Genomic DNA, 144,179 nt, shown 5'->3' with positions numbered 1-144,179 from the left:
ATTACAGCAGTTTCTAGCTCCCTATCTTCCAGCACAGATGTAATTTTTCATGAAAAAGTAGATAAATATCTCTGTTGACTCCAGATGTCAACAGATGCCTAGGATGATTGAACTGTATATTTGACAGGAACAATCTTTATATTCAGAAAACCTCAAATGAAAACCTCAAAAGAATTTCTAGCTTTTATTGAGATAGATTCCACCTCTTCTTTGTACCCTTCTTTCTTTTGTTTTTGTTTTTTATTTGTTGGGAGTTTTTGTTTTGTTTTGTTTTGGTTTTTTTTTTTTTTTTTTTTGAGGAGACAAGTATTTTAATTACAAAATCACCAAGGATTGAGACTGAGGGAATAGAGTCCAGTCCAGCTGCTTTAGGAAAATCTGAACTATTTTAGGTTTAACAGCCAGATTCTGCTCTATGGCAAAGCTGTGCTGGTGACACCACAGGCTAGAAAGCCCATCAACAAACATTTAACTGTTCTCTTTAGAAACTAAGAGACTGTAACGAATGTGACACTGATAACTGTCTTTCAGTTAACAGGCTCTTGCCACCATTAACAAGGGCAAGTGGACACAAGCATTAGTGAAATATTTTTTTTTCAGATTAGCTAGTAAAAAACTTTGAGCAGCAGGCCGTTTGCTGTTGTAACCTGGATCATCATACTCGACAAAGCAAGAAGGTGTTGTCCAGAGTCCTGTTTGAGGGCCTGAAAGATTTTGAACCAGCCAGAAGCTGTCAGTCCCTGTAACTGATAAATGGCTGCAGATAAGGAATGGCAGAGTCTGTTCCCTAGTTGGTTTAAGTTAGTATTGAGACTACCCTGTTCCTGTTCCCTGGTGAGCTCAGGTGTGTGCGTGTGGCCTATATTGCAGTGAGACCTCTGGATAGATAAACCTCCTATTGGTGCTTCAGAGCTGTTTCAGGTTGTTCAGCAACAAACACCGAACAGACTTTTGCAGCCACAGGGGCTGGAACAGAGCTGTAGTTGTAAAATGAGGCCCCATGGTAAACCACTCTTGCTACTCATGCTTCTGGGCTAGACCTTCTCCCAAACGTCAGCTTCTCTAGGTCTCCAACAAAACTGTCTGAAGCTATCTGTGATGCTTTATGAGAGGCTACACTGCTTATTGTGAGTGACATTCCTGTGCAGCCGAGAGTTTTGTCTCAGGTGACACAGGAGCCATTTCACTTGTTCTCACTGACACTTGTGAGGGGTGGCTTCTACCAGTGCCTAAGAGATTTAGTGGCAAAATCTTTTGTACTTTCCTTTGCAGCAGGGAGGAACTGTGCTTCTTATGCTCTCACATCACCAGCTGCCACTGTGCTGACCCCACCTCTAGGCATAATCCACAGCTCAAATTAACAGAGTGCTGAGAAACAGCCTTTGGGAGCCTTGCAAACAAACCAGCCATGGTGTTCTTTGGTCGAGAGCAATAAACTTTCAGTTGCTGCTCAAATCCACCTCTTTTTTCCTCAGTAGGGGGATTTCCATTCAGGATAAAGCTCTGGCTGGGAAAGATGGGAACAGAAAGAAATTGTGCATTCCAGAGTACCAGGGCATGGTTTATGCAGTTTATGGTGGGTGGACATGTCATGAACATTGACACAGCAACTCTGGTTTTATGCCAAGTGTCTCCCATGGAGTAAATTACCTTTCTTCTTTGCTGTTCAGATAAGTGCCTTTTGTTAGGCTTGCTGCCATGGACATGGTGTGACCATCCACATCATTATCTTAGTTTTATGCACAATGCTATTAGTACTAGTACCACAGCTACAGATTTCCTTTCCAGTGGCTCAGCTCTGTCCTTGGAGACATCTGAGGTGGGTTGAGGGAATGGGACCAGGAGAACAAACTACATAGAGTAGAAACAAATTCAGAACAAAGAAATCAAATGACTTATTAGTTTCTCCTTCAGAGGAAAAACTTTATGGAAGACATTGCAAGATACTGACTGGCAGCACCATGCCATGTCACTCTAGCTAGCACACAAATGTGACACTAACTTTGAGATGAATATTTAGCAATGGTCCTGAGACAGCAAATTCTCTGCCACCTTTCTCATCCCCTTTCATAAACCATTTTCCAGCCTGATCAGTTAGAAATATTTCCTGCTCCAGCAATTGCTTTCAAAATGGTTTCACATGCAACTATTGTGGTGATACCAGTCCACGGACTCCAGGGAAGGTACTCAGTGCTGCTAGAACTCTGTGAATGACTGTGGTTCCCAGCAGGGCTGACATCAATGTACTCTGGGCACAGCATAAATACATTCCCAGCGAACACCTCAGAAAACACTCTATCACAGAGAAATGCCATAGTTTTATCTGTAGTTGAGTTTTGCTTCAGCAGTGGATCAGGTAGGTCAGCACCACCATTGTCTTCTTAATCACTAATCAGACTCTTCAAAGGCCAAGGAACTGCAAGGAACAACTTTCAGTGAGGCAGAAAGATGCTCTTTGCTTATAACTTGGGCTGCTAAGTCCCAGAGTTAGCTGATGGAAAGAAGATTAATTGCCATCCTCCTGAGACTTGCTATCACGTTTTATTACTATGGGATGTAATTTGAGCCCTAATAGCATATAACAGTAATAAAATATTTCTAAGTGTTTCTGAAGTCAGAATGAAACCAGCACTTTGAACTGCTGTTCCCACTTGCTTTTTGTCTTTCAGCTGCAATTTGTGGAGATTTTTCTAGGCTATTTATCTCACTCTCTTAGACCTGATCAGGCAGTGTTGTGAGAATTACTACACAAAAAAACACATCTGCAGCACAGCAGGCTAGGACATTCAGACATGCTTCAGACAGGTAGATGATGATGTAATTTGCTGAGGCTTTCAGGTGCACACAGAGCTTTTTATTTTACCTTCATTTGTCATCAATTGTTCCCCGCTGATGCATAGAATTCAATACTGTGCACAGGGCACTGTCTTCTGCATATATAGGAGACAGGAATGCTCTTGGAGCTGGTACTACAGGTCTGGGGTAGGAAAAGGTAGCAGAGTTTACAAAAGAAAGGGAGAACAGATGATGTCCTCCAGGTTCTCAAGAGCATTAGCACTGCTAGGGTTGCATTATGAATGTGATAGTTTCCATTTTAGTTCTTCCCTCCTCCCTAGTGCCAGAGTTTGGAAGAGGCACCTAGGTTTGATCAGAAAATAAGAGACGAGCTTCACTATGTCATTTACATCTCTCTTACCTCAGCCTTATCCATCTGGCTGAACCTCTTCCAGATATGGTGCAAATATGCACAAGTTTGCCAATAATGAGGTTCTGACTAAGATCCAGACCACATGTGGTTAGTCTGGCACTTCTCATCTGAATGCTGGTACTGGTTCCCTAGCCAGTTGTCCCTGCAGAATCTTTTCTGGAGATTTCAGTGAGACATACGTCTTCCAGAAGGTTGACTGTTTAGTCATTAGATATGTCACTTGCTAATTCATACTCTTCAAAGAGCAAGCTGAAGTCAGTCTGGACAGAAGGAAAACCACTGTGACTGGTCCTGCCACTGTTGGGAAATCAGCTGGTGTGCAGTGTGGCTGACATCCCACATGGCATGATAAGGATTTTGCTGTTGTCGAGGGTTTAGATTGCAGGGTGACAATAAAACCGCGGCAGATGTATTGTTAACCTCCTCTCCACTCCTCTTCCCTCTTCAGCCCCTCCCTCTCCGCCCTTCCCACTAAGGACAGGCAGTCGGGAGGAAAAGAGGGACAGAGAGAGAAGAGTTGGAAAAATTAACAATGTTTTACTAATGCTACTAATAAGAATAGAGAAAATAATACAAAATATGCAAAACCAATCTTGAAAGTCTCAGCAACTGCAGAGCCTGCACCCAAAGTCCTGGATTGGACTCTGCAGCCAGCTGGAGCTGGATTCAGTCTCTCACTAGGCCTCAGTTCACAGGGATGACTAGCAAGATCCTCTCCTAATGTCGGCCATAAGGAAAAGGGGATGAGATCCTCGTGGTCTCCAACTTTTTTATGAAGTATTCACGTGAATGGGATGTTACACATCGTTGGTCAGTTTCTTGGTCACCTGTTTCTCATTGCCCCTCTCGCGAGATGTCCATCCATGCTTATCAATAACTTTGCATTCCATTGCTATGTTTACCAAAACAGGTATCTGGTTCTCCAGGAAAATGCAGCTAATATGAAGGCTTTAGCTGACAGACAAAATTCACTAAAAGAGAAACTTGTTTTTAACAAAACCAGGACATTCCACCCCTTATAATATGCCATTCACTGAGTACTTAAACCTTATCAATACAATCGATCAATACAATCTAATTAATCACTGCTAATACATATATATATATATATATACATATCTACACATATACGCAGGAGTAATTAATCAGTGGACCATCCTTTGAAAAGTTCATTAAGTTCATTTTGTCACAACAGTCTCCCAGGGCACGAAAAATGGTACAAGTACATCTCATGACCACTATTTGTGGGTTAAAGGTATCAACTTCGAAGAAGTTGTCAGGCGCCACTTGAAGAAGCTAGTTCTGCTTTCATCATCACTGTCTTGATCTGAAAGACACTTATTAAACACTGTTAGTACAGCAATTCACATCATGCAGCTCAGTATTGAATATTTTCACCTAAACTCAAGTCCCCTTAAGGTACACACCGAACTTCTCCATCCTTAAGCATCATCCACCAGGTGCTGCCAGGTCTTTAGGCAAAAACAATCCCACGAATGAACTTGCCTTTGCCTGAGGCAGGAGTAACCCAGACTGACTTTCCTAACATGTTTTTCATGTGTACTGCAGGGACTTTATCTCCTTCCACAGTACGAAGAATTTCTGATTGGGCAGGCCCGGCTCGATTGGTTGATCCCCTGGTGTTGACCAACCAAGTGGCTTTTGCTAAATGTGAATCCCAGTTTTTAAAGGTTCCACCACCAAGTGTCTTTAGTGTAGTTTTTAACAAACCATTGTACCTTTCAATTTTCTCAGAGGCTGGTGCATGATATGGAACATGGTATACCCACTCAATATCGTGTTCTTTGGCCCAATTGTCTATAATATTGTTTTTTAAATGAGTACCATTGTCTGATTCAATTCTTTCTGGCGTACTGTGTCGCCAAAGGACTTGCTTTTCAAGGCCCAAGATAGTATTTCAGGCTGTAGCATGAAGTACAGTCAATGGTGGAATCTTTTGACAGAGATCCCAGCTGCCTGGCTTCACCACCTTCTAATTCAATTGTTTCTGCCCCATTGTTCCAGCATCAGAGCAGCCAGGTTAAAATATTCTCGCCTGCATGACAACTGAAGTCTTTTCACAGATCTCTCAGCTCACCTGGAGAAAAGGACGAGCATCCAGGCTGATACACTTCCATGCCAGACACGTGACTCTGGATGAATGCTATTTAGAAAGTTTCAGCTAAACCTGCTCAACTGTTCTTGTGAATGAGACATGGAAAAGCATCACTGGCATATTCCTGCCTGGTAATGAAATGAAACAGGCCCACTGGCATGAAGAGAAAGGACCGAAGCACAGGAGGCCCCATCTAAAATGACAAGAAATTTCTTCACTTTGAGGATTACAGAGCACTGGAACAGGCTGCCCAGAGAGGTTGTGGAGTCTCCTTCTCTGGAGATATTCAAAACCCGCCTGTAAACATTGCTGTGTGATCTGCTCTGGGTGAACTTGCTTTAGCAGGTGGATTGGACTAGATGATCTCCAGACGTCCCTTTCAACCCCAACCATTCTGTGATTCTAACTCTTTGAGTTTCTCATGAGAAAATATAAGTGTATGAGGTGCATCTGAAGGCCAGACCCACTGCGTAAGGTGGAAAGAAACTATGTGAGAGACACATATGCTGTAGCTACCAGGATTCCTTGTTCTCCCCAACTCTTCTGCTCTCAGCTACTAGCTATAAAAGCAGCAGCAATCAGTCTCAGACATTGTTTCCCAAGAAGGCAGAATATATTTCCAGGGCAGTATATCTGAGATTGCTTTGACAGCTGAAACAGCTATAAAAAACACACCACTTTCAGAGCATAAAGAAAAATTCCTGTGGAGTTCCTTTTTAAATTCTGTAATGACCAAATTAAAAGGAGCATTGCATTTATGAATAATCTATAAATCTTCATGATCTTCCTCTGTTGTTTAAACTAATAAAAGGAAGACATTTTCCGTTTTTTGTCACTGCTGTGTCTTAGCACAAGGGTTTAGCCTTTTAGCCTTTAGATAAGTAATTCACATTGAAATTTTTATTGATTTGTTCCATGCTGTTCAACCAAAATCACAGTTCCCTATTAGTCTTCTTGTCTTATAATCTTCGAACAATTACAAGGATAATTAAGTACATCTGCGTGTTCTGTGCATGTATTGTGTGATTATCTCAAATACTAATGGGTTTTATTTGACTGATACATAGGGCAATGACAGAACTGCTTTCCCTGTAGTACTATAATTTCTCCACATGTGCAAAAGAAAGGTATTTTATTTTTCATCTTCTGTAGGTTGTTGCATGGTGGGGGTAGCAAGAAAAGACAAACTAGTTGCAAAGGCAAATAAACAACCAAAAAATATAGCACTGATTCTGGCTTCCTCACTGTTTTTCAGTCCCCAATTCTGTCTCATGCAGAGCAAATGTATCCGGCCCAGGGCAGTCAAACTCATTTTCACGTGGGGTCACATCAGCCTCGTGTTTGCCTTCAAAGGGAAGAAAGTAATTTTTAGGTTCAGCCCACGGGCCTTGTGTTTGCCACTTGGTTATGTGCATTTTACTGCTTTGTCGCCAACACTGTCTCATAACGCAAAAGACATACTGTTTTTTCTACTTGAAACACAAATGTATTCAGGTTCCCATCTACCATTAAATTGCCTTCTTTCTGCATCAATCTTTCTCTCACTGGACATTCTGGGATTCAGATTATTCCACCAAAGATGGTATGGTGTGCCACCTAAGTAAAAGACCATTATTTCCCTTAGGACCAGGTTAAATAATACTCAGATCGTCCCACACAACCTCACCTTTCCTTCAAACCCCCTTCCCCACATGGCAGAGCTAGTCGCATCCATGGAAAACAATGTAGAATTCATGAGTGGGACTTTGACTGCTGGTTACAAAATATCTTCTTACAGGTACTTTTTTTTTTAAGTAACATGTAATTGCCAAAGGTCATGTATCTGGCTAAGTTATTAAAAAATTAAATTAAATGTCCTCCCAGTTGAGAGTAACCTTTTAATTTCGCACCCCCCCTTGCCATGTAATTCTAGTCTGTCTTGTATTTCAGTGCCCCGAGGCAGTTACTAGTGACCCCATCAGTCTCACCTATTACTCTTCTTACATCGGCTTAATGCCTTTCTGTATAACTATGGTCTCAGATGTGATAAGGAGAGAGGGGTTGTAAGGAGGGAGAGATAGCAGTGTGACATGAAGGAATATGTGCCACTTTACAAATAGCTCCTAGAAATGGGTTTATGACATGACAGAGACAACAAAACCCAAGTTGTAACCTATATCTTTGCTGGTTAACTAAACACTATGTTTTCTGAGCATACAGTGTGAAAGAAAGGTAAACGCAGTCCTAATTTGCTGAAAGAGTAGATAAATAAGCATTAGCTCTCTGACTCGGTTGCAGGCAAAAAGATTGGCAAAGCCTGCGAAGAAAGTTTAGCTTTTTCTTCCCAAGAACAACTCATTCAAGATGGAAGGTGACACAGCAACCAGTGTGATGGATCATGATGAGCCTGGCAGACTAAAAATTCTCAGGAGACCTGCTGTGACAGCTTCAGGGTTGTAACATTTGCCCATTTGCCTGTTCAGTTTCAGTTTTCTCTGAAAGGAAAAATTCATTTAAAAATGATGATGATGATGATGATGATGATGATGATGATGATGATGATAATGTTAATAAAGAGTTTTTTCCTCTTTTTCAGAACTGCAAATTTCCATTATGCAGTATTTAGCAATGAGATGCATTCCTCCTTATGCTTTTTGAAAGGATGACTCCATTGAAGATGAAGGAGAAGAAAGGCAAAGACTGATTTCTGGATGTGAAAGAATTCTCATAAAAAGCAGGTGTTTTGATCAGACTGAAATGTCCTGAAACCGAACTGAAGTCTCTCTATTTTTCTGATATTCAAGCAGTCAGTTTGCCTGCTTTAAATTCCATACTGTTTAAATCTGAAATATATTATTTGGTATACTTACGGTTGCATGACTCCCCATCCAATAATGTGTTTTCCATGCAATGTATTGCATGCAATATACATTGGATGCAAACTGTGCATTCTATACTGATCAGTTCTGCAAGCAAATCACATAAAGGACTATTACCAGCTAGAATGTGTGTATAACCCACACTATGCAAGAGTAAGCCTGTGTCTTAAAGGTTACTTTGCTACCTAGTGGTCTCTGTATGGAGTTGTCAGACTCCATTGTGTTTGGGACCTTTGTGTTGTATTTATTTTTGTATTTATATGTATTTATATTTGTATTGTATTGGGGACCCTGTTCTTTTATCTGACATGAGTTGCACAAGGATTTTTAGGACTCCTGTGGCAGAATAGGACAACTCACTCATTCTACTTGTCCTTTCTTCTGTTTGCTTCTGCAACGACATCACTATTAAACATTAACACACAGTCTCAGTCTTCCCCGCTGAAAGAAACACAGGAAGGCTGTTGGGATCTCTGCAGATTCAGGAAGGTGCAACATACTGTGTTAACCATAATGCAAGGAAATAAACAGATGTTCTCTGCACCAGGTATTTTTTTCTACCTTTTTTATGATTCACCATTGTTCACTCTGATAGTTACTTCTAAGTAGATGAACTATGGGCTTTCATTTACTATAATCTGTATGTGTTGTGACTTGCTCTGTAAGTAATTCTGCATAAATTTTGTACACCTTTCATTCTTCCACAGAGGAAAAAATCGTTTACAATCTTCATTTAATACATAATCTTTCTCTCCTACACTGATTCTTCTGAAAGGATAACCTGCAAATTCTCTGTACATCCACTTCCATGATGTGCAGATAAGGAGCGGTCCTTTTGTATATTCAGTAGCATTAGCTACTACTAGAAAGCCTCTAAATAATGCCCTGGTGGCAAGAAACACTTGTGTCATTTTACTTTTACAGGGCTGTGAAGGGATGCATGAGTTGACCAGAAAACAGCTTCTTGAATTTCATCCAGATAGAAACACAGCCAGTTCAGGAGTCTGTAACAGCCAAGAGAAGGACACCAGGAGAGTTCACAGCTGTTAGTAAGAGCAAGAAGGGATCTTTTATGTCCAGGAGGTTTTTCTTACGAATGGACTACAATACAGAGAGCAGGAAATAGTGATTTTTTTTTTTTTTTTTTTTTTTTTTTTTTTTAATGGAGAATTAGAACCCAGCTTTCAATGTTTTGCCTCCAATTTTCTTTCAGTCAGGAACACTACAGTGGAAAATGAAGCAATGCGATGAAGAGTTTTAAGAAGTTCTTACCACAAAGGGATTTCTGTGTGGAAGACTCACTTCTTAGTCTGGAGCCAGACTCAGAAATCACAAGTTCAAGGTTATCTGAAATACACCGGCAGAGCTGGATGGGTGGAGCATGAATTTCATATTACTGTCTCAGCTGTATTTCAGGTGATCTTGAAATCGTGTTTAAAAAAATTCTTTTGTGATATTCATTTCCCAAAGCTCTTCAGTGTGCTGATAATTAGAAGGGATTATTGGGCTAGGAAAACAGTATTAAATGTCTGCACTTAGTTCTCTCTTTTATCTGTGAAGGTTACAGGTTTAGCTCTGCCAAGACAATAGAATGTGTTTATAAAAATGATGGTGGGAACATTCCTCACGTCACTTCACCTGCCTTGTTCACAAGACAAGGCTGAATTCCTCTTAAATAACACTAAAGTGTTCACAAGCAGTGTAAGTTTCACAGGTATGCTCTGTGCTATAAAAAAGCACACCTTACCATCCTGGTGAATGTTGTACTTGACAATAGTGTTACATTCAGTAACATGTAAGGAGCATATCCCTTAATTCTTGGGCACATTCATACAGGCATACCTTCACCAGTGATTTCCATGACTTTAACTGCATGATTCATTACAATTTTTTTGGTATGGGAAAAAAAAAAAAAAAAGTTTGCAAATAATTTTGTCAGTAAATTGCTGAAGAAGAAATACATTATTTTAAACATCTGAAGAGAGCCTAAACCACCATTGTCCTCCCACCTCACTATAGTTTCACCCCGAGGTGAAACTTTTGCAAGACTTACATTTGCATGAACTGCAGTTGCAGAAACTACTCCTAATAATAGCAAACATGAGGAAGAGGAAGAAGGATTGTACTTTTCAGAGATTATGTAGAATGTTATACCTTCTCCTCCTTCAAGCTTCTGTTCTTCTGGTTTAGTGGACCCGGAGTCTCTGATGGAGGAAGAAATCAAGCACCAGGGGAACAGAAAGAGAAGTCCCATAACTGAGTCCATCGTATCTTGTCTGAAATGCAAAGTTACTCCAGAACAAGGCAGGGTTAAAATTTAAAGGACACAAGCAATCTCTCATGTTTTGTAACTACAACATTTCACTATAGTTACAATCATAGCTCAGGCTCCCTCTATAGCTGGTGGTAAAAGAGGTTTTTCCAAGTGTGATGCAGCCCAGCTAGTATCTGCATCACTTTTGGGAAGAGGAGCTCTCCGCGAGACAAAGTTACTGTCAGAAAAATATCCACCTCCTCTTGTGTGAGATCCTACATGGGCTGCAGTGAGGGTATCTGCTGTGATGTGGTCTTCTCTGTGGACTGCAGGGGAATCTCTGCGCTGACACCTGGAGCAACTCCTCCCCCCACTCTTTCTATGACCTTGATGTTTGCAAGGTCATTTCTTGTGGGTTTGGTTGGTTGGTTGGTTGGTTGTTTTGCCTCATTCTTTGCAGCACTTTCTTAAATACATTTTCCAGAGGTGCCACAGGCTTGGCTGAGTGGCTCAGCTGTGTCCTCTGTTGGACCTGTTGAAGACAGATGGAACTACATGGAACTGTCTGTGTCCAGCACAGGGTAACTCTTGGCCTCTTCTCACAGATGCCACACCTCCAGACCCCCTACTACCAAAACCTGGGCATATACATCCAATATTTTCCACCTCTTGCCTCTGTGAAACTGAGTTGTTATTAAATTCTACATTCATCAAAGACTCTTCACAAACTTTACATACATCAACAAAGTAAGTTTCCCATCTGAAAATCAAAGTAAAATCATCACAAACCCAAGAAGTAAGGACAGTTTACATCCACAATAAAAATCCCCCCTTGTTCCTTTTCCACACCGCAACAACAAAATTACTGCATTATCTACCAATGTCCAGCATTTTCCAGGAAAGTAAGGCCCCAGCACATGTACTGACACCCTGAGAAGGCAAACGCCGTAACCACAAACATGCATCCTTCCTCTCCATTTCCCCCAGGTTTTACTGCTGAGCACAAGGTCATAAAGTATTTTGTATCCCTTCATTCTGTTGGAGTCAGCTGTCCCAACCATGTCCCCTCTCAACTTCTTTCCAACCCCCAGCCTGCTTACTGTGAGGCAAATATCTTCACACTGGGCAAGCACTGTTCAGAAATAACTGAAGAACTGGTGTGTTACCAACACTGCTTTGGTTACAAATACAAAGCATGATGCTATATGGCTGCTACCATGGCTGAAAACAGAGGTTTGCATCAGAAGAATTACATGCATGTCCTTTCTCCAAATAAATCATCTTATGAGAACAGTCTGCCTTACTGATACTAATTAATCCATATAAAGATAAATATGGATTCCTTTGGTTTGTGGAAAAAGGTTCTGTCTAAAGAGGCTCTGTCCAAAAAAACCCCAAGCTTAACAGAGGGTGGTTCAGTCATGAGCCAAAACCAACCAAAAAATAGTCAGCAGTTTCATAGTCGACTGACAAATTGGAGAAACATGACTGAAATTTTCCACGTTAATTCTGAGAGCTTTGTTTAGGGAGAGAAGAGTCTGATATTTTAAAAGGCATTGCCGTGTCCACTTGATCAGATATTAGAAATGTGTTCACTGTAACTGTCCCTGAAACGTGCTGCTTTGTTGAGATATGGAGCTGCCTGGACATGACATTTCTATAGCCAGTGGCGTGCTAATAGGGTTCTGCAAAATGTGGCTAGAAGAGTGAAATTCTAATGTTAGTTGTAGTGGCAGAGCCCCCCCCTGCCCCGGGGGGATGGGGTTGTCACCAGCCTTGGCTGAGAGGTGAAGCCAGAGACAGAAGAAACTAAAGGAGCACCATTAGAAGGTAACAATGAGTGAGCAATCACCGGACACATGCGTGCAGAGCGCGTGGACAGTACATGCAGCCTATCACATTATCGTATAGCACGAGTTACAACCAATCACATTGTTGTAAGGCATGTGGACATGGCAGCTTTGTTATAAAGCTAGCCCGGTCAGACAATAAAGCGAACTCTGTGAAGATCACATTGGTGTGTCAGGTTCCATCTCTCGCATGGAAAAAGCAACGGTTAGTTATGCTCTTTTTCGAGAATCATTGTAAATTTTTCTTTCCCTGATTCTTCAAACCAAGATGAAAAGACATCTGTCTTGTAGGTAATGAGCTAGTGTCTCTCATTAACTGCAGTGTTCTGTTCGGGATTAATTGCTGCCTAGTGAGTCCCCTTCTCCTGAAGCACATCTCCATGGATTTCCATGGCAGCACAGTGGGGAAAGAAATGGCTACTCTATTTGCAAATCCATAGCTCATCAGGAGTTTTTCTTAGAGGGGGAGGGGATAGATGTCTGGACTTTTCTAGGGTTTTATGGAATTAAAACAAATCGGATACTCAGGATAGCCTCCAAAGACTCATTCCATATGATATCGTGAATATGAGTGAGCCTTCACAGAGCTGGGACTCTGAAAGTGTTTGCTCAACATTTTGAGAAATATATTGTATCCCATGGACTCTTCAGTGTTTCAGTCCTCTTGCTGGACTGTCACTGAGAAAAGTGAGAAAAGATAGAATTAAACAAACATCTGCTTAACATTTCTTGATTCTGTATAGGAGGATTTGCATTCAGTATCTATGGAGATGTTCTCTTGCATGCCTGACATGCAGGATTGTGCTGGGTCAGCCAAGATAGGGTCAATTTCTACAGGTAGCTGGGGGGATGACACAGTCAGGACAGCTGACCCAAAATTAGCCCAAGAGGTATTCGATACCATGTAAAGTTACACTCAGTTATAAAAGTGAGGTTGACCAGGTGGGGAGCCTCTCTTGCTGCCAGGGAGTGAGGTGGTCCAGGGTGCTATCAGTTCTCTTTGGACCACGTGGCTCAGTGCTATTGTGTTTTGAGTGTGAGGTACTGTTCCTAACGGTGGTGGCGGGGTTCAGCATGGGCTGCAGTCAGGAGTCCACTGCTCCTTCTTCAGAGGAACTGTTTGCTTGGAAAAGGTAAATGGCAATATCAGGTTTACCATGTAGTGAGAGATTGTGCCGTGTGTCCCTCACTATGTATATTCTTTCATTATTATCATTGTTATTATTTGTTTGATTTCTTTTTTGAAATTTTTTTCACTGTTCCATTAAACTGTTCTTATTCCAACCCATGAGTTTTACCTTTTGTTTCCTAATTCCCCACCCCATCTCATTGGGGGTGGGAAGTGGTGGAGAGAGTGGCACATGGTTTTAGTTTCTGGCTTGGGAGAACAGTAAACAATCATTACAAAGGTCTTTTTTGTCCATATGTGTGATGATGTTGCCTTGACTAGGAGCCTTGTCACAGTCCTGCCCTGTTGCCTGTGCATCTGACTCTGTGTCACTTTGTCCCAGCTTCCTCAAGGTGTCTGCATGCAGGCTGTGCTTCTCTTCTGCTTTTTCAAAGAGCAAGTGTTTGACATATGACACAAATTGTAAATGGGCAGTGATAAGCATAGCACAGCAAAAGCCCACATTTTCAGAACATCAATTAAATTATGTGTCCCTGTGATTTCTGCTCAGTATCAAATATCAAATCCAGTTCCATGGTGGGCAGGCAGGTAAGAAAATCACTGGCAAGCTAAGGTTACAGATATGAGCAGTATAAGTGCTACAAGTTTCATATTCCAGTTTCAGCAATGCAATTTGTCTTCAAAATATAGTTCCCTTATTGTAATTGCTGTTGCTGTTTTTCATTTTATGTAAATCCAGGAAACTTTATTGCTTAATTAGTAAAGCAATCTGTGTGAAAAGATATGACTCTAGAAGGAGCTTTTTCCTGCTGGTATATTTATCTAAAAAAATGAATCAATCTTTCAAAGATACAATTATGCTTCAGTCCTCCATGAATAGGTTGTTTATGCAACTGTTTGAAAATGTGCTACCTGAATATTTTTTCTTCTAGAAAGGCCATTTCATCAGAATAAAACCTTTATTAAAAATGTCAATTCTGATGAAATTTTCTTGACAAGGATGGAGTACAGTGCTTTGATAAGGTCAGCCCTTTTCTGAGCAGGCTTTCAGTTTTCTGTTATGTGTCATTGGTGTTGGCTTGTATTATTTTTTTTTGTAATAGTAAACACTGATAGTTCATATCGGAATGTGATATTGTGATGGTGCCATAGTACTTGACTTTACTGTGAGTTAATTTATTCTTTTTCCCAAAATGATCTTCTGGGGTACAATAAATATTTTTTCCTACCCATTTCTGATTCAAGAACCTGGTATTTCTCGTGTCCCTTTTTACTCATATAGCCAAATTATTAGTGGGTAGCCATGAGCAGTTTCTCTGCTGTAATTTCTTGTTATTAATCCCTAGTAAGTGTTGTACTCCTAGACAGTGATCAAGGAAAAATCTGTATTGTGACCTTCCAACTCAAACAAATGTTTAAAATAACCTCAAAAAAAAAAAAAGTTTGATTACATTGGACATCATTATTTCTGTCTCACGCCTAAAAGGGGGCTTGAAATTCAGTTGTAGGAAGAAGTCCAGTCTTGCTCTGACTCCTGACAGCTAGACCTGAACTCTGGAGAAGTTGTTAAATGATGTTCTCCTTTTAAAACTAATAAATCATTTAGGAAACTACTAAACAACTTCATTTTCTGCAGGACATTGAGCTGTGTGTTTCTTACTACAATGAAGAAAGTTGCTAAGCAGCGATGGGTGAACAGCATGGAAGTTCGCAGATGCTCCAGCCAGCTTTGCTAAGTGAAGCTGGACTGTTCATTCTTAAGGAGTGTCCAACTGAGTGTTTTCAGTTGTACCAGGAAACTCGGAGGTGGTTGGTTGATCTTTGTGATAAAATGGAAGTTAGAAAGTGCTCTTATTTCAAATGTTTTCCAGTTTCTGTTGCTGATTTTGAAAATTCTCTTCCATTTCAATATGTTTGTTTGTTTTTAGTTAGGTATATGTGGGTGTATGTATAGTTAAGTTTATTTTTATAAACTATGCAGCAAATGACATTTCTCTCTATTATGCTTAGAGACTCAGAGTTCAACATCCGTATCTGAGCTGGCTTCTGTTTCTGGATGTTAAGAAGCATACCCAGAACTGTCTTGAACACTTGTCAGATGAGATGAATGGCTCTGGTTGTCCTATTTTTTCCCTTTATGTATGAAAATGTATTGAGTAACTGAGTCCTACACCTTTAACTTCTAGGTAGCTCATCCAGGGCACCTGAATCTCCTTTTATTGCTTCCACTATCAAAACAGAAGTGCCTGAGTCCTATTGAGAATTCTATTTTGTGTCACCTAGCCATATGTTAAATATTTAAGCAGAAGCATATCACAATTACCAGGTCATAAACAAAACTCATGCAGTGTCAACCATTTCAGTCCCACAGTAATTTTTTTCCTTAAAGAGATAGAGATCTCTGAAATGACTGTAACACAAAATCCTGATGTTACCCCCTTAATAGAAACAAAACACATTGCCGTCAGTAGGATGACTTCTCAAATCAGATTACACATTTTGCTTCAATGTAATGACATCCATGCTTACATGACTTAGAAATTGGTACCATGAGGCATGTGAAGGATTTGTGGAGGTATAGGCAGCTCATAATTCAGCTGTGCATCTACCTTGAAATCATAGCCTCATCAGTTAGGTTTTGGGTGCAACAACATAAACCACATGAGATTTTTCACTATGTAAGTGTGTCTCACTTCTCTTGCTGTCTCTAACAATTTGTGTGTTCCCAACTGCCTAAAAGTAAGTATCTGGTAGGTAATGTTTTTCAGGGGCAGGTGTGTATTAAACTCTCATAGACCCTAAAAGAAATCAACCCCTAGGGACTTCATTCTTGGTTTGGAAAACGGGCCTGCATTTTCATAAATGGATATTGAATTAGTGTCTCTGTAACAGATCAAATATCTTACTGTACCACGTGCAGTATAAATAAAGGGTAAAGACACAAACCTTGTCCCAGACCTATTATCTGCTGTAATCTAAAGTTCTTGTTATCAGCCTAAAGCTCATAGTTTTCTCTCTTGGGTTTTATGTGATTTTCTTGATTCATTCCCTGGACATGAAGCCAGAGGATCTCAGAATATCTTGAACAAGATGTAGACCAGCTGAAGATGAACATCAGAATGACTGAGAAAAGCATTGCAGCAGGGATTTATGGTCTAATGAAATTGCCTGTGATATGGTTTCTTGGGCTCACCTCTTGTTTGCAGGCTTCGGCAGCTGTTGCAGTAAGCCACCCTTCCGCATCTTCCCCACTCTTCCCAGCATGCAAGACTGCATCCATTCAGGCAGTGTGGTATGCATGTCTGAATGGTATCAGGTGATGAAGGGGAGCTCGCAACACAGCCCAGCAGTGGACAAGAGAGGCTTTACCTGCCAGTAGAGCCTCAGGAACCCAAGTTCTTGAGGAACAGGACTTATAACAGATGCTGCACAATAGCACTCCTCTATTCTCTAATCACTATAGACCACAGTTCAGATTGAGCAGCTGCAAAGAGGAGCAGGAGAGATACAGTGCCACCAGCAGCTTGAACACTTCACATAATGATGTAACTGATGTAACTTTTGGGACTTTTGGGAAGTGTCTGACTAAGATCAAGTTTCCTTGGTTTTATGCTTCTTAGCACACAGGCTGTATAGTTTGCCTCTGTCGGTTCTGTTTTGTGGATGTTGGAAATACTTGTATTGCATTCAAAATAATTAAGGCCCTCTCCTGCCCTGCTATCTCTGTGTGTGACTTTGTTATTTGACTTCTCTGTGTATAGGCCAAAATTCAATAGCATTCACACTGTGGAGTCAGTATTTTTATGCACGTTTGTAGACACAATGCAGTGAGCAGGAGGGTGTATTCAGTCATATCGGGAATTTGTGTAGTGAGAATGCTACAGAAGCATTCATTTGTGTGTCTTTTGAGTTCTCTGATGCAACATTCAGAGAGTAGGTCATTTGTTTGCAGTAAGGAATGACACTGTCTTACTATAGTTGGAGACAGGCTCTGTCAAGGTTGATCCTTGGATTGAGAAGGCACAATCAAAACTTTGAGAAGGATGAGAAGATAACCACTTTCTATAAAGGTCATGGAGCTTTAGAATTAAATTCCATACAAGAGCAATCTCTCAAAAAAAAAGGTACACAACTGTCAGACAAAGAGTTTTTTTCCTCAGTAAGATTCTGACTCAGCTATGAATCTAAGAATCAGAATCATAGAATCATTTTGATTCCAAGAGACCCTCCAGATCATAGAGTCTAATTATTAACCTCACACTGGCACTAAACCAGGTCCCTAAGAACCTCATCTGCACATCTTTTAGACACCTCCAGGGATGGTGATTCAACCACTTCCCTGGCCAGCCTGTTCCAGTTTTTGACAATCCTTTCCAGGAAGAAATTTTTCCTAATGTCCAATCTAAACCTCCCCTGGTGTAACTTGAAGCCAGTTCCTCTTGTCCTATCACTTGCTACTTGAGAGAAGAGAGTAACATCCTCCTCACTACAACCTCCTTTCAGGTAGTTGTAGACAGCAATAAGGTCTCCCCTCAGCCTCCTTTTCTAAAGGCCAAACAGCTCCAGTTGCCTCACCTACTCCTCATAACACTTGTCCTCTAGACCCTTCACTCGCTTTGTTGCCCTTCTCTGAACTCTCTCCAGTACCTCAATGTCTTTATAAAGTGAGAAGCTCAAAACTGAACACAGTATTTAAACTGCAGCCTCACTAGTGCCGAGTACAGGGGGACGATCACTTCTCTAGTCCTACTGGCCACACTATTCCTGAAAAAAGCCAGGATGCGGTTGGCTTTTTTGTCCACTTGGTCACATTGCTGGCTCATGTTCAGCCAGCTGTTAACCTACACCCCCAGGTCCTTTTGTGCCAGGCAGCTTTCCAGTTACTCTTCCCCAAGCCTGAAGTGCTGCCTGGGGTTGTTGTGACCCAAGTGCAGAACCCAGCACTTTGCCTTGTTGAACCTCATACAAGTGGCCTCAGCCCATCAATCCAGCCTGTCCAGTACGCCCTGTAGAGCATTTCTACCCTCAAGCAGATCAACATTCCTACTGAACTTGATGACATCTGCAAACTACAGTATCTGAGTCACAACATATGTAGTTGGTGGGATCTTCAAAACATCCTGAGAACCAATGAGCCTAGAAATCCATAGTTCATGCAATGTTTGTGAGAAAGTTCTGTGTTGCATGTTCTTCCTTGCACAAGGCTGCTAGGCAAAGGTAAAGCTTCATGGCTAGAGGCAAGGCAAGGTTCATCTAACTGAGAACAGGAAATGCCAGTGGGTTTCCATCTAAAAAGGCACCAAAAGGGGCAGCTAGTCTATTCATTACAGGGCATGTCCAAGGGAGCAAATGAGACCTGATTTCTCAGTATCACTTATCATTATTTCTTTATCCTCCTCGTCTAAATCTTTGTCCTTTAAGTCAGAACCAGCTATCTTGGTAGATCAGGAAAGCCATATGAAAGGAAAATCTGTGCTCTGGGGTAAATATCTGAGCTGCTGAAGAGTGGCAGATGAAAGGGAGAGGTTCTCTCTAAGTTTGTGCTTTATACCCTGTTCTCCTTATCAATATCCATGAATTACTTCTGTTGGACTCAAGATTGGTCTAAGTGGACTACTGATCTGATGAAACACATATGTTGTCTCTGCAGATGAACAGATCTGGAAGTGTTCAGCACACAGGCATTGTTCAGAGAAACTGCCAAGTCTCCTGATGAGTGTGTGTGTGACGTGTGTTGATCAGGGAAACTTTTGAGTACTATGGGGTGATGGAAATTGTCTTCACAGTATGTTTGGGATTGGAAGGGACCTCAGAAGATCATCTAGTCCAATCCCCCTGCCAGAGCAGGAATGCCTAGATGAGGTCACACAGGAACATGTCCAGGTGGGTTTTGAATGTCTCCAGGGAAGGAGACTCCACAACCTCCCTGGGCAGCCTGTTCCAGTGCTCTGTCACCCTCACTGAGAAGAAGTTTCTTCTCAAATTTAAGTGGAACCTCTTGTGTTCCAGATTGATCCCATTGCCCCTTGTCCTATCATTGTTTGCCACCAAGAAGACCCTGGCTTCATCCTCATGGAACTCACCTTTTATATACTTATAGACATTAATAAGGTCCCCACTCAGTCTCCTCCAAACTAAAGACACCCAGCTCCCTCAGCTTTTCTTCATAAGGGAGGTGCTCCACTCCCTTAATCATCTTTGTTGCCCTACGCTGGACTCTCTCCAGCATTTCCCTGTCCTTCTTGAACTGAGGGGCCCAGAACTGGACACAATATTCCAGATGGGGTCTCACCAGGACGGAGTAGAGGGGAAGGAGAACCTCTCTCGATCTACTAACCACCCCCCTTTTAATACACCCCAGGATCCCACTGGCCTTCCTGGCCACAAGGGCACAGTGTTGGCTCATGGTCATCCTGCTGTCCACCAGGACCCCCAGGTCCCTTTCCCCTACACTGCTTTCTGATAGGTCATTCCCCAACCTATACTGGAACCTGGGGTTGTTCCTGCCCAGATGCAGGACTCTACACTTTCCCTTGTTAAATTTCATCAGGTTATCCCCCCCCCAACTCTCCAGCCTGTCCAGATCCCACTGGATGGCAGTACAGCCTTCTGGTGTGTCAGCCACTCCCCCCAGCTTAGTGTCATCAGCAAACTTGCTGACAGTGCACTCAATTCCCTCGTCTAAATCGTTAATGAATATATTGAATAATATTGGCCCCTGAGGCACTCCACTAGATACTGGCCTCCAGCTAGACTCCACGCCATTGATTACCACTCTCTGGCTTCTCTCCTTAAGCCAGTTTGTAACCCACCTCACTACTCTATTGTCCAGACCACACCTCCTCAACTTAGCAACTAGGATGCTATGGGAGACTGTATCAAACGCTTTGCTGAAGTCAAGGTAGACCACATCCACCGCTCTGCCATCATCTATCCACCTTGTTACATTCTCATAAAAGGCTATGAGGTTGGTCAAGCATGACTTACCCTTAGTAAAGCCATGCTGACTGCCCCTAATAACCTTCTTATCCTTTATATGCCTTGAGATGGCACCAAGGACAAGCCGTTTCATTGCTTTCCCAGGGATGGAGGTGAGACTGACCAGCCTACAGTTACCTGGGTCCTCCTTTTGCCCTTTTTGAAGACTGGAGTGACATTTGCTTTCCTCCAGCCCTCAGGCACCTCTATTGTTTCCTGTGACTTAGAAAAGATGATGGAGAGTGGCCTAGCAAGGACTTCAGACAGTTCCCTCTGCACCCCTGGGTGCATCTCATCTGGACCCATGTCCAGACTACTGAATTGCTCCCTAACCCAGTCCTCATCAACTAAAGTGAACTCCTCCATTGACCTGGCTTCATCTGGGTCTCAGGGGTACAGGGCTTCCCAGGACAGCCTCCAGCAGAGTAGACAGAGACAAAGAAGGCATTCAGTAATTCTGCCTTCTCTGTATCTTCTGTCACCAGGGCACCCACCTCATTCATCAGTGGGCCTACATTGCCTCTAGTGTTAGTTTTATCTGCCATGTATTTGAAGAAGCTCTTTCTGTTGTCCTTGACCCCTCTCACAAGGTTTACTTCTAAGGAGGCCTTAGCTTTCCTAGTTGCCTCGCTACATCCTCTGACAACAGCTTTACATTCTTCCCAAGTGGCCAGCCCCTCCTTCAATGATCTGTAAATTCTCCTCTTCCACTTGAGTTTGCCCAGCATTTCCCAGACCCAGGAGCAGGTCTCCTGGCTCACTTCCTTGTCTTCCTACATGTCAGGATGCTCTGATCTTGAGCTTGGAAGAAGCAGTCCCTGAATGCTAACCAACTATCTTGGGCCCCTTTACCTTCAAGTACCCTTTCCCACAGGATTTCCCCTAGAAATTGTTTGAAAAGACCAAAGTTGGCCCTCCTGAAGTCCAGGGTTGCTATTCTGCTTGGTATTCTGTTCCTGCCACAAGAGATCCTGAACTCCACCATCTCATGGTCACTGCAACCAAGGCAACCCTCAACCCTTACCACTTCAACCAGATCCTCCTTGTTAGCGAGGATGAGATCCAGCAGTGCTCCTCTTGGGGGCATTCTGTTCATGACTTTCTTTAGTTCAATCTTTTGCCATCCTGCCATTAGTAGAGGCTTCTAGGCCTTTCTGCCTTTTTCCCTCTTCTCCCTCTGGGACCACCTGCTTGGGACCAGGGTGCTGCTTCCTGGGACTGGCTGCTCAGTCCAGATGGAATTTGTGAGGAATTGCATTGAATATCTTTTATTCTATATTCTATTTCAAATTTTACATATATTAGTAGTAGTAGTAACAGTAGTATATTAGTGTTATTTTGTTGTTTTATTAAACTGTGTTTATCTTGATCCACAAGTTTCTCCCTTCCCTTTCTATTTTCTCCCCTGTTTGGAGGTGGAATAGGGGAGGAGTGAGCAGCTATCATGGTTATATTGCTAGCTCAGGGTAAACCACAACACTCCCTCTTCTAAAGACTTATTAAATACCTGCAACAGCAAGCAGGCTGTTGGCTAGTACAATGTGCTGGGGCAGAGCTCTAATCCTAAGTCTATGACCGTGTCAGACCAAGAGTCTTTAATTTGCCAATGGCTTACTTGTTTTTACTGAGATGATGAGAGAAGAACCACACATCTGTGTGTGTCTTCCTTGATGAGGATTTATATCCAAGTAACTTCACAGCTGGACATGAAACATGCTAGTATACACATGCTGGAGGCAAAAGACAGAAAAGGGAGAGAACCAAGAACACTCAATGTTTTTCCATCTGCTATAATGTGAACAAATGTGTTGATATTTTTAATAGCTTTTCAGGGACAGCACTGTCTGTCTGCTCCCTGAGCACAAAGACACCATGGAGACCAGGGATACCACAGTCTCAAGATTATTTCCCTTGGAAATTTGAACTTGATGTGAAGACCTTCTGAAGTTGTATTTCCACAAACAGTCTCATAGGTTAAAAATAGGTGTGAGAGCCAAGAGAAAGAACACTTCACTGCAGCCCTTCTCCTCATGCTGTAGAGCTGAACTCTTCTGGGCTGCACACAGAAACCTCCTCCCAAAGCTGCTTCTGTTGCCCAGTGTCCTGTTTTGTAGCCAAAGAACCAGTGGGTTCTTACTCTTCTGTGAGTGTCCTGACTTGCCATTCAGGGCAGAAGTTACAGGTGCTCAGGAAAGCACCCTTTTGTGAGAGGAAAGAAAAATAATGGGAAAGGACCCAAAGGCTGGAAATGCTGGAGCTTTTTTCCTGATTACTTGTCCTGAAAAATCTGTTAAGCTCAATTCAAAATCTCAGTGTTGTCATTCAGAGAAAAGATGTAAAACAAAGTGAAAATGAGGCTGAACACCACCGCAAGATAGAGGTAGATTGTTATTTTCTCCACATGTGTAAGTAAGAATTAGGAAGTTTGTTATGTGGAAATGTGAAAGGACAAATACAAATTTCTTCTTGTTATGAAAAAAATGTAGAAAAAGGAAATGCAAGGCCATAAAAATCCTTTTCACAAAGCAGTAGCTAGACCAGGTTTTTTTTACATGCAGTCTGTGGAGGATGAATTAACAGGTATACAATATGCAGAGCTCCCCACTTTTCAGAAGACCAGTAACTGACCATGGGGAACCATTTTTCAGAGTAGTTGGGCAGGCAACTCAGTACTGGCTACTGAGCTCCTCCCAAAGCTCATCCTGGCTTGCTTTTCACTTTCTGGCTGCAGACCAAGGCCCAGAAAGCAAATAAATGTGTCCATTGTTTGGGGAACTATGTAGATTCAGTGAACTTTGAAGCACTACTATGTAGCCAGAAGTTCTTGAGCATTGTATTGGCTTCTGTAAAACTATCAGGAGAGGAGTGGGAGGGGCATGATAAATAAGCCAAGAGTGGGGACTTTGTCAAGCAGTGAATAAAACAAGGATTGTCTAAACTTGATCCTATTTGTCTCAGTTCAAAGCACAGAACATTATTTCAGCTCAGAATTTTCCAAGCATAGAGTTTGTCCATAGGTGGGTGCAAGTTATAAATTTAAGACAGGGCAGATCATGCCCATCTCTTCTGGGCATAGGATCCCTACCAGTGCTAAACAAAGCATTCACTATGCTTTTCTAAAATAAAAAACTATTACCTTTATCAGGCAAAAAAATTATCCTTCCCTCTGATGGTGTTAAGACACTTTATGTTGTTTTTTACCTTTAACCTTTGCCCTTACTATAGTCAGATTAATACAGTGCACACTGCAGAAAACCATACAGGCCTGCATCCATCTCCTGGGAGAATGTCACAAAATCACAGAATGGCTGGGGTTGGAAGTGACCTCTGGAGATCATCTAGTCCAACCCACCTCCTAAAGGAGATTCACCTACAGCAGGTCACACAGGAATGCATCCTACCAGGTTTCGGATATCTCCAGGGAAGGAGACTCCACAACCTCTCTGGGCAGCCTGTGTCACTGCTCTGTCACCCTCAAAGTAGTTTCTCCTCATATTCAGACAGAACCTCCTACGTTTCGGTCTGTGCCCATTGCCCCTCATCCTATCATTTGGTACCACTGGAAAGAGTCTGGTCCCATCTTCTGGACACCCAACCTTTAGATATTTGTAAGTGTAAATAAGATCCCCTCTCAGCCTTCTCTTCTCCAGGCTGAACACACCCAGGTCTCTCAGTCTCTCCTCATAAGATGCTCCAGACCCCTAATCATCTTTGTAGCTCAGTGCTGGACTCTGTCCAGTAATTCATTGTCTGTCTTCAACTCGGGAACCCAGAACTGGACACAGTGCTCCAGATGTGGTCTCATCAGGGCAGAGTAGAGGGGCAGGATAACCTCCCTCAAATTGCTGGTTGCACTCTTCCTAATGCACCCTAGGATGCTATCTGCTTTCTTGGCCACAAGTGCACATTGCTGGCTCATGTTGTCCCTGCTATGCTTTCTGCAGCCTGCTTTCTCTTAGTAGGCCATTTCAGATGCTTGATTGAAAATGAGTCATTCTAAAAATAGATTGTTTTTAAAATCTTGCAAATTCAAGATGATTTAATGATGCAAACACATCACTCTGACAAAAAAAAAAAAAAAAAAGACAGATTAAACCAATATCTTTCCTAAATGATATGAAGTGCATTTCAGCCATTATACAATTAAATGATGTCAGCTTTTGCTAACCATTTTCTTGGAAAGTATAAATAGAAAAAAAGGTCCCTCCGAAGATAGTTCAGAACCTGAAGAAAATGGTCTCATCTGTGCTGAAACAAAACCCTTTAAACTCCAGTTTAAAGCCTTAGTTTCTAGTGTACCAGAGGATCAATGCTGCCTCTTTGTGGGATTGTCACTGCAGAAACCCATTCAGCTGTCTAAGAGGTGCTCCAGCCTGAATTACTTTTCATATTCCTGGAGCAGGTATGTCAAACTCATTTTCACGGGTGGCCACATCAGCCTCACAGTTGCCTTCAAATGTCTGAATGTGATTTTAGGACTGTATAAATGTAACTGGCTGTGAGGTATTAGTGGGGGAATCAGCAGCTGGAAACTGAGCCTGCTGAATTCTGCTAGAGAATTGAACCTCTAACTATTACAGAAGCAGATGAAAAAGATGTCAGTTTGCTTCTGAGCTCCAATAGTTTGCTAATGGTGCTTCCCTTTTCTGAATTCTAAAAATGGCCTAAAACTACAGCACAGGAAGTGATCTATGCAACTTTCCCATCGGGACGCTCTGTTAGTTTAGTGCCAAGAGGTAAGACCTAACACACACACTTTCATTTGGATCACCTAGAGCAGCAGGTGTAGTAACAAAATTTATACAGTCCTAAAATCACATTTGACTCTTTGAAGGCAACCATAAGGCTCGTGTGCCCCTCTGTGAAAATGAGTTTCACACCCCTGGCTTAGAGCATAGTGATTTCATTGTACCCTCAGAATGTTGTCTCAGATAGGTGAGATTAGCTTGAACACAACGTTGGTCTGACCTTGGGAACATTGTTTTGCTTTTTAAGAGTTTTCTTTTCTTCATTCTGTTGTGGGGTGAGATGTGAACACAGGTACTGTCTGCATGAGACAGAATTCATTTAGTCTCCACCATGTAGCCCAGCATGACCCCAAAGGAACATTAAATCCCTGGCAAAGCAGAATTGGAGTAGGGGAAGACCAGCAAATGACAGAAAATGGACTTTCAGTAAGCTATCAGGCTTTATCCCATGAGGAAGCAGGGCTGAAAAGGATTTCAGAAAGAGCACATAGTGGACCTGAAGGCAGCAGGGTGAGAGCTGATGAGGTGGGAGATGGGATGCCTACTTGTCTGTTGGAAGTTCTGGGACTGACAGTTCACATTAGTGCAGCCAAAATAAGGCATGTAAGATTGGTACCACATAGCCTCCACCAAATTTTCTTGCAGAAAGGAAGCTCTGAGAAGCAATGAACAACTATAATTCTTTGATTAGAAATGCACAGCAAGCACTTACTGACAGCAGAGAGTAACAGTGTTATTAAACTCTTAAACCCTGTAAACTTGTTCGTATTTTTAATTCAGCTAACGCACAGGGAGAGGCATGGAAAAAGTACTCTTCTACTAAACTCCTAAGTCAAGCTTAGAAAGTTTTCTGGTTTATATAATTTTACCTTAGTATCATGTGCATAACTTTGTAAATTTTTTTAATACCTGTGAAATTAATATTTAACACAAAAATAAATAGAAATTGATAGTAAGAAGAAAACTTCAGAAAGTTAGTGTTTGTCTGCAACATTAGAAATGTAAGAGTTTTTTAATTTGTGTTTTGCTGCCCCATACTCTATACCCTGTTAACTTATGATCCTGTCTTTGCTCTGCTGCACTTCAGCTGTGTAAGTCTTTCTTGATTCTGTTATTGTCACCAATTTAAAATAGCACTGTCATTTCTCAAAATGCATCGCATTATAATGCACAATAAGTATGTGGTTAAAACTCAGTATTGCCTAAGTTTGAGCAGTAAGGTCTTTCAGTGACTGTGATTCTCTCTTTTTAAATAGTCTTAGTGTTTACTGATCTAAGACCTAGATTTCAAGCTCTTTTATATAAATCCTGTCTTCCATCATGTAACACAAAGATGAGAGAACAACGTATCTCTAGATCTGAAAGCATCCCCTTGAACATTTAGCTCTAAAAGTTTGAAACTTTCATTTATAATAAAATTATTATAATAAATACTTATAATATGGTATATTATAAATAATATAATTATATTTAATAATGATGTTATATAATAATATTGTATCATAATATTGCATTGTATTATATTATAATTATATATTTGATCTCATTATATTAGATTAGATATGTAATAATTATAAAATTATATTATAAATTAATATTATAACATTACATAAATTATTGTTTATAAGTCATGCAAATTGCGTGTTTAGAATCATAGAATCATTTCAGTTGGAAAAGATTCTCAAGATTATAAAGTCCAACCATAACCTAACCTAACTCTAGCTCTAAACCAGGTCCATAAGAACTTCATCTAAATGCCTTTTAAACACCTCCAGGGATCAGGACTCAACCACTTCCCTGGCCAGCCAGTTCCAACGCCTGACAAACCCTTCCATGGAGAATTTTTTCCAAATATCCAATCTGAACCTCTCGTGGTGCAACTTGAGGCCACTTCCTCTTGTCCTATCACTTGCTACTTGAGAGAAGAGACCAACACCCTCCTCACTACAACCTCCTTTCAGGTAGCTGTGGACAGCAATAAGGTCTCCCCTCAGCCTCCGTTTCTAAAGGCTAAACAGCCCCAGTTCCCTCAAGTGCTCCTTATAAGACTTGTGCTCCAGTCTCCTCACCAGCTTCATTCCCCTCCGCTGGACTCTCTCTGGTACCTCAATATCATTTTTGTGATGAGGGACCCTAAAGTGAACACAGGATTCAAGGTGCGGCCTCACCAGTGCCAAGTACAATGGCACAATCACTTCCTTGGTCCTGCTGGCCACACTATTCCTGATACAAGCCAGGATGCTGTTGGTCTTTTTGTCCACCTGGGCACAGTGCTGGCTCATATTCAGATGGCTGTCAATCAACACCCTAAGATCCCTTTCTACCAGGCAGTTTTCCAGCCACTCTTCCCTGAGCCCGTAGGGTTGCCTGGGGTTGTTGTGACCAAAGTGCAGGACCTGGCACTTGGCCTTGTTAAACCTCATACATTTAAGTCTGAAACCTATTAATGACCTCTTTCTGATAGTTCCTGCAGAAGGAAAACTCTCATGGTCTCACATTATTGTTTATTTCTTCGAAAGGAATCTAATAATTAATCTGTGCCATAGGATTTAAGCACAGCATTTCTATATATTTTGGTTTGGTTCATTTTTAAATCAAGTTCAGCTCTGTCTTGGAAGTTCACTTCTTCAATGTAAATATAAACCTATCATGATTTATATTCTGAGAGCGTCTCAGGGTCTCGGGCATCTGAAGGCACAGTGTCACACAGAAATGTCTGCGTTCCAGGTAGAAGGTAACAAAAAGAAGAGGCAGAGAGAAGGCGTCCTTTCCTCCCTTTCCCCAAGTTATTAATTGGAAAGGACCTTCCCATTCACCAATAACACCACTGCACATTTTCACCTGACACTGATTTTCCCTAAGGTCTGTCAGATGGCCTTTTAAACTTGTTCCACGGCAAATCATAGGTGGAATATCAAACCCTTGTGGGAGGCGTAAAATGCTCAAAGCATATAATGTTTTGCTCAGTCTGTCATGTGGAGTAGTGCAGTCACTTCCCCCTTTTTCTTTGTTTGTTTTAAAGAAACCAAAACAACCAAAAAACAGTTCGGAATCAGATACGTGTGTTGGACCTTGACTCCATACTCAGAATCACAAATCAAATTTAGAGGTTCCTCCTTAAAAAGCTCCAAGTAAAGCTGCGCCAAGTTCTGCTAATTGGGTTGAACCTTCAATAATTTTTACAGAATGATGCCAATTGTTTCTTCGTACCAGACCACTACAGCTTTATGAGACTTCCCAAAACCATCAACAAAAACTGTGCAAGTATGTAGGATCAGACCAGATACAAGTATGGTCTGTGACCTGATGGTAGAGACTTGCAGGTTCTGCAGCAATTTACATTTACGCATGCCAAAAGCTGTGCTGTTAAGAAAACCAGCTAGTGCAATTTACAAGGACATAGATGGCAAAACAAAAAATTTTTAAAAATCAAAATTAAATTTCACAACTGGTACATATATGACAAAAGGATCATGGCCTATTAAGACTTAAATTCATTCCCTGCATTTCTTGATCAGAGTAACAATCAGTATATCAATCTGTCAGCAATCTCATTATGCTGTCCCACAATAGCCACAGGTTGTTTCTATGTTGTAGCTGTAAACAGACAAATCTGCAAGTCCAATCGAATGCAGTCAGCCTGTAAGGTTGTCATAAATTTATTCCTCAAAGTTTCTAACTCCATTTTGGCTGTCATATTGATTGGATATTGTTTTCCCTTACCGGATTGAAGTTCTGTTTCAGTTCTATCAGTGTAGTGTTTGCTTTATCAAAACATTGGCTGTTAATACTAGTGGAAATACACCGTTCAAAATTTCCTTGGAGATTTCTCACTTGCAGCAAGCAGATCTGCACCATCCAAGCATCTTCTTGTAGGACATGCAGCTCAACAGAATTCTCAGAAAACGTTATTTCAGCTTACAATTTACTTAACAAATCTTGACCCAAGAGAGGTATAGGGCTTTCTGGCAAATACAAGAATTCATATGATAAAACTTTGTTCCAAATTTGGCATTCCATTGATCTCAAAAAATGGCCTGTCTTTCATTCTCTCCCATGACCTCAAAAACTAGCATGGTGAATTTACTAAGAAGTCCTTTACAACTAGTTACCATAGAATAAGTCTATTAAAAATTTTTAGTTATTTCCCAGTTTTATTAGAACTATGGATCTGCTAGGGATGCCTTTAAATTTCACCCTCAGACTTCTCCATTCAGTATTACAACATTGATGCAGAGTGAGGGGGGGAGAAAACCTCCCTTTTACCGCCTTGAAAGTGGGCAGCCAGGTTTTTCCATTTATTTTTTTTTCTTTCTCTTCTTGCTGCAGTTTAGATATAGCCAAGGCCACACAGCTGGCATAATCACTGGTATGAAATATGAGGCTTTGGCAAACTCCTCAGTTACAATGATCTGAGTTTATCTTGCAGCTTGACACAGGCCTGAAATTTATGTTCAAACACAGGCCTGGGATATTTTGCTTTTTTGTTTTCCCATTTCATTCCAACCCTAATACACTTTATATGCAATTCCAAGTAGCTCAACAATAGTTACATTCCTTAACTTCATTTACTTTTAAAAATTTACGAATGTCAAAAACCAGCATATTAAACATCAATCCATCATTCCATTTTCCTAAATCCAAATCAGCTCGTACTCTAACAACTTTTAAATACAAACTCATCCAAGTTCACATCCATCATAGCATTTCATTTTCTTTCCCATGCCTTCAACTAGCACATAAATTACATGCAAATCAAAATTTAACAACTTAAATTATTTTTCTGGTCTCAAAATTATTAGATAACAATACAAGCAATAACTCTAATGTGTAACGAAGCATCCTAAGGGGGAGCAAGGTGGTATTTTAACAGTGGAACCAGTTCCCATTTTGTAATTATCTCCCCAAACAAAATTCTTTTGGTACCAAATTAAAATACTGAGCTCGGATATGAAAATCAAATACCAAGTTCAAATATGCAGATGGATCACAGTTACACTTATTCAAGACAATATCTCAATTTTTGCATTGCACCTTTGAACCTCTTACTGCTCAGCCAGGCAGAGGCACCACTGGGTCTCCCTGGCAAAACAGATCAGTGTGCGCTGGAACCCCATCGGCACCCACTCCCCCACCACCACAGCAAGCTGGACTGGGCAAGGCTTTTATTAGCATCTTATCTGGTGTGCTACAACTGTTATCCCAAAAGCAGGATTCTTTACTTGTTGTGCATACAAAAGAGTCAAATTTAGAACACCAAGATGAGACACAGCCTATCACAGAGTTACACAAGTCTGGATACCAGAATAAAACTAGCATGTTAGAAAGAAAAATAACAGCTACTACACACAAAAATTTTACTATCACATTCATGCAGTAAAGAACTAAATTACTCATGATCTTCTGTATTATCACAAAACACACATTTTGAGTCAACGGATTCTCATGATTTAACAGTCTGTGAACTCATTGTACTGTATAACAAAGATCTACCAAAATTGCAACATGCTTAAACAGATACCCACAAAGAAAACAGGTTAATAAGGAAAGCATCTTGCAGACTTTAACGAGTTTTCTGACCTGTGTGTTATGAGTTAATTCTCTCTCAGCTTGTTCAAGTTCAAACCGTTCCGCCTGTAAAACTGTCTGAAATGATTTCATGATCTCTTGTAGAGATTTATTTTGCCCCGCTCCTCTGGCCTTAAAAACAACATTAATTGCAACAAAGTGGTATACTTCAAGATTCTATTCTCCGGACACTTTTCCCAATCATTTAACTTACACAGCAGCCAACACTGATTTCAATCTTTAACAAGATCTTCCTTCCCCATAATTCTGAGTGCTTTCCTATGTTCTAAAACACCTCCCCAATACCGATATCTTGGGAACACAACTGAAAACAATCATTCCTGACCCCATCTTGCAAGTAAAAACCTTTGAGAAGAGGGAGGGAGCGGGGGAAGCACAGGGCTGCTTGCAGCACGAGTGGGAAAAGTGGGGAGAAGGTTTTAGGGTGCACTTAAAAACAACTAGTAAAACAATTAACTCACATTCCTGACAAGCTGTTTGATTTTCAGAGAGGCAATACACAGAAGCACATAATATGTACTGTGAAACTCGCAGATAACATGTTGATAGCAAACATCAGCATTCTCTACTGCTAATTGCAACACTAGTGCATCCTTAGCTTCTAAGTTTTCAACCTGTTTATTGATGGCCTCTTGAAGATGGTCAATAAATTGCATGTAATTCTCATTGGGACCCTGATTCAGAGTTGCAAATGATTTGGCTGCTTTGTTGGTTTCAGGCACCTCTATCACAGCTTGATATGCAAGGTCTGCTGACTGCCTCAGGATTTCAGAAATTAATCGCGCCTGTAATTGTGATGTGCTAATTAGTGTCTCTTCCAAGAGTTGGGGGATACCTGCCCCTTTCAATGAATCCCCATCATTCTGTCCTAAATGATCTATAGCTGTTACATTGCATAGGTCTAATTTTGCCTGAGTCTTTCATGTTTTTTATCTGGTCTCGGAGCAACTCGTACACATACTCCTTTAGCTTTTCAAGAAAATGCTGCAAACCCTCATCCTCTTCTGAGTCATCAGATAACATGGACTTGAACAGTGCTGGAGAATCATTAGTAACAGGGGGATTTGGAACAGTGCGCACTCTCGCCAATACTTTCTACCATCATAATTATTCGTATAACCTGAGTCCCCAGGCGCACCTCCTTTCCTGTCACAATCAGCATGACCACATTGCCAACTGCTGGATTCACTCGCTCTTAACTGATCTAATCTTTCACGCAGTTCTTTTGCCCAGTTCTTATCCAGTGACTTCTTCTGCTCTCTCGTGGAAGTTGGAGGGTTAAAAGACGGTAAAGGCAGATACAAATTGGTAAACAGACTGATAGTACACTTGTTTACGACTTTAGCATTCTCAGCTTTCACAGGTTCTTTGGGCAAGGTGTCTGATTCCAATCCTTTGGACTTGCTGTTCTCATCAGGGTTGGGTAATAGTGTAGGAGGCCACCCGCTCGGCATTTTTCCTCCCCCCACCCCGGACTGCTGAACCATTGGGTGTGCTGAAGGTACAACAGGGGATAGAATAGGGAGGGTATCTAAGACACGAACCAGGTAAACTTCACAGCGACTTTCAGGATTCTTATTAGGCTGCAACGCTACAAAAATTCCAGCAGCAGCAAACTGTTCAGCCTTAAAATCTTTTAAGGTAGTAATTATAAGCTTCCATGTAGTTGCTAATGATTTAGGTTCTTCATCTCCATTGCTGACCTTATCCCATAATTTCTGCCCTTTATCATCCCAAAGTTCACATTTAAAAGCCTTCTCGGTTTCTCCCGGGTAGCCGTTAATTCTACACCAAACTAACAGTCTACATATGTTACTTTCTTCCTATTTAAGTCCTCTCACAGAGAGAATATGCAGGAGGAGCTTAACTATGGCTTGTTCTTCAGAAAATATGTTTTGCTTGATAACTTCACTCTTCCCTCCTCCTGCCCCCAGCCACTCACCTTTTCCGGTGCTCTGTCAACAAATTTATCCCCAGGGCGTCCATATGCCTCCATCTGGTCTTCAGTCCAGCTGAACCGCCTCCGGCTGGGCCACTCCAGGCTCTTCCCCGACCATAGTGAGACGCCATTCGGAGTATCATGTCGGGGTCACCATTTGTTGGAACGGTAAAGGACCCAGCACTCCAATTCAATGTAAATCACGCAAAGCCATTTATTACAGAAACAAGCCTCCTTATATATGCAATTATTCTCTGATCATGCTTTCCACGCTCCAAACATGCTTTCACTGATTGGATATTATTTATGTTCACAAGCTGTCCACGTGCTGGAGTCTCACTGCTGATAGGTCCATTGATTTACATCATGTTGAGGACTTGTTATTGTAGAAATGCCTCTCTCCCACAGCAGGTCCTGTTTTCAGTTTTCCAAAGGGACCTTGAAATTCCTTTGGGCCTGGCTAGTTCAATAACAAATCTCCATCTAACAGAAACCCATTCACAACTTCCAGTTATTACCAGTCCTGACTGACCAGGGAGGTCCTAGTTGACTGTAAGTTAGCAAATGTGACATCAATCTACAAGTAGGGGTGGAAAGGGGATCTGGGGAAATACAGACCTGTCAGTCTGACCTCAGTGCCAGGGAAGATTATGGAGCAGACTGAGTGCTATCATGCACCAGCTACAGGACAACCAAACAATGAAACCCAGTCAGAATGAGTTTACAAAAGGCAGGTCCTGCTTGACCTACTCGACCTCCTTCTACGACAAGGTGACCCACTTAGTGGATGAGGGAAGCACTGTGGATGTTGTCTACCCAGAATTTACTAAAGCCTTTGACACTCCTTTCCACAGAATTCTCCTGGAGGAACTGATTGCTCATGGTTTGGATGAGCATACACCTCACTGGATAAAAACTGGCTGGATGGCTGATCCAAAAGAGTTGTGGTCAATGGAGTCAAATCCAGTTTGCAGCTGGTCATGAATGGTGTTCCCAAGGGCTCTAGTCCTCTTAAATATATTTATTAATGATCTGTTTGGGTGAATCAAGTGCACCCTCAGTCAGTTTGCAGATGACACCAAGTTGGATGGGAGTATTGGTCTGCTTGAGGCTAGGAGGGCTCTACAGAGGGATCTGGACACGCTGGATCAATGGGCTGAGGACAACTGTATGAGGTTCAACAAGGTCAAGTGCTGGTTCCTGCACTTGGGTCACAACAACCCCATGCAGTGCTACAAATCTGGGGAAGAATGGCTGGAAAGCTGCCTGGAAGAAAAGGATCTGGGGGTGTCGATCGACAGCTGGCTGAATATGAGCCAGCAGTGTGCCCAGCTGGACAAAAAAGGCCAATGGCATCCTGCACCCTGGCATGTATCAGAAATAGTGTGGCCAGCAGGACTAGGGAAGAGATCATTCTGCTATCTTTAGCACTGATGAGGCTGCACCTCGAACACTGTGTTCAGTTTTGAGCCCCTTGCTGCAAGAAAGATATTGAGGTGCTGGAGAGAGTTCACAGAAAGGCAATAAAATTGGTGAAGGGTCTGGAGCACAAGTCCTGCGAGGAGCAGCTGAGGGATCTGAGGTGGTTTTGCCTGGAGAAAAAGGGACTGAGGGGAGACCTTATTGCTGTCTACAATTACCTGAAAGCAGGTTGTAGCAAGGCGGGTCTTGGTCTCTTCTCACAAGTAGCAAGTGATAGGATAAGAGGAAATGGCCTCAGGTTGTGCCATGGGAGGTTTAGATTGGATATTCAGAAAAAAATCTTCATGGAAAGGATTGTCTCACATTGGAACAGGCTGGCCAGGGAAGTGGTTCAGTTACCATCCCTGGAGGTGCTTCAAAGACATGTAGATGAGATTCTTAGGAGTATGGTTTAAAGGTATACTTGACAGTTGTGGGCTAATGGTTGGAGTTGATAATATTAAAGGTATTTTCCAGCCAAAAGTACACCATGATTCTGTGTTTTCCAAGTGTGGTCTGGTAGGAATTTCAAAGGAAAGCATTGCAAAAAATGTATGAAATCACCTTTTTTATTGGTTGTGATTCCATTTCAGAAGAACATCATACCATTTACCCATATCATGCAGGAAAAATTAGCAGGCAAATAACAAACTAAATTCCCGTATACAAAGTCTCTACTTTAAACCACCTAGTTGCCTACAGAATACTGCATGCTCCTGAAAGAAAGTTGGGCAGCTTTTCTACTAGAAAATGTATGGCTAAGTTGAGTTTTCTTCTGTGTGTGTGAGAGAGAAAAAGAGAAAACAGCATTTTTTTTTAATGGCAGTACTGAAACATTTTACTGAGAAACATTTTACTGAAGTAGCACTTATCCTGATAAGATATATTCAGAACAGGTACAAGCAGCTTTCAGGTACATAAGACATTACATTGAGGTCTCAAAAGCTAATTCTAACAATGCTTATGCTAGCACAGCAAGCTTGTCAAAGAGATGTATTCAGCATAATTGGTGTGGTCTTTCTTGACAAAGTAGAGGAGTTCAGAAGAGATCTAAGCCAACATATGACACTACAAACACAGAGGAACTCCAAAGTGATTTAGCACATGATCTTATATTTTTTTTCATTTATTTTAAACACAAAAGTAGCATTCATAATTAATATTGCAGTCTGATTTCATATGGCTTTCACTAAACATAAATGTGAATTCACAAAGTCAGTGGCAAACTAAATTATTTGCCCTCTTCATGGGGAGGTCCTTTAACTTTTTTTTTACTAACCAGTAAGGTCTTGGAGCTGTGAAGGAAGATGACTGCAATATCTAGCCACCAACATTTCAGTGTAAATAAAAACTATTTAAAACCAAAACCAAACCAAACCAAAATCCATACAAAAAATAACCAACCAACCAGCCATCCAACCAATCACCATCAACATGAAGACCTCATTTACCTGAGATTGAACAGACCAGTGATGCAAATGAAACAATGTCATGGAAAGACAAAAAGATTCAGAACCAAAACAATGAACCATGCTTCTCTTTAGTCTTGAGTGTTCTGGGGGAAAATTGTTCGAGACAATACTTCTCACATTCATACACAAGTGAAAGGTGTCTGTGTTCCATGTTGCCAGTTCAGAGTGTGAAGGGAAATGGGATAGCAGGGTGGGGAGAGTGCCTGCTCTCAAGTTTTGTTCAGCATGGCTTAGTCACTTCAGGGACAGTGGAGTGACTTGAGGAGAGGTTCAGAACTCATACAAGGTGCCAAAAGTTTCATGAGGCAAAACCAAGCAAAACCTGTCCAGTACCTGTGGTAGATCTTCTGTCATGTGTCTTTATTGAAATAAAAGGAAAATTAGAATGGGAACTACCAGTACACACCTGGCTGAACTCTGCTGTCCATGGAGGCAGGGCTGTTGGGCGTGTGGAGAGCTGAGATACAGAAGTGGTAACAGCTGGGCTGGGAAGCTCCCACAATGAAAAAGACTCATCAAATGCTATTTAATAAACCACCTTCCCTTTCCCTCCTGCTCTGTGAGCCTGGCAATGAGGCCTAACAAACTCAGCATAGAGTTCTTATGGCCCTCTTCAGGGTTTGTATTCAGATGTTCACAGAGCTCAGGAGCCCAGCTCACAAAAGAAGTATTTTTAATGCTCTGAGCCCAGAGATAGCACTATCTGTTTACAAAATTTGAGCACAGACCACAAAGATCCTCACCTGGACCATTAATTTAACGGCACAGCTGATGAAGCACAGTTAGAAAAAACAGCGAACACTCTTTTCTTCTCTCTCTTCTCCCTTTCTTCTCTTTTTTCCTCATCTTCCACACATATGTGCACAAACACACATATCAAGCTGCCAGGGAGACTTGTGAAAACAAACAATTGACAGTACCAATGCAAGGAGGACACTAGGTAGAAAATTACAGTTCTATGACAGGAGTATTCAGCTGGATTAGGAAGTGAATACATGATGGGGGTTAGGGAAAGGTCAACAAGGAAGTGGAAGTGAAAGGCCAAGGCAAAGCAGAATGGGCTCATAGTCTTTGTTTATTTGTTTGCAGAGTTCTTCAGCACAAGACCAGAGAAATATGAATTGATGTGTTCCTTTTAACCAGGGCACATTTCTGCTGGTTCTGCCTATGTATTAGAGGATGCAGGCCACAGAGATTAGCCAGAGCATTTCAAACATATTGATATCAGTGTGTCAGTGTGATCTGGGCTAGATTTCTCTACTAATGAGTGGCTGAAGCAAAGAGCCAAGCTCTGCCTTTTATCTTTCAGGGATGTTGTACTTAGTTTTCTGTGTAGCAGAGCATCATAAACAACCACTTCCTTTGCAACAGAAAGAAAATTTTCAATTCTTTGAGGTTTACTGAAGTAGGATCAAATTACTAGTTACTGAATTTCATGGGACAAGTAGGACACCCTCTTAAAAAAATAATAAATTGCTCAACACTGCTATGCTATACCCAAGTGTTGATTCAGAGATAAAGAATGCTCTGGGTCATTAAAGTCCTAGGGGTAGACACTCATCTTGCATTAGATGAAAGTTAGGGCAAAAAACTACTGACATTTTCTGAAAGGGTAAAACCTGCCTTCTCCTTCCTTTTGGAAGCCCTTGGCAGCTTGTACTTGAATGAACATGTTCTGTTTGTAAATGCAGCCTGAAATCACCTGCATCTTCATCAGCTGATTCTGCCTTGTAGATCAGTAAAACTTCCTCTGCTTCCACCTTTGATTTGGTGGAATCTTATAGTGGAAGTTATTTGTGAAGGAACAAGGACTATCATGTCTGAATAAGAATTGGGTGAGGAGGGCAAAATAAATAAATTTCTTCTCTTTCATAATATTTTTCCCTATTATGAGATATACTGCTAAAAGGCACAGAGTTCACAAGCTCACTGCCTTAACCATGGTGCAGATTTCTTCTGCTTACCTGAGAATATGATAAATGTCTTTTAAAATTTCTTATTCAGGAACATACTGAGATATTTGTCCAAACTCAGTTCCACTGAACAAGTGCATCAAAGAAGTTCCATTGAAATAAAATGCTTAATTCAGGTACATAATTAAGTGTCTGAGATTGCTTTCCTTTTTGTTGTCAGTAGAAAGTATGTATTTGATTCCAAGTCTCTTCGATGTACTTAGGAAATTACTGTTTTTCCCATGACAGGGACAAGCAATGCTAGTTTTGCCAGACAAACTCTGATACTTATAGAAAATTGAGAGACTGAGATGGCATGACACTCTCACAACAGTAACTACAGAGACATGGCCAAATGCAAAAACTCCAAGATCAGCTCTTCAGATGACAAGCCAGATACCTGATCATGAGGATCTGTGTTCAACATATGTCTATATATGTAAGCTTGTGTATGCACTAGTATGTACCAGAATTTCACTTACCATATGCAGATACTCAATACCTACAGTGCTGTATAGAGAAGCCCTCTGTACCTCTGTCTGTGAAAAGCAACAAAGATAGTGGTGATAGAGGGATTTCCTCCCACTCTGCTAGCATCAAGGGATGACATACACAGATATACTATTAATTAGCTCCAGCACAGCATTAGAGAAGCATCCTCACTTTATGCCTTTTTAGAAGGCAAAGACTGAAACCTACATTTTACAGCTGGAGAAACTGTGTGGGGCAGAAATATAAGTGACCTCCCCAATGCAATGCAGTAATTTAGCATAATATCAAGCAGGTATACCCAGGATTTCTGGATCTCCAGCACCATGGCCACCATACTCCCCCACACACTGCAGGAAGGGGTAGGCAGGACACAGCCACAACTATATATTTGGAAACAAATGTCTATTCTGCAAGCACTGCTGGGAATGGTGCAGTTGAAAATAGCACTGGGCAGAAAGAGGAAGGCTAGCTCATCAGAGCAGCCTATGTACTTGGTCATTGGCTTCAAAAGCGTTGTGGAGGTCCTCTACCAGAGCACCATGCACTCTCCTGTGGTTTCAGCTCTCTGTATGGCAACTGCCTGACCAAATCTGCTCTTTTAAGTTAAATGTATGGCTAATTCCCAAAGTAACATGACTCTTGCTTAGATTCTGAGGCATTTAACTTCTACCAGGATATGACTCACTTCTTCCACAGTTCTGAGTGATGTTAGCTATGTAAGTCATGCATGATTTACCTTCCAAATGATCTTTTATTTATGTCAGTGATGGCATTAAAACAGAAAACTCTGCTTCAGTCAGAGAATGAGATACCCCTTCAAAGGGCAGATGTGCTCATCAAAAAATGGCTAGTGCGAGCCAATCAACAAGAACATTAATAATAATCACCAATAATTATTATCAATAAAAACAAAAATAGAATTAAACAAAATTGAAGAGGACACTGTTCACACTTAGTGAACACTCCTTTCTGCTTTGGATGGAAATGCACATGAGTTTGTTCCTTTTCTATGCTTAGTGTACAGTTGCCTTATTTAACATACATAGTACTATGGCTTATAATAAAAGTTGTGTGGTCTGCAGCTTTTTAATCTTTATATCCATTTGGAGGCATCTACTGGATGTGACTATATACAAAAAAAGGAATGGATAAATCTTGGGGTGTAGGGAAGGGAAAAAGTCAGTAAGAAAGGGAATGGGAAGCAAGGGGACTCCTAGTGAGTAGTAGAAGGCAGAGGTGGGGAGGGCTGTGTGATGGATGGCAAGATTGTAAATCCCCATTGGGCAAAAGATAAATCCTTTGCAGTACTGTTTATGCCCATTTAACCGTCTGTAGCTATTACTTCTTGAACATGTCCTGCAGGGGCCCTGGTAGGTATTTGATGACTGTGTCTAGAATGCTTCCTTCTTCCTCCTCCTCATCCCCACAGCCAGGAGGAATCGCCTTCTTTGGGCGCGTCAGACTCCCTTCAGCATTAGCTTCCAGTGTGGCCTGGGCCTCTGCTTCCTTTTCTTCCTTCTTCTTTATCCCATACTGCAAGGGGAGAGATAACACATTGTCAGTCACGCACTGAACAGGATCACTGATGAAGCCAACCATCACACACGGTAGCTCATATTCTGTTGTATGAACATCATTGTTAAGCTCTGCTTCTGCTTTTTTACACAGACACCCAAGTTATCAATCCTAACAACTCTCCCATACATACAGCCTTGTGGATAGACAGCTCTCACAAGACAAGATGGACAGATGATCAGATCACTCAGAAACATGCATGGTAGAGAACTGAGCTGTGGGCCTAGCAAAGACAGTACAAGCTCTATGTTAGTAAAGTTTCAGGCTGTTATTCTACTGGCATTGATCCTCGTCTTTTCTGTCAACAAGGCTGATGTGCAAGTTGATCATCTTCAATGATTTTGACATTCTATCTGCAGCATTTTTTAATATAGGTTTATGGATGTGGCAAAATTTCAGGAAAAAATATTTGTCAACATAAGAAAGCAAATAAGACAGGACAGACAGGCAAACTCTAGTGAAAATGACAGTTTTAAATATTCTTACATGGCAGACATCCTGCACAATCCTTCTTGACTACTGTCAGGCTTGGGGCCATGACTACCTCCCTGGTGAGCCTTTTCCAGTGCTCCACCACCCTCTGGGTGAAAAACCTTTTCCTAACATCTACCCTCACTGTCCCCTGGCACATCTTACTGTCATTGTCCTGGGTCCTATCATTGATCACCAGAGAGAAGAGATCCACACTGGCCCCTTCTCCTCCCCTTGTGAGAAAGCTGTAGACTGGGATACAGGGGAGTTGGACTAGATGACCTCTGAAGGTCCCTTCCAACCCAAACTACTCTACGATTCTATGAGGTCTCCTCTCAGTCTCCTGCAGGCTGAGCAAACCAAGTGACTTTAGCCTCTCCTTATACAGCTTTCCCTGTAAACGCTTCACCAACTCTGTGGCCCTTCTCTTTGCACTCCCCAGTAGCTTTATATCCTTTTTATACTGTCATGCCCAAAACTGCAGTTTGCTGTGCCGTACTCTACACCAGTCCAGAGTAGAGTGGGACAATCCCCTCTCCTGATTGGCTGGCAATGCAGTGCTTGATGCACCCTAGGACATATGTGTCCCTCTTGGCTGCCAGGGCATACTGTTAGCTCATGTTAAACTTGCCATTGACCAGAACCCCCAGATCTCTTTTTGTGGAGCTTCTCCCCAGCCTCTCATTCCCCAGGCTGTGTGTACAACCAGGCTTGCAGTGTCCCAGGTGCAAAATCCAGCCCTTACCCTTGTTAAACTTAATATGGTTGGTGATTGCCCAGTTCTCTAATTTGTCTTTCTGTCCCCAAGAGTGTCAACAGCTTCTCCCAGCTTTGTGTCATTAGCAAACTTACCTAGTACTTCATCAATTCCTGCATCTGAGTCACTTATGAAGACATTAAAGAGTACTGGCCCTAAGATGGATCCCTGCAGAACCCCGTTAGTGACTGGTCGCAAGCCCAATGTAACCCCCTTTATTATAGTCCTTTGAGCCCAAATGGTTGAGTGAATTTTACTAGGGAAGTAAGTGCTATAGTATCTCAGTTCCTACAGTGACTAGGACTTTCTTCCCAACTGCTAGTTTGGAGGCGTGTTTAAGGAAAGTACCACCAACCTTTGTTACTCCTCAGCCTTCATACTAACTCTCAGGTTTTGGTGTTATTTCCATAAGTTTGCACAGAAATTTTGGAGATCATGGTGATACACAATTTAAAAAAAAAATTACTCAAACTGTCACATGCAAATCGACAGCAACAAGGACATCTGCAAGCTACCTTCTTTATTACAGAATCATAGATTGCTTTTGGTCGGAACAGACCTCTGAAGGAAGAGACCTAGTCCAACCCCCCTGCAATGAGCAGGGACATCTTCACCTAAATCAGGTCACTCAGAGACCTGCTCTGTTTATTCAGACTGTTTCCACTTTTTCTGAGAAAAATCAGGAGGTCTCCCATTTCTTGATCCCAGCTGTTCCTCAAAGAAACTAGCTCCACATTGCAAGGATGCTTCTGGTCCTCAGGTTCACAACTCCTAGGCTGGTGGGAACATTCATTTAACATTCAGTCATTTCCTCTTCTAACCAGCTACCTTTATGGCTACTCACACCTGCCTGTTCCTGCCCTATCAGCTTCTAAGCCTCCAGTGACCTCACAAGCATCCGCATGATTACTTATAATCATTTCAGTTCAGCTACATTAGGGAGGTACCTGACCTTTGTGAGGAAGAAGAAAGGCATTAAGGTTTGCTGTAGCAGCTATCAGCTTCAAAATTATTGCTCTGTAAAAGCCATTTCTTTACTTATGCCTAAATTTTAATTAAAGTACCAAATGGAATTAAGATTGCTCTCCGTCCATCGAAACCACAAAATACAAAGGCCAGCAAAACAATTTGAATGAAAAAAAACTTCAAAAAGAAAACTAGATATTATTTCAAAAACATCAAAGAATTGTGTTGGTAAAATGTGTTCAGTATTTTCTGATATCAATAGCATGGTACTGCTGAACAGACATGAAAGAGATGCTCTTTTTGTGATTTTCTGTTCACATTTTTTTCCATTAAGAACAGATTAAATTGTTCACCAGTAAAGAAAAAAATCACAGAATCACAGAATGTTTGGGGTTGGAAATGACCTCTGGAGATCATCTAGTCCAACACAACCGCAGGTACACCTAAAGGAGGTTGCACAGGAATGTGTCCAGGTGGGTCTTGAATGTCTCCAGAGGAGACTCCACAACCTCTCTGGGCAGCCTGTTCCAGTGCTTTGTCACCCTCAAAGTAAAGAAGTTTTTCCTCATATTCAGATGGAACCTCCTATGTTTCAGTCTGTGTCTGTTGCCCCTGATTCTGTTTCCCCCTAGTATATCTGTAAAACCCAAATACAAATTTAACACGGACAAAAGTATTCTTCTCTTGGAGAAAGATGACATTGCATCAAAAGCAATTTTTATAAGAAAGGATGAGTTCTGAGAATTCAATGTTATCATTTAAACTTTCATAATGCTTTACATGAATCAAAATGTAATGCTATGATGTTTCATATGTGAATACAATAGCATTTTTCAAGTTTGAAATAATTTCATAGGAAATCAAATTACACAGAGGAAAGTCTTGATATGAGCAAAATTTTTAAAAAGCATTTCAGTGTCTTCACATGAAATCTTTAAGGTGAAGTCAACAAATAATTTAAAAACCCCAACCATCTAAACAAGCAAACAAAACTCAACTAAAAATAATGATATTTTGGTGCTCTGGCTTTCTCGAGTATGGAAAATAATGCATTATCTTAAAAAATTTTGAGGATGAGAATGATTTTACTTTATTTTAATGTCCAACACCACAAAATATAATATCAGAGACTATGTTTTTATTGCTATCTGCTTGGCCTTCACTTACGTCACTATGTAGTTAATAAGGTAGAATTAAGAACCTAACACAGCGAGATGCTGAAGCATTTTAAGTATATAAACCACCTTGCCGCTCCTAAAGTCACTACTATGCTGTCACATGAGGACTGTTTTCACTGGGTCATATGTTGGTAAGATACTGGCGGGATAGAGTTCTCAGACATCAGGTGGAAAGAGCAGGAAAAAGGGAACAAAAGATCATGGCCCTCACACTCCCTGACTGCATGTCAGGAAAATAGGAGACTAACAATGCTGACATCAACTTCCTCCCCAGATCTTTCCATCCCTGTCTCTTCTGCTTTCCACAGGAAGTCAAATAAGTGCATGAACTAGAAACATGCTGGAAACTCTGTCTAACTCTAATGGCAGTAAGTGTGTCAAGGAACAGTGGGACTGTTGAACCAAGATGGATGTACAGCTAAAATGTCAAGCGACTGCAAATAAAGTTACCATTTCTCATTACAAGCTCACCATTGCTTACTAAAAATGAGCATATCAAATATCTAGACCACAGAATAAATAAAGCAATAACATCACAGTTAGGACACTTGCAGAAGTAACTGCTACGTCTGGGTCATTTGTGGAACTGGCTCTCCAGGAAGACAGCTGCAATCAAGGTGCAAGTGAGTGGTTATCTTTGGATCAGATTTGGAACTGACTCCTTAGAAACAAATTATTTATCTGGACAACCTAAGGAAATACAGAAGGGAGTTTTATGAGGGATATAAAGACAACTCAAAGACTGCATGGTGGAACCAGCCGAAGATTATCAGTGCAGAGGATCTTGAAGTCTGAAAATAAACTGCTGCCAAGCTGAACACCTTTCCTATTGACATGCCAGGTAGGATGCCCCTGAGACTCCCATACTCTGGATGGGGATTCAAAAGACCTATGTAGTGGTCTTGTTGACTCATAGCTGCTTGGGTTAAACATAACACAAATTATGCTGCTAATATTTACCATTATTATATGCTGCTAAGATAATTATAGTTACTTGATAAGATTATTTTAGTTACTCACATAATTCTATCTGCTATTGCCATTGTTGAACTATCATCTTTTACGGTCTCTATAAACTATTCAATATCACTATGTATATACTTCGTATAGTCGCAGCTTCTTTCATCACTGGATATTTACACTGCACATTTCTTTCATCCTAATACCTGGATAAATGGGGAATGAGGACTGTTATGGTACTACACACCTGTCCTACGGCCCAGATTGCACCCTGGGGGTGCTGGTCACCAGCTGGCTGAACATGAGCCAGCACCATGCCCAGGTGTACAAAAGAGCCAACAGCATTCTGGGTTGTATCAGAAACAGTGTGGCCAGCAGGACTGGAGAAGTGATCATCCCCCTGTACTCGGCACTGGTGAGGCCACATGCTGAGTACTGTGTTCAGTTTTGGGCCTCTCACTACAAAAAAAAAGACATTGAGGTGCTGGAGAGAGTTTGGAGGAGGGTAATGAAGGGTCTGAAGTGCCCGTTTTATGAGGAGTGGCTGAGGGAACTGGGGCTGCTTAGCCTGGAGAAAAAGAGGCTGAGAGGAGCCCTTATAGCTCTATCTTAAAGGAGGTTGTAGCATGGAGGGTGTTGGTCTCTCCTCTCAAGTAGCAAGTGGACAAGAGGAAATGGCCTCAAATTGTGCCACGGGAGGTTTAGATTAGATATTGGGAAAAATTTCTTCCAGGAAAGGGTTGTCGAACACTGGAACAGGTTGCCCAGGGAAGTAGTTGAGTCACCATCCCTAGAGGTGTTTAAAGGAAGCATAGATGGGGTTCTTAGGGACATGGTTTAGTGACAATGTTAGTTTAGCCATTGAACTCGATGATCTTGAGGGTCTCTTCCAAACAAAATGATTCTGTGATTCTGAATAAAGGCATGTTTCAGTCCTTGGAGCAGAGGATGAAATTGTGTTCCCTTGGCTAGCTTGACATGTTCACAAGTCTGTCTAACACAAGGTTCAGCTGACTTAGTGTGTGCATGTGAAGCGTACAGCAGCCAGTGGGATGCAAGTAATATTGTAATGTCTTGCTAATATAAACCCATGCAGGTCTGGATAGCAGGAATTTTGTAATGGTACATCTGAAGGCATGCACACAGGAGCCCTGCAACAACAGCTGTGCACCATCCATGGTGCTAGGAATTGTTCATGGCTGGTTGTTTTCGCTGTGGACAAATGGCTACATTGTTCTTCTTTCACTCAGGAAACAACTCTTCCACCCAAGGTGCTCTGAGAGTATGAAATAGGTCTTCAGTCTACAACCAAAGAAATAATATTGCGTGACAGTTAATAATGAGTTTTAATTTCTGGGAAAAGGGTGGCATATGAATGATACTGGTTACAATTCTCAGGGAATTTTTCTCCTCAGTGCTTTTGTGTAGCTGCTGGTGGTATTGAATCTACATCTGAACAGATGTGTCCATGTCTGGAATTACTGTTTTATTTACCAGCTGAGCTTTTAAAAGCCACCAAGAGATTTCAATGCTTGTTCCTTATATTGCTTCATATACAAACTAGGGGAGACCTTGTCTCTTCTTACACAAACCTGTCTAATATATTTCATTCATATTCCAATACACGATACAATAAAAAAGCAACAAAATTGTCAGTCAGACTTGAAAGTATGTGGTTAAAGAAGACATTGAGAGGGCAGCTTGCCCACCCTTCTACCTCAAGGGATAACTTGACCTGAAACATCTCTTAGAGAAACACCAGCCCAATTAAGATCTTACCATCATTACCTCATGGAACCTTCTCCAGGACTATATGTAGGATTAAAACAAATTGAGAGCAATAGGTAGCAATAGCACTGACCTCTATATCTTCCTCTGGTGGGAGTGCTTCCATGTGTTTATGTGACAATGGAAACAGCGTATTTTCCTTCCCCTTTGCCTATTCCCTCCAAGCTCCTGAGTTAGGGATGTTGCAGAATGAGAGAAGGGTTTGCCCACAGGAGATAACAGTACTGAAACCCAGAGCCCTGTGTACTCTATTCTCAGCACACAGGGCCTACCTTTGTGAGTATCAGGGTCAGCAATGTGCACCAGCTCTTCTGCCACCTCAACATTAGGGACCTTTTGATTTCACTTGCGTGTGAGCTTTAACTCGTTTTGGTTCATTGGTTGGTTTTGTTGATCTCCTGTCTTCCGTATCAGTTCATTTATTCCTAGATTGATGTCCAAGGAGTTGCTATGGAGAGGGGGAGAGGATTAGTCCCCAAGAAAACTTCTGAGGAAGCCTTTTAATACATTTGAAAGTATGACACTATCTTTGTCCCTCAGTTTATTCATTGTAGTCTAAGCTCTGCCATGCACTGTTTGAAGTAACCAAACTGCCTTAGGAAGCTTAGCCATGTTGACCCTGGATAATCTCTGTGCTTTGTGAGGAGTAATAAACAAAGAATCACAGCCTGCCACGTAGGGATCCTTGTAACTTTGCAGCGGTGGTAGATACCAAAAATGTGAATCTGGAGAGTCCCAGATGACTGGAAGCTGGCAGATGTTGTGCCAGTCTACAAGAGGAGCAACAGGGATGACCCTGGCAACTGCAGGCATGCCAGCCTCACTTCAATGCCTGGTGAAATCACAGAGAAGATTTTTCTAGGAATTATCAAAAAATATCTGAATGACAATGCAGTCATTGGTCCCAGCCAGCACAGGTTCATGAGGGGAAGTCCTGTTTGAGAACTTAATTTCTTTCTATGACAAGGTTACCCACCTAGTTGACCAAGGGAAACCAGTTGATGTGATCTTTTTTTATTTCAGTAAAGCCTTTGATACTGCCTCTCCCAGTATCCTCCTGGACAAGATGGCCAGCATACAGCTCGATAAACACACAACGCAGTGGGTGAGCAATTGACTGATGGGCCAGGCTTAAGGGGTTATAGTAAAAAGGGTTATGTCAGGCTGGTGACCAGTCACTAGTGGGGTTCTGCAGGGATCCATGTTAGGGCCAGTACTCTTCAATGTCTTCACAAATTACTTAGACACAGGACTTGAGGCAATACTAAGTAAGTTCACTGATGACATAAAGTCGGGAGGAGCTGTTGACATTCTCAAGGGCAGAGGCCCTGCAGAGGGATCAAGACAAATTGGAGAACTGGGCAAGCACCAACACAAGAAGCTCAACAAAGGAAAGTGATGGATTTTGCCCCTGGGACACAGCAATCCTGGCTGTACATAGAGATTGGAGATGACATGCTGGAAAGCAGCTCTTCAGAAAGTGATCTGGGGGCTCTGGTCAACGGCAAGTTGAACATGAGCCAACAGTGTGTCCTGGCAGCCAAGAGGGCCACCCATGTCCTGGTGTGCATCAAGCACAGCATTGCCAGCCAGGCAAGGGAGGTGATTGTCCAACTCTACTCTGCACTGGTGTGGCCTCAGCTGGAGCACTGTGTGCAGTTCTGGGGGCCACAGGATAAAAAAGTTACTGGAGTGTGTCCAGAAGAGGGCTACAAAGTTGGTGAAGAGTTTGTAGAGGAAACTATACGAGGAGTGGCTAAAGTCACTGGGTTTGTTCAGCCTAGAGGGGAGACCTCACCATGGTCTACAGCAGGGGTGTCAATCGGCATAAATGTAGGAGCAGTTACATTTATACAGTCCTAAAATTATATTTGGCCATTTGAAGGCAACAGTGAGGCTGATGTGGCCCCCTGTGAAAATGAGTTTGACACCCCTGATCTATCAGTTTTTCACAAGGGGAGGAAGAAGGGTAGATGTTGAGCTCTTCTCTCTGGTGACCAATGACAGAGCCTCAGGAAATGGCAGGAAGATGTGCCAGGGGAGGTTTAGATTGGACATCAGGAAATGTTTCTTTAACCAGAGTGTTGAGGAGCACTACAACAGGGAGGCAGTCATGGCCTCAAGCCTGACAGTGTTCAAAAAGAAACTGGACAATGCCCTTAGACACATGGTATGAACTGTGGGGTTGTCATATGCAGGGACAGGAGTTGGCCTCGATAATCTTTGTGGGTTCCTTCCAACTCAGAACATTCCATGATTCTACGATTCTATGAAAGGTAAGAGAGAGAGAGGGCTGCATGTCTCAGTCCCTGCCACTCCTTCGAGGAGGGGGGGTGGTGTGTCTGACCTTGCATCATGTGCTGCTGCACAGCTCTGCTGACCATGACCCAGTCACCATGCTAGTGGAAGAGGCTTGATTTATAATGGAAAAGAACAGGGCAATGTCTGGCAATCACAGTCATAAATTACATTGTTCAATTGTGTATAAGCCAAACAAGAGTGCAGCTCAAGAGAGAGGTGACAGACAGAGAGAAACGAGGGCAATAAAACTTGAGAAAGGTGGCACTTAAGATGCAAAGGTGGAGCCATGCATGTGAGCTGTTTCTGCTTCATGCCTTGTCTCTCCTGAACAGACCTTCCCAAGACATCTTCTTGGGCCCCATCAGGATCTTCCACGTAGTTTTCCTGCAGAAGTCATTTGTAGACATGGCTTCTGTCCTTTCAATCCTTTACCTCATCGAGGTCTCCATCTTCTCACAAGTTCCCTGTGGCTGTATGTGCTTTGCTCCTCTCTGCTAGCTCAGGCTTTCAGCTCTGTCAAAATCACAGCAGTTCTGCATTCATCACCTGTCTCGGTTCGATCTTCTAGTATACATTTCATTTTATCTCCTCTTTCTCTCAGGGGAGTCCCATGACAGGTACACAGAGGCTCACAGTTTTCAGCTTGCACTATAAAGATCAGGTGCAGATGTGAAATTCAAAGGTCTTATCTGATATCCATCTGCCTTCCATCACCATCTTTCTTCTGGTGACACTGGGGGAATCTGACAATCACTTCCTTCTCTGTCATGGCAACATTGCTACCTGAGAACCACAGACCTGTTTTCCATTCTGATTAGCTGCGGGACTGCAACACACTCCTATGGGAATGCCCGTTGGCCCCAGCATCCAAGACTGGAGACCCAAATACATAGACCCAAATACATAGATATGAAAGTTGCTTTTCTGCTGCCCCACAATGTGTGGATGGGTTTCTATTAGATGGAGATTTATTATTGAACTAGCCAAGCCCAAAGGAATTTTAAGGCCACCTTGGAAAGCTGAAAACAGGATCTGCTGTGGAAGTAAAACAGTTCAGCAACCACAAGGCAGCAACATGACGTAAATCAACAGACCTATGAGCAGTGAGACTCAGACACATGAACAGCTCGTGAACATAGATGATATCCAATCAATTAATGCATGCTTGGAGTGTGGACGCATGATCAGGAAATAACTGCATATATAAGGAGGCTTGTTTCTGTAATAAATGACTTTGCATGATTCACATTGAATCGGAATGCTGAGTCCTTTATTCACTCCAACAACAATGGATACAGTAAAAGATGAAGTACTGCTCTCCTGAGCAGACCTGATCTGTGCTAAACAAGCCTTGGCACTTTACCTTGTTTGGAAGCAACATCGCATCTGTCCAATGCTTTCTGTTTATGTAACTGTAAGTGAAAAACAGAGCTTCATCTGGTTCCTGGTTGCAGAGGACACTGAATTTGCTGCAAACTCCAATAAAAAGGAATCTTTTCATTGGTCTCAATGGAGGTGGGACCAGACAGATATAGTTAAAAGACAGAAATGGGAAACATGTTTTGGCTTGATCCACTATGGATGCTGATTTGATGCTGAAGCAAACTGGCCATTCTGCTTACTGCTCAACTGCCTGGACTATGCTATGTTGTCCCAGTCAAAATGCTTCTTTCCCCTTACTACATCCAGGTGATTTGAACAAATTCACTCCTCTTTGGGAAGAAAGGCTCTACAAGAAAGAACAGGCATAGGTATCACAAATCATGAATTTTTCAGAATATGTTTTATTTCTCTCTGTGTTTGCAAATATTAATATGTTAATTTGCTTCCCCTTCTGTACACAGCATCCATATTAAAATAATGCCTTACTACATATTGGTCAGCCTCAGTGAGAGCAAATCAGATTTAGAAAGTTTCAGGAGGGGAGGTAATTAAATTACTGCTGAATAATAAACACTTCCATCTTGCAATCAGAGCAGAAATCTCCAGAGTAAGCAGAGAATATCTGAGTCATGAAGAAGAGCACAGGACCAGAGCCTCCAAAATACAGATTTTTAAGTACCTGGAGGGTTTGACTGAAATCATCACACTGACTCATGACCACAGGGCCCAAGATAAGTACTGTGTATATTGTTCCCATAACCGTATGAGGTCTTTTGGAAATTCTCTCCCCCAGAATCTGCCTTGTGGCTTCAATTAGGAAAATCTGGGTCAATTCTGTTATTCAAAGCAGCCGAGACAGGATAATAAGAAAGAAAAGTTACATACTCCACACGAACAATTACAGTTTAATTGTTTATAGGTTAGAGTGAAAATTTAGTTTTGCTCCATGATCACCAGGATGGCGTCAGGCTGCAGAAGGTTCCCATGAGAAGAGAGGTATTTTCCAGGGATGCAGAGCAAGAGTGCTCCTAGCCCTAGTGGCATATGATTTCTCATGTTTCCAATGTCTGCATTTAGTCTTTTATGATAAAATTTTCCCATAAGTCAATGGCAGGGACCCTGGAAATGCACAAATGCAGTTACTTTTACAAGTTTAGAAAAATCTATGTTATGGTTATGTATTTGACAGCATAAATAAATTATTAGACTATATCAGTATTTATGTGTGCAATTTGCAACATCAGAACATTGAGTATATGCTGCTCCTACCTCCTGTGATTTTTTTGTTTTGCCAAAAGAAAGCCTTCTTTTTAGTACAAGGCTGGTAAAATTAATTCCCCACAATGCTGCAGTAATCTCAATTAGATATAGCTATTTAATTTTCATAGCCTCTGTTCACCACCTGTGAAAAGCTCTTTTTTATCTTTTTTTTTTTCATTATTTTATCTGCATTATTTTGAAAGCTCTAATCCAGTCAATGTAGGACTGAGCTACAAGAAAGTAACAGAAGTGCTCCAGTGGATGAGCAGTGGTTCACTGCAGGATGAGGAGCAAGGTTTGTCTTATGGTGCAAAGCATGGTGAACATGCTGATAGCTGTCAAAAGAATTATTCTTTGTCCTCTCCAGGTGGAAAACATACATACTAACTGCTCATGAGACTTGGAAATCATTATTATCCTGCGAATGCTAGGTTTGTGCTTGCCAGGGTTCATGATTTTATTGCTTTATTGATCACAAGCACTTTGGCAGACTGGAGGTTGAAGTCAGCTGAAATTCAGAGGCTGAAACTTAAATCATTCATTCATTTAAACTTCAGCTTTCAGCAGATAAACATGAACTCTCTGCATCTGATCTCTTTGCAAATCTCTAGGAAGCCACTAAATGTAGACTTTTGAAAAAAAGAGTTTCTGAGTGACAGTTTGTTTCTAGCATGTTCATTAATTTCTCTGTGCACATATTAGTGTTTGTTATCATGAACTTTAGGTTGTCCTTGGCATTTTGCAGTACACTAAAAAGTGATCTTGAATATAAAGCAGTGTGTTACCAGCAAATAAAAGTGGCAGGTAACAGAGCTCATCACAGCAGATCAAGAAGGAACTTTGAAAGCATTGTGGAAGTGATACATGGTTGTGGTACATGGTTGAAAGCATGCTTCAGCTAAATTTATGTTGCCTACTGTAGTTCAGCACTGTGAAGGACACTTGGATTCAATTGTACTCCTCTTTTAGATAGCAGGTTTGAGGGAAATGAAAAATAAAAAAAAAAAAAAAAAGGAAGATAAATTACATCTAAACTAAGACATGTCCTGGTTTTGTTTAAAACAAGACTAATTCTCTTAGTGAATTTTCATTTCAGCTAAGTTCTTCTAATTAACCGCACTTTTCTGAGGTCAGCTAAATGTTTTTCAGACACCGTTATTTCTGGAGGTGATAACGGTAGCAATGGCATGGAGAAGAGGCCCAGGTTTAGACTTATTGCTATGGCAGCCAAGGTTACTGATAAATTTTGCACATCCCATAAATGAGAGGGGCATATATGCAAAGAGATGTAGACAGAACAGGTAACCAAAATTGTTGCTCTCTTCGACCATGGCCAGCATCTGAAGAGGACCCTGCCTGTCATTCCTGTGATCTGAGGCCTGGTTCCAGACCCTACATCCCTGAATTCAGTTCTGGTTTACTGCAGAGTCCAGCCCAGGACTTCCGGGTGCCTGCCCTGCAGCCGCCAGAGAGACGCCAGCTCCGCTGGGCAGCACTGCAGTACCCCGAGAAATTCAAGAGTGGTTTTGTATATTTTGTATTGTTTTCTCTGTTTGTTAGTAGCATTAGTAAAGCATTTTAAAATTCCCAACTTGTAAGTTTCTCTCCCTTTTCCTCCTATTACATTTCCTTAATGAGGTGGCAGAGGGCTAACAGAGAGCATCTGCCATGGTTTGTTGTCACCCTGCAATAAAAGGTGACAACCCAACAGATCATAAAAATTGCTTAATTCTTATACAAGAATAAAAAAAAAAAATAAATCCAAAATACTAGAAGAGAGACAACTAACAGTCCCAGATATAACAGGAACACTGCTGAGAATCCTGGGGACTAACCTGAATGGCAAATAGTCCCCTAGACTGATATTTAGATATGCATCTGCATTTTTTTCTCCATTTTCTGTGTGACATCTATGAGAGAGAATTTCTTCTTGGTGGACAGAGAACTTGAGATTTTCTCTTCCAAAGGAGCTGTAGTGAGACAGTCTTCTCTGAAACACAGTCATTGCTTATAATGATGCTTCTATGCAATTCTCATAAGGTTATTTTGTCCTCTGTAATTCCCCTGGATTGACAGGATTATATTGACAGGACCTTATGCTCCCCCAAACTTTTCATTAAGACTTCTTTTTCCTTCAGTAACCTACACCAATGTCTTCAATGCTGACAGCACAAGACAATGTAATTCTGCAATATTAAGAGCTCAAGAAAGATAAGTTACATTATTATCTTTATTCCTTGCTGTGAGACTATTTCATGTTTGTCATCAACTCCTTGGGGATTCTTCTATGTGGAATAAATCCTGCCATACCCCATTGTGGCAAGGATCTAATTAGCACACCCACCCTGACAGTACATCTATGAAGACCAAAGCATTGCCACAAGCTCAGAGCCAAGACTCAGTAAAAAGTAGAAGTAGTTAGTTAATTAGTTTCAAACCTTTGACATGCTCTTCCCTCTGAAGTACAAAAACTACGTCTTAATCCCATTAGCTGGCAATGGAAAGAAGAACTCAGAGCACTTCTGACACCCAGAAAGAGACAAGTAAGAAAGTATGAGTGTTTATTCACATGCTGTAGCCCTTCAGGGCCATGAAAAAAAAAGGGTAGAACACTTATCTTTCTCCAGCCCTATTTGATCTGGCACCCCAGCCTCTCCTTGTAATTCAAGGCAGCTTTTTGCTCCCTGAGAGGCTGAGCAAGTCATGTTTGTAGTGAATGGAAGATGTTAAGGGAGAATATCTTGTACATCTTAACAATCCAACAGAATAACATTAGTGGTGTTACAGTGCTAAAGGGAACCACTCAGGCTCTATAGTACGGTAAGGTTGGGTTGGTTGTTGTGTCCATTTCAAAAAGCAGCAGCTCTAAGTATTCACTCGTGGGATAAGTGACACCCAGGTATGTTCACATTATCCTCCTCAAGCTAGGCCAATGAAGGCTGTATCTCTTTTTTGTATTGTCTGAGCTCTTTTGCATCATTAATGAGACTTCCACTACGCTTAAGCGGGGGAGGGGTGACAGAAAGACCTTACAAATTGAGCCTTGGGTGATGTGAAGTGGCAAGGGAGTGCTGGAAGGAAACACATCAGTAATTAATCCTGTGTGTGCCTGTGACCACACACATTAAAAGCACACTCACCCGATTATGCTGTTCATGCCCCCTATCACTGTTTAGTACCTGCCCATAATTTTCCATTCTTAAAATATCTGTGCATGCCTAACACAGCCATGAAACAGCAGGAATGCTATAACTTCTGAAACTTCAGGCTTTAAATGAAAATTTATTCTTCAAATGTAAAAAGAGTAATTAAAAAGCACAACTAAGAATACACTTCACTGAAACACACGAGAGCTTTTTTAGATCACCTGGCTTGTTTGTGGGTTTTTTTGGCCGAAGCCTCAGCGTATTTGGGTAAAAGCACTAGTTATCCCAGTTGGTGCTAAAACGTGGAGTCTTTTCATGTACTAGCTTTTCCTTAAGAGCGTGGAGAAAATCCCTTTCAAATCTCAGTGTTTGCTGCCACATAGTATTTCAAAAATGTCTGTCTTGCAAGCACACACACAAGAAGCTAGCACAAATGCAGTGAGGAAAACAGAAACCCTGGTAATGGTGGAAGGAATAGAAAGGGCTCTCTGTGCAAAACAGAGAAGCCAGCAACCAGTTCAGCCCCACGTACAGCCAGAGCAGGACAAGCAAAAAGAACAAGCAGAAATGATGCTCTGTGTCTGAGCTGGCTGGGTTGCAGGACTGAAAGGAGATGTTATGTCATGACCACTGATGGGCAACTCCTTGGTACCACGTCTACAGGTCAAGAGGTCAAGCAGGTATATTACCCTGTGATTGCCTTTCATATCTTGCTCAGCAGATACTGGGATATGTGTTTGAGTTCAGGCACTTCTTGCTGTTGACCTGATACTCTTTGAGGGTGGAAATCCTCCATCTGAAAGATTTCTGGCAAAGGGGCTTATGGAGTGTGGAAGCTCACTTGTTGGCTAAAAAAAAAAAAAAAAAAAAAGAAAGAATTGGACAGATTTTTAAGCTGGGCACAAGCTTCTAATTCTGGAGTTCTTTAAGGAAACATGGTGTGCGTTTTCTTCTGATAGAAAATTTCTCTGGGTCAAGGAGGAGTGACTGGGTGGTACTCTATTGCCAGCTGAGTTTAAACCACAACAGGTTCCCAAGAGAAGAAGGTGCCAGCTTGTGCTGAAGGAAGGACAGCAACACTGCAGACATTGAAGGATGTGGGAAATAGGAAGCTGCTTTATTTCAATGAATTTAACTAGAATACATGAACAATATTTTCTCCCCTTTGTCCTGTGGATTTTTCTGCTGGGATATCATCTGGAAAGTACATGCAAAACAAAAAGCAAAAACTATAGACACTACAACAATTCCCCTCTACTCCATGCTTTAAAAACATAGGGCATTTTGTATAACAGTACAAGGGACAAAGCCTGGGAAGCCACACTGTATTGGGTTTACATGTCCAGGTGCTGGCAGCTAGCTTCTACAGGGGGAGCCTCTGTGAGAAGAGATCAGGGGCTGCCCTGTGCCAGACACCACAACTGCCAGCTCCAGACAGAGGCATGGAGTGAAAAATCAGTTTAAGGCCCATTATTAAGAGGAGCTAAGCCAATTATTTAGCAAGATATTCTCCCACTTGGGGCACTACTCCCCACAAAGGCTTTACAATGAATCTGCTAATAGAAGAAAAGGGCTCCCCTGAGCACCTTGCTCAGTTTCATAACTACAAGTTAAGCATCTGCTCTGAGCTTTTCTAGTCAGTGGGAGAGACATACACTGTGGAGAGCAATACATTCTGTCTCAGGGCAGGCACCTATGACATCATCCTTTGAGGTATGGATTTCTCCCTATTAGGTACTGAGGAATAATTTATCACCAGCTCAGGCGGGGACAAGGAACAGTTTGATAGCTAAAGCTTGATAAGGCAAACCCATTTCATGAACCTGGTTATCCCTAAAATGATAGCAAAATATTCCCAGGGCTCCCTTCTCAGCTGAACTTATTTCCTTTACTCTGAGCTCCGTAGATGCCCCTTGTAAAGTTCCTTATTTTTCTTAACTAGATACTTAATTATCTGTTCTTACTCTGACCAATTCACTGAAATTAGAAAGCAGCAAGGTTCCTCTCCCTTTTTCTTCCTCTCTCTCTCTCTCTCTCAACCTCCCTTCCCTTCGGTGCCATCAACTCCTTCTACAGAAATAGAAACACCCTGGAAATACATTTGCTAATGAAAGCTGGGAATAGCTATAAGATTCACCATAGCATGTCCCAACTAATTCCACTGTGTATTATGTCACATGCCATCATTTCGCAGATAACAGCTGGCACAAAGAAAAGGAATATTTTAAAATGAAGGCCAAACTATCTTCATGTAGTGCTGATTGAATATACTTCTTGGCTTTCACACGGATTCAATGTAGATGTAGTTTCAGGATAGTCTGCCTGCAATTCTAATTTCCTTACAACAAGACTTTTTGTTGCGTGCCAGATCTTAGCTCTTTTTCAATGTGGGGCCTATCCCTTTAAGGAACCGAAGATCAGCTTCACTAGGTGCTGTTCTTGTCCACTTTGGGAAAAGGAAGATATATCTTCCCTGACTAATATGAAAGACCTTCCACAGAGTTAATGGTTTCCCAGTCAGGGTGATAATACTCACTACCTGCCTCACAATTGAGAGATCACGCACAAAATTATCATTTCAGCCGGGAAATGTATAGCAGGAATAGATTAACTCTTGAGATATCAAGCCTGATGCCCCACCTCACTAACTATCCCTGTTTCCCTCAGTGACCTGTGGACCTTCTTCAGTGATCATAGAATCATAGCATCATTTCAGTTGGAAGGGACCCTCAGGATCATAGAGTCCAACCATAACCTAACCTAATTCTAGCACTAAACCATGTCCCTAAGAACCTTGTCTAAACACCTTTTAAACACCTCCAGAGATCAGGACTCAACCACTTCCCTGGGAAGCTTGTTTCAATGCCTGACAGCCCTTTTCATGAAGAATTTTTCCTTAATATCCAATCTGAACCTCCCATGGCGCAACATGAGGCCACTTCCTCTTGTCCTATCACTTGCTACTTGAGAGAAGAGACCAACACCCTCCTTGCTACAACCTCCTTTCAGGTAGTTGTAGACAGCAATAAGGTCTCCCCTCAGCCTCCTTTTCTCAAGGCTAAACAGCCCCAGGTCCCTCAACCACTCCTCACAAGATCTGAGTGCCATACCCCCCACCAGCTTCATCACCCTTCTCTGCATTCTCCCTAGTATTTCAATGTCCTTCTTATGATGAGGGGCCCAAAACTGAACACAGTATTCAAGGTGGGGCCTCACCAGTGCTGAGTACAATGGTACAATCACTTCTCTAGTCCTGCTGGTCACACTATTCTTGTTACAAGCTAGGATGCTATTGCCCTTTTTGTCCACCTGGGCACAGTGCTGGCTCATGTTCAGCTGGCTGTCAATCAACACCCCCAGATCCCTTTCTGCCAGGCAGCTTTCCAGCCACTCTTCGCCAAGACTGTAGTGCTGCCTGGGATTGTTGTGATCCAAGTGCAGGACCCAGCACTTGGCCTTGTTAAACCTCATACAATTGGCCTCACCCCTCTGTACGGCCTTCCTACTCTCCAGCAGATCAGCACTTCCACTGAACTTGGTATTGTCTGCAAACTTACTAAGGGTGCACTGAATCCTGTCATTCAGATCACTGATAAAGAGATTAAGCAGAACTAGCCCCAATACTGAGCCCTGGGGAACACCACTCGTGATAGGCCAACTGGATTTGGCTCTGTTCATCACAAGTCTTTGGGCCTGGTCCTCTAGCCAGTTCTTTATCCATCACAGAGCACACCCATCCAGGCTGCTCGCTTCTCCAGGAGAATGTTGTGGGATATGGTGTAAAGGCCTTATTGAAGTCTAAGTACACAACATCCATAGCTTTTCCCTCATCTACTAGGTGGGTCACTTTGTTGTAGAAGGAGATCAGGTTGGCCGAGCAGGACGTGCCTTTCATAAACTCATATTGACTGTGACCGATCGGATGGCTTTCTTGCATGTGCCATGCGATGTCACTGGGGATGATCTGCTCCATTATCTTCCCCAGCACCGAGTTTCAACTGACAGGCCTGTAATTTCCTGTATACTCCTTCTGGCCCTTCTTGTAGATGGGCATCACGTTTGCCAACTTCCAGTCAACTGGGACCTCCCCAGCTAGCCAGGAGGTCCCAGTTGACTGTAAGTTGGCAAATAGAGCAGAAAGGCTGATATCTTCTGTCAGATAAACCATAAACAACCATTCCATACACACACACACAGACAAAACAGGTTTAACTACTGACGCAAAACATATTGTAAAGTATATGCAATATCCATGGCAGAACAACTCTGCATTTTTCTCAAAGAATACTTTCATTGGTTCAGCACAAATAATCAGACAATACCATCTCTTACAGAAGCAAAAGAAAGGGAAAATTAACCTCTAGTGGAAAAGATGAAAAATGTTGTGATTAGCATAGCAATATCATTGGTCATTTATTAATCTCTAAACTTGCATTTAAACAAGTTAAATACTGTAGGGTGTTTCTCTGCAGTTTAAAATAAAATTGTTCAAAATAAAATTGTCTGTTACTCTAATTTATAGTTGATATTTTGGGTAGATATTTAACTGGAAAAAAAAAATCCATGCATGTATTATCTTGTTTAAGCTCATAATCAGCAAGCTACTGTGAGTTTGAATTAACTGGTTTCCTTTTCTTTTTCTCTCTCTCTCAGGGTGGGAGAGAAAAGTTGGTGTGGAATCCAAATTCAATAAGGGACATAGATTCAAAAGAAGCTTGTACCTGTCCTTTCTGTGCTTTGTGATGGTCTTCACAGTGGGGTGGCTCCTTAAATCAACAGTGAAGCACAAGTGATAGGAAACACAACAAATTGAAGTTCTGCTGTCATCGTTAGGATAGCAATCCACAGCAGAATCAATCTTTACCACAGGGTATTTTTCTCTTAGCTTTGGTATAATCTTCCTAAAATGTTCTGCCAACCAGCAAGTGGCTGAATAAAGGAGCTAGATGAGGACCCATAGTATCATAAATCAATTTTTTAAGAAGGATGGAGGAAACCATCCATCAATCTGTTACTCACACCCTATCATAGTCCACGCCATGCTCACTCTCTGCATCTGCTTTTCTATTCATGTTGCCACACCTGTGTAGCAGTGTTCTCAGGACAGAGATAACCCTGACACTGTGTGCTGCCCTTCCCCTACAGGACTGTGGAGATCAAATGAATCATCTTACAACCCTAACTCAGACAATTGCTAGAAACTGAAGGCAGGCTGCTTCTTGAGACTGAAATCCTCTTCTGAATCCAGGCTGAACTGGAGGTGCATTTATACTTACGTGGTACTTCACCATCCACCCTGTCACAAAAACACCACCATAATTTCTGTTTCAGAAAGCGTTAAGCTGACTACTAGTGTGGTACTTACTGTATTTTGCAGATTATAAAGCTACTGGAACTCTTGAATTTTCCCAGATTTTCCCAATTTACCCATAACTACAAATTAGGTTTTTGCCTTTGAGATCTACTTCTGTAAACCTGGAATTATCAGAAGTTTTAGCTACTGTGATCAGGACTATATCGTATGCAAGACCAAACATTTTTACAGGAGAGGAGCTGCCTTTAAGAGCATGATCACTACAAAGTGTATAAATCACCCAATTTAATCACAATTGTGAAGCCACAGTTGTGTTTTATTTACCAAAATAATGATAAATTAATCCAATGTAGCCTTTTGTTAGCTTTGCACCAACTTATAAATTAGTCTGTTTCTACAGGGATCTCATTGTGGAGCTTCCAGTTTGATTTTCCATTCATATTGTGAAGTTGTTCAATGCGCCCTTCAGTACAGCAAAGCCAGAAAGACCTGGCATCTCCCAGGTGATTTAAAAATTATTACTGCACTTCGCCAAAACTTCAGAGCTTTCAGGCTTGATTTTAATTACAGGACCTGTAACATTTTTACGCAGCTGCCTTACTTCACAATCATGATGATTACAAAAGACTAGGGGAACAGGAACCATGCAATGCTGTCACAAGACAACTCCACTAGAAAGAGTTATAGCTTGTTGTGGGGGGTTCTTATCAAACTCCTTCAAAGCTGTGCTTACCTACTGTTGAAGATTTGAACATTTTACTTCAGGTTTCTTCGTCAGAATTGTATACAAACATCTATGTGCACAACAGTGGGTTTTACCACATTTTTTCTGTGTCATTACTGAGCAAATGTAAAGAAATTATTCTAAAAAAGTGGAGTTATATTTTGCATTAAAATCTTGCAGGGTATATGTGTGAGACACGGGAATGGATTTCATGCTATTTGGTGCTATAGGGACAGACAAAGCAGCTTTAGTGGTGTCTCTGCATCTGAATCATTCCCACACTCAGTAACTATATAGCTCATTCCTCAACTCCATTGCACATCAGACTTGAGAGAAATTTATGATTTTTTTATATTTAGTTTTTGAACCAAAATTTCAAATTTATTTCTAAACTACTTGAGGCCACTAGACAAAAGCAGTCCACATCAGTCAAATAAATAATTTATTTAATCCTAAAGTATACTTTATTCATTTCTGGGCTTTCTTACTAAAAGCAGACAACAAATTACAGACAACCTTTCATAAAGCTACTGTGGTTATGCTGGTGTTCTTATTCACTCTCCTCTGTGGTTAAGACACTTGCCAAGATATATGTTGTAGAAAAAGGCAGGGAGGAGACTGAACTACCATCTCTCTTCATAATGGCAAGTACTGATCTCCTCTTATGACAAGGTGACGCGCCGCTTAGTGGATGAGGGAAATGCTGTGGATGTTGTCTACCTAGAATTTAGTCAAGCTCTTGACACCCTTTCCTATAGGATTCTCCTGGAGAAACTGGCTGCTCCTGTCTTGGATGAGCATACTTTGGGTAAAAAACTGGCTGGATGGCCAGGCCCAATGACTTGTGCTGAATGGAATCAAATCCAGTTGTCTGGCAGTCACGAGTCATGTTTCCCAAGGGCTCAGTACCGGGGCCAGTTTTGTTTACTATCTTTATCAGTGATCCAAATGAGGGGATCAAGGGCACTCTCATAAGTTTGCAGATGACACCAAGTTGGGTGGGAGCCTTGATCTGCTGGAGGTAGGAAGGTCATACAGGGGACAGGCTGAATTGATGGGCTGAGGCCAATTGCTTGTTGTTCAACAAGGCCAAGTGTGAGGTTCTTTACTTGGGTCTCAACAACCCCATGCAGTGCTATGATCTTGAGGCAGATTGGCTGGAAAGCTGTTTGGTGGAAGAGGACCTGGGGGTTTTGGTCAACAGTCAGCTGAACATGAGCCAGTAGTGTGCCCAGGTGGACAAAAATGCCAACAGCATCCTAGCTTGTATCAGAAATAGTGTAGCCAGCAGGACTAGGGAAGTGATTGTTCCCCTGTATTCAGCACTGGTGAGGCCCCTCCTCAAATACTGTGTTCAGTTTTGGGTCCCTCATTGCAAGGAATACATTGAGATACTAGAGAGAGTTCAGAGAAGGGCAACAAAGGTGGTGAAGGGTCTGGATGGAGCACAAGTCTTATGAGGAGTGGCTGAGGGATCTGGGGTTGTTTATCCTGAAGAAAAGGAGGCTGAGGGGGGAACCTCATTGCTTTCTATGAATACCTGAAAGGAGGTTGTGAGATGTGGGTGTCTGTCTCTTTTCCTAAGTAACAATTGGTAGGACAAGAGGAAGTGGTACAAGTCACTCGTTGGAGAGAGGAAAGAAATGTTTTCAATGCCACCCACTAATCCCTAGTCAGGGATTCATCAGAAACATCAGAATGTGATAAAACATCAAAATTCCAGGGATTTTCAAGTGAGGTACACTGGCATGTCTCCAACCCCAGAGATACTTGGCAGCAGTTGGAATGAACTTCCACGAAGGAAGTCAGCTGTACAAGTCCTGAATAAAACCCACCTACAAGCCCCATTGTGCTCTCTGGATTTTAGTGGATGAAGAGTTCTGTCCAAGAGGCAATTTATCAGCTGCCTTTCCCACATCAGGTCTTTGCTTGGACTACCTTTGTTTTGATCTCTGGCTGCAGAATCCTTCCTCTAATTTAGGGTCAGTCTGTTTAACAGGGAGACAGAATTTAAATCCTGATAAGCATGACAGAAATAATCCAGCAGCTGTAAAATGACTAGTGAGATCCTATGGACCTATATAGTGCCAGTTTTAAAAGTCAGATCAGCCCTATTATGACCTTAACTTTCTAATGGGCTGCTTGGAGGTCCGGCTGGGACCAAGACCATAAAAGCACTGTATCTGCTCCACAGTGCTTGGTTTAGGCTGATGGTCTTGTGAAGACCATGCTGATGAGATGAATCAAAAGATTTGGAGAGGATGTGTTGAAAAAAACCTCAGAGCTCCTCCAGCCACTTAGCAAAATTTGAACCATTCTGACTAAGGGCTTTTTCCACTGAGGAAAGAATATTTTATCCCCATAGCAGCAGAGAAGCAAATAAACTGTTCTGACCCTCAGTTGAAAAGGATGCATTCATGCCTTTGTTGGGATTTAGCCAAGAAATGATTCCATGTGGTTTTGGCTCTACTGGCTAAAGAAATTCCGAGTGAAAGGGTGTGGGCATAGCAGCCACTTCTAGAGACCAGTAGCAATGGGAGTGTGACTCATACAGGCTCTGGGATGGTCTTCACTTCTTAGTCCTAAACTTCTGTCATGGAGTGCTGGCTGTGGAGGTGCCCAGGTTTCTGGGAGTATAAGAAATCCCATATACACAAGGATCAGGCTATCCCTAGGCCTTTCAGCTCAGAAGATTGATTCCCTACTTAAACACTGCCTGATTTTGGGCAAGCTGCTCCAATTCTCCACCCATGAGTCTCTACTTGTAAATGCTAAGTAAAAATTAAGAATAATCAAATTATTAATCCAACTATATAATTAGCATACAATATATAATGTAATATATTATAACTTATATGTTATATAATTAATGTATAACATATATAATATCTATAATTGAGTTAAATAACAATTTTTAAATTATATTTTGAAGAGCTCTTGGGAAAAAGCCCTTCACTTGTGCACCTTGGTCTTGCTGGCTGATGTGAACAAGAAACATTATTTGGCCACACAATCACAAAGAGCATCAAAAACCACCAGAAACATAGCTATCTGGTATTTCAGAGGTGAATGCATCCTATCGCCTTTAAGTTTCTCAGAGGTAGTCTGGGCCTGAAGAGAAAAGACGTGACATCATTTCTTCATACAGCTTCTTACCTCCAATTGTATAGACTTGGGCAGTTCCTGTTCTGAAGAGCTGGCATGAATGACCCCAGCCAAAACTCAGGTAGACGGTTGTGCCTCCTCTGCTAGGAAAGTAGGCTAAGACAAATCTGCAGCTTTTGCAAAAAGCGAACTCTGGTTCCAGCATGCAAGTGGCTTTCCTTCCTTCTTCATATAGTGGATTTTACCTGTCAGTGTAGGGATCACTGTGAATGTTACTACCCAATAAGCTATAACTCAATAGCCTCTTTATGCAGGTGTTAATGATTGCTAGTCCCCTGAAGAACGGCAGGTGCCTCACAGACTTCCTCAAGTTGTGGACTAGACATGGTGAAGGGTGAATGCAGACTGCCACTGAAACTGGAATGAAGTAAGGTTTTGTCCATTATGTCCCTTTGCATTCATTTTCTTCTATATGCAAAGTAAAATAATATTTCTGATTAAAGAAAATCTATTCAAACTCTTCATTTACACTTTTCTCGGTGTATACATGCACACAAACTTGGTAATATACAATGGCTGTTCATACTGTTTCCCTATTTTAACGATGTTCTGCAGAAATAAAGCAGTGCTTCATAGATCACACATTCTTATTCTGCAATACAGTAGACAGGCCATTCTGGCTCTAAAAATAACGCAGAAAACTCATAAAACAGCAGTTCAACAAGGAAATAAAAAGGCACAAGGAAAAGAGAGAGAGGATGTGTTGGAATATGGTTTAAAAATAAGGGACATGGGTCTGCAGAGCAGTTGTACGAGCAGAGTCTGTTCTGAAGGCCTTAGCATAAGTAGCAAGACTAGGCCGCAGTGGGAACTGGTGACTGTTTCAGTAAAATCAGCAAGGTCACTGCAACCTTGGCAGAGTCTGACAAACAGCTTCCAAGAGCACAAGAATGTAGAATAAGCATAGCTAGCAACTGCAAGTAGGAGGACCATGCAAATGTGACTATTAGAGCTTAAGCCAATTGGTAGGTGACAGGTATGCATAATTATCGTGAACTGTATTAAGTATATGCTGTTCGGGCTAATAAATCAAACTATGCTTTATCACTCATATTGAGTCGACCTGCATGTTCCTCTGCCACTCAAAAGTGGCACCCGAATGGGGAGTTGAAGTTTCCAGTCGGAGCGGCAGATGCAGAAAAGCACCGGTTAGCAGCGAACCGGGGGGCAAAGATTGACTGAACGCTGTTCGATGCGGCGTGTCGTTCCGAAAGCCCGGACCATCTGAGAGGGGTCTGCCGTCTGCAGAAGCTACTGGAAAGGCTGCCACAAGGTTAACGAGGATAATAAGGATAACAAGGATAAGGAGGATAACGAGGATAACAAGGATAATAAGGACAATAAGGATAACAAGGATAACAAGGATAACAAGGATAACAGGAAAGGTTGAAGCGCCAGCCGACAACATGGATTTTGAGGTAGCCCTAAATTTATTACAGCGCTTTTTAGAAAAGCGGGATGTAGATTGTATCAAGCAGCTATCGGGGTTAGTTACGTTAGGAAGAGTGAAGTTATGGAGCGAAACGTGTTTTCTGAAGAACAGGCTCTGGCTGGGCTCCTCCTGCATATTCTCTCCATGGGGGGACTTGAATGCGAAGAAAGTAACATTCGTAGACTGTTAATTTGGGAGAAACCGAGAAGGCTTTTAACCGTTAAACATTGGGATGATAAAGGGCAGAAATTATGGGATAAGGTCAGCAATGGAGATGATAAAGAAGCTAAATCATTAGTAACTACATGGAAGCTTATAAAAGATTTTAAGGCTGAACGGTCTGCTGCTGCTGGAGTTTTTGTAGCGTTGCGGTCTAATAAGAATCCTGAAAGTCGCTGTGAAGTTTACCCGGTTCGTGTCTTTGACAGCCTCCCTATTCCATCCCCTGCTGTGCTTTCGGCACCCCCAATAGCTCAGCAGTCCGAGACGGGGGGAAGAATAGTGCCGAGCGGGTGGCCTCCTGTACCTTTCCCTAACCCTGGTAAGAACAGCAACTCCAGAGGATTGGAGTCAGACAACTTGCCCAAGGAACCTGAGAAAGCTGAGAATGCTAAGGTCGTAAACAAGTGTACTATCAGTCCTTTTACCAATTTGTATCTGCCTTTAGCATCTTTTAACCCTACAACTTCCACGAGAGAGCAGAAGGAGTTGCCAGATAAGAACTGGGCAAAAGAACTGTGTGAAAGATCAGAGCAGCTATTAGCGAGTGAATCCAACAGTCAGTAATATCAAGCTATGAGAGAGGTGCCTGAAACCAACAAAGCAGCCAAATCATTTGCAACTATTAATCAGTGTCACAATGAGAATTACATGCAATTTATTGACCACCTTCAAGAGACCATCAATAAGCAGGTTGAAAACTTAGAAGTTAAGGAAGCACTGGTGTTGAAATTAGCACTAGAGAATGCTAATGTTTGCTATCAACGTGTTTTACAGTACATATTATGTGCTTCTGTGTATTGCTGCTCTGAAAATCAAGCAGCTTGTCAGGAATGTGAGTTAATTGTTTCACTGGTTGTTTTTAGAATTGTTTCTTTGTGGTATAAGTATACCGTAAAACTTTCTCCCCACTTTTCCCACTCAGGCTGCAAGCAGCCCTGTGCTTCCCCCGCTCCCTCCCTCTACTCAGGGTTTTTACTTGCAAGATGGGGTCAGGAATGACTGTTTTCAGTTGTGTTCCTAAAAAATCGGTATCGAGAGCTGTTTTAAAACATAGGAAATCACTCGGACAAGAAATTATTAAATCATTTCCGACAGTTTTACAGGCGGGGCGATTTGAACTTCAACAAGCTGGGGGAGAATTGACTGATAACACATAGGTCAGAAAACTTGTTAAATTCTGCAAGATGCTTTCCTTATTAACCTGTTTTCTTTGTGGGTATCTGTTTAAGCATGTTGCAATTTTGGTAGGTCTTTGTTATATGGTACGATAAGTTCACAGTCTGTTAAATCATGAGAATCCGTTGACTCAAAATGTGCTTTTTGTGATATTACAGAAGATCTTGAGTAATTTAGCTCTTCACTGCGTGAATGTGATGGTAAAATTTTTGTGTGTAGTAGCTGTTATTTTTCTTTCTAGCATGCTAGCTTTATTCCAGTATCCACACTTGTGCAACTCTGTGATAGGCTGTGTTTCATCTTGATGTGCTGGGTTTGGCTCTTTTGTATGAACACCAAGGAAAGAACCCTGGTTTGGGGATAACAGTTGTAGCACCCCAGATGAGACACTAAAAAAACCTTGCCCGGTCCACCTTGCTGCGGCAGTGGGGGGACAGGCACCGATGGGGCTCCAGTGCACACTGACCTGTTTTGTCAGGGAGACCCAGCGGTACCTCTGCCTGGCTGAGCAGTAAGCAGTTCAAAGGTGAAATGCAAAAATTGAGAGATTGTCCTAAATTAGTGTAACTGTGATCCATCTGCATAATTGAACTTGGTATTTGGTTTTATTATCTGAGCTCAGTATTTTAATTTGCATATTTCTATGTGGTACCAAAAGAATTTTGTTTGGGGAGATATTTACAAAATGGGAGCCGGTTCCACTGCTAAAATTTCACTGCTAAAATTCCGCCTTGCTCCCCCTTAGAATGCATCCTTGCACATTAGAGTAATTGCTTATATTGTTAACTAGTAATTTTGAGACCAGAAGAGAATTTAAATTGTTAAATCTGCTTTGCAAAAAAAAAAAAAAAAAAAGCTATGATGAACTTGGTATTGTATGAGGTTGTATTTGGAGGTTGCTAGAATATGAACTGATTTGGAGTCTGGGAAAATGGAATGATGCATTGATGCCTGATATACTGTGTTTTGACAACTGTAAATTGTAAAAGGTAAATGGGGCTGAGGAATGTAACAACTGTTGAGCTAATTGAAATTGTGTATAAAACTCAGCTCATTGTAACCAAGGAGTTTGCCAGAGCCTCCCACTTCGTACCAGCGATTACGCCAGCTGTGTGGCCTTGGCTACATCTGAACTGCAGCAAGAAGAGAGAAAACAAGAAAAAAAAAAAAAGGAAAAACCTGGTTGCCTGCTGCTGCTAAGCGGAGGAAGAGCGGCTTTACTCCTCCAGCTCTGCCTTTTTTTTTTCCTGGAGTATTGTCATACATCCTTGTTGTGGCACTTTGTTGCTTCTCGCCTTGTATCAGGGGTTGTTGGTGTTGTTTATTTTTGCTTCTGTCTTGTTTCCTAGGTTTTGATACATCTGGGGAGAGAGCTCATCATTTTACCTCCTTGCTGAGGTTGGTTTTTTCACACTGGTCAGCTTTTGGGGGTCAGACTGCTCAGTGCTTCTCTGGGTCAGACTGGTACTGATTTGAGTGTAGAGTGCAGCCAGGTTGGTTTGATGTGGAGTTTGAACTGATTTGTTTTCATTCTGGGCTGGAGATTCTGCCATCTCAGATGGGGGTGAGAGGGAGCTTTTATTCCCCGCCCCAGCAATGTTACTGATAGAGAAGAGTAATACTGCATGAAGGAGTCTGAGGGTGAAATTTAAAGGCAGTACCAGTGGGTCCATAGTTCTAATGAAGCTGGGAAATTAAACAATTTTTTTTTTTTTTAATAATAGACTTATTCTGTGGTAACTAGTTGAAAGAGACTTCTTAAGAAATTCACCACGCTAGTTTTTGAGGTCATGGGAGAGAACAGAAGAAAGGCCGTTTTTTTTGAGACCAGTCTGGAACAAAGTTTTAATACATGAATTCTTGTAGTTGCCAGAAAGTCCTATACCTCTCTTAGGTCAGGATTTGTTAAGTAAATAGTAAGCTCAAATGACGTTTTCTGAGAATTCTCTTCAGCTGCATGTCCTACAAGCATCTGTTGGATGGTGCAGATCTGCTTGCTGCAAGCGAGGAATCTCCAAGGAAATTTCAAATGCTGTATTTCCACTAGTATCAACAGCCAATGTTTCAATAAAGCAAATACTACACTGGTAGATCTGAAACAGGACTTCGATCCGGTAAGGGAAATCAATATCCAATAAATATGACAACCAAAATGGAGTTAAAAACTTTGAGGAATAAATTTATGACAACCTTACAGGCTGACTACATTCAATTGGTCTTGCAGATTTGTCTATGAAATAACCTGTGGCTATTGTGGGACAGTATAATGAGATTACTAGCAGATTGATATAACGACTGTTATATATCAATTGTCACTCTGATCGAGAAAACGCAGGGAATGAATTTAAGTCTTAATAGGCCATGATTCTTTTGTCATATATGTACCAGTTGTGAAATTTAATTCTGATTTTTTTTTTTTTTTTGTTTGTAATCTATGTCTTTGTAAACTGCACTAGCTGGTTTTCTTAACAGCACAACTTTTGGCATGCCTAAATGTAAATTGCTGTAGAACCTGCAAGTCTTTAACACCAGGTCATAGGCCATACTTGTATTTGGTCTGATCCTACATACTTGCACAGTTCTTGTTGATGGTTCTGGGAAGTCTCATAAAGCTGTAGTGGTTTGGTGTGAAGATAATGATTGGTATCATTCTGTAAAAATTATTGAAGGTTCAACCCAATTAGCAGAACCTGGCGCAGCTTTAAATTATTTAGAGCTTTTTAAGGAGGAACTTCTAAATTTGATTTGTGATTTTGAGTACATAGTCAAGATCCAACACGCATATCTGATTCCGAACTGTTTGTTTGTTTGTTTGTTGGTTGGTTTAAAAAAAAAAAAGGGGGGGGGGAAGTAGGGGAAACACCACAAAACCAATTGTCAAAAGCATTGTATGTGATGAATCACTTAGATCTAAGTGGTGCAGCCCAAATTTGCCCTGTGATGAAATGTTCTGCAAGTGTGACCCAAAACCATGCTAAATCAGAAGGAACCTACATTAGTTATGGTCAAATCACTAGTCAATGGAAAAGACCACATCAATTGATAACCTGGGGAAAAGGTTATGTTTGTGTCATTACAGGCCAAGGATTGAAGTGGATTCCCGTGAAATGGGTCAAGCCATGGTTGAATAAAGACAACAAAGATTCAATGGATGCAGATGGACAGGAGGGAGATAAGTTGTGAGGACTGTTTCAAATGTAAACCATGGATCCTAATTCAGTGCTATAGATGCTCACAGACCTGGAAGATAAATCGAAGTCAATCCATAAGGAAATTCAACAACTTATAGACTACACTCAGAAGATTAAAGAAGAAATAGGGCTTTTTGGCTTGGAGGGGTTAACAAATTGGCTAGGGTTAGAAGGGTGGTTTAAGAGCTTTTTACAAAGTGTGTTGCTTATCTTAGTTATAGTAGCTATAGGGTTATTGTGTGTAAGCTGTGCTCTCTCTTGCTTTAAAAGAACGTTTGAACGAATAGCGAATCAGGCTCTACTCGTACAAAAAGAAAAAGGGGGAATTGTTGGAGAATGGCTTAAAAATCAGGGACATGGGTCTGCAGAGCAGTTGTACGAGCAGAGTCTGTTCTGAAGGCCTTAGCATAAGTAGCAAGACTAGGCCGCAGTAGGAACCGTTGACTGTTTCAGTAAAATCAGCAAGGTCACTGCGATCTTGGCAGAGTCTCACAAACAGATTCCAAGAGCACAAGAATGTAGAATAAGCATAGCTAGCAACTGCAAGTAGGAGGACCATGCAAATGTGACTATTAGAGCTTAAGCCAATTAGTAGGTGACAGGTATGCATAATTATCGTGAACTGTATAAGTATATGCTGTTTGGGCTAATAAATCGAACTATGCTTTATCACTCATATTGAGTCAACCTGCGTGTTCCTCCGCTGCTCAAAAGAATGTACTGTGTGATCAGACAGTAAATTACAAATGCCTTCACACCTTTTTTGTCCTCTGGCTGGTAACATAAATAAATAACTGATGGGATAAGGGACGGCTGTACTGAAGAGCTTCTTGTTATGAACAGAGAATAATTTGTCAAATAAAATTGATAGATACTACTTTCCCAGAAGATCTTCTGTTAATGGGGAACCCTGGTAAGAGGGTCAGAATTGCAGACTGAACTGTGAGGTGGCAGAACAGCATCTTCAGCAGAATAATGTCTGGCTGTTCAGACACAGTTTATCAGTTGCAACAGTACTGGAAAAGAACTGGCAAAAGGTCATTTGTTGGGGTCCACACTTCTTCTCTTTCCAAGTAGGTGACACAAATGCTTAGAATTTCAATAAGTCACAGCCAGGAAGGCTTGAGGCACCATTCAGATGTTCTTCCTAGCAATTCCAACACTAATCAATATACATCATCTGCTTGGGTTTATTTTGCACCCAGTCCTGAGTGGATTAATCTGCTCAGCCCCATGACAGCAATGTGCCTAAGTTTTGCCAGTCAGCTCAGTGAGACAAAAATTATTCGAGGATTTCAGCTGAATGACTCTACAAGACCCCCTAATCAGTACATAACAGTAAAAAAGGCTGCATTTCAAGACTCATTTCAGTAACTCCAGAAGCATCAACCAGTGGGATCTCATCAGCAGGTATCCAAAGTGACATCTACTGGTGAAGATTTGGTTTAGCATGAAATGTAGAAATGAAGTTAGAGAAAGGTAGATTTGGACAAAGAAGCTGACTAACAAGGTCGCAAGATATTAGTGGGGGAATCAGCAGCTGGAAACTGAGCCTGCTGAGTTCTGTTAAATAACTGAACCTCTAACTATCATGGAATCAGATGAAAAATATGTCAGTTAGCTTCTGAGTTCCAATGGTTTGCTAATGGTGCCTCCCTTCTCTGAATTTTAAAAAATGGCCTAAAGCTACAGGGCGGGAAGTAATCCATGCAGCTCTCCTATCGGGGAAGCTCTGGTAGTTTAATGCCAAGAGATAAGACCTAGAACACACACTTTCATTCAGATCACCTAGAGCAGTAAGAGTAGTAACTACATTTATACAGTCCTACAATTACATTCGTCCCTTTGAAGGCAACTTGTGAGGTTGATGTGGCCCCCTGTGAAAATGAGTTTGACACCCCTGACCTAGAGAATTCTATACATGTAAGTGGGTGGATTCGCAAAGACTAAGATACATTGCAAATCCTGGGACTTCCAAGGGAATACGAAGATGAAACTACAGTGGATATGTAGGCACAGATTCCCTAAAATAATGCCAAATATTACTATGCTTAATAGTTGCCTTGGAGGTCTTCAGCAGGTACATTAATCCTTGTTCCATGTTGAAAAACACTTCTGGGAAGGCACTGTTCTCTCTCTTAACTTTCAACAGAGACTGCTGAATTTAACTACACACAGATAATTTTGTTCACCTTTGGCTTTCTATTTCTGCTTCATCTTACTGAAGCAGACCTGTTTGTTCACCTTTTCACAGAAGATAGTCACAGCCTTGCAGATAAGGTACTTTTTTGGTGAAACAAGGCAGAAAATTAAATCTGGCTGGAATTTGCAAATGTTGAAATTGTTGAGAAGTGAGTAACTTAGTAAAATTGCAAAGGACTGTAATATGGAAAAAAGTTCAATGCTAAATCTTTAAGCTATGGAGAAAACTGATAGGGAAGCTGAAGAATTTGGCTTAGAGGCAACATAGACCAGTCAGGACATTCTTGCATACAACCGGTTGGAGGACAAGTTCTGGCTTGGAGATCAGAGGTGTAGTCCAGGTCAAACAACAGTATCTTCTTGGATGCCTCCAGATACCAATATGAAGATGACCTGCAGGGTTATGGTGCTCTTCACTCACCCTGCAAATGTCCTTTCCTCTTTCCAGTGCTGCTTGGGCTTATTCCAGCTTCCACTGTCTTCAATAACCAATGCATCAACTGTGTCCAGAACACAGAAAATACCACAGGACATAGTCCTTGCAGCCTTCTTCACCCAGAACAGCCCATGATTCAATTGCTGAAAAGACAGCAATTCTTCCCAGTTGTCATTGTTACTGGCATTATGACTGTTCCCACCTACCCCAGAGCCCACTTATTGGCAGGCACAATATAATTCTTGTTTTGCAAAGCATAACATTGGGAGTGTTATAGCCTACTGCTTTCTCATAGCTAGAAGGCCTGTGACCCCATTGTAAACACTCTTTGGTTTATAGTACATAGAGTATCTGTGCTGAGCTAGACTAAACAGACTTTTCTTGTTTTTCTTTGGCCTTTTTTTTTTTTTTTAATCCTGAATTATCAAAAATCTCTGTGGAAAAAGGAGAACAGTCAAGTTAATTATATTTCTCCATCTGTGGCATACATATACATCTCTGAAAATCTCCTTTAAGGCACATACACTGAACAGTAGCCGCAGGTTCATTAGATCACAAGTGATGGATAAAAATTCACATCACTGCTTTAATATCAATGATTTAAAAGGGAAGAGATCAGACAGCATGTTTCTGTTCATTGAGATATGAATTTTATCATTTGAATTACAGAACGTGATTAATTCCTGAGGAAAATCTTTTTTTTTTGTTTGAGATCATTCACCTTCTGACATGCAAATAATACAATTTCTGCATTTTTTTCCGTTGTCAATAGCCTCCAATGAAAAACGTACTACATATTTCTTTCTTGCAAGGAAGACTACACTTTCAAAATTGCAGTAAAAATTCATTTGTTTGTCCAGGATTCTTTAAAATCCTGGGCAATATCTCCGTCTGAAGTTAGATAAGAATGAAATATCCCATAGATGTACTAACATGGAAGAGTTTCACTAACATTGTGAATCTGTTTTATAGCAACAGAGTTTTACCAAATTTACACTCCTGAGCTTGGAGCTTAGTTTCAGAGGTCTGATATTGCTGCAGAACAGCAATTTTTCCTGCCATAAGATAGAATTTTCACAGCTATGCACCAGTAACATATGGAAATATGCAAATGAAATATTAAAATAAAATAATTATATGATGTTGCATGTTGATAATCTCACATAAGAATCTAGGACTGCAGCTACAAACACTGATTGCTTTTTTTGTTTGAGTGACTTAGCATCAAAAGTGAGTTCAGCAGACTAAAAAAAAAAAAAAAGCAGAATTATTGGAACACTTTCCTACTAGAGAGAACAGAGGCTCTAATTTAGGACTTCTCCCATTGCCAGCAACCCAAATGTTCTCACTTTTCTAGAAGTAAATTCCAGTACCACCTATTTTAAACCATGGAACACCTTGAAATCACATCTTATATATCTACAAAGAACTGAATAGTTTTCATGGTTTTCCTGGGACATAGCCAACTCCAAATACTGCAGAGGATATTGCTGCCTAACCACTGTGAGCATTTAATGGCCCAGTAAGAAAAATTAGAAGAAATAATGGCACACATCTAGAGACAGAAGGACTTCACCAATTCTCTGCTGCAAATAAAGCACTAGGAAGACCTGAGCATTTCTCACTGTGCCATAGAGGCTCATTCATCCAAAAGGATAACATTATTCTGCCATGAAGGCTTTAATCACATAATGACCCTTCTGCTTTTGTACTTTGCAAATAGAAAAAGTTCTTTGTCCCTCACCCAGACAGATCTCAGAAGAAACTGTGGTTGGGATGAACTCATGAACTATATTAGTGAAAGCATAATAATAACAAAAAATTAAGTCAAATGAGGAAATTCATTATATTGCCATCAGAATTTGTATACTGCATAGCAAATAAGCTTGAGAACACACATTGTATGGTGTGGCTGAGATGAAATACTGAACATCTGTTTATTAAGAAAAGCAGACCTCATCTTGTGCAATGGGAGAGCCGAGTTTCCTAGAAGTATAAATGTATGAATTAAGCACTGTGCCAAAATCTTTACACAGAGCCCAACAGGGTCAATTACAACTGCAGAGGCAACCTTAACTCCTCCTGTATTTGAATTTTACACTTGCCACCATCCATATTTCTCATGCAGATTTCATGCTTAGTTTGGAGAGCAAGAATCCTGGTGAGGCAGTAGTGCTGAGAGCAAGCCCAGGTTGGATCAGAAAGCCAGCTGCATACACACATCCTGGGGTAGGAGAAAGCTGGAGTGTACCATAGTTTTGTTTTTTACATGCTTTCAATCCATTTTCAGTTTCAGATGCTGGACTTTAATATTGGGTATGAGCTGGTAGACAACTAGTTGTCTAGTTATTTCAAAATGTCGTGTCCAAATGTCATCCTTAAAAATTCATTCCAAACAAAAATGTTGCATATTCTTCTGTGAGAAAATATTTTATTGCTCTGTAATTCATTCTACCCTTTCCCTAAGTCATTTCTGTGCCCAGCTGCCATACTGAGCTGAGGGCATATGTAGCTCAATTTACCAGATTGAATTTAAAACCTGAAGTTAGCACATATCTATGGTATCCTTTTGAAGCTCTGCCATAGCTTCTACATTTCCTGAAGCCCTAAACAAGAGAGTGTATTCATCACACTTGTTGAAGAGCCAAGGCAAAAAGTCCAAAACAATGAACATGATGAGCCTGTCCTTTCTGTAGACCTCACCTAGAGTCATAGTAACTGATGAAGCCGTGATTCTCTGGCTTGTTTCCCCAACATCCTGCAGCTGCACTAAGAGAGGAACTTTGTGACTGTGGGTTCATGACCTAGGACACACAGCCTCAAACTTGTATTCTGCATAAATAATCTGCTCCTATTTGCTCAACTCACATGCTCATTTCTCACTCTTTCATGTGAGGAATGAGCAAATATCAGGGAACTACCTAATACTTCAAACTTCTTGGATTTAATTCAGAGCTGCTAACAATAACTTGTGTATGTACACATGCCAGACAGAACCTCTGTTTCAGTTTTCTTCTCTATATTTCTGCTTTTACTGGAGTTGGCAAAGAAATGAAGATAATTTCTAAATAAACAAGTAATGGGGAAATAATCCAGCCCTTTTTTTTTCCTATTCTTTTAAGATTTATTTTAGATTTCCAACCATCAATTCACAATACTTGGAAACTCTCTTGTATATCATCAAATCCATCTCTTTGTCAGGACAAAATAATCTCTGTTACAGAACTGTCAAACTTAAAAAAAAAAAAAAAAAGTTCCTTTCTACAGCTTTATCTATCTTTTCTGATTCTGCAGAAAACAGCTTCAACGAAAACAGCTTCAACTTTCAATTCCATGTTACCTGAAGAAAAAACAACCACAGGAAACTGAGATCCTGTGTTTTCACAAGCTGCATGCAGTGCCCAAAACAGGACTTCGTGTTGCTAAACTCAAAGGTAATCCACCACATCACAAGAAAAGCTGGTCAAATAACATTCCTCTAAGTATTCCTGTTTACTCTGCAGAGCCAACCCTTTGCCATATCACTCAGGAGAACAGGCATTTCCAAGAGACCTCACCACCCAGTACTAAGCCTGATTCAGCAAAGACTGAATAGCTAGTAGTATCCCAGGGAAATCCCTGTTGGGTGGATGTTTCATCCAAGCTCCGGCTGTGTGCATCCTACTCATGAACATGTGAATTCTAGTCTAGATCACCGTGGATTTGTAACAGAGGGCATCTCAAATCTCTTAAATGCTTTTACAGCCATTTGTGCAACAGCAAGAAAAATGCAACCCCGTCTACCTTTGGGAACAATTCAATGGTCTACCAGAAAAGACAGTGACCACTGAAAACAGAGGATTAACCCACCTGCCTGCAACTCAGAAATTCATTACTCTTTTTTTTCCCTCTAATACAGACCTACAGACCTATGTCATCTCTTAGAAACAGTTCCACCTGTAAACCTACATTAAACATATACTACACACATTGATATGTTTAGATTAATATATTACACTATCTAGATATATATTCATTAAATACATTATAAAACAAAAAAATTTTGACCAGGTAGGGGTTCATAATCTGTCTTTCTGATAACTAATACCCTCGTCTAGATGATCATATGAATACGTTTCTCTGACAGTGCCACAGGTACATAATTCTTTGTCAGTACTTTATTTTCTTAGAACCATAATCCCAAATTTCTTTATTTGCAGAACAATTCTCTGCACCTCTTTACATGATGCACTTCGTCACCAGAATAATTCATCCTTATCTGAGCTTCTCTCCTGAATCATAAGGATTAGGTCAGAAGTTTTGCCCAATGCACACATTGTTTTGTTTAAGGACAGCTGCTTTCAGCTATGTGATGAGACTTTGAAACTTTTTCCCAGACATGTTCCTAGGGCACTGTAACCTGCACAGAGGTAGGCACTCCATAGGGAACATCTCTCATACTAAGCAGAGCTTTTTAGTGTGGGAGGCATGTTTAAACTGGGGCAGAGCTCCAGGGACAGTGATCAAGATTAGAAAGTTCAGTGTGGCAAAGTAATTACCTGGCTCTATCCAGGTGCACAGGGAACTGGTCACGAATCCACTGAAAACAGCAGTTCTCCACTGAGCATCATGAGTTGCCTAGTGTGTGCTGAAAGCTGGATCCCTACCTTGTCTCGAATCCCTTGTCTCATAATTTCTCTTTCAGCCTCCATCTTGGCATATTTGGCTTTCCGCTCCTCCTCTTCTTGCCTGAGGGCTTCCTGTTGTTCCTCTTCTTTCTTGGCAGCATCTGGGTCTTTCTCCTCATCCCCACCCAGCATCTTCCCCATGTCTTTTGTAGCCCCTAGGGAAAGCACAAGAGAAAGTCAGTTTTGTAAGAATGTGGGAAAACCACCATGATGCTGTCTTTCTCCCCCACACTCAGGACCTCCTTCCACTCCTTCTGCATCTGGAAAAGTTTCTCCTTCCGCTGATCAGGAGGTGCACTCCCCATACAAGCAGGAGGTGGGCAAAGCACCCAGCCTGACCAGGTGGATTACCTGGCACTGGTGGGAGAAGCATGGCAGCAAGAGGAAGAAGATACATCTGTAGATTTGCATGATGGCAACACAATTAGCTTGTAGTCCTGAGAAGGCAAGCTGCCATCCACACAATGTTTTCACTTCATCAGCTCAGTCAAGTGACTGAAGATTGATTCTGGAGTGTCTTGCATTAACAAACATTTGGAGTTTTTGATTTCTAGGCTCCTACCACAGATCAGAAAGAAGCAGTACATCTGTAGGTCTCTTATCTGCCCTTGGACACCACGACCTCTAATGCTTATTATGTAGGTGGGATCATACATCTGCGTGGTCCTCCTTCTACACCTACATGCACACTGGATCCAAGTTTTCAGCCCCTGTGTGTTCCTGAGCCAGGTCTTCATTATTGTGCAAAGGCTTGCACAACCATATAAATGGGGAGGCTTCTTGTATGCCTTGCATGCATATCTGATAAAACTGATTTGGGTTCAATAATTTCTTGAGTTTATCCTTTTTTAGCTTCTCTTCACTCAGAGCTACCCAGACAGTGTAACACTTTAGTTACTTGTGAAGCAGAATTTAGCACCAGAAATATTTTTTCCCTCTAAGTACTGTAGTGAACACAATTTGAAACCACAACACAAGGCATTTGGGGTCCATCTTTTTGAAAAGCCCTGTACTTCTAGGCTATCATTAAGTTATAATATCAAGGCAGCTCATCATGTAAGGCATGAAATTGAGTAGAGTTTCTTAAATCTTAGACAGGACAAAGATTTTGAACACTTTAGGCATTTGATTTTGCAGCTCTTCAGCAAACAGCACACCTACAAGAACAAGAATGTAGTTTCAGGATCCTCAAGGGTTCTCTTAATTCACCCATAATTTCAAAGTCACCTTCTAAATGTGCAGAATGCTGCACAGTGGTATCACTGTTAACTAATTGGAAGGAAATGTATTATGAGAAGCAATATTTCACACTACATTTTCATTCTGATCTTTTGTGTTGTGGTATAGAAAAGCTCCTTTTCTGTCTCATTTGTTCTTCATTCTAAACTTTAGACGTTGTTGTTAATACTCCCTGGATTCCTTGGATTCACTGTTTCTGGTTTTAGTAGTTCATCAGTGAAGGCTCCAGAGCATTAATTTACATGCAACTGAGATGCTGCAATCAAAGGCACAAGTGGAAGAATAAACAGTACTTCTGTTCTCAAGTCTACCTTTTAGCTTCTAAGGAATCAGAAGGGAAGAACACATTTACTGAATCTGTTCATTGATGAGTTTGGGTCTTTTTGTCTGCTTTCACAGCCCAAACATAACATCTACTTTGACACAAAGAGAAGACGGGCAATGCCAAAATAATCACTAATCAGTTTGGAGTTTCAATCAACATTATTTCCAACATCTCTAGACAAGGTCACAGGAAGAACAAATAAATGGCTAAAGCTCCAGGACAACACATGCAAACTGTCACCTTTCTAGCTATAATAAACAATCCTGCCTCCAATGGACAAAAAATTCCATGAGGGAAAGCATCTCAGAGGCGGTTTGTTTAGAAGACAAGCAGCATGGCAGGCATTTCAAACTAATAGTTTTCCCTTGATCCATATATGCTGAAGAGCTAGGCAATCAGGTGTTAAGTCAAATATTACAAGCACACTCAGATCTACTTTCATGTGAGATTTGTTGGTTTCAATTGTCATCAGGTATCTGAAAAGCAGTAATTCAGTTGTTCAGGAACATATGGGAGACATTCCCCAGCAAAACAGCTGGAAAGCAGGTCAGCTGTCTGGAAAGTAGTTTTGCAGTAAAGGTCTTAGGGTCCTGGTAGACAAGTTGACCACGAGCCAGGAATGTGTCCTTGCAACAAAGAAAGTCAACAGCCTGGCTTCCATTAGGATTGTCACCAGCAGACTGGGGGATCCTTCCCTTCTACTCAGACCAAATTTTGAGTTATGTATCCAGTTCTGGGCTCTCAGATACAAGAGAGTTATGGAGCTACTGAAGTAAGCCAGCAAAGGGCCATGAAAACTCTATCTACAAGAAGACTCTCTATACAAGGAGAGACTGAGAGAGCTGGAACTGTGTATCCTGAAGAAGATAAGGAAGGTACAGGGGGGTCTCAGCAGTGTGCATAAATACCTGATGAAAGGGAAAGAATATGAAGGAGCCACATTCTTCTCACTGATGCCCAGTGACAGGAGACATGATAATGTAAATAAACTGAAACATAGGGAATCCCATTTAAACATAAGAAAAGAAAATTGGGGGTTGCAGAAAGAGGCTGCGGAGTCTCCATCTGTGGAGATATTCAAAACTTCATAGGCCACAGGCCTGAGCAGCCTTCTGCAGGTCAACTTGTTCAAGAATGGGGTTGGACTAGACAACTGCTGTGGATCCCTACCAAGCTCAAACACTCTGTGACTCTGTGAGATCTCCTAAGTGGTTTAAATGGCAGCTGAAAGTGACTGAAGTGAATTTTTCAAGGAAAAGGAGAAGCATACATACCCAAAGAGATCCTGCATCTGAACTGAAGGAGCGTCTGTCACAGGAGCACCACCTCATATGACCTAACTCTTCAATATCTGACTGACATCAAACCAGCTTTCACACAGAAAACAAACTCACAGAATCAACTTGCAGGAGCAGTGCTCAATTTGTTACTGGTTTGAAAAAAAAAAAAAAAAAGAAAAGAAAAAAATTCTCCTAAATATTGACATGCAAAGCGTTTTGGCACAAAAGCTATATGGAACAGGATTAGGATTTTTAAGGATGACTTACAAAGAAAGAGATTAATAGGAACATCTTGGCCATTCTAAATTAAGGAAAGGATGATGGAAATTTGCACATACCATTGCTTTAGGTAAGGTAATTAAGTGAAATCAAAAGATTTTTTTTTGCACAAATCCGATTTCATATTGCAGACAAATAGCACCCCATACCTGTCTTTCAAGAGGGCTGCATATGTGTGGTCTAAGATCTCAGAGGATGTTGCAGAAGTTCCCCCCCCTCAATCACAGGTGTCAGAGGAAGCAGTGAGAGGTTTACCTGAAACAGGCATGCCCTGATGAAATTTTTTAGGTGGTTTTATGGAAGTACTGTTTGTGGTTGAGACATATTTAGATCAGACAGGACAACCGATGTCTCAGAGTTTCTAAATCATGGCATTATTTTTATTACATCATCCAAATACCTGGAGCTGATCACAAAGTACTGTCCCAGTGCAGGAATAGGTCATTCATTTTTGCAACAGCATTTCAGAACCAGAATTAAGAATATTTTATTGTTTTCACTGAAGAGAGACCTTTTTCATCAAGGTCATAATGCAGAGCCTATTTCTGGTATATAAGAAGTCCGTTCCACATGTTAAGGTTCATGAGAATGGTGTACTTGCCATCAAGAAAAAAGGCTTATTACAGGGCTCCTTACTCTCTCCGTAAGTCAAGATATTTAATAACTAATTTGTTAGGAAAGTCTAGGCTGGCATTTATATAAAGACTTCATTAAATAAAAGGTATTTCATATGCAAATTTTTCCCCACTACTAATTGTATCTATGGGAATCAGATCATGTTCAAGTGTTTTTTGTCCAAATCCCCTAGGTGTTACAGCGAGGCTTTCAAATTGTTCCTCGTGGCTGCTGTGATATTAACTTTGTCATCTGGTGCAGCCAAAATACACACCAGAAGGTGAGTTTCTTTTAGACAAAATACAAACCGAAACCCTGTTCCACCTGCCCTCAAAATATGGTGCTGTATTTCTAACTCATTTACTTTTCTCCAGCAAAGTTGTTACATCTGCTGTTCACACCTGAATGAACTAGACTGGCTGAGAGAGCGGTTCACCAATCACACAGATCACAGAATGTTAGGGATTGGAAAGGACCTCAAAAGATCATCTAGTCCAATCCCCCTGCTGGAGCAGGAACACCTAGATGAGGTTACACAGGAAGGCATCCGTGAGGGTCTCACTACCAGGCTGAAATCCAATTCCCAACAGGGATGGCTAGATTCAAGTTTCTGCTCAGAGAAGCATCCATGTGCACAGGGTATCTGGCTTCCTGTTACAGTAGGTGGAAGCCCATTGTGACCTTCAGTTGCCTCTGTCTGCCACTTGAGTGAGATTTCCTATAGACTTACAACCCAGCAAATGAAGTCCAAAGCTGCATCAAGCTTCAGGTAAAGCACACTCCAACCTTTTGTGAGTTTGGATACCTATTTGCCATGTCAATACCTCATGTAGACATCTTGGCCTATTTTTACACAGTGGGATGGATCTCCACCTATTGTGATCTAGTAAACAGTCAGATAAGCATCACGGTGAGATACAGATTTATACATACATACATCTTAGTTGGAGACAGAGTAAAAGCTCAAAACTACAGCCTACAGGAGCAGAATGGTGGGGAGATGTGAATGTAACTTCTCCCTAGCACAAAATATAGACAAGAAACAGCAAGGCTCCTAAACACATTATGTTTGTACAGCGATGTACTTCCTTTCACACAAAAAGGTGTTTCTAGTATATCACCAACCTTCCCTGCAGCTAAGACAGTGATAGATGAATGATCACTAAACAGCATTTTAGCAAAGAAGCTAGTTCATTCTCAAATAAAAAGGAAAGTAAGGAGTATGTATTCTATAGCCAGACCTAACCCACCGGTCTCTGGAAGTTGTTTGGATTTCATCAGTGTTACTGCAACACACTTCCATTTCACAATGCCTTGAAAAATCAGCTGAATCATCCGTGAGTTTCTCTGTCTCCCAAAAATGAAACAGCCCCAAACTTACTGCTCATAGGTCTTTAACTTGTACACAAATAACTCCTGTGACTTTGTTTAAAACCAGCAGGGATGTAAACTTTTCCTTTTAGGACTGGGTGAAAACAAAGTAGCGGCCTTTGTAGCAACCAGATGGCCCAAACAGAAAGGAATAAAAAACAGTTGATGATGGATATGCTGCACAACTTCATTTCGTCTTTCATTCTGATAGTTCTCGACATTACAAAGTAGTTTTGATGACTTGAGCTTTCCCATAGTTTTTTGTCTCACTGTTCTTTGAAAATGAGACTGGAAAAGAATGAGTGAACTGAGCTCTTCAGGGTCTCTGTCCAGTAAGATTTTCTGTGCTCCCTTCTCTTCTGAGATTTACAGCCCGTACATTGTGAGCTTTTCAGACATACCCTGCTTCATCTCCTTTCTTCAGTTTCCCTGTCTGTAAAGAAGCAATGAATCTAGATGCCAATCTCACTCCAAGACTTTGTGTTCTGCAGAGGCGCACGATGTAAGACAGCTTCTGATTTCTTACTATTCTTGAGTCAGCTTCCAGCAGGTGACACTCATTTCAACACAGAGTTTGGCACAACCTAATGGAAAGCTGACACGAGCAAAAGAGGTTGCAAACTGCATAATACAGGATCACTGTATTCAGACTAGAGCCAGTTCAAGAACCCTTAATTGCATAGATAAATTCTTTCTTGTCAAGGATGAGATCAAAATAACTTATCTACAAAGAACCAGTACATACTATCAGCTGGTCAGAATATAGCCTTTGGTTTTTCCACACCACTGGGGCAGTCTAGTTGTTTGCCTGGTTTTTCTGTCCCATTGACAAAGAGGGGAAGGGCAGGGAGGGGCCTGGCACATAGGGACCACTACCATCATAACTGTTTTGGAAGCAAAAATCTTCCTCAAATCAGTACAATAAGACAATAGCCAGGAAGGATTTTCTTTCTCATGTCTGCATTAACCTGCTGCTCTTTACAAATACAAAAAGTAGTTCTACCTCTGCTCTTCAGCCATTTAGGAGCAGAACAAGACAACGTTTTTAGGAATGTTTTGGAAACAGAGGAACATAGCTTAATGCTTGCTGTAAAAAGTTGCTTTCCTGCAAATGTTTGCACATTTCTTCAGTGATAAGAACAAAGATGCCTCTATTATCTGCCTCCTGCTTCTTTAACTGTGATATAAAGGTGCAGATTCTTTTCCTTCTGCAGTTTTATTAGCCACCAAATTACTATTTTCCATCAAAAAAGTAAATGTCATGCCAATCTTTTCAGCTGAAAAATATAACAGCCCTTCAAGAATGTATCATGTGATATTGCAAAGTGGTGCTTGCACGAACAAAATACTGTGTTTACACATTAATACTGAATAGTCCCAAAGGAACCATCACAATTTATTAATTAACTATAACTAATACACCTACTAAAATGCATTAGTAATTCCTCTCTCATACACAAAGAACTGATGCCAAGTTCACTTAAGGAGCCCCACTGAGAAATCATATGATCTCTGAAAATGACATTTTCTGTTCTTTTTAATACAGTGGGGATCACTAATAAGGACCATTACCATTGTAATAAATGAAGAATTCATTCAAGTTCAAATTAATTCAAATTCTTAATGAAATTCAAAGCTCAAAGCAGACATAGAACTATTTGTTTACTTTTTCAGATCCATTCAGCATAAGTGTCTTACACAGCCAAGAACAGGCATGCTTATATGCATTTCTGCTCCCTGGGTCAACCTGTGGTTTCAGGCTTATTTCCAGGTCAGTAAGACACCTATTCATTTCAGCATTTAGTTTTCTGAGACATCAGAAAAATAATATTTTTCCTTCAGTGAGGTCCATCTGAACATATCAAGTGGTAAGCCATCGATCATGGCTACTGTACAAGTTATGAAGTTGCAAAACACAATTGGGCATGAGGAAGGAGTAGAAAAGGACCACCCAAAGCTTCATCTTACTTTGTTTTCAGCTAACCAGGAAAGATATGGGCCTGACGATATCCAGCACCTCGAACAAAGGCTTCGCTGAGACCTCTTTCACATAATAGGTGCCAAGACAGATAGATGTAATAGTGAGAAGCTATTCCCAGAACCAGCACTGTGACAAGACACATTTGGATGATCGAGACATTAGGGTGATCATCAGCAAAATATGTATTGTCCAACTCTTCTTCTTTCAGATCCTGGGATTTTTTACCACCTTGGTCAGTTTCATGGTGTAACACCAAAAAAACTCTCAAGCCTTGCCATTTCCTGCACCTTCTTCAGAAAAGGATCCTGAGCAAGCAGGCATTTGCTCTGACTGTCCATGTTTAGACAGAGAATCCTTTATTTTACTGTCCCTGGGAACCTTTGGTTCAGCCATTCTGCCTCCTCAGACTCAGCTTTCTCTGTCTTCAGTATATTACTTTACTCTTTCTCCCTCTGTATCCAGCCAGACATACCACACTGCTCAGAGGCCTTTCTGCTGGGAGAAAAAAAAAAAGAAAAAAAAAAAAGGTAATTTGAGAAAAGTCTGTGTACAGGTAATTGAAATATTTAAAGACATTTAGAGTAATTTAGAACTCCAGCTATTTGGAGACAAATGTCTCTTCTCACTACCATGGTAATGTTTCATTTTCCTTACACAACCCAAGACAGACTTTAAAGGCTGATGTTGAAAGGCATTTTTCAAACTTGGTACAAATCCATGTGGAGGCACATAGAGCTTTCCAGGAATGTTTTTTTCCTGCATTTTTCTGAGACACTGGTAGGTTCTAACATGTGCAAGAGCAATGTTACACTATGTAGGTGGGTATTGAAGCCCAAAACTGAATGAGGTAGATAGCCATGTTAATAAAACATAATGATTTTCCTACTTTACCAGCTGCTGGAGAGTGTCTTTTGGTAGACAAATGAAAGTATTTTTAAAGAGCAAGACCCTGCCAGCCACACAAGGATAATTTCTAATTTTAAACTTAGAATCTCTTTGTCCTCTGAAAAGTCTCCATATCTGCACAGTGACAGTTTCTCTCTAGCTATGTACAGCAGCACAGCACTTGCACACAAACCACCATCTAACTTCAATATTCCTTGAGCCTTTGTGCAACAAATGGGTGTTATACGTCCCTCTTCTATTTTCTCTTTCTGGCTTACAACAATCAAATCATGTATTTAAGTGAATTCTTCACTTGGTGCATGATTTATTCCTTTGTACTGGTGCACCTATGTGGAGAAATAATTTTCAGGTGACATTCATCTGACCCACAGACTCAGATCCACAGTGATATTATCCCAGAAATACAGTGCTCTACCTTCTTCCTTTTCATAGAACCATGGAATTGTCTTTTGTTGGAAAAGACATTTAAGATCATAGTATCCAAACATTAACCCCCCACTGCCAAGACCACCTCTAAATCATGTGCCTAAGAAGTTCATCTACAAGTCCTTGAAAAACCTCTAGAGATGGCGGATCAACCACTTCCCTGAGTAGCCTGTTCCAATGTCTGACAACCCTTTCCATGAAGAAGTTTTTCTGAACACCCAATCTAAACCTCCACTGGTGCAACTTGAGGCCGTCTCCTCTCATCCTATCACTTGCTACTTGGGAAAAGAGACCAAAGGCCACCTTGCTACAGCCTGCTTTCAGGTAGCTGTAGAGAACAATAAGGTCTCCCCTCAGTTTCTTTTTCTCCAGGCTAAACAGCCCCAGTTCCCTCAGCTGCTCCTCATAAGACTTGCACTCCAAGCCCTTCACTACCTTTGTTGTCCTTCTCTGAACTCCCTCCAGCACTGCAAAGTCTTTCTCGTAGTGAGGGCCCCAAAACTGAACACATGATTCAAGGTGGGGCCTCACCAATGCTGAAAACAGGGGGACAATCACTTCCTCCATCCTGGTGGCCACACTATTTCTGATACAAGACAGGGTGCTATTGGGCTTCTTCGCTACCTGAGCACACTGCTGGCTCATACTCAGACAGCTGTTGACCAGCATACCCAGGTCATTTTCTGCCAAGCAGCTTTCCAGCCACCCTTCCCCAAGCCTATAATGTTGCATGGGGCTGTTGTGACCCAAGTGCAGGATCCATCACTTAGCCTTTTTGTTTCGTATTGACTTTGGTTGTTTTTTTAATTGCCAATCACAAATTCCATTTAATGACAAACTAGAAAGACTGTTGTTGTCCTGTCAGTGATACTTCATTTGTATGCATCAGAGTCAGTGTTCTTCTTGCCTCTTATTGTGCCATGCACATTCAATTTAGTATACTTAATATGCTAATTTAGTATACTTAATATACTAAGTATATTAAGTATATTTAGTATACTTAATATACTCTGAACAGTGAAATGTTCACTTCTGCTGATTCATTAGTTTGCAAACCTCCTCTGCTGTAAAAAATAAGTGCACTTTCTAGTTGAAATAATTCTATTCGCTGATGGACTTTCATTCATCCTCTTTCAGCTCTGTGACATCTCATGAAGCCTACAAGGCAGAATAAACAATTACTTTCTGATATCTTAAGTGTACTATATGCCAAACAGCTATTAATATTAATAAGATGATACTATTTCATGTCTGGAACTACAAGATGATGATATACGATGAGATGACTGAGACAAATGTATAATGCAAATGTGAGAAGACAGAAGCTGTGAGAAAGTTATTATCTACATCTGACCTGGTGGTAAGATTTTGCAGCAGAAAGAAACCTAAGGCTAGTAGAGCTCTCTTGATACAGTATGCTGCATTTTGGTTTTGAAAGGTTAAAGAAGTCTCAGTTCCACACATGCATACATCTGACATTCTATAGGAGATCCGTTTCCTTCTCATCTGAGTGGATCATTCTGCAACACTCAAAACACAATGAAGCACTTCTACCGTTGTCTTTGTGGACACACAGGCCCTTAGGAAATGGTGACTTCAGTCACTGGTAAAAGTAATACTCCTGTTGATTACAAATATACTGCCTGAAAAAGTGGTAAGCTCAGCTAAGCAGGTCCCATTGAAGATGAGACCACAAAACTGGCTCAAAGAACAGAGTTTTTCTGCAATATTTCAAACATAATTTCTATTCCAGTATTGTTGCAAAAAGCTTTACTGCAGTGTGCATGTCTGTTTAAGTAGCATACCTGTAACTCAAAACTTGTCATACAAGAGAACATCTGATGATGCACATGCAAAGCTCAATATGAGCACAGACAATGTGTCCAGGTCAACCTGCCCCAAAAAAGATGTCTTGGGTTGGGGACACACCACCAGACTGACCCAGCTCATACCCTTACTGGCTCAGATCCCTCCAAAAGTAAGAGCTAGGCTTTAACTTCCACATGCTTTACACAGACATTTTCACAAACAGATATCTTGAAGGAACGTTCTCCCTTCCTCATCTCACACTGAGGCCTGTGTCCACTGCTGAAGATCACCAGGTCATGAGCTTTCAAGGTCCTGCAGCTGTGCAAGGAGAGCCCAGGAGGGGACATCTTTGTTCCTGAGACTAACAAACACAGCAGGCAGGTTCCTGAGACTCGTTCTAGCTAACTACTGCCAGTTAAATCCTGCTACAAGGGCGCAAGAGAAAAAAAGACAGAAACTAAAAAAAAAAAAAAAAAAAAAAAAAAAATCATCAGCCTTCAGCACCCAGCACTAAGAAGATATTCAACCACTGTGCCACTGCTGGGTATGTGCAGCTTGCGCAGGAACAGAAATGAGAATGATGCAGATATGACAAGAGAGTGATCTGGCATACCAGACTGAGCTGCCAGCTGAAGAGTGCAAACCTGACAGCTCTTTTGGAGGGACATTACACCATGATATCTGAAAGGTCACAGACTTTAACTTATGCTGCAAAGTGTGTGCAAGTGTAGCTAAAAAACATTCTGTGCTGCCTTTGGACACATTGAATTATGTGGTTTCAGCTACCTTACACCAAAATAACAAGCCATTCACTGTGTGAACTGTTCTTTTGAACTATAATATCATATAGCATTTTTACTTAAAAGAAAAAATGGTGCCTTTTATGACTGGACAAGGAATTAAGAGACACTTTAAGATTAACAGAATTAACAGTTAAAAGGAGTTTCTGTTGCCGCCGCTGTTCCAGAGCTGCTGTATATACCTTTGGGAGGCATTTCCATTTCACCTTCTCAAGAATTCTTTTCATCTTTACCGTCTGCACTGTAAACCCTCTGGAGGCAGGTATTTTTCAGACAGATCTCTGTAACTACACCTGGCAGGGTGCAGTCCCATTCTCAGGTGTACACTCCATGCGACACCACAATCAAAAAGCAGCGACAACTTCCTGCATACCACAAATGCAGTGGTTTCTGTTCCTGTACTGATCAATAATTCCTGTCAAATGCTTGTCTTGTCATTCTGACCCTTATGACCCAGCTATGGTATAGCTATAAATAATCTATGCTAGCCAGATGTCACAAACCAGCTGCCCATGTTCCCTTCCTATTCCAAAGAGTTGCAGAGTTTGGGATGAGATGCTTCTGGACAAGTGGAAGCACCTACTTTAGGAGTGGAGTTCTCTGGATTTGCTGGCTGGAAATCTACTGATGGAAAAGACCACCTAGGCACTTTGTTCATATGAGCCCATGGGCACTGCAGGTATTAGTCATATGCAGCTTGTAGCTGCAACAGGAAAAAGAACTTGAAAGCAGGTCTGCTTGACACAATGTTTATTTGCCTGGGACTTGTGCAAAGTAATTGTGACTGTTTCACACAACATCCTTGTCTCTAAATTAGACAGACGGGCATTTGATGGATGAACCACTTGATGGTTAAGAAATTGGCTGGATGGTCACACTGAAAGTCAACAGTTTGGTGTTCAAGTAGAGAACAAAAACTGGTGATATTTGGTATTGGGACTGGCTCCATTTAACATGTTTGTCAGCAACACAACAGTGGGATTGAGTGCACCCTCAGTAAATCTGCTGATGACACCAAGCTGTGAGGTGCAGTCAACATGCTGGAGGGATGTCATCCAGATGGACCTTGACAGGCTTGAGATTCAGGCCTGTGTGAACCTCATGAAGTTCAACAAGGCCAAGTGCAAGGTCCTGCATATGGGTCAGAGCAAACCCAAGAACAAATACAGGCTAAGCAGAGAATGGAATGAGAGTAGCCCTGAGGGGAAGGACTTGGCAGTGTTGATTGATAAGAAGTTCAACGTGATCCTGCAATGTGTGCTTGCAGCCGAGAAAGGAAACCGTATCCTGTGCTACATCAAAATAAATGTAACCAGTAAGCTGAGGGAGATGACTCTCCTCCTCTCCTCTGCTCTCATTAGTCTGAACCTGGAGTACTGTGTTCAGGTCTGGGACCCCAACATAAGAGATGCATGGACCTGTCGGGGTAAGTCCGGAGGAGGACAACAAAGACAATCACAGGGCTGAAGCACCTCTTCTATGAAGAAAGTCTGAGAGACTTGGGGTCGTTCAGTCTGGAGAAGGCTCCAAGGAGACCTTACAACAGCATTCCAGTACCTACAGGGGACCTACAAAAAAGCTGGAAAGGGTTGTTTTACAAGGGTCATAGAACAAGGAATAATGGCTTTAAACTGAAAGAGATTTATATTAGATTAGAAATTTATATTAGATTAGAGATTTATATTAGATATAAGGAAGAAATTCTTCATTATGAGGGCACTGAGGCACAGGAACAGGTTGTTCAGAGTAGCTGTGAATGCCCCATCCCCGGAAGTGTCCAAGGTCAAGTCAGATGGGGCTTTGAGCAACTTGGTCTAGTGAAAGGTGTCCCTGCACACAGTATGGGGTTTAGAACGAGGTCCCTTCCAACCTAAACCTTTCTATAATTCTATGATTTACAATTGTTCCAGTCCCACTTCCCTCCTTTAAGTAAATTACTCACTTTGGCACAGAAAAAACAGCTGAATAAAAATACCCCCACATTGCTAAGTGTGCAGATCTCTGCTGCTCTAATAGTTTTCCTAAATCCATGCTGATGACAGATGCCAGACCTTCTCTGTTGCCTTGAAAAATGACGGTTGTCCCCATGGTTACTGACAAATGAGGATGATGAGTCTAGCCAAGAAACCCAGAAAACCTTAGCCTGGCAGGCAGTCTTGCTGACTGGATTCTCCCTGCTGTTTTAAAGAAAAGCTAACAGAGACTGAAGCAACACTGTAAAACAACAGCTTTCATGACATGTTTAATACGTATATACAGAGTTTCACAATTGGCAGCAGGCTCAAACCCATCTAAAGAGAGCAGAGAGATTAAAGCAGTCAGAACAACATGATTTCTCCCTCGAGTGGGAGGAAAGTCACCTATTTCTGCTGCCATGGAGGGGCATTAAATGCTGCTCCTTATGTGGACATTCGTGTTTCAAGGTACACAGATTAGACCAGTTTGGTTCAAAACATTATGCTTGCACCAAAGCCAGATGAATTAGTTTGATAGTATAAAAAGCAAGAAAACAAAAAATATCTTTATTAAAACCAAACAACCAAAATCCAAGACAAAACAAACAAACAAATAAGCAACAAACAATACCAAACCAATATCAAACCAAAACCAGAAGGCCAGATATTTTAGCAGGATGTTATGGCTGCCTCAGTTGCTTCCTCAGTGGCTGCATAGGATATTGCAAACTGTTCTCCCACCCCAGCAGATTACCCAGGAAGGTATGTCTCCTTGAAGCAGGTCCCTGTAGAAGCCTATTTGCAAGAAGTGGTGATACTGCATAACGTCACTGGGACTGCTCATGAGCTAAGCCATCACTGAAATACAACATCCTCCCCCAGTAAAGTTTTAAAGGGACTGCAGTCAACTCTTAAACAATCATTACAATCCTTTCCCATGAAGTTGACTTCTTCTGGTGTCATATCATTGTGTTTAAACAACCAGAATAGACTGTAACTTCTGAAATTACTTACCTATCAGAAAAGGCAGGAAAATCTTACAAATAAATAAATTATGAACCTTTTTTAATACTCTTGAAGAAATGTGGATACTTGGTAATACACTGGTGCTGTGATGCTTCCCAGCGGCTACAGTGACATCAGTGGGATGGTACTATACCACATGGAGGAAAATGTTCTTTGGAACGGGCTGTTACTCAAATTAAGTGCTTGTAAACCTCAGCTTACTGCATACAATCAAGTTCTGCTTGAAGAAATGTTAACATATTCTCAGTCAGTGATTTTTCATGTTTTCTCAAGCCTGAGGGTCTATAGGTAGTTTTTGAGTAGACGAGACAAAGTTGTCATAAGAAGCTGTCTAATTTCCATAGTCAGGAAATAACAGTGCTTTCAGACACACAAAACCCAGAAAGAAACTCTTTAAATTTGGTCTGCTCTCAGCAGTTTCTTCATACACCAACAGTCAGAAACATAATATATACACTCACATACATACCAACTAGCCAAACTAGCTCTCTCTTTGTCACAGAGGCACCCTGAAGTTAGTTTAAGGGACAAGAGGGTCCAAAACAACTTTAATTAAACCGGTGAGAAACAGGGTTTTAGCACTCCAAAAGTGACTTAAATACAGGTTTGGATACCAGTTGAGGAAAATTATTAAGGGGCAGCAACTAATACAACAGGAGGTCCACAGTGTCCATACACATAGCTTCACCAAAAATAATGCCAGAGCCGCCCCTGAGTCCAGGAAGAGTACACACTTGCCTGAACATGGTGTGGGATTATTTTAAAGGGATACACATATTCGTATTGAGTACAGGAAGTGCACACTCGCAATTCTGCGAGGGTAAATTTATAATACACTCGCAATCCTGTGAGGAGAAATACACGTGCAAATGTGCACGGAATATTACACGTGCTTATGTGGAAGCATGGGAGGAAAATATACTCACGATTCTGCAAGGTTTAATTTATACACGTGCTCGTACTGAGCATGGAAAGTATGCGTGCAAATGTGCACGGAAAGTATAAATACACATGCAAATGTGCATGGAAAGTAGATACAGTTGCAATCCTGTGAGGATTAATTTTACTTACACACATGGCAGCAAGGCAAGCGGAGTCTCTGTCGGGGGGCAGGGAGGGGCGCACCATGGCTCCTGGCGACGGTGGCTAAGCTTCTAACTCCAAGAGATCATGCACAAGGCCACACGTGTTGACGAGAGTCCCATTTTTTTGCAGTCTGATCAGATCTGACTGTAGGCATTCCAGAAGATTCTCTGCACACCCACCCTGGCTGTGGGGTGCCCCTGAAGCCTCCAAACATCCCCCACACTGGCCGCAGGCACCCAGCAGCTCCCTGGCACCTTGGCACTCCCTTCTCCTAACCGCCCTGGCCAGGGTGCTCTGGGGCCAAACAAAAGAAGCTGCTAGCCTCAAACAGCAGAGAGAGAGGGAGATGTGCCTACTCCTTCCATATCGAAGGAGGGAGGGGGAGAGAGGGGGGTTTGCATTCTGCCACACTCTTCTGCCATTTGGCCTATTTCGGTTTGCATAGGATGCAGCACTGATGGAAAATAAATAAAACCCCAAACAGACAAATTTGGAAGGAAAAATTCAGACAGAAAAAGGCAAAGTGTGTCTCCGGGACTTTCAGAAGTTATCAAAAGCCATTACCTTCCTTAAATTTATAAAAAAAAAAAATATTACTGCAGAGACTTGACTTCTAATATCATCCATGTCATAACCCCAACAGACTTATTAACAGATTTGACGTAATTTGAAGTGACAGGATTCCTTGTCAGTGCCTGAAGTTTTCTTGACAAAGCGAGTTGTGTGGCACCTTTCTTATCCCTATCCTTGCAGAGCACTGCCAAAAGTGGCCCAGAATTAGCAAAAGGGTACATACACATAACCAGGCAGAACAAGAACATTGTCTTTTGCATAGAAGTGCAGATGTGGAGTCCAGGCTGCAAGGGGTTTCTTGGTGTAATAGAGGCAGAGGAGTGTGCTTTCAGCTTCACATCAGAGGTGTTTCAAAGCCCTGAACCTGCACTGAGTGAGTTCTCACCCAGGAGTCTGTGTCACCTGCTGCAGAGCCTTAGGCCATTCCCTTCTCAGGGGTCACTTCATGAGGAAGTCCTGCCTGCATCCCTCCAGCAGCCACGCCCAATCTGACCTTTCACTGCCACTGACCCCTAGGCTTGCCCATCACTGTGGCTTGAGGGAGCTACCTCCATACTACCACTGCTTGGCACTCCCTTCTCCTAACCGCCCTGGCCAGGGTGCTCTGGGGCCAAACAAAAGAAGCTGCTAGCCTCAAACAGCAGAGAGAGAGGGAGATGTGCCTACTCCTTCCAAGCCCTGCAGATGCTTCCAGCCTGTTTTCACCTTATGCTTCCCACTGTCTTTGATTCACAGAAAAGTTACACCGCATGAGCAGTCTCCTTTCTCCTCACACATACACACACACACCCCTCGTAGACTTTCCAATGGGGCAACAGTTAAACTTTAGGACACGGATTTCCTGAAATTAGTTGACAATGTCCTGCTGCCTGCAGGCAAGATTAGAATGAAGCACTGAGTATTTGGTGAAACAGACATGAAATAGATAAATTTGTTTTCTTGGCCACCTATCTCCATAATTTAGTGCTATTAGCAACTGTAGACAGAATCAGTTCATTAAAGAACTCCACACACATTATGCCCAGTGTATTCTAAACACTCTTGCCTGTCCAATGGGCTTGGCCATGGTTGCTGTTATGGAACTTAGCAGAATTCCATGCAGGTCGCTAAATGGACTATTTTCAGAAAGCTGCAAAAAACAAAAAAGATCCCAAAAAGGTGGAGAGGAAGCAGTGTTGGAGCAGCTGGACCCTGCTGAGTTCAAAGCTTTCAAAAGATCTGAGATACCAAAACTCTGTCAAGAGAAACAAAGAACTGAAGTATCTTGCAGCCTGAGACATATGGCTTTATTTATTAAAAAAAAGTAATTAAAAAAAAAATCACAATGGCAAGGCAGTCATTAACATTCTACATTGTTTCATATTTGAAGAGACTGGAAGTGCAAATGCAAGCTGATTTTTTTTTTTTTTTAATTGAGAATAAAAAAATAAAACAAGAGAAATAATTTTCTTAATGTCTAATTTCAACAAAAGTTCATTGAACTGTTGCTCATGCTTCAAGTCTTGTAATTAGGTAAGATGTGTAGAGCTTATTTTCAAAACTGTCATTCTTGGGTTATTAGGTGATGATCATATCTCAACTAGAAAGCTGAAAATCTTTGTCCTGGCAAAAAGCAGATTCAGCATTGTTCTTGGTGCCTCTTTCACTCCCTGGTGTCTCATTAAGTGTCCATCGTAGTGAGACATGCACAATCCTTCTAGAACATGCAGATCTCAGCACAAATGTTCTTAAAAGAAGGAAGGTAAATTTTCTCGCAGAATTTTATAGTAATTTACTTCAGGAGACAAAAGCCTCACAGTCCTGTTAAAGACCAATGGAGCAAAGACCTCTTGCAAGCCTTGTTTGTGCTTGTTCTATTTTTGGTATTCCATCAGTAGATCTTTCACACTTTTTAAAAGACAGGTCATGTCTGCATGCATCCATGCATTTTTCAGCATAGAATGGAGTTAGCCTACAGAACTACTCAGAAAAGCTCAAGGGATCAGGAGATAATTGGGAAACAAAAAAATCACTGATGTCTTTTCTGTACTTTCTTTTTGTTGTAGGAGAGGCAAAAGAAAAATGAAGGGCATGGAACACTTTTGTCCTAGGACAAAACAAGTTTTTTTGAAAATTCTCTATAACTATTTTTAAATGTTGCCATATTTGAGACTGAGGATATGATATCCTATTTAGGAATGAAAGATGGGGAAAACAAGATTTCGATGCCTCACAGCTCTAGAAAACACTCAGCTCTCAGAAATATTACATAAGTGAAAGAGACAATATTGCAGTCCTAAAAACAAAATGTGTTTTTATAAATGCTTATCTAGTGAAAAAGACAAGGAAATGGTTGTGTAAGTCTGTTGCTCTGACTCCTTGAATTCATCTGGATTTTAAAAATGTTACCATTTAGCCCTGGGCAGCAGTTGAAACAGTGAACAGCCACTCACTCTTGCCTTTCCTTTCCAGGGCAGAAGGAAGGGAAAAACAAGAAAGACCCATGGGTTGAATTAGATTTAACAGAACAATAATGAAAGAAAAATGATACTCTACTGCTGGGACGCACACTCCCAAGAATGAACGGCAGAGGGCAGACACTGCAAGCACGGCGAGTCCAGTGACACAGAGATTAACAGCGGGGCATAGGAGAGAGGCCATCAAAAACCAAAAACTGTCCCCAGCAACTTCCCGCTTATATGTGAAGCATGACATTCATGGGATGGAATGCCTCACTGATCAACCTGGATGTCAATCTAAGGTGTTGTCTTGTTATATTCCCTCCCAGAGGCTATGCTACACCTGCACCTGGACAGCTGAAAAGCCGCTCATTCCCTTGACAACAGCAGAGATATCATTGAGTTCTTACATTCTTTTCAAACCAAATCCCAAACACTGGAAAACTACTCAAAGAAAACTTTAACTTTATACCAGGGTGCTATCTTATTATTCTCAGACTAAATCCAAGACAATGGACAGTGCTAGTTACTAAGAAGAAAATTGAGTAACTGCATGTACCTTGATTTGGCTAACCAGCACAACATGGGAACAGCTTACTATCTAAGCAACACAGCTTCATTTATCTTGCATTCATTACTTGACTTGTATGAATGTTATCTTTTCCAGTACTCTAGAGCAAGTATTGCAAATGGTAGTCAGGATTGCTCAGACACCAATTATATCTCATGTAAACATATTTTTCCTTTGGCAACTGCTGCCTATTGTTGTAGGTCTACTAAGCCTGTTCTCCAGAGACATTCTGTCCCTCTTGCTGTCCTGCAGAATAGAAGGTACAGCAGGGGACCAGCCAAAGACACATCTGTTATCTTATCTGAACAACAGAAAAGTCAGGATTTGAAAGACACTCTGAAGGGACAGCCATGCCCAAAAACTTGATTACTACACTATGATACAGGTTTGCCCTATGCAAGGAGTATAGCACATGGTTCTAAATATCCTACCAGCAAATCTAGCCCAATAAACTGGGATTGCATCCTGCTCTTGTTTAAGCATTCTAAGGTGGGGGAAGCAGTGTCCCTCATAGTCGTGAAGAAAGGACCACCATGCTTCACTTCATGCATAAAACAGCTGCTTTATCATTGGAGATTCCACTAGCATGCTAAAAAGATGCATTTTTTCCTTGTGGTAAATAGATACTTTACACAGGCACAGTCTCTTCAGTGTACTCTTGTATTCACAGATCTGCATTTGATTTATTACCAAACTGATTGCTTCATATTAGAAGTGTGCAATATTCAATGGTGTGTACACATACACAGGCACATCGCAAGAAGAGCCAGAGGCCACGAATGCATTTGCAAAGAGCAACTTTTTACCTCTCTACTGGGGGTTCTCCAAAGCCACACCTAAGCTCCCAGTCAGAGGTGACACAAGCGGGGACGCAGGTGCTGGTCAGTTCAGCCCTGCTGGAAGATCACTGGGCCTGCTGAGCTTGCCTGTATTTCAAGGCTTCAGGCAGGCGCAGCCTCCCGCTCTTTCTCACAACAAAGCAGGAATCTCAGACATAGTGATAAGGTGCCTAGAGTTTCTCACAGGCCTATGTTATCTAACACAGAGGTTCTACTCATCAAGCACACAAGGTCAGTAAAACAATTAGTGTGATGTATCCGCTTTTTCTACAGACAGGTGCAAGTCACTTGAGCGTATTTACATTTAAGCAACCTCCTCGCCAAATCTTCCGCTATATCCCCATACAAATGGCTTGTTCAAGTAGCTTAATCCTGTCATGGAAGCATCAAATGAGGTCTCTTACATAGAGTAAAGATGACTATTAAATTGTCTTATTTCATTTTTTTTTTCCAGTCCATGGACTATGCTGGAAGCAAATATGACTCAACATGTCATTACTGCCAAAATGGAAGTAGAAATTCTGCAGCTCTGCACTTGTTCCTTGTGTTCTTGTCTCCTCTCCTCCAGATTCAGGGAGAACATCCAGATTCAGGGAGAACATCCAGATTCGGAGAGAATCCACACACAGCTCATTAACTACACTGACCTCTTTCTGCTGTGAACCTGAGCACTGCAGTATTTGCACCAGGTAAGAGGCAAAACTGTTGTCAGATGTCAGGCTAGTTTTTTGGCAGTAGGAGAGCTCCTGTAGCTGCCTGCATGTGCACTTGTAATAGTAGCTGACGCACATGGATGACCTCCGCTGGGAGGTATCCGAGTTAGATCCTCCACCACATTCCTTTCCAAGCTTTTGGTGATGTTAGCAGTACTGCTGTATTCAGGTGATGTCCAGCCAGTTGGGAGCCCTCTGGCCACTCAAACCATCCAAGAGAGAGCAGAAGAATTCCTAAGAGCATCTCAACACACCTGTGGCTATCTACAAAAGGTCACCAGGATCCAGAACCTGAGTGTTTACATTGGGTACTGTCTTTTCCTACCACAGGCCAGGCAAGAAACTACCTACTTTCTACAGTAGAATATGGAATTAGCATCTCATTAAACAATCTTATCCCTGGAGGAAGTACTGTTATTATACCATTTTGCCATTCCCCGTGCCCACAAACCTTGACACTCAAGGCTGCTCAAGGACCAAATCTGAAGCTTTCAGTACCAAACAAGAAAGCATGACCCCAAGCTCTCAAGCTTCAACTAAGATAAGATAGTACTGTAGAAAGAGACTGGTTTTAACTCCACTGCCACAAATGCAGTGAAGACATGCTTTCTCAGTGCAACCCAGCCGTGGCAAGCACATACATCATTTGCTATGGGAGAACTAGTTAAGGTTAAGTCTTTCGTACCCTTAGTACTTGTTCTGGAATCAACAGTCACTGAAGCAAGGCTGACATGACAGAACAATCAGCATCCTTTCAAGGCTATAGTTGCTTATAGTTTAAGACATAATCTGGTATGTGGCCTGCCGTACTTGGCCCTGTTTTACCTGATCCATAATGCTGTAGTAGTACACAGAGACCACATGCAGTAGAAAGGAAGGAAAGGCACAATTAAAAGCTTCCCATAGAGAAACAAATACTGTTCACTTCAATTAAACACATTTAGGATCTTCCTTCACAACCCAGAACTGCAGGCATAAGGAAGGACATCAAAAGGGCAATTTCAGCATGGAGATGTTTAACAAATGCACTCCAGAATAACTAGGAAGAGGGACTGTTATTTTTCAATCCATGTGCAGCCTCAGCTGCAACTGGATGGGCTGCAATACCAAGCAGCTGCCCTTTTTTTCTTTATGAAAGGCTGAAACATCAGCATTTACTCTGTGACAGGAAGAAAAGGATTAAAAAATATATATATTTAAAGATAATATATTCCCAGCTATAATAAAGGAACATCTTTTAAATTAAGTCAAAGAAGCTTGCTAATCAAAGGTTAGAAAGATTTTCTAGCAGTGATACAAAGTTTATTAATTCCAGTAACAGAAATAGTCTGAAGTGGTAACCTGAGAGAGGCACTTTGTTGTGTGCATATGCAGTCAGCATCTGTTGTGAACAAGTGTAGGTTCACATAATGTGTAATTTAAACTCTGTTTGCACTGCAGGAAGGATCTGTGCAACTTGCCAAGTTAAGTGAGATGACATGAAAGTAGGTCATGAAAGATGATAGGTATGGGACAGCTTTGATCCAAGAAACTGTTAACAGAGTGGAACTTTCCAGGCAGGGAAAAAGCCATAGCTGGAGCTTTACACAATCAGGAGTGACTGGGACACTGAATGACTCTTCACTATATCTTTATATATATGACCTGAGCAGGAATCCAGAAGGAAGCAAGTTTCAAACAAAGTTATCCTGAGGAAAACTCCAGAGAAACAGAAAAATAAAGCAAGCAACAGACCCATGAAACTCCTCATCACAGGATATTGCAGAAAGACAGGGAACTGCTGGAAAGAGGCCAGCACAGGGCAACAAAGCTGATTAAGGGTGTGGAGCATCTCCCTTATGAGGAAAGGCTGAGGGAGCTGGGTCTCTTTAGCTTGGAGAAGAGGAGACTGAGGGGTGATCTCATGAATGTTTACAGATATATAAAGGGTGAGTGTCACAAGGATGGAGCCAGGCTCTTCTCAGTGACAACCAATGATAGGACAAGGCGTAGTGGGTTCAAACTGGAACACAAAAGGTTCCACTTAAATTTGAGAAGAAACTTCTTCTCAGTAAGGGTAACAGAGCACTGGAACAGGCTGCCCCGGGAGGTTGTGGAGTCTCCTACTCTGGAAACATTCAAAACCCGCCTGGACGCCTTCCTGTGTAACCTCATCTAGGTGTTCCTGCTCCGGCAGAGGAATTGGACTAGATGATCTTTCGAGGTGTCTTCCAATTGCTAATGTTCTGTGATTCTGTGATTCCATGATTCTGTGATTCTGTGATGTCAGCCAGGAACAGTTCTTCCTTTAACCACTGATAAGAATTGTGCGTTGGTTTGGTCAGCAGTCCTACAAAACACAGCTTCCCCCACATTTCACCCACAACTTCCTTCAGGTTAAGGAAAATGGAAAGTTTCAAGTGCAATGTCTTTAAAAGGGAATTAAGCTACTCTGGACTACAAATTATTCTGGAACAGACAGGTTCAGACATGCAGATATTCAGGGATGAGCTGTGCTTGAAAAAGAAACATGCAGATAAGTCTTATTTTTGTATTTATTTTTTGATAATTTGTAGAGTTTGCTTTTTTCCCACTGAAAATATCAGTGGAGCTGTAAAACCCAGGTCTAAATACCCAGAAGTGAAAGCACAACAATTCTAAACAATGTCAGGAGCTGGAAGTAAAAACAGACTTATATGTTTCCAGTTTTATGAATGCAAGCCTACAATCACCTGGAAACACAAGGCTATGCCAAATCTATTCTACAGAAATGCATCATGACAGACCAATGGAATTTGTCCACCTGAACATTTCAATCAAAAATAAAAAGCTTGCCCCCAAAAGAGGAGAGACTGGGGCCTTTATAGTCCCTGCTCCTACTGTGACATCCTTGACACCAAATTAACAGAAATTCTTCTGTGTGATCTTTCAGAAGTAGACAAGGGCCATCACAATACACTGACAAACAGACTCACTTGGGACTGGGAGAGGGATGGGAAGGACAGATGGAAATGAAGCCTACAAGACTGATGTAAAATGTGTGTTGAAGCAGCACCAGACCTTGCTGCTTGAAGATGATTGTGTCTATCACCTTTCATTTTCCTTCTCTTTCTCCCCTTCCTTTTCTCTCACAGACAGACAAGAAAGAAAAGGGCAACAGCCTACTGGAAAACACATGGCACCAACATATGACTTTGGTGACAAGGGCTTTGGTAGTAATTCTAGGACCAGTTTTGCTATGGAAACTGCCTGCCCAGGATCCATTTCTGATCTGTCCTACCTTTGTGTTATACCCACAGTGCCCACGGTGAGCTGATAAAGCTCTGGATCACTAGCTCAGGGAATTAGGTCTGAAGCACTTAAAGCATTAGTCTGGTATCTTTTTTGTATGGTTACAGACTGTTGTGCTGAACATTTGAGAGTTCTAGAGGGAATTATGATGCATGCATGGCCAGAGTCACACAGGCAATGGGCCCCCAGAACCACTGTTAATTGCACTATTTCTCATATATGTTCCAACTAAACCATTTTTCTTCACACATCTCAAGAACAGACAGAGGCTGAGATTTCACAGCTCAGTACTCAGCGGGAGGTAATACAGAAGACATTAGCAGAAAATCTCATCATGTCCTACAGCTTTCTAGTTGCACTGACACTTTTGGAAAGCTCAATTTAAGACTGATACCTCCAGTTTATAAGTCCGAGCATCCAGCCTCTGACCGGTTAGGCCATTGAGATTTTTCAGTTTGGTACTGCAGTCCCTTGACTTTTGAGAAGTGAATATTCTCAAAACATAAATCCTTCTCTGTGTTTTATGACTCTGCCTTCCTAACCTGGTAATATGTTAATGACAGCTCACTAACCCTAGACCTTCCTTCTCAGACAAACCCATTTTACTTGTTTGGTCTGAGGTACTCTTGGCACCCTGAGCAGGACACAGATTTCTGGGTAGCAAGGAGGAAAGTGCATGTCTCACCTTGGCTCTGCACACTGGATCCACAAGACACATCCCTAGGATCCTTTCTTGATCATCTAACAAAAGAGGGTAGCGCCTAATTTGTAAGGTGATATAGGTAGGAGGAAATGCAACCACATGCAACCAAGGTCTGCAGTGATAGAGATTTTCTGAAGGAGGAAGGGAAAGTGTAGAATGTTTTCAGAAATATAGCAGACAATTGAGTTAGATTGAAACCCAGGCTTTAGAAATGACGCATCTTGTAAGGACAGGGGCACAGAAAATGTATTTATAACAGTTTTTAATACTTTTAAATAATGTTTTTAAAAGCTGTTCATTCAGGAGAAGGAAGCCATATGTTTCTAGGTCTGGCAGTGCACATCTGAAATGAAAAGAAACACACTCTCCAACCCTCATTCAAAGTCACCATCACAACCCTGAAAGGCTGAAAAATATTCTTCAAAAGAGAATTTAAGCTTCAGTCTCCTGCTTTTGTGGCTAACAAACCACCTGACAGTGATCTCAGCTCCTGCTGAATTCAAGGCTGTGTGTCCACCAGAACAGAGTAGCATCTACCTAGTGTTTACACTCAAGAGTAAATGACTGACAAAATCAGGGCTCCAAAAAAATAAAAACATTCCTGGTTCATGTTTTCAACTACAGAACAATACTCACGCCTTACAATATACACAGATTTGCTCTCTCCAGAATGCATTACATTCTAGAAGCCTGCTATGCCCAGTTCATTAAACAGGAGATGACACTGTAATTTAAAATCACTAGAAGCAAGGGCACAGCACAATCTAAGCTTCTCTGACAAACCTGTTTTAGTACAAGTAAATCACCACTGTGCTTAACAATGTTAGCCTTGCAATTACCTCTGAATATGGACCTTGCTAGCCCATAACCTGGGAGCATCAGCTTTCCTCCAAAGATAAAGGTACAGTTTGTACAATGAACCCCGGTGCCCTGCAACCTGTTTCTTTTCTCTGTGTTGAGTATTTCAGCTCAGTGGTGGTGTGAGAGGAACATCTCACCATATATCTCAGGTAAATCACATAACATGTCTTGCTATTCCATGTCATCAAACTAGACCCTTTATTCTTCAGCTTGATCTTGCCATTCAAAACACTCCAACTAAAACTTGGGTGGCTTGCTCTATTCTAACTCTGAGAGTTTTGCTCCCTTGCTTAAAAACCAAACAAACAAGGAAACAACCAACCCACAACACCAGGTCTTTTGCTTTCAAAGACAAAAATCATGTTTTCATGCCATGGGAGAGAGTTCTGCAGTAAACTTTGAAGGTACATATGACATCAGTAACACCATACATGAAACATTACCATGACTCTACAGTTTCTTCAAAGGAAAATGAATGGAAAATGCACACATGAAATTCAGTACAATAGAGAATTATCAGAATCACTTCATTAGCTTCCTCTGAGGCCAGCTATTCCAATTCCCAACTGCAGCCAGCATTCAGTATCATCTCAGTGACAGTCTTGTTTTGACTGAATGTTCAGGCCAAGCAGCCCAGAAAGGCAGTGTAACTGTGGCAGAACAAAAGAATCTCATTCCCAAATACTTTTGTATTGTTTTCAATTTCTCCCCCTGACACCACTTCCTTTTCTGTTTCCTGCCATTAGGTTAAAACAATTCATCACACATGAAAGGAAATATACTGAAACCATATAAAAATCTGGCCTGAAATCCAGCTAGGGTGTGGAGGGGATACTGTATTAGTGTTTCCCTGCTTATTGCAGCAATATCCCTACCAGAAACAACTTTCTAAATCCCAGGTACAAAAATTTCTGCAATGTCTGTTTTTTGATGAAGGCCTGGCCAGACTTTGGAGGGAGGATGAAAAAGGGACTCATACACATAACGCTACGCTTTCTTTGGGTTTACTCTGTCTGAACCTGTCTGCAACCTTTGTAATACCTGCCTCAGTGGCATGGCATGAAGCAAAGCAAGACCTGCGCACTGCACAGCAAAATGTGCAGCCAGCTGGTAGGGTGTCAGATAAGGTATTATCTGCACACCTTGTGTGGAAGGTCTCTCCCCTGACATGGGAGTTTTGTCTCTGCTTGTTGCTGCCATCTCCTGCTCAAATTCTTCAAACAATTGGCTCTGAGATCATGAAGCAGTGACAGGCATGCTGACCTGGGTCCCCAAAGAGCTCTTCCAGGTGCAGACCCTACCAGAGGTTCATAGCTCATCCCCTCTCTTGCCAGGCGCAAAGGAATAGGGGTAAGGGATGCAAGGCCCCCCATGTGCCAAGTGTACTTACCTCCCAGAGCTTGTTTCATAACAAAATCCATCGTGATGCCTTCAGTGTGCTGCCCACCTTCACACCTCACATGCACAGAGACCAGGAATCCTTAGAGGGCAGCCTGCAAAGAGGCACAACCAAAAGACGAATAATGTCTCTAGGAGGAGAAAAGGCTGATGTCTGGCATTTCTCTGCTGTCTCCCCACAGCTTTCCTCCCATTGTTTGAGTGCAGGCAAGTTTCCAAATGCCTACCCCTGCAGACCCTGGCTTTGCAGGACAAGGCACCCAGGCAGCAGAGATGAATATTGGCGGATAGAAAATGGGCAGGAGGAGGAGCAGCTATGGGGACATGGTGGTTCCCCCGGGCAGGGCAGGTGGCCAGGAGTGAGCCTGGAGGAGTACTGCAGTCCTCCTCCCAATTTCCTGCAGATGGGCAAGAAAGTGTTAAACCTTTGAACTTTCTTGTTTCCTCGCCTGCTTTTGGTCCTCTAGGTTTTTGAAGGGTGAGGTTCCGAGTGGCAGCTCCAACGGTGACCACCGTGGGGGCAATTTGAAGGTGAAGCGCTCCACAATTGCCCGGGGGAGCAAGTGGGAGAAACTGGGCGGTTCGGATGTGGATGCAGCCCGAGCGGCGAGATGGAGAGCACGGATGCAGTGCAGGCTCCCTCAACCCTTCAGAAACCTCACCCAGAAAGCCCCCAGCGCGATGCCAGAAAGGGCTGCACCTCCTCACTGCGCAGGCTGCTGCCTCCCTCTGGCCTCGGCGAGGGATGTGCTCGGCTGGGAGGCAGGCTGCCACCCCCACACTCGGCACCGGCTGCGGTTTTGGGTCACAGCCGTGCCGTGAGGCTGCGCGGCCCACCAGCACGTGGGAGGACGAGGCCTTTCCCCACCCCTGCATGCCCACACTCCGCCGTCTCCTCATTGCCCTTCCGCTCGCCGGTCGCCACAGCACAGCTCGCCCGCCCCGGCGCCGATACCTCGTTCGGCGGCGGGCGCTGTGCTGAGCTCTGCCGGGCCGCCGGCAGGTGAATGCGGCGGCTCCTCTCCTCTCCACACCGCTCAGCTCCGCTCCTAGCGGCTCCAGCCGGCGCCCATGAGCCCGAGGGCTGCGGGTAAATTTGCAGATGCGGTGGTGGGGAGAGAGAATGAGCTCCCTACTTTTCCCCCGCGCCCCTCTTTTTATCACAGGATTTCCGGACCACCCCACCGACACGGTTCCTCCTTTCTCCTCCCCGCGTTGCGGGAGCTGGGCTCTCTTCCTCGCCCTGCCTCCAGCTCCTCCGCCCATTCCCTGCACCGCCCCCGCCCCTTGATGCGATGCTTGCTGCCGAGGAGGACCACAGCGCGCCCCAGCCCCTCGGAGGGGTGCGTGTATTTGCACGTATGTCCCCCAACCCCGTCTGCCTGCAGGAGCCATGTGTCGTTGCGCTTTGCCGTGGAGGAAGGAGGGAAAGTCGTCAGCCCGCTGTTAAATTTTGCAATTGCTTCCTTGCATCTCCTCCGAAGTCAGTGTGCGTGTCGGGGGAAATATCTGCAATTACGGCGTCCTGGGGGTGGGAGAGCTATCCGCGTGCTCTGTTCCGAGTCCTTCCCGAAGATCTCCTCCCATCGCCTAGGTCCTGGAAGGAGTTGGAGTGGCAATGGATAAAACAGGGAGCGAGCAGAGCTTTCTCCTCCTTCCTTCACCTCGGATTTTACTGTGGCTGGAGAAGGATCGCCAGCTGCTTAGCTCAGTTCTCTCACTCTCCAGCGGTGTTTGCAGCCCAGAAGGAAGCTGGAGGGGCTGAACGAAGGGGAGGGAAGGGGAATGTCCCCTCCCTGCAGTTGCCAGTTGAAAGGCCCGAGTGCAACAATCCGTTGTTGAGTCCCGATTTGGGACAGCATCTGAAAATGAGGAGGGAGGAGCTGCGTGCGGTGCAAGTGCTACATGGCAAAGCAGAACAATACTCCCTCACGGCACCGGCATGCACCTTTAGGGATGCTGATACCCAGCTTGGGCCCTAATGGGGAGGGAACGAGCTCTGCTGCTGATCCACCCTTCTGTCAACAGCAGGAGTCGTGGGAGAGAACCCCCAAGAGCAACCAATATGGAGCTAAAAGTGGGGGAGGAGGGGGTGGAATGGTGCTGGCAGAAGTGGGAGCCCAGGGGTGTGGGAGCAGTGGCGCCGGCATCATGGGGAGGCTCTGGCATGACCCGCTGGGTGACGCTGTCCGAAGGTCACAGAGGTCACTGGGGTCGCACCTGGCACTGCAGGAAAAGGCATGCAAGTCCAGCTTAATGCAGGTCCAGCTTAACGGCAAGCAAACTAATCCTGCTCGGGGCAGCAATGACAGCCACTGGGGCTCCGAAGCCTGCAGAGCTCTCGGGTGCCAGCTGCAGATGCAGAATGGAATATGTCTACACTCAGGACAGTGTCCACTCACTTAGGTTTGCCTCAGTGCCCCATGCTTGTCAGTGTTTAAGTGGTAATTGGACAACGCTCCTAATAACATGCTTTAACTTCTTGTCATCCTGAAATGGTCAGGCAGTAGAACTAGATGATCATTGTAGGTCTCTTACACTGAACTATTCTATTCTATTCTATTCTATTCTATTCTATTCTATTCTATTCTATTCTATTCTATTCTATTCTATTCTATTCTATTCTATTCTATTCTATTCTATTCTATTCTATTCTTGAGTTCCCAGAAAACCACTTTTCAAACAGACACTAGTATCAGCCTAGGAAGCTCAATTGGGTAGGCTTGTGCTAGACTTTTATTAATGAAATTCAGAAAGGAAAGATTAATTCCAGAGAGGGTGGTGAACCCTCTTATTTTAAAACTTAACTTGCCTCCAGCATTTCCAATCCAAAGGACATACTGGTATATTTTTGATGCTCTCTCTTCAAAACATACAGTGTATGTATAGCTGTGGCTCAGCAGACATGGCTGTGTTCAAGGAATGAACCTGAGACCCTGCTGGATTAGTGTGTCCAGGTTCTTGTGCCTTTAACACATTATTTCCAGGTCTGTTTTGCCTCCACAAGTGCCCACATAATTTTCAGCAGGGCTTATAGTTTGGGTCTGTTGTACAGCACCTCACATACTTCCTTCATCATGTCCTTGGAGAAAAGGACAGTGTTCCCACCCCACACTACTAAATCTCCACACTTCGCCCTTATAGCCTGGAGTTTGGGGAAAAACAATTCAAATGTCCTCAGACACAAGGAGTGTTGGGTTAATAGTTAAAATCCTTAATTGCCTAAACCCAGGTTCCTTCTCCCTGATTTGCAGATCCTGGAGCATTGCTACATCAAGGAACTCCTGTAGTAGCCAAGGGTCAGGACAGCCAAGTGGAGTTGCTGAGAAATGTTATTCTTCCTGTTCATAAGCTCCTTACAGGCTTTGCAGCAGCACATGTGATCCCTTGTGTGCAGAAAACAGAGTGATGTCATCTGCAGGGCCTTTCACTAGACAGGCAAAACAACAGGTACATCAAGGAGAAGACTCTGAGAGGTCCTTGAGCTTCTCCTTGACCTGTTTATAGCTGCTGCTCTGTTCCCAGAACCAGTTGACTCTCCAAAGGTCATGTACTCTTGGTTCTGCCCCCAAACTGTTCCTACCCTTTACAGATTAAACAGCTGCCACAGAAAATCAAGATAGACAGGGCAATGAAACATGACCCCAAACCAGACTCTTCACAGCTCCCTCTTCTTTAGGACAACAAGGTATAGAATCAACAAACCACAAAACCCACTGAGATACTCGTAGTCCCAGTTTCAGCATCTCTTCCCTAGCTCAAGTTCCAGCTTCCAAGCAACTACCACAGGATGTACCATCAAGATGAAAACCCAAATGCTTGTGAGCCTGATTTTGGTACCTCTTATCTAGGTTGTACCCTGAATTATCATTCATAAAATATCCCATCAGTACCCATCTCACCACATAGGATCCAGGCACAGTGAAAGGAAAGGACATGGTGAAAAAACAGATGATGTCTATAGATCTGTGTCTCACAATGGTCTCAGAAAGGCTTCTGGAGAAGGCTTTTACCCAAGTAATTGAACAGAGGTGTTTTGACACAACCTTCCCTCAATTTTTGAGAAATCAACCTGGATGAATGGACTCATGGGGATCTGTTATGGGATTTACCTGAGATATATGACTTCTGCTATAAGAGAAATAACAGGTTGCCCAGTACAGCAATTATATGAGCAATGTCCCAAGGATCTTCATTCTGGTGGCATATAACAATATATTATGTCCAGAATATACTATGAATATAAATATGAATCTGGCAGTAGTGCAATTTAATATTTAATATTACTGGACAGTAATAAAACTCAGAAATAGCAATATTTTCTCGTCAGGGCAAGGAACAGCAATAGATATCTGCACGTGGGATCTATCCCAGCACCAAGAACAGAGGAGAACTGCTGCACACACCGACAACTGACACACACACTGACAAGTCCAAAACTCACCAAAATACTATAGCCAGTTCTTAGTCTGGTTTGCACTGTACGACTAAGATATACCTGATCCTGATTGTGGGAACAGACTTAATTCTTCCTTTACAGAACCAGAACAAAACTAATCCATGCTGTGGCCTGTCTTAGTGCAGATGAAGAGTACAGAAAACTCAGAGCAAAGGGATCCTCTATAGAGCTTTGTTCATGGAATTCAGACTCCTTGGCCATCATCTGGGAATCTCTGCATTTACTGATGTCTGTGTATGGTGGAATAAGCCAATAATCAGTTTCGATCACATTTTACGTTTAAAATACATATATATATTCAGGTCTCAAAAAAAAAAAAAATTCATTTCAATCTCTTCAATATCTTTAAAAGCAATGCTTCATTATTCAGTTCCATATGGTGTTTGACTGCTAAACTGAAATTAATGCCATATTAAAATGATACTAATAAGAAAGCTCACAAACTAAGTATGAAGGGTACAGTAAACACTTAAGCAGCTGTCCAAAATGAACCAGTTGGGTTTTTTCTTTTTCCTGTTTTTTTGGTTGGCTGGCTTAGTTTGTTTTTTTGCCACCTCATTATCAATTCACACTGATGTAACAGCAGCACTGTTCAGGGAACTGCAGGCAGAACAGCAGCAAGATTATTAGCTTTTGAGTCATCAGACACTTGCTAAGTGTGGTTTGAGGACAATAGTTGCTCTCTTTCCAGGGGTTTAATTCACTGAACACAAACTGACTGCATGTTTCTGCTTGCTGTTCAGCTGTCAATTCTGACTATCAAAACATTTCAAAATTCAGTCATTTTTGTCTGTTCAAAAGTATTGTTTGTTTCTTGTTGCTCTACTCAACTTACAGCAGGCTTTAAGTAAGTTCTTTATATTCCAACCAAATACAAATATATATTTATATTCTTTTAAACTGTGAAAGGACTTTCCAACCATTTCTGCTAGCTCTGAAGAAAAAGTCACTTCAGAGATCCTGCAGATCAACTTTCTAGGTAAGCATTTGCTGTAGCTGTCACATGACCAGATTTTAGCTGCCTGCACTTACAAAATCTGAAACAAACTTCTATCGATTGCCCTGTCTCCATGACTTGCAGACACAGGCATGCATTTCATATTTTCTTTTTTGTGAGCACAGGTGTCCAAGCCCTTTTCTGCCCAACTTGTCCCTGTAGCTCCATCCCTTTCTCTGTTTCTTATTTTCTGAATAAGGTCTTGCCTTGCCAGATAGAAAGTCCCATCTCAGGACTCCTGCAGATAGGTATGATGGGGTAAAGATACTAGCTCTTATCTCCAGGATTTACTGCTCTATATTATAAGGCTTCTTTGGCAGACAGAAGTTGTCCCCAAGGTTGCAAATCCATATTTATCACTCAGGTAATAAAATAATGATGTCTCTATCCAAAGCATATGAAGTTTTTTGTTGTGAGATCACTACTTCAAGTATTTTTGATAGAAAATTTTCTGTCAGTAAATAAGAGTAATCCAATTGGAAATGTGACAGTATACACAGAAGCTTAAAGGCAAAAATAGCTAAAGAAAATATTATTACTTTCTTGTAGAAAAAGCACTGCACTTTGGCAATTGCTAAATCATTTTACCATGACTCTTCTCTTCTAGCAATGCATGTCTGTGTCAAAACTAAACACATAATCAGATTTTTCAGATTTTCTGTGTCATGGAGCGGGGAAAGATGTGGCTTTTTTTTCTCGTTGTTGCAATTTAGAGTCTGTCATAGTTTAGCCCTGGCCCCCCCTACCCCCCCGCAAGTGGACAACTAAAATCATGTACTGCTCGCTCACCCCTCCCCTGCCCCCCAGTGGGATGGGGAGGACAATCAGCAAACAAAGACAAAACTCGTGCATTGTGTTAATAACAGTTCAACATAACAAAAAAAAAAAAAAAGTAAGGTATACACAGTGAAATCACTCACAACATGGTATTCCCAGTATTGCTGTTCACCTTTTCCAAGCAAGCAATTCCTCCAAAGCAGCAACCATGGGCTCCCAGCCACAGCCAATGCCAAAACCTCACCTCCCCATCCCAGACCTCATGCTCAAAACACAGTAGCAGTGAACCATGCTGTCCAAAGAGAACTGAGAGCATCCTGGACCACCTTGCTACCCAGCAACGAGAAAGACACTCAGCCCCTGGTCAGTGCCCCTTTTATAACTGAGCATAACTTTCTATGGTATCAAATAACCCTTTTGCTAGTTTTGGGTCAGCTATGTAATCCCCCAGCTACCTGTGGAAACTAACCCTGCCTCAGCCAACCCAGCACATTACACCCCTTATTCTATACAGTTTATATCATGCTCGGGTCTTGCAGTTACCAGTACATTTCAATTAATTACCACCACTTTTCATATATATACGTATATATATATATACACACACATGCAAGCCAATATTATTCCATTAGCCCATAACATCATCTTATCCTGCTAAAATGTTCATTGAGTCCATTTAGTCCATGACTTTGGGTTCTGTCTCTCAGAATGATATTCCAGTGCAAGAAAGATGGAGTGCCATGTTGGAGTGTTGCATTGTTGCATGCTGCATCTGGAACTTGTAGCTGGTGCATCTGGCATGGTTTGTGCCCATGGTTTGCAGGTCAAAGGTGTCAGCCTCAAGGATGCATCTGGATGACAGTTGAAGCCAGCTCTGGTTCTATCATTGCTGGACTTCGTTCACTTTTATCAAAGTTTGTTCTTCATTAACCTGAAAGGCAGTTACTGAATACTGTTAGTATGGTGTACAGTATTATGTAGCAACTATCAGTAGCAATTAACATCCTACAGTTCACAACATGAGTGAGTATTCTCACCCAGAATCAGATTCTCTTGAGGTACACATTGGACTCCTCCATCCTTCAGCATTACCCACAAAGTGTACCCATGTCCCTGAGTAAAAGCAATGCCACGGATGGGTTTGTCTTTGCCCAAGGCAGGAGTAACCCAGACTGTTTTGCCCAACACATTCTCCATTTGCACCACAGGGATTTTATCCCATTCTACAATATGTGGAAGTTCTGATTGGGCAGGGCTAGTTCGATTGGTAGATCCTTTAGTGTTAACTAACCAGGTGACCTTTCCTAAATTTGAATCCCAATTTCTGAAGGTTGTACCACCCTTTACTCTCAGTGTAGTCTTCAAAAATGTATTGTATCATTTGATTTTCCCAGATGTTGGTGCATGGTAGGGGATGGGATATACCCACTCAATGTCATGTTCCTTGGTCCAAGTATCTATGAGTTTTTTTTCAGAAATTAGTCCCTTTGTCTTACTCAATTCTCTCTGGGGCGCCATGTCACCATAAGACTTGCTTTTCAAGGCCCAGGATAGTGTTCCAGACAGTGGCACAGAGCACAGCACATGCTTCCAGATGCTAGCTTGGTATCAGCTGCTGTGTCCTGTAGTTCTTTTCCCAAGTAAAAAGAGTAGTCCAGAGTTCTGAACTCATCTTGGAAAGGAACTATGCGCCTCAGTAGGCATAATTTCCCAGTCATAACAACCAACTGAATTCTTTATTATTTTTAAGTTTTCATTGGACACAAAGTGAATGTGCACTTATCTCTTTAGATACTTGAGACACTTGTGGAACAATTACTTTTAACTGTGAGGTATGATGCCAGCAAATTAAGTTGTTACAATTTTATGCTGTTTACGCTCAGATGTCTCCAAACAGAGCATAATACTTGGATACAATCTGACAGCTCAGAAGTCCTTATACCTTCCTGTTTCAGTCTTGAACTTGTTCCCCACTGTCTCTCTTTTATAACGAACCTAAGCATGTGATGGAGTAATTTCCTAGGTAGATGGTATTTGCTGAATCAGGATGAGCAAGAGAGCAGTACCTGGAACTAGCAGGTCTATGTGATCCACAAAATATAGACATACATTTCAGCTTAGAATGACTATTTTTTTTCCCTCAGTGGAACTTTAAAATATAATTTGTAATGTCATATAAATTAATAAGTGTGAGCAACCAACTCATGCCCTGCCTTTACTAGCATGATATTTCTTACACCTGGTCTGTTCAGTGTCAGACAACTAACATCTCCACAGGTGTTGTGGGAACAAGATTGCAAGTAGCAATGTTGGAGATTCTATACCTTCAGGTTGCACAAGTGACCACGAAGTCCACCATGCAATGAGGAAACCCATCTACAAACGCTCTCTCCAAGAGGCTCCAAGGACATCCACTTCTATCCCTGCTTCATCCTCATCTTGTCAGTTGATCATATATGTCATAGTCCCTACAGTCCCTATGATGTTTTTTATTTTCCTTCTGATATTTTTAAGATTTCCTCTCATCATTAAGTGCCACACTCTCCTGACAATACTGTAAGTTTGCATTTCATCTTTCTTGTTCTGAAAGTATACATGTGTGCAAATCAAAGCAAGTGGAGCTAAAATTTTGTGTCTGTTCTAGATTCTTCTCTTACTAGCACGTATTTCACACCACATCTGTTAGGTCTACAATATCATCCCACTGTCTTATTGGGTTATATAGCAATTAGTAAGTCAGACTCCAGGGATTTATTCTGATCCTGTAATAACTTTTATAACTAAAATTTATTAAAAAACGAACAAACAAACAAACAAGAAAACTCCCACTTTTTATTTTTTCCCTTTTCACATCCTCACCATGCCCAGTGTATGCAAGTGAATGCCCTAGCAAAAAGGGAAAAAGTTAGCTGTGCTATACAATGTTAGCGTCTGTGGAACATATCCACTGTGACTCTATTAAACAGTTATGAAATGGATAGCTGACTACTGTCTGGTAGAATTTGGATGTCAGTAGTCATAAAAAAGTTCTTAAATGAAGTGAGTATTAGAGAAGAAAGGCCAAAACACAGATTACAATTAAAGATAAAGCACTAGAGAAACGGTTTGACTTAAAGCAGGTCCTTAAGCTACACTGAAATAACTAGACTTAAGCAGATACTTCCATTGGTGCATGTATGTAGATGCTTTTCTGAATCCAGATTAGCTCCTTTAGGCCTCAACATCTCAAATGATGGGTTTCCCTGAATACAAATAGTGTAATTTGGAAACATGATCTGTCAATGTAACTCTTACACAAGGACTGCCCTATGATCAGTCTTTGTTAAAATCAGGTACAGACTACACGATAAAATTCACTGTGCTTTGTGAATCTTCAGAAGATGCAGATATAAAGAGGAAAATGTCCTATGTTGAAAGTCAAAGCATTTCAGGATTCAATAACTCAAATGCTTAATCATTAGTGTGCCTGAATCTCCGTGAAATACAAACATTGTCCTATATGCTTGTCTGCCTTTCAATTTTGTATTGCTTCCCACTAGTTAGTTATGTGCTGTTTCTCATCTAAGCTGCTTTTATAAAATCTGGTCTTCAAATTATAGCGTTTATCAAACACACAAAGCCAGCTGATGCACATCAAGCAAAGCAGATAATTATTCTTGCAGATAAAAATGGATGCCTCTTTGCCAGCTCCTCCTTACTGTGCCAGCTACAGTTTATCAGAGTGTGGTCATTCATCCACTTTCCGAAACTAACTAACATGCAGGGACAGGGCAAGGGGAGCTGAGCTGAGGTCTGTCTGAAGTTGCATTCATACTTTGTCTATACAGGACTGAGAAATGTGTATTCATAGCAAGCTTAAGCAGCCACATAGAAAACTTTGTTTTCCTATTCCATTTATTTTATTTTTAATCTAGGTTGCCACACTGTCTGAGGATGATGGTAAATTCCTCACTGGGGCTTCCTCTACAAATTGTTGTTTGTTTCATTGCCACTTAGTCTGCACCACAACTATACTTTGGACCAAATCACTCACTTCAGAGTTTCCTGCTTCAGTATTAGGCTGGAATACTGATAAATATGCAAATAATGGGTTAAGCCTTAGCAGCTTAGCACACGCTTCAGCAACCTGTCTGAAAAAGAGCTGTGGCTTGACTCAGACCCCAAAGGAGTAAGAAGGAGGAGAAAGTAGGACTTATACAACCAAACTGTGCATTCATTTGGTATTCTCTGTCTGTTCCATCATTTTTTGAATTCACCAGCAAGTTTCAACCTCACATAACAGAGGAGTAAAAGTTCCAAAATATAAGTTTTGATTAATTTCATGGAAATTATTGGGTTGGTAGAGAAGAGACAGTTAAATTTGTTAAGACATCGTGATGGAAAAAGTATAGTAAGAATCCCCACTAGGCAACAGAGTATATACTCAGGAGAGGTTTTGAGAAATCCACATCATGTAAGCTTGGTGGTGTGTTGGCTTTGTTTTCCCCTTCTGTTTGAAATGGTGAAGGACTTAACTGGAACCATCTTTTCTGCACTCAACATTTCACTTAGAGCTACCTCTGTCACGAAATGAACCTCATCGATGCATCTTTTATACACCTCTGGGTTGGTGATTCAACAACTTCCCTGGGCAGCCTGTTCCAATGCCTGACAATCCCTTCTGAGAAAATGTTTTTCCTCATGTCCAATCTAAACCTCCTCTGATGCAACTTGAGGCCTTGATACTTTGGAGAAGAGAACAACACCCTCCTCACTACAATCTCCTTTCAAGTAGTTGTAGAGAGCAATAAGATCTCCCCTCAGCCTCCTTTTCTCCAGGGTAACCAACCCCACATCCCTCAGCTGCTCCACACAGGACCTGTGCTCTAGACCCTTCACCAGCTCCATTGCCCTTCTCTGAACTTCCTCCAGCACCTCAATATTTTTATTGTAGTGAGGGGCCGAAATCTGAACACAATATTCAAGGTGGGGCCTCACCAGTGTTGAGTACAGGGTGATGATCACTTCCCTAGTCCTGCTGGTTACACTATTTCTGATACAAGCCAGGATACTGTTGGCCTTCTTGGCCACCTAGGCACACTGCTGGCTCATATTCAGCCACCTATTGACCAGAACTCCCAGGTCCTTTTCTGCCAAGCAGCTTTCCAGCCACTCTTCCCCAGATTTGTAGTGTTGCACGGGGTTGTTGTGACCTGAGTGAAGGACCCAGCACTTGGCCTTGTTGAACCTCATATAGTTGGTCTCAGCCTGTTCAGATCCCTCTGTAGAGCCTTCCTGCCCTCAGACAGATCAGCACTCCCATACAACTTGGTGTCATCCGCAGACTTACTCAGGGTGTATTTGGTCCCCTCATCCAGATTACTGATAAAGATATTAAATAAACTGGCCCCAATACTGAGCCCCAGGAGCACCACTTGTGACCAGCCACCAACTGGATTTGACTCCATTCACCACAAATCTTTGGACCTGGCCATCCAGATGGATTTTTATCCAGCAAAGAGTATGGCCCTCTGTGCCATGAGCAGCCAGAAGGATGCTGTGGGATACAGTAACGAAGGCTTTATTAACCTCTAAGTACACAACATCCACAGCCTTTCCCTCATGCACTAAGCGGCTCATGTTATCGTAGAAGATGAGGTTAGGCAAGCAGGATCTGTCTTTCATAAATAAAAACTAGAAATTGCCCTTTGAGAGTCTCTAGAAGTCTGCTACCTGTTATCTGCATGGATCTCAAATTATATCACTCGTTTATTGAAATTTCATTGAACATGTATGTGAGAGTTGCACACCCCCTGATATCCGAATCCTTCAATAGGGCAGTTGATGGCTCTTCAGCATGTTTTGTGCCCCACTGTGCCTGTCCCCATGTATACACCTGGGCTGGTGGAGACAGTCACACCCTTCCCACACCTGGGGACCAGGATGACTTCACCCCCACCTGCCTGGGGCCGGAGTGGTGGGACTATGAGTCAATTGACAGGGTCCTCAACAAAGAAGGTGCTCAGAGAAGCTGAGAAGCTTCTGGACTATATTGTAATGACCACAACCAGATCTGACCAGGCTATAAAATGGAGTCCCCACTGAAGACACCCTTTGAGTGGTCTTCTCAGAGCAGTGGGACAGTGAACTGGAGCCCTCCCCTTAGACTAGGATGCTGCATAAGGAGACCTCCTGGTGGTGAAAGGTTTGGAGAGGAAGCCCTATCAGGAGCAGCTACAAGTCATTCGGTTTGGTCAGTCGGGAGAAGAAGAGACTGAGAGGAGACCTTGCCACAGTCTATAGCTTCCTCACAAGGCGAGGAGGAAGGGTTAGGTGCTGATCTCTCTGGTGACCAATGACTGAACACAAGGGAATGGCAGGAAGATGCGCCAGTGGAGGTTTAGACTGGACATTAGGAAAAGGTTCTTCACCCAGAGAGTAATGGAACACTGGAACAAGCTCTCCAGGGAGGTAGTCACAGCCCCAAGGCTGTCAATATTCAAGAAGAGACAAGACAATGCCATCAGACACATGGTGTGAACTGTGGGGTTGTCATATGCAGGGACAGGAGTTGGACTCGATGATCCTTGTGGGACCCTTCCAACTCAGAACATTCTATGATTCTATGAACTTGTGACTACTACCTCTTGTCCTGTCACTAGGTTCCACTGACAACCGACTCTCTCTTCTTTGTTCCCTTTCACCAGACATTCACACAAATTGGTAGGATCTTCCTGAGCCCTCTTTGAAGAGGTTGAACAGCCCTCACTCTCTCAGCCACTCTGCATATGCTCCAGTCCTTTAGTCACCTTTATGGCCCTTTATTGGGTTTCTCTAGTAAGACCATGTACTGTCTTATACTGGGAAGCCCAGCACTGCACCCAGCACTCCAAATGCATTCTCACCAGGGTTCAGCAGAGAGGAAGGATCACCTCCTTCCACAGTGTAGCATCACTCTTTCTAATACAGCTCAGGTTGCTGTTGACCTTCTTTGTTGCAAGGGCATATTGCTGGTTCAGGTTTAGCTTCAGTCTGTGGGGCACTTTGAGATTCATCACAACACTAATTGCAATGTTTCATGATTGTAGATTCAGAAAGAGGAATAAGTGAGATATACTCTCCTACTCTTTCCCCTACAACAGCCATCCCATCAAATCAGTCATAGCTTTTCAGCATGCTCAGAAGTCAAAATGCTGTCAGTCCTTAACTTCTAAAGGACATTTGCTTTCAGACATCAACATATCTGGTTTCCAGTTTGCATGAAAAGCAGATGACATGGACTAGTGGAGACTGTTTGGGTTCCTTCTCTGGATCTGCCAAACAAATCCTGAAATGCCTCAGGCGAACCACTTCTCTCCGTAAACACATGTCATCTGTTAGTGTCTCTTGAATTTGAAATTGATTGTTTCCAATCACATCATTGTTTAGCATGACTACTTCTCAACCACATTGCTGATCAGCAGCTCTTCATCAAGGAGAAAAAATAATACACCACCACTTCTGTTGTTGCAGTGCGAACCACCACCCAACCTGACAGGTCTGCATCTGGGCTAAATATACCCCACCCAAAGCTCTTACACAGGGATGCTGGAACATTTTTTCAAACAATGTAAGCTGAGTTGTTTTTCAACCACTGTGCTGCTTTTCTGTAACTGGCTGTTCTGAGTATCCTAGGATTTATACAGTCAGCTCCCCAAGATCATAGCCATAGTCCATGGGTGAGGAAGATTTCAGAGCTAGCAGTTACTTCATATCACTGCATTTCATATATAGATTTTCCTGTAAAAGCTAACACATTATGATTTGGATTTTTTTTAATTAGAAATGGCATTAAATTTCTGATGTGGCCTCAGCATCGTTAAGCTCACCAGCAGGTTCAAGTAAGATGTCTTCTAATTACTCTCAATTTTAGTTTAATACTGGCCTTTGAAAATTGCCAAAGAAGCCCATGACCTCTAACAGTAACCCTGGAGAAGTGACACTACTCAGTAGGTCGGAGAAGCAGAAAATACTAATTCAAAAATCCTGATGTAAGCTAACATTTTCCAAAACATTAGAAGAGATAAACCAGAACATACTGGGGGGACCTGTTTCTCAAAGGGCTCAAAAGGAAGGCATGAAGACACCTCTTCCTTCATTGCCTGGGACACAGAAAGTTTATACCTTTTTTCTTCCTTTCTGGACCACGTCTTTCCCAGACTATGTGACCATCTGCTGTGAAGTCCATGACCAGAGTATGGCCACTAGCAACCCCAATTCTTGCTGTAGTATAAAGAGCTTTTATTTTCTGACTACCATGACCCAATCAGGGTGCTCCTCACAAAATGGATGATCATAGAAAAGGAAGAAATGAATGCCACAGCAGGAAGTATAGCTATTTTAGCCAGACTCTTGGTAAACTCTTCCCTGTAATGGGACACACCCTCCTAAGCTGAACAAACAAGGTTCATAAGACTCCTTTGGAAACATAGACTGAAAAGGAAAGCTTGTTTTTTTCAGGCTCCTGAAGCAGCAGCAAAAACAGAGTATGACACAAAAATAGAGTTCACTCAATTTGGTAACATCAGTGTGAAGTATCAGGGAACCATTACTCTCCATCCCTCAGAAGTGCTCACAGTGAGGGTCCAGAAAAAATGTAATCAGAAATAACTAGAGTGTGACCTGCCATGACCTTTAGCTGTACAGCTGTTGCTGAATGATCAGGTTTTGAGATTGTTCTGTAAAGATTTTTAACAGAAATATAGCAATTGTTCTGAAAGAGAAACTCGTTAAAAGGTGTGTATTTGTGTGTCTGTATGCATATACCTAAGAGCACCAGAAGAAACAGTGGAGTGAGTTTTACAACAGACTGTGTTGGTAACCAGGGCTATAGGGGACAGCAATCAAAGTGCTAAACACCAGAAAAGAGGTTTTTTTACATTGACCTCAGAAGGAGAGTGCCCTTCTAAGGTCACAGCCCACCACTTGTCACTGATACCTTTCTTAACAGCAAGATGGCAACTTGGCTATAGCACATCTTATGCTGGTCCTCTTCCTTCTATCTCAAGAACATAGACTGTACTCTTAATATTATATAAAACTCAGGAAACAAGGACATGGGGCTTATCTTGTTTAGTGTTCATGGAGGACAGAGTAAGCAAAACTCAATGCAAAATAGTTGATGATTCCTGGAGTGTATGAAAGGCTTTATCTAAAAACCAATTTGTTCAAAAACCTACCAAGACAAACCCAAAAGATACAATGAAGACTCAGCAGTGAGTATCCATTGTTATCTGTGTCATACTGATCTTGGAGCAGCTGGGCACACTCATCTTGGTCCTGGTTACTCAGTGTGAAAATGTAAGTGATAGCTTTAACCTAGTTAGAGATTATTTAAATTAAAGTCTCTCCTTCCATAAGGTCTTGCATTGAGTTTTGTTACATTTAGCTTCTGCAGTACATATTAGTGGAAAAGTACTGGATAATATAATGGTGTACAGAACACTAATATGTTGTAGACTTCCTGAAGACCCAAGAAGAAGATTAGTGGGACATATCATCTCACTTTGAGACAGGAAAACAGCAGAAATGTCATGGTTAATTGGTAACAAGTTCCCTCCTCGGCTCCCTGCATAGGATAGAACTTCGTAATTAGCAGACAAACAAGTTTGGGAAACCCCATCAGGGTTCTGTAACTGAATTATTTTTAGGCTAGAATGAAATGGGTATTCAGCAGGTAAAGATCAAGATTTCACAACTGAACATCAATCCAGAGGGGATGGAGAAACCTATCTGTTCAATTCGCAAATCCCAGGTGAAAATTCAAGTCATGGTGATATATTTAGCTGGCTATAAAGGGCACTCCCCATGATGCAGCTGAGATAAGAGCTCTTCTGATTTCATGTAGGCTGCAGCTTTAAAATAGCACAGGAGGCAGAAAATGAAATCAATGAAAAAGCATGTACCAAGCAAACATTAATGAGACCTTAACCGCAAACAAAATAAATGTAACTTGTTAGAACAGTGTTAATCCCCAGCCCTAGAAAACAGGACTGAAATAAAACCCACAGGATGACAGTATTTTTCATTAGAGTTTCTGTAGAAGGACCTTTTTGCTTTGGTTTTGTGGTGCTTTTTTCCTTTGTTATCTGTCAAGTTTTCATTCGAATTATTTTTGCTTAAGTTTTCAAAGAGTTCAAGAAATGATAAACGAAAAAAATTTTTTAAAAATTTAAAAAACACAAACAAACAAACCAAAAAAACCCACTCTCAACTTGTTTTTCAAAACAAGTTTTTGAATGGAAATAGTGGTAGTTTAATTTCTGAAATCCAGTATTTTTGGTATTAAAAAAAAAAATTCAACCTCATGTGTTTCTATCAAAACCACCTGAAAAACCAAAGACTTTTACAGAAAATGTTACAGACAAAACCTCATGTTTTATAAAGTTGTTACTCATTTCTGGTTCCAGTTTCTAGAAGAAAAAATATTTTCAACTGCAAAGGAAGATTTGCTTCTCAAAATGTTCCTCTTAAACTTAAAAGGGCTTACTTTGACGACAAAACTAAAACTCCTTTGTTTTTGTAAAGGGATTCCATGGAACAAAAGACAAGAGTTTGGTATCTTTTTTCCTAGGAAAGATTTTCAAAATGTAATGGTAGGACCCTTTTGTAAACTTCTGAGACTAGATGATTAGCTTTCAGAGAGAGAAAAAAAGGATAGGAACACAGTGTTCTCACTTCTAAAATAAAGGCTTCCAGAGTGGAGACACAGACACTGTCAGAAACCCAATTCTCATCAGACTTCAGGGGAGATAAAAATGTCTTCTACCAGTTCAACACGAAAACAGGGTCTGAGACTTACCTGGCAAGTATTTCTGTCTTCTTACTTAAACACTTACTACGATTTTCAAAATTCAGGGGCTTAATAACTGAACAACATTTTTCATTTGATTACCAAACTCTACACAGAATTGTGATTGAGCTATTGGTTGATGACACTACAATTTCATATGTCCCCCATTTTAGGCTGATTACTTGCATCGCTTAATTATAAGGTACACCACTGCTTGAACTGATTTACTGTTTCGAATATTGCATCGTGTGATTGCCTGGTTCACAAAAGCAATAATACTTAAACAGTATCACTACCAGAACCTTGAAGGATTGTACTCCTGTAGTGAGTACACTATGTCTTTCCATGTGGGTTTTGGTTGTTGCGGATTTCTTTTTCTTTAGCCTTTTCATTTTCAAGCCTTGTGCTTCTTAGGAGAAACAAGTGTGAAAGAGTACATTGATTATTTGTTCTGGATTTGTTGTATCAGCTCATCTTTTATGGCATACAAAGCAGCATAAGTGAAAGATAATCTCACTCAGCCACCAGTTGAAATCAGGCAGGTCTGACATTCTCTTGGGAAACTGTCCTTAGGGACAAGCGAGCATATCAGAGCTGGCAGATCTTTAAGGATGTTTTCCATTGAGCACAAGAGCTCTCAAACCCCAGGTGTAATCAGCTGGGTAAGGAGGGCAAGAGGCCAGCATGGCTGAGTCGAGAGCTGCTGGTCAAAATAAAGGGAAAAAGGAATTGCACAGACAGTGGAAGCAGGGACATGTATTCTGGGAAGAGTACAGGGACACTGCCTGGTTGTGCAGAGATGACGCCAAGGCACAACTGGAGCTGAACTTGGCAATGGATGCAAAGAATAACAAGAAGGGCTTCTACAGGTATGTCAACGAGAAAAAGAAGGTCAAAGAAAGTGTTCCGTGCCTGATGAGCAAGACTGGCAAACTGCTAACAATGGACAAGAAGAAGGCTGATGTACTCAGCAACTTCTTTGCCCCAGTCTTCACTGGCAAGCTCTCTTCCCACACTTCTCAAGTGGATGAACTTCAAAAGTCCCTCCCACTGTAAATGAAGGTCAGGTTCAGGACCACTTGAGGAACCTGAACATATGTAAATCTAAGGGACGTGATGAAACGCATCACAGAGTTCCAAGATAATTGGCTGACATAGTTGCCAAACCACTCTCCATGATATTTGAAATGTCATGGCAGTCAGATGAAGTCCCTGGTGACTGGGAAAAGTGAAACATCACTTCCATTTTTAAAAATGGTAGAAAGGAAGACACCTGGAACCACTGAACTGTCAGCCTCCCATCTGTGCCTGGAAAGATCACGGAACAGACCTTGATGCTATGCTAAGGCACATGGAGGGCAGAGAGGTGATTCAAGACAGCCAGCAAGGCTTCACCAAGGGTAAGTTCTGCCTCACCAACTTAGTGGCCTCCTACGGTGGAGTAACTACATCAGCAAACAAAGGAAGAGCAATGGATTTTGTCTATCTGGATTTCTGTAAAAGCCTTTGACATGGTTCCCCACAATATCCTTTTCTCTCAATTGAACAGGTATGGATTTGATGGGTGGACTGTTTAGCGGATAAGGAACTGGGTGTATGGTCACACCCAGAAAGTGAATGGCACAATGACTGGATGGACACTAGTGACAAGTAGTGTTCCTCAGGGGTCCATACTGGGACCAGTGCTGTTTAATATCTTCATCAATGACATACACAGTGGGCTTGAATGCACCCTCAGCAAGTTTGCAGATGACACCAAGCTGAGCAGTGAAGTTGACACACTTGAGGGATAGGATGCCATACAGTGGGATCTGGACAAGCTCGAGAAGTAGGCGCATGGGAACCTCATGAGGTTCAACAAGGCCAAGTGCAAGCTCTTGTACAAGGGTCGAAGCAACCTCCAGTATCAGTACAGGCTGGCGGATGAAGGGAGCAGCCTGCAGAGGATTTTGGAGTACTAGTGGATGAAAGATTGGACATGAGCCAGCAATGTGAGCTTGCAGTCCAGAAGGCAAATCGTACCTTGGGCTGCATCAAAAGCAGTGTGGCCAGCAGGTCCAGGAGGTGAGTGTGCCCCTCTGCTCTTGTGAGACCTCACCCTCACCTCAGAGTACTACACCCAGCTCTGGAGCCCTCAATACAAGAAAGACGTGGACCTGTTGGAGAGGATCCAGAGAAGGGCCACAAAAACAATTAAGGGATAGAACACCTCTCCTTTGAGGAAAGGCTGAGAGAGTTTGGGCTCTTCAACCTAGAGAAGGATTGGGAGAGACCTTACTGTGGCCATTTCAGTACTTAAAAGGGGCCTATAAGAAAGATGGGGATGGACTTTTTAGCAGGACTTGTTACGACAGGACAAAGGGTAATGGTTTTAAACCAAATGAGGGAAGATTGAGGCTAGACGTGAGGAAGAAATTTTTTACAGTTAGGGTGGTAAAACGCTGGCACAGGTTGCCCAGAGAGGTGGTAGATGCTCCAAACCTGGAAACATTCAAGGCCAGGCTGAGTGGGGCTTGGAGCAACCTGATCTAGTTGATGATGTCCCTGCTCATTGCAGAGGAGTTGGACTAGATGGCCTTTGAAGGTCTCTTCCAACCCAAACTATTCTGTGATTCTGTGATTCTACAATTCGATGACATTCTCACCAGTGTGTCAGGAATGGGTAGTGCACGACATGTTACCACCCCTCCTCAAAGGAATTTGCAATGATATTTTCACATATGCATTCCTGCACCTAGATAAGAAGGGACAATGTATGAAAGAGGAATAATCACAAAACACTGGTTTCCTTATCCCCATCTCCAACGAAAATGCACTCATTTTTAATTTAAAATGAGGAAATTTCAGGTACCTTTTTGGTGAAAAATTGTCACCCACATATGCACACAGCTTCCTGTAGGAATCATTCTCCCTTTCTTCTTCCCTTGAAAAGCCTTTTCAATACCTCTGGAAAGGAGCAGTTGTGATGCATCTTTTGTCGTTTTTTTGGGAGGGGTAGAGGGGAGGGTGTGAGGTGATGGGGGAGAATTGGGAAGAAACTAACAGAGATTAAAGTTAGCAAGCAGAGCTAAGCCAGTTCTTCAGCCCCAAACCTTTACCATGAGAAATCACCTCTAAGGACAAATGTGATGTTGCACGCTTTGGCTGTGGTGGACAGATTTCTGCATTGTCACGTTGAAGGTTAAATTCTATCACAGGACCAGATCCTGACCCCTATCATGGAAGGAAGTGACAACAGGGGAAATAGGGAATGAATTGCTGAATCATTTGATGTTACTGAAATGGAGATATACTAAAACAACTGTGCTGGTAATCCTCAGGAAACCACTTGTCTCCAACATCCAGAATGCCAGCAGCATTTCAATCAGGATTCACAACTGCAGCAGCCAGGGAAGAACAACATCTAAAAAATTATACCAGTGGACAGGGGAATAAGGATTCAAACAGTACATGCTGCACGCAGAGCCTTTTTCAATTAATCCCCTTTTCAATCTGCTGTTCATCCAAAAAGTGGTGGGTGACATGTTCTCAGGATGGATAATACCTGGCACAGGCACAGCTACAAATATTTGCTGGAAATTAGGTCTGGATAAAAGTATTCCCTGGGAACTGATGGATGGCTTGCCCCTCCCCAATTTATAGCTGCTTGTAAAGATGTGGAAACCAGCAGATACAGATCAACTGGGAAAGCAAGACACCCCCATGGTCCCTGTAACTCAGGTGTCAGCTGTGCCAGTTGTTCCTACAGCTCCTATAGAGGAATTCAACAGCCCCTTAAAGTTGGGAAACTTCTTTCACTATCCCCAGTAAGTGAGCCGGGGGATGGCAAATGGATATATTTCAGACGGCTCACTGAAAATAAGCAGGGGGATCTGCTGATAACTTTTCCCCTTGGCCCTTTAAAGACTCTAGCTACGTTTCTAGTAGACACAGGAGCCCAAATGTCTGCTTTAAGTTCTGACACTGCAGACCAAAGTGGAATGGTCTCTGACGAAAAACAAATATGAATTAAAGATGATTTTGGATATTCTAAGAACCAACCCACAGCCCAAGTAAAGTGTTGGCTGCCTGGGGACACCACTCCTACTGAGACTATTGTGATACTGGGGACTCCCACGAACATTTTGGGGTTGGTTTTACTGAAAGGGAAAGCCTGGATGGATTCTGCAGGTAGGGAATGGAAGTTTGGGTCCTCATCAGTCCCAATAAGACTTTTACAAACTGCTCCTTCTCTCCCCACCTCCAAAATTGTGAATGTGAAACCTTATCCTCTGCCGCTGCAAGCCAGAGAGGGGATTACTCCGGTGATAAAAGAACTGCAAGAGCAGGGAGTAATCATTCAAACCCATCTCCTAATAATTCACCAGTGTGGCCAGTTCGCAAACCAAATGGTAAATGGAGACTAACAGTTGATCATTGGTGTTTGGATGCAGGCACTAGCCCTTTAACAGCAGCTGTGCCTAACGTAGCTGAACTGATCTCCACTATACAGGAGCAAGCCCATCAAATCCTAGCCACCACTGATGTGAAAGGTATGTTTTTCATGGTACCCATATGGGAAAGTGATCAAGATAAATTTGCATTCATGTGGGAAGGTATTCAATACACCTTCACTCGTTTACCTCAGGGGTACAGACATTCACCCACCTTAGTGCATCATGCTCTGGCCCAGGTATTAACAGAAAGCAATCCAGAAGAGGGAGTTAAACTCCACTAATATATTGATGATATATTAGTGGGCGGGTCTGATGTTGATGCTGTGGGACAAACTCAGGTAAAAATAATTACTCATCTGGAAAATTTGGGACTTCAGATTCCTGCAGAGAAAATACAGCTTCCCTCTCCTGAGGTAAAGTTTTTAGGTATATGGTGGAGAGGAGGAACAGTGTGTATTCCTCCTGAAACTTTAACCACTTTAGAACAGATAAAGATTCTGGAAAATAAAAAGGAGCTGCAACATGCCCTAGGCTTACTGGTATTCTGGAGGAAGCACATCCCAGATTTCTCTATCATAGCTCGCCCTCTGCATGATTTAACCTGCAAAAAAGCTATCTGGGACTGGACCCCTACCCATGAAGGGACCTTAAAGTTATTAGCTTTTGAGGCAGGGGCATATCAAGCCCTAGGCCCAATACATCCAATAGATCCACTCCAAATTGGATGGGGTTTTGCAATCCACAGAGCATCTATACACATGTGACAGCGGAGCCCAGAAGGTCCAACCCGCCCCATTGGGTTTTATTCATGCAGTTTTAAAGATCCAGAGAAATTATACTCGGCCTGGGAAAAAGGTCTTTTTGTAGTCAGTTTAGCCTTGCAGGAAGCTGAAAAAATTATACGACAACAGCAAATCATCTTACGGGGGCCTTTCAAAGTTTTAAAATCCATATTGTCTGGCACCCCACCCCCTGTGGGAGTGGCACAACATGGAACAGCCAGAAAGTGGTATGCCCAATTTGGACATTACAATCACATATATCAGGTAGAAGAAGGGGCACCTAAGACACTTCAAATACAGGAGGGATCATCCATTTTCCCAGATAAGGAACCACCACCGTCCTACATAAAGGAAGCCCCTTCATTTGACTCTCACCTGAAGTACGTATGGTTCACTGATGCTTCTGCTAAAAGAGAAAGAAAAGCATGGAAGTATCGGGCAGTAGCTCTGTGTGTTAATTCTGGGGAACGTATTACAACAGAAGGAGAAGGTTCTGCGCAAGCAAGAGAACTGGTAGTGGTTTGGAGTGTAATAATGAAGGGTGCTGACAGTACTGAACCTGGATACGTTTATACAGATTCATATGCTGTATTCAAAGGATGTACTGAGTGGCTCCCCTTTTGGGAACAGAACCAGTGGGAGGTTAATCGAGTGCCTGTCTGGCAGAAAGGAAGATGGGAAGAGACATTAGCCGTGGCTAAACAGAAACCCATATATGTGGGGTGGGTGGCCACCCACCAAGGAGGCAATCACCCAGCACACATCTGGAATAACCAGGTAGACTCACTCACTCGCTTAGCTACACTGGCAAAAGAGGGGGAAGAGGATAAATGGGAACACCTGTTGGAGTGGCTGCATGTTAAACATGGACATTCAGGTGTCAAAGACCTTCTGAAGGAAACTGTGAGTAGAGGATGGCCTGTTACCAAAGACTTATGTAGCACAGTTATTTCTGCTTGTGGGCTATGCTGCACTAGATTAGAGAAACACCCTTTACAGGATTCTCCACTCTATCCATGGGATGGAAAAGGATTATGGGAAACCTGGCAGATTGATTACATAGGACCCTTTAAAAGATCAGAAGGTAAGCATTATGTACTCATTGGGGTAGAAGTAGCATCAGGACTTGTTCAAGCTGGAGCAGTGTCACGGGCCACTGGAAAAAATACAGTGGAAAAACCGAAATTGTGGTTTAGTTTCTTGCCAAAGCCCAAATCAATTCAATCAGACAACGGAAGCCATTTTACTGCTGGGGTGGTCCAAGAGTGGGCGAAATCAGAGGGTATACAATGGACATTTCACATGCCTTATTATCCTCAAGCTAATGGGATAGTAGAAAGAACGTCTCTTGAATGTCTCTTGAAACATTTTCTGAAACCTCATGAGCCTGGATGGTTCATGCAGCTCTCAGAAGCTGTAACCAAAGTAAACGACCACTGGGGTGTTAATGGATGTTCTCGAATTACTGCATTTTGCCCTAAATCACCATCTTTACTTCCTGAAATAAGAGAAACTGAAGATGCCAGAGACGCTTTCCATCACTCTGGACAACCTGTCCTAGCTGAACTCCCCAATGTGGGACAAGTCCCCTTGGTATTAAAAACCCCTATCAACAAATATACCTGGGTAGCCACTGATGCCCGTGGAAGGGAGCATAAAATCAGTACTAGGTGGATCTTCTTTTTGAAGTCGGTTCAGTGAAGAACCGAGCTGGTTTTTTTCTTTCCTTTTTCCTTGCAGGAAGAAGAAAAACAGATGTTTGCACAGAAGCAGATCTTCACCTGTCAAGAGTTTCAGCTTTATTTTTTGTAATTTGTGTGTGTTTTCATTTGGAATATCTTTTTGGGTTACTATATCTTTGTAGACTTAGACAAGAAATGCCTATTGTTTTTATAGAATAAGAAGGGGAAAAATGGCCTGGAGCAACTTGTGGATCTTGTGTTACGGATTCATATTGTATAGATGCATCGCTGTACAAATTCCAAAAAATGTAACTGACCAAAACCTAGCTTAGGAAATATTACAAGGATTTGTCCGTCTTTGGAATCAAACTGACCAGGGTATATGAATTACATTGCCCACATCTGCAGGAAAAAGTTCTAGGTTTGCCATAATTAACCTAAACTTTTCTGATATTTCGTCAAAGAAATTAGATCACGTTCACCCTGATAAAAATAGCACATGGTTTGGCCCCTCTGGGACCCAATTTGTTATCCCAAGGAACTCTACTTGGACTGATATATGGAACAATACATGTTGCGAATGGCCATCTTCTGACAGTGGATCAGACCCATCTACTTTTAATCGTGCTTCTGGGAGAATTAGTACATGGTGTACCTATGTAGAATGGTGGCCCCCTTACATTGAGAGCGATTCTTACAACCATGAGTTTACTGTTGAATGGGACACTGAATGGTGTATTGAAATTCCCAACACAGTAGGTCCAGAAATCACCGATTGAGGTGAACACACCAACTATAAATGGGCTTAGACTTGGAAGACCTACCTGCACATGGAGAATAACCCCGATGATGTACCTCTTTCAGCAATACCATGCAAAAATTGGACAAAATTTGACAAATTTAGCTGTAAAAAGGTCTTGAATTGTACTACTGGAGCTGGTGATCCCATAGAAACCTGGTATATTCCAGAACCGAGAACCTTCACACAGGACATGTGTACCTGTTGGGGATACCCAAATTTAGGTTTTCAAAATAACAATATGTTGTGTGACAAAGAAATGGACTTTTTTGGATACAAAATTGTCCATCATTGTGGAATACCTATAACCTCTCGAAGAGGTGAACATAGTAAACCAATATTCATATGCTCTGTTGGCGGAGCAACATACTGGGCAAGTGATGGTGGGAACACATGTTCCACTACTCAGTATCCTTCTCCATGGGGAACCATATGAGCATGTTCTGATGGCAAAGCATATTCACATTTTAACATTTAGGAAATGGCAGGGCTAAGATGTTCTGTTGGTTTTCCTATCATGTGTCCATCTAAAACATTTCACTTTTCAGTCCCACACTCTGTTAGAAAATGCAGAGAATTTGAAAAACCAAAAGCACAACCTGATTGGGCAATACATGGAGTCGAAAAGTACTTTCAGCATGAAAATGTCCCTCTCCCTTATGAATTTCTTTATGCCATACGTTACACTTACAAGACAACAATATGTGTTGGAAAATTGGACGTAGCATCTTCATATTCTCAGCAATTGGTCAAGAACTGCTTTTGGGGAATTAAATTTACAATTACAACAAACATCCAAAATGACCTTATAGAATCACTTAGCCCTAGATGTGTTGTTGTTAAAGGAACATGGTGTTTGTGGTATTCTGAATCTTACAGAAGGAGAATGTTGTGTAGCTATACACAATGCCTCCTCCACTATAGAGGAAGCTCAACAAAAAATGAAGAAGATAGCAGATGTTACGGGAGAGTTGTTTCTAGCAATGCAACCCAGAGATATCCTTAATGGGTGGAGTCCAAGCTCATGGTTTTCCTCTATCCTAAGGTCATTGGGACTAACTGGGCGGGGACAATGGTTATTACAAATTGGACTATCCATTATAACTGGATTACTGTTCCTAATGATTTGCATAGCTATTGTTAAGTGTATGATTTCTCGCTTGCTTTCTTCTACCTCTTCCCTCTTTTCTCCTTCTGTTCGCTGTGTAAGAATCACGATTTCCAAAGATGATGCTTTTTTGGACCACAGGGTGGCAGATGTTCTGGACATCAAGATCACTACCCTAGATGAGGCAAAACCCAGTGTTTAAGTCACGGGGTGGTGTGACAACCCTGAAGCGCTTCCCCCCCCACCATCCTTAGCAAAACAAAGGACCTTGTTATGCCTTAAACGGCTGGTTTTTGTTGCGTTGGGAGGAAGAGATAGATGACACCTCATCTTATCTTTCCCGAAGTTTTATGGCCATGAAGACAGACACCTTGGAAGATAAGGACAATTAACAGTGTTGCTACGAAAGGCCTCATGGCCTAATTGGGATGATAGAGATGAACCATCTGTCAGACAACCAGCTACCAGAAGAAACCATGAACCAACAGCTACCCCTGACGGGCAAGACAACTCACTTCTGGTCAATATCATGAATTTTCCCCTAGTTTGAAGACCCCAGACCCATTTCCAAAAGAGTCTTCCTAATTAGCATGAAGAGCGAGCAGAGGGAGGAGATGAACTGCCCACAGGTAAATGAACTGGATTATAAAATGACCCCGCACGTGGCATCAGGTGCGGCGTGTATATGCTGCGCAGCGTGACCAAAGTCTTCAGTGCATCCACCCACCCTCCCTTATCACTGGATCGATAACCTGTGGAGTGGTGATATCTTACTCTCTTTCTTTCTCTCTCATATCTTAGTTTTCTTTCTCTCTCTTTTCCTTTTTCTTGAACATATAGACGTAGTCTTGTTAAGTCTTGTATTGTACAAGTCTTGTATTGTTAAGTCAAGTCTCGTACAAGTCTTGTAAAGTCTTGTTAAGTTTTGTGTTATACTCACTAAATTTTGCCAATCCACCATTTGTAGAAAGTCTTCTACTGCCGATGTATTGATAAGTTTTGTGACATTATAACATACTTTTGCCAAGTCACTAATCACTGTCCTTTGTATTCCATCCAGTGCTTTTAGTAAACTCATAACTGAATTGGACCCCTGGAGTGACTGTCTGTCATGCACTTCGCATAACCGCGCAGAAATACCCAGAGTTAACTCACACTTGATCTCATCTTTTGAGTCAGAGCACGTGTCACATTCAGAGTTAACTCACCCCTCATCCCATCTGTTGGGATGGGACAGAACCTTTTGCTAATGTCTAGCCTAAGCCTCCCCTTGGCACATCTTCCTGTCATTCCCTCGGGTTCTGTCATTGGTCACTAAAGAGAAGACTTTGGTGCCTACTCTTCCTCCTACCCTTGTGAGGAAGCTGTAAACCATGATGAGGTCTCTTATCCAGACTGAACAAACCAAGTGACTTCAGCTGTTCCTCATATGGCTTCCTCCACAAACCCTTCACCAACTTTGTAGCCCTCTTCTGCGGTGATAGGAACAATGCACGCTGGGACACAGCCAAAGACACACACACAGGCAGATATCGGGTTCAGGAGTGAGCGCAGAGCCAGGCAGAGCAGAACAGAGCTGAGCCAGATTGAGGCCCTCTTTATTAACCATTCACAATTTATAGGTTTACGGATATGGGCCTGGACTAAGAGGTTAAATAGGATGTTTTTTCCGTAATTGTTATTCCAAACACACCACACTCCTGTTGTGTCTGTTTTAGTCGCATTCCCACTCATTCACAGACCAGGCCTAACAACATTCACACATCACATGTTATTGGGGGCAGTTTTCTGGCCCGAGACACCATTCCCATGAGTCTGGGCCATCACTCCTTAAAATTATGAAAAACATACTTCAGTACAACCTGTACTGGGGCCCTTTATATTTTGACTAATTGCTGTGATTTAATTACATTAGTATTATTTCTTCTTTGACTGTCTGGATAGTCATGTTAGTATTGATCTTCCTTTATCATCCAGGTGGCTGGAACCACATGTCTCGCTTTTCTCATACTCTTCTGGATACTCTCTAGTAGCTTAATATCTTTTTTATCCTGTGGCACCCAGAACCACACACAGTGCTCCAAGTGAGGCCGCACCAGTGCAGTGCAGAGCGGGATAATCACCTCCCTCACCTGGCTGGCAATGCTGTGCTTGATGCAGGGGACCCCAGGACCCTTGATCTCTTGAGGTCCCTTCCAATCCCTAACATTCTGTTATTCTGTGAGGACATGGGTGGCCCTCTTGGCTACCAGGGCACACTGTTGGCTTGTGTTCAACTTGCCGTCGACCAGAACCCCCAGATCCTTCTCCATGGAACTGCTTTCCAGAATCTCATTCCCCATACTAGGGTTGCCAGTTCTCCAGTTTTTCCAGATACCTCTGCAGGGCCTCTCTGTCCTCGAGAGACAGTTCCCCATAATTTTGTGTCATCAGAAAACCTACTAAGCAATCCCTCAAGTCCTGAGTCTAAGTCATGTATAAAGACATTGAAGAGACCCTAAGATGGATCACTGCAGAACCCCGCTAATGACTGGTTGCCAGCCTGACATGACCCCACTTATTAGAACCTTTTGAGCCCAGTCTGTTAGCCAATTGCTCACCTACTGCATTGTATGTTTACCTGGCTGTATGCAAGCCATAATACACGTGTCAGCCTCCTACACTCAAACCGTGTGCTAAGAACTACCATCTCTTACAGATATACCATCTTTAAATTGCTGGAACTCCTAGGAAGGTTCCTCTGACACAAGACAGTTCTCAGTCTCTCAGACAGTTTCTCCATAGCCAAGATGCAGGTCCATAGGGAGGAAAAGAGACTTTCCTCATGTTGCCAGAGTCTGCCAGCCAATTCATCCACCATTTATTCTTCTCAATGTTTCCAAGTCATTATTGCCAATGAGTTGCCATACGACAATAGTATGTCCTGTTCAAACTTTTGCCACATGAGTTGCATGCATTTGAATCCATCTGGATCTTTGGATAACTTCTTGTTCTTCAGGTCATCATAAATCACCTCCGGTATAACTACTTCCTCAGATGCTGGATACCTCTCTTCATGGTGGACCACACATCTGGGTGACAAATATCTTCCTTGAAGGGTACCTTTCCTTCACACCTGACAGGACTCTCTGCCAGAGGCTCAGGGCTTGTACCCTTCACTAAGCTCTAGTTGATCTGTTATTATCTCAACCCCTTTGGGCCACATGTTCAGTGCCAAAAACGACTGTCATGGGCTAACCCCAGCTAGCAGCTAAGCACCGCACAGTTTCTTGCTCTCTCTTCCCCTCTGCCCCTGGGTGTGATGGAGAGAAGACTTGCAAAAAACTTAAACTTGTGGGCTGAGATGTAGTTAAATATAACTGCTATTACAGATAAAATAATAATAAAACATGCACAACGAGAAATGCACTGTGCAATTGCATGCCACCTGTTGATCAATGCTCAACCTGTCCCTGATCAGCAATCTCCCAGCTAATTTTCCCTGGTTTATGTACTGAGTATGACCTGTTTAGGAGGCTGATTGACAGCATCATCTTTGGAAGAAAGGGCATGCAAATCAGGAGGACTACAAGGATGTCGTGAAGCTTTGTAGGGAGAAAATTTGAAGGGCCAAAGCACAACTAGACCTGAATATGGCTATTGTTGTAAAAGGCAACAAAAAACATTTCTATGAATGAATATATAAGCAACAAAAGGAGGGCTAAGGCGTGTCTCCATCTTCTGGATGTGAATGGAAACATAGTGACAGAAGATAAGGAAAAGACTGAGGTACCAAATGCCTTCTTTGCCTCAGTCTTTAACAGTAAGACCAGTTGTGCCCCAGATACACAGCCCTCTCAACCAGAAGACAGGGAGAGGAGCAGAATGAAACCCAAATAATCCAAGGGGAAATGGTTAGTGACCTGCTACACCACTTAGGCACACAGGAATCTATGGGGTCAGATTGGATCCATCCAAGGGTACTGAGGTAGCTGGCAGAGGTGCTCATCAAGCCGCTTTCAACTATTTATCAGCAGTTGTGGCTACCTGGAGAGGTATCAGTTGATTGGAAGTTGATTAATGTGATGCCCACCTACAAGAAGGGTTGGAAGGAGGATCCAAGGAAGTACAGGCCTGTCAGTCTGGCCTCAGTGCCAGGAAAGGTCATGGAGCAGATCATCCTGAGTCCCATAACATGGCACATACAAGACAACCAAGTGACCAGACCCAGTCAGAATGGGTTTATGAAAGACAAGTCATGCTTGACCAACCTGGTCTCCTTCAATGACAACATGACCTGTTCAGTGGATGAGGGAAAGGTTGTGGATGTTGTGTACCTAGATTTCAGCAAAGTCTTTGACACTGTTTTCCACAGCATCATCCTGGAGAAACTGGCTGCTCACAAGTAGGATGGGTGCTGGGTAAAGGACTGGCTGGATGGCCAGGCTCAAAGAGTCACAGTGAACAGAGTCAAATCCAGTTGGTGGTCGGTGAGTGTTCCCTAGGGCTCAGTATTGGGAACAGCTCTGTTTAATACCTCTATCAGTGATCTGGACAAGGGGATCAAGTGCACCCTCAGTAGTTGGTGGAAGATGACACCAAGTTGTGTAGGAGTGTTGATCTGTCTGAGGGCAGGAAGGCTCTACAGAGGCATCTGAACAGGCTGTTTTGATGGGCTGAGTCCAGCTGTATGAGATTCAACGAGGCCAAGTGCCAGGTCCCGCACTCAGGTCACAACAACCCCATGCAACACTACAAATCTGGGGAAGAGTGGCTGGGAAGATGCATGGCAGAAAAGGACCTGGGAGTTTTGCTCAGTAGGTGGTTGAATATGAGCCAGCAGTGTGCTTAGGTGGCCAAGAAGGCCAACAGCATCCTGGCTTGTATCAGAAATAGTATGGCCAGGAGGACTAGGGAAGTGATATTTCACTTGTACTCTGCACTGGTGAGGCCCCAGTGTTCAGTTTTGGGCCCCTCACTACAAGAAAGATATTGAGGTGTTGAAGCAAATTCAGAGAAGGGCAATGGAGCTGGTGAAGGGTCTAGAACACAAGTCTTATGAGGAGCAGTTGAAGAAACTGGGGCTGTTTACCCTGGATAAAAGCAGGCCGAGGAGATCCTTTATTGCTTTCTAGAACTACCTGAAAGAAATTTGTAATGAGCAGGGTGTTTGTCTCTTCTCTGAAGTACCAAGTGATAGGATGAGAGGAAATGGCCTCATGTTGCAGCAGTGGAGGTTCAGATTGGATCTTAGGAAAAATTTCTTTATGAAAGGATTGTCAGGCGTTGGAACAGGCTGCCCAAGGAAATTGTTGCCTCCCCATCCCTGACATATTTAAAAGATGTGTAGATGAGGTTCTTATGGACATGGTTTAGCGGTGGACTTGGCAGTGTTACGTTGATTATTGGACTCAATGATCTTAAAAGTATTTTCCAAACAATATGATTCTATTAGTCCATCATTCCATGATGTGGTTATGGAATATCCCTTTGACAAGTTTGGGCCAGCTGTCCTGGCTGTGCCCCCTCCCATCTTCTTGTGCACCACCAGCCTCCTTGCTGAAAAGTCCTTGACTTGGCAACAACCAAAATACCAGTGTTTTATCAACATTCTTCTCACACTAAATCCAAAACACACCACTCTACCAGCTACTAGGAAAAAGATTAACTCTATCCCAGCCAAAACCAGGGTTCCACTGGATTTTGAAGCAAGTCATCCCTTCCGGCTTCAAGAATTGCACATCAAAGCCCCCACTGGACAAGCCTGTCAGGGACTGAAAAGGGTAATGGCTAAAACATTTTGGCAAAACCAGCTGCAGGAGATGGGTCACTCAGGATAAAGTGATAAGGTGAACTGTGATTTACATACCATCAACAAGCTAAGGAGCCATGGACAAAGGCTGGCTGGCTGACAGTAGAAGGTGGGGGACATGGCGGAGGGCATATAGCTCCACCTTCTGATACACCCAGCAAGGCACAAAGGGAAACACTGAGACCCTTCAACATGGCTCGAGGCTTGTAAATCTTTCACAATGAGTGCACAACCCCTGTGGTCCCAACTTTTCTATCTTTTGCAAGAACACCTCCACAAAACACCAAAAATTATACAAGTGGGCAACCCAGAAGTCTATAAAGGCCCACCCTATGCAAGCACAGGCAGCCCCAACCCACCATTCTGAGGACCACTCTGCCCACCAGTCTTACCGCATGAACTGAACAAGACACCAGAGGATGCTGCACACCCCTGCATGTGAGACTATGAACATCATCACACATAAAGGGGAGCCATAAGGATGGTGAAATCTTTCTCTCTCTCTTTTCTTTCTTCCCTATACTTCTGGTTTTTTTGCTTCCCTTTTGTAATATAGTAACAGGAGATTTACAGCCCCGCATATGCCGCAAACTTTTTATGTTTACCAATTGAACCTAAAATAACATAAATCCTTTTGCCACCAAATCACATGCCAATTGAGCCAAGCTGCAAAATTAAATCCTTTGTTTATGGACCGTAAGTACTGTGTGTACTGTTTTCCAGCCAAGGTGGCTCACAAACCTGAGTCACTTCTCCCTCACTCATATCTCTGGGCAGGACGTGACAAAACCCCATTCCCATGATGTCATTCCTTGCAGATGTGGACTTGAATAACTCCCATGTATTCTGCAGTTTCTTTTCTTTGACTGATTTCTTCTGTGTTTTCAGGTGAGCAGCTACTATCTGATGTAATTTTGATATTGCTGCAGGGCTTCATTTGGCCTTGCTAGATCAATCCAGAAAGGTGAAGTCAAGCTGTGTTTTGTAGTCTCTTCTTTCTGAAGAAGTGTCCAACTGAGCCTACTTCGTATGTTCCATATAACACTGCCCACAAACAGATGAACTTAGCTTTACAGACTAGCTTTGGAAAGTCTAACAGCCCAGAGGACATAAACATATGTCCTGGTTTTGTTAAAAACAAGTTTCTCTTTTAGTGAATTTTTGCCTGTCAGCTAAAGCCTTCATATTAGCTGCATTTTCCTGGAGAACCCGACACATGTTTTGGTTAAACCTAGCAATGGAATGCAAACTTATTGATAAGCACGGATGGACATCTTGCGAGAGGGGCAATGAGAAACTCATGTCCGAGAGACTGACCAACGGTGTATAACATTCCATTCACGTGAATACTTCATATAAAAGTGGGAGATCACGAGGATCTCGTCCCTTTGCCTTTTCCCTTTTTTTCCTCATGGCTGACATTAGGAGAGGACCTTGCTGATCGTCCCTGTGAACTGAGGCCTAGTGAGAGACTGAATCCAGCTCCGGTTGGCTACAGAGTCTAATCCAGGACTTTGGGTGCTGGCTCTGCAGTTGCTGAGACTTACAAGATTGGTTTTGTATATTTTGTATTATTTTCTCTGTTCTTATTAGTAGCATTAGTAAAACATCTTTAACTTTTCCAACTCTCTTCTCTCTGTCCTTCTTTCCCTCCCGATCGCCTGTCCTGAGTGGGAAGGGGGGAGAGGGAGGGGCAAAAGGGGGAAGTGAGGGGGAGAAGAGGTTAACAATACATCTGCCAGGGTTTGATTGTCACCCCGCAATCTTAACCCTCAACAACATAGTAACAGAAACAAGAAAAGAAATAATTTTCATACGTGTAAAAACAGTTCCAACTGCAGTTCACCACCTTGATTAACAAGCTTTCCAAATGTAATCATGAAAATGTTAACTTCTGTATTTTATCATCAGAAAATAAACACTTTCCACCAGTCTTATACCCAGAAAAGGAACCACTTATGTTGACATCTGCAGCGTTCCTTTCCTTGCAGAAACGGGACTTCACTCAGCTGCAAAAGAAACATCTGAGTACTGAAATCTAACTCAGCAAAAGAGCTGCAGAAGGTCACCATATCCTACAGCATCAGAAATGATGAGAAAGGGATGAGCCAGATCACATCTAAGACACCACAGATTCAAGAACCTGAACGTTCAGCTGCAGTAGAGGGGCAGGAAGGGTGAAAACTCCAGTCATGATGAAGGATGGAAGCTGGTGATTACTCACATTAAGAGGAAGGTCCTGCCCCACCCTGCAGCTGCAGAAATACATTCAATATTTGCATTGCTGATGAGAAGCTGGGAGTGCTGCCAAATGGATCTTTTCTTGCAGCTGAGTCTGAGCCACTCGGGATCACTAGAAGGAAGTGATAAGTAATAGTGGTAGGAGTCTCTACCACAAGTGATGAGAGTCCCCAACCTGATTTGCCATCAAGGAAGGCTTGCTGCTCACTTGCTTGTCCACCTCTTACCTGTGGCTACTCTTCTATATAGGGACAGATGGGGGTGACCTAGGAAGTGACTACAGGGCTCTGAGGACTGTATCAAAGGGATGGGGAGCCAGGTGGTGCTCGCCTCAACTCTGCTGATCAGTGTCTGTGACCTTGGGAACCTGTTTCATGGTCAACAGCCTCTTGTAAGAGGCAGAATCCACATGGCAAGGTGGGACAAAATTATCTTTGCCAACAGGCTTGCCATCCTGACAAGGAGAAGTTTAAATTAGACATTACGGTGTCATAGAGAGTTTCATCAAATAACAAGTGAAGGAATTGTGGATAAGGTAGGAAAGCCAAGGGGTCAGGGTGCCTGGAACAGAAGAGAGACAGCAATCAACAAAGCAGAGGCGAAATGCAGTCACTTCAAGCGTAGGCATGTAAAGAAGGAACTGTCTGCAGAATAGCCTTATGGGGAAAGCTCTCATGCCTGTTCTTGGGAATCAGCATGCTTGGGTGTCTCTCTGAAATGTCTCTACACGGATGTACGCAGCATGGGGAAGAAACAGGAAGAATTAGAAGCCTGTGTGTAGTTACAGGGCTGTGACCTTATGTCAAGGTTTAAAGCAAGGGAACAATTCTTTGCCTCAGTCATTACTGAGGCCTGAGATAAGAATGGAAGTCTGGAGCAAGGAAGACTTGCTCTCAGTGGAGGAGACCCAGGTTAGGGAGCAGTTAAACTGGATATGCATGTCCATGAGGCCTGACAGGATATACCCACAAATGGTGGGGGAGCTGAACTGATGCCACTGCTAGGCTGTCTTGGAAAGGTCATGGAAAGGTCATGGTGAAAGGGAGAGGTTTCTGACAACTGGAAGAAAGCAAATGCCACTCCCATCTTCAAGAAGGGAAAGAAGGAGGATCCAGATGACCTCAAAAGTCCCTTCCAACCTAACCACTTTGTGATTCTCTGATGAGAGCAATGACTTTAGAGTGGCTGGAAGCTGAGAACTTACAGGCACTGGAAGGACTCAAAACTTTCTGTGGACTACAATGTGAAACATCTCAAGAAACCCTCCTTCATCAGCTCTCAAATTTAATGGTTTTCTTTCCATTTTCACCCTATGCCAATGATGCATAACAAACACCAGATTCCAATAATCTCTGAAAATTGCTACTGTTCTTGAAAGTTCTTACAGTGTGCCTGATGACAAAAAACATATTAATGTGATGAAACAATCTTCATCAGATAAATAACTTAGAATCATCAGATAAAACATTTAAAAATAAATATTTTCATCTGGAGAAACATCACCAGAAACCTCAGAAAATATTATTGCTCTTTAAACAGTGGACTTTTCTACAAGTCTGAAGAAATTCTTAAGTCCAGCTGCTCATTAATGCTTTGTCTGTTTTGCTATCCGAGAACTCTAGATCTAAATTCCCAAGGCTTTACGGATGGGAGTTTGGAACCCTTTTTGTAAGGTCTTTTGTAAAACACACATTTGCAATGTGATAATAATTACAGCTAGGCAAAGAAGAGGCAATAATCACAGCAGCTCTGCTAGAAGAACATCAGCAAGAATAAACACAGTCCTTCCTCATCTCCACAAACTTCATTTTGAATGGATGAATGCATTAACTGCTGATTGAAGAAAAATGTTATTCTAATGTCCGAATCTATAATTTACCAAATGTTCTTTTAAATAAAGAGGTTGGAATCTTAAAAAAAATACCTTATCATGATTCTTGGCAGACAACTGTGCTTCAGTATCCTCCCCGAACACTGGGTGAAGACTGTTTAGGTTGCTGGAAAACTTGGCAGTATTGAGATCTTTGAGAGCCTGTTGGGTTGAGGCAAGGTGCGCATAATCTCAGACACAAGAATTATCACATATCTTGTGGTGGTTGCATGACTAGCACTGGCTGCTTTGTTGCCATTTGTCACAGAGCCACCCCGAGGCTAGCTTGAGGGACAACAGGGTCCAAAACAACTTTTATTAAACCGGTGAGAAACAGGGTTTTAGCACTCCAAAAGTAACTTAAATACAGGTTCAGATATCAGTTGAGGAAAATTATTAAGGGGCGGCAACTAATTCAGGGGGTCCATAGTGTGCATACAAGTGGCATCACCAAAAACAATGCCGGAGACCCCCCTGAGTCCAGGAAGAGTACACGCTTGCCTGAACATGGTGTGGGATTATTTTAAAGGGATACACGTGCTCATATTGAGTACGGAAAGTGCACACTCGCAATTCTGCGAGGTAAATTTATAATACACTCTCGGTCCTGTGAGGAGAAATACACGTGCAAATGTGCACGGAATATTACACGTGCTTATGTGGAAGCACGGGAGGAAAATACACCCACGATTCTGCGAGGATTAATTTATACACGTGCTTGTATTGAGCATGGAAAGAACACGTGCAAAGGTGCGTGGAAAGTTACACGTGCTTATGTGGAAGCACGGGAGGAAAATACACCTGTGATTATGCAAGGAAATAATTTATACTCGTGCTGGTATTGAGCATGGAAAGTACGCTTGCAAATGTGCACAGAAAGTTACACATGCTTATGTGGAAGCACAGGAGGAAAATATACCTGCGATTATGCAAGGATTAATTTTACATGTACTTGTATTGAGCCTGGAAAGTATGCATGCATATGTGCACGGAAAGTAGATACACTCGCAATCCTCCGAGGGCTAATTTTACTCACACATGTGGTGGCAAGGCAAGCAGAGTCTCCATCCCGGGCAGGGCTCTCGGTGGCAGCATCTCGCTCATGCTACAAGAGATCTGCAACAAAAGGCGGAGTCTCGACAAGAATCCCGTTTTATAGACTGATCAGATCTGACTGTACGCATTCCAGAAGCTTCTCTGCACCCCCACACTGGCTGTGGGGTGCCCCTGAAGCTTCCAAACATCCCCCACACTGGCCGCAGGCGCCCAGCGGTTCCTTGGCACCTAGCGGCTCCTTGGCGCCTCAGCACTCCCTTCTCCTTTTTCTTAATGGCCCTGGCCAAGGGGCTCCTGAGGCCAAACAAAAGAAGCTGTTAGCCTCAAGCAGCAGAGAGAGAGGGAGATGTGTCTACTCCTTCCATGGTGAAGAAGGGAGGGAGAGACAGGGGGGTTTGCATTCTGCCACACCATTACACTATATTTTATTTTCTACTATCTAAATTAAGTATTGTATTGTATACATATTGTATATTTTTATGTATACAATATAGGAAAAGCTATTATAAACATATGCAGAGTATAATACTGTATACAAAATATATATGTGTCACATCTTATAAGGAATAAATTAATAATGCACCTGTTATACCTGTACATGGTAACCACGTTTCACACTTGATCAAGGTTTGCTCAGCACAACTGGGTCACTCTAAAAGCCTTTATGATCAGTTTAACTTTAAAGCTTTCCATTTCCACACACAAACTAGCTGACAGCCTGCTGGGAAGAAAGTTTATTGGCATGTACTTGCCATCTCTTAAGGATGTTTAAGCATAAAAATGTCTAAAATATTTAGATGAAATATGTATCATCTACTTTTTTAAAATCTGTATTGGTTCAGATAAAGGAAAAACAAAATCCAAACCTACCTTCAAAAATTCAGTCAAAACCTTTTGACTAATTTAATGACAAATCCCATATGAGGTTCTCAGTTGCCTTGCAATCAGGCATTTAAGTGAACCAAAAGTGAGACTTGTGCCAAACCACGTTCAGACAAGACAGAGAAAAACATGTAAAAGAATTAAGCATTAGTTACAACATACCTTAATGTTCACTGTTGTTGACTGTTCTAGAAGATTAGCTATTGTGCTCACAAAGCAGTAACTGGATTTTTTTTAATTTGTTTACAAATATAACAGATCTTCTGGCAAAGCTGGCTTAGAAGTTGTGTCTCCAGAATGGCTGTAAATTCAGAGATTCTAAGCGACCAGGGTTTTTTTTTTTTTCTTCAGTCTAAAGTAAAAAATAATTTTATCTTAAAAAAAAAAAAAAAAAAATTAATTCCAGAGAAAGGGTTGAATGTGAAGGAGGAATAGGAAGAAAGGAAACCTGAACAATTTCAAGGTTGAGTAAGTGCAAAAGGCTTGCCTAGTCAGTTTTGCTTGTTGCAGGTGAGAGTATCATTCCTAAGACATCCTTGTCTACATGCCTTGGTCTGGTAACTCAAAATAGCCCTCCAGCTGAATTGTGACCACACATACTTATTGGAAATTTGGTGCCTTCAACCACAGCTGAGGGGATCAGTATAAGCCCGGGAGGATTCCAGATCCACAGACACCATAAAAATTGTCGTTAACAAGTCATGAGTATGCATGCATTAAGGGAAACTATTAATAGTTGTGCCTAGTATGTACATCCCGAGATTTGAGACAGAAGGCAAATTTGCTGGATGAATTCTTTACTGGAGTTCATTCATTCAGCTCTTGCTAGATATTTGAATAATGGGTTTTATAATAGGAAAGCTCACAAGGTCTTAATTAGAACAGCAGGGAAAGATCACAGGAATAAATTGCATCCCTGCTTTATTTCAAAGACTGGAGCATATACAGCTTTACCTGTTATAAAAACATTTATATTTGCAGTTGGTGTTTGAGGATAGTGGTGTATGCCTGTAGTCCCAGCTAAGATGAGCAGCTGCGCCACCTGGATTGATTAAGCCCAAGTGTTCAAACCACGTGCTGCTTGCTCATCCCTTCCCCACACCTTGTGGGAAGTGAGGAGAATAACGAAGCAAAGGGGCAAGATCTGTGGATTGGGATAAGAACAGAGAAGAAGAAAACAAAACCAAAAGCAAACAAAAAAACCCAATGAAAGAATATGCAAAGCAAGGGATGTACAGCATAATCTCTCACCGCATGGTAATACTGGTGTGCAGTCAACCTTTTCAAGCAACTATTTACCCGAGCAGGAATCATGAACTCCCAACTGTGGCCCAATGAAAAAAACCTCCCTCCCACCCCAGACAGCAGCTTGAGCTCAAAACACAATAGCACCAAATGCACTTGGTCCAGAGCATCCTAAACCACCCCGCTCCCCAGCAGAGAGAAAGAGAAACCTCCCCTCAGCCAAAACCCAGCATAACCTTATGTGGAATTGAATATCCTTTTGTTTAGTTTTGGGTCAGCTGTCCTGGCTTCCTGTGGAAATTATCCTCTCTCCCAACCTAGCCCACCTACATCTTGTATTTCATTTCAAATACTGACCAAAGCATGGTATCAACTCATTTTAACTTTGTAATATTGTCTCTTGCGTAAAACTTAAAGACAACTTTGTGTACAGACACAAAAGCAAAAAAGAACGGCTGTCTATTTCTATTCTGTGTGACTGAAAGCCACAAAGTCCACTTGTAACAGTCTGCCAGAAGACAAACAAATATTTCCCAAGCCTCATCCTAAGGAAAAATTCGTATCTCTCATGTATGTTATGGAGGGCTTTTTGCAGTGACATATTTACTGCCTGAGCATGAAATAGAGGTGTTTCTGTGTGTGAAAAATCCCTCCTGTCAGGACTCTGTGAGATTTCTCTGAGTTGTTTGCACTCACAAACCCTTTCTTTATCTGGTTTCTTCATAATTTTCCCCTACCTTCCTGTTGGTCCTGCTGAAGTAGTCGACAGGAAGACCAAGCACATGTCTTTATGGCCTGATCTACCTCCATGAGACAGGGAACTGCAAAACAGATGGAGAGTCCAAGTTGGCAGAAAGTTAACATGTATAAAAGGTGGACATTGACATGCATCAGAATGAGAGAAGTATCCCATAGTATCAAATTAAAACCTATAGCTCTTCAGAAAGTAAAGTTATCTACTCTGCTTTCCATCTGGCAGCTGCAGACTTTTACTAAATCTAACTGGAAGCATCAATAGAGAACTTTATGAACACATGCTGATAATAATTGGGAATTACAGGCACTCCAAAAACATTTGGAATTGAGTTTTATCAAGCTGATAAAAATCCAGAGCAGTAATAGAAAGCTTCTAAGCAAGAATTTTTATTTCTTTTCATGGCAAGTTAGCCTTGGCTTGCTACCAGACACACACCCAGGTACTCTCTCACTCTGCCTCCTTAACAGGACATCAGAAGAAAATAAATTGAAAAAGCTCCTGGGTTGAAATAAAGACAGGATGTCACTTACCAATTACCATCACAGGCAAAACACTCTGTTAGATAGTTCAATTTAGTTTATTGCTGATTTGAAAGACAGTAAGATGCTGAGAAACAAAGGCAAAACTAAAATACCTTCCTCCTATCCCACACCTTCTCATGTTCTCACCTTCTCTCCACTGTCAACTCTTTAATCTCCCTTCCTTGTAAATGACATTGCAGAGTCATTACAGTCAGTCCATAACAGTTCCTCTCTGCTACTCCTTCCTACTCGCTTTCCCCCTGCTTCAGCAGTCCCTCCCCACAAGATACAGTCCATCATTAGCTGCTCATGTGTAGGTTCTCCATGGGCTGCATCTTCTGCCAGAAAACTTGTTGCTGCATGGGTTCCTCTCCACAAGCTGCAGCTCATGCCAAGACTTGGCTCTGGCATAAGCTCTTCATGAGTTGCAGCTTCTTTGGGGACATCTCCCCCTGTTGCAGTGTGGGGTTCTCCAGGGACTGCTGCAATGTGGATATCTGCTCCACCGTGATCCTCCACAGCTACAGGGGAAGCCTGGAGCACCTCTTCCCTCCTCATTTTCTCACTTTGGTCTCTAAATTCCTCTTGTATTTTCTCACTCTGCACTCTCACAGTTGCTGTGCAGCATTTTTTGCCCTTTCTTAACTACATTTCGAGAGATGCCATTGGCTTGGCTGAGGGGCTCAGTGGTGGGGCTCAGCTGTGCTCTGTAGCAAGTCCAGTGTGCTGGGTCAGTCAAGATGGGGTTAATTTCTACACTGCAAGGACATCCTGGAATTCTATACCATATAAGGTCAAGCTCAGGTATAAAGGAGAAGCCACGGGCATGTTCTTTTTTTGCTTTGCTGCTGGCTTGGGACTGCTCCTTCTTGCCCATGACAGTTTGGTGCCAACCTCATCACAAGAACAGGAGGAGGAGGCAGAACTAGAGATAATCACTCGATCTCTGTCCACAGGTAAGCTGCAAGATATGCAAAATTATTTCAGTTGCTGAAATAGCGAGCACCTTGTTACTTGGCTGCTCTGATGCTGGGATAATGGTGCTGGTAGTGTGTAATTAGAAGGTAGGGAGCCTAAGCAACTAGTATTCCTGCCTAGGAAAAGGAACATTGAGAAAGCAATTGGAAGAAAGACACAAACAC

The 144,179-nt window shown here is 42.1% G+C and overlaps 1 protein-coding gene and 1 long non-coding RNA gene across 2 annotated transcripts; both read right to left on the bottom strand.

The window, feature by feature from the left end:
* Window positions 1-34,681: 34,681 nt before the first annotated feature.
* Window positions 34,682-104,068, bottom strand: CPLX1 (complexin 1). The gene is made up of 4 exons (XM_065860651.2): window positions 103,780-104,068; window positions 102,817-102,919; window positions 76,340-76,515; window positions 34,682-39,579 (listed from the first exon to the last, which is right to left on the bottom strand). Exons 2-4 carry the CDS (start codon window positions 102,845-102,847, stop codon window positions 39,385-39,387), a joined length of 402 nt encoding a protein of 133 aa, XP_065716723.1. The 5' UTR covers window positions 102,848-102,919; window positions 103,780-104,068; the 3' UTR covers window positions 34,682-39,384.
* A 5,139-nt stretch (window positions 104,069-109,207) lies between these two features.
* On the bottom strand, window positions 109,208-140,795 carry LOC139826540 (uncharacterized). The gene is made up of 4 exons (XR_011736679.1): window positions 140,677-140,795; window positions 139,613-139,692; window positions 138,631-138,738; window positions 109,208-109,988 (listed from the first exon to the last, which is right to left on the bottom strand). It is a non-coding gene; the product is annotated as an uncharacterized lncRNA (long non-coding RNA).
* Between the last annotated feature and the right edge of the window lie 3,384 nt (window positions 140,796-144,179).

The sequence above is a fragment of the Patagioenas fasciata genome, chromosome Z (genome assembly GCF_037038585.1).
Source record: "Patagioenas fasciata isolate bPatFas1 chromosome Z, bPatFas1.hap1, whole genome shotgun sequence".
In the NCBI taxonomy this organism is placed as follows: domain Eukaryota; kingdom Metazoa; phylum Chordata; class Aves; order Columbiformes; family Columbidae; genus Patagioenas; species Patagioenas fasciata.
This window is presented reverse-complemented; position numbering and strand designations above follow the sequence as displayed.

Excerpts from the sequence above, each read along its gene's own strand:
- CPLX1 (XM_065860651.2), bottom strand. The coding sequence starts at position 102,847 with ATGGATTTTGTTATGAAACAAGCTCTGGGAG. Across the intron at positions 76,516-102,816 it reads TATGAAACAAGCTCTGGGAG|GGGCTACAAAAGACATGGGG; the intron begins GTAAGTACACTT and ends TGCTTTCCCTAG. Across the intron at positions 39,580-76,339 it reads GACAAGGGATTCGAGACAAG|TATGGGATAAAGAAGAAGGA; the intron begins GTAGGGATCCAG and ends CTCCCCTTGCAG.